At 42.1% G+C, this 141,889-nt stretch overlaps 11 protein-coding genes and 1 long non-coding RNA gene across 17 annotated transcripts; 7 read left to right on the top strand and 5 right to left on the bottom strand.

Annotated features, from left to right (window-relative positions):
- Positions 1-348: 348 nt before the first annotated feature.
- LOC142947929 (uncharacterized) lies at positions 349-2,363 on the bottom strand. The gene has a single exon (XM_076089801.1). The coding sequence runs from the start codon at positions 2,353-2,355 to the stop codon at positions 349-351; it is 2,007 nt and encodes a 668-aa protein (XP_075945916.1). The 5' UTR covers positions 2,356-2,363.
- A 6,247-nt stretch (positions 2,364-8,610) lies between these two features.
- Positions 8,611-24,004, top strand: LOC142947818 (ceramide kinase-like). 2 transcript variants are annotated; one of them, XM_076089671.1, is made up of 14 exons: positions 8,611-8,949; positions 11,575-11,613; positions 12,629-12,769; positions 13,240-13,362; positions 13,454-13,579; positions 13,775-13,841; positions 14,067-14,212; positions 14,792-14,866; positions 16,058-16,210; positions 16,892-16,997; positions 17,615-17,694; positions 18,409-18,614; positions 18,855-19,069; positions 19,180-24,004. In XM_076089671.1, the coding sequence occupies exons 1-14, from the start codon at positions 8,814-8,816 to the stop codon at positions 19,265-19,267; spliced, it is 1,701 nt and encodes a 566-aa protein (XP_075945786.1). In that variant the 5' UTR covers positions 8,611-8,813; the 3' UTR covers positions 19,268-24,004. The 2 variants fall into 2 exon arrangements, with proteins under 2 accessions (XP_075945786.1, XP_075945787.1); XM_076089672.1 differs by lacking the exon at positions 11,575-11,613.
- Positions 24,005-29,952: 5,948 nt separating this feature from the next.
- Positions 29,953-38,990, top strand: cdhr5b (cadherin-related family member 5b). Its single transcript, XM_076088725.1, has 15 exons — positions 29,953-30,037; positions 31,191-31,366; positions 31,477-31,533; positions 32,302-32,391; positions 32,827-32,913; positions 33,136-33,237; positions 33,658-33,831; positions 34,608-34,698; positions 34,800-34,897; positions 35,038-35,241; positions 35,778-35,888; positions 35,967-36,033; positions 36,592-36,792; positions 37,422-37,591; positions 38,451-38,990. Exons 1-15 carry the CDS (start codon positions 29,953-29,955, stop codon positions 38,988-38,990), a joined length of 2,253 nt encoding a protein of 750 aa, XP_075944840.1.
- A 2,526-nt stretch (positions 38,991-41,516) lies between these two features.
- On the bottom strand, positions 41,517-55,143 carry LOC142947816 (GRAM domain-containing protein 4-like). The gene is made up of 19 exons (XM_076089669.1): positions 54,833-55,143; positions 52,908-53,151; positions 52,019-52,124; positions 50,423-50,543; positions 50,256-50,323; positions 49,627-49,759; positions 49,489-49,514; positions 49,210-49,301; positions 48,585-48,676; positions 47,997-48,045; positions 47,501-47,572; positions 47,363-47,406; positions 46,972-47,081; positions 46,607-46,761; positions 45,141-45,288; positions 44,665-44,758; positions 44,118-44,208; positions 43,773-43,841; positions 41,517-43,604 (listed from the first exon to the last, which is right to left on the bottom strand). The coding sequence occupies exons 2-19, from the start codon at positions 53,091-53,093 to the stop codon at positions 43,497-43,499; spliced, it is 1,764 nt and encodes a 587-aa protein (XP_075945784.1). The 5' UTR covers positions 53,094-53,151; positions 54,833-55,143; the 3' UTR covers positions 41,517-43,496.
- A 35-nt stretch (positions 55,144-55,178) lies between these two features.
- On the top strand, positions 55,179-58,316 carry LOC142947817 (cytosolic 5'-nucleotidase 1A). Its single transcript, XM_076089670.1, has 6 exons — positions 55,179-55,381; positions 56,369-56,476; positions 56,699-56,834; positions 57,034-57,156; positions 57,557-57,681; positions 57,773-58,316. Exons 1-6 carry the CDS (start codon positions 55,346-55,348, stop codon positions 58,007-58,009), a joined length of 765 nt encoding a protein of 254 aa, XP_075945785.1. The 5' UTR covers positions 55,179-55,345; the 3' UTR covers positions 58,010-58,316.
- A 5,026-nt stretch (positions 58,317-63,342) lies between these two features.
- On the top strand, positions 63,343-74,163 carry LOC142947815 (D(4) dopamine receptor-like). Its single transcript, XM_076089668.1, has 4 exons — positions 63,343-63,648; positions 68,542-68,654; positions 70,900-71,489; positions 73,521-74,163. The coding sequence occupies exons 1-4, from the start codon at positions 63,343-63,345 to the stop codon at positions 73,736-73,738; spliced, it is 1,227 nt and encodes a 408-aa protein (XP_075945783.1). The 3' UTR covers positions 73,739-74,163.
- A 179-nt stretch (positions 74,164-74,342) lies between these two features.
- Positions 74,343-77,826, top strand: LOC142947814 (E3 ubiquitin-protein ligase TRIM21-like). The gene is made up of 2 exons (XM_076089667.1): positions 74,343-74,494; positions 75,523-77,826. Exon 2 carries the CDS (start codon positions 75,532-75,534, stop codon positions 77,170-77,172), a length of 1,641 nt encoding a protein of 546 aa, XP_075945782.1. The 5' UTR covers positions 74,343-74,494; positions 75,523-75,531; the 3' UTR covers positions 77,173-77,826.
- A 1,663-nt stretch (positions 77,827-79,489) lies between these two features.
- deaf1 (DEAF1 transcription factor) lies at positions 79,490-89,956 on the bottom strand. Of its 4 annotated transcripts, none has more exons than XM_076089662.1 (13): positions 89,559-89,956; positions 88,490-88,581; positions 87,464-87,590; positions 87,118-87,267; positions 86,795-86,934; positions 86,581-86,646; positions 86,201-86,245; positions 85,773-85,905; positions 85,227-85,376; positions 81,905-82,188; positions 81,384-81,482; positions 80,990-81,076; positions 79,490-80,460 (listed from the first exon to the last, which is right to left on the bottom strand). In XM_076089662.1, the coding sequence occupies exons 1-13, from the start codon at positions 89,731-89,733 to the stop codon at positions 80,365-80,367; spliced, it is 1,644 nt and encodes a 547-aa protein (XP_075945777.1). In that variant the 5' UTR covers positions 89,734-89,956; the 3' UTR covers positions 79,490-80,364. The 4 variants fall into 4 exon arrangements, with proteins under 4 accessions (XP_075945777.1, XP_075945779.1, XP_075945776.1 ...); XM_076089664.1 differs by having other exon boundaries at positions 85,782-85,905; positions 89,559-89,955; XM_076089661.1 differs by having other exon boundaries at positions 80,990-81,079; positions 89,559-89,954.
- Positions 89,957-90,656: 700 nt separating this feature from the next.
- On the bottom strand, positions 90,657-94,933 carry bet1l (Bet1 golgi vesicular membrane trafficking protein-like). The gene is made up of 4 exons (XM_076089666.1): positions 94,853-94,933; positions 92,790-92,875; positions 92,114-92,170; positions 90,657-91,842 (listed from the first exon to the last, which is right to left on the bottom strand). Exons 1-4 carry the CDS (start codon positions 94,869-94,871, stop codon positions 91,675-91,677), a joined length of 330 nt encoding a protein of 109 aa, XP_075945781.1. The 5' UTR covers positions 94,872-94,933; the 3' UTR covers positions 90,657-91,674.
- Positions 92,854-118,440, top strand: LOC142947809 (plasma membrane calcium-transporting ATPase 1-like). 2 transcript variants are annotated; one of them, XM_076089658.1, is made up of 21 exons: positions 92,854-92,870; positions 98,427-98,635; positions 104,330-104,527; positions 105,535-105,792; positions 106,159-106,284; positions 107,020-107,199; positions 107,666-107,686; positions 109,303-109,443; positions 109,752-109,966; positions 110,248-110,490; positions 111,586-111,827; positions 111,906-112,143; positions 112,457-112,636; positions 113,169-113,256; positions 114,121-114,227; positions 114,752-114,943; positions 115,635-115,848; positions 116,026-116,237; positions 116,335-116,442; positions 116,961-117,149; positions 118,072-118,440. In XM_076089658.1, exons 1-21 carry the CDS (start codon positions 92,854-92,856, stop codon positions 118,438-118,440), a joined length of 3,747 nt encoding a protein of 1,248 aa, XP_075945773.1. The 2 variants fall into 2 exon arrangements, with proteins under 2 accessions (XP_075945773.1, XP_075945774.1); XM_076089659.1 differs by lacking the exon at positions 107,666-107,686 and having other exon boundaries at positions 109,306-109,443.
- A 2,368-nt stretch (positions 118,441-120,808) lies between these two features.
- On the top strand, positions 120,809-128,359 carry gtse1 (G-2 and S-phase expressed 1). Its single transcript, XM_076089657.1, has 12 exons — positions 120,809-120,929; positions 121,142-121,213; positions 121,325-121,382; positions 121,954-122,737; positions 123,447-123,608; positions 123,832-123,967; positions 124,311-124,706; positions 125,215-125,266; positions 126,050-126,256; positions 126,350-126,572; positions 127,576-127,692; positions 127,819-128,359. Exons 2-12 carry the CDS (start codon positions 121,192-121,194, stop codon positions 127,906-127,908), a joined length of 2,247 nt encoding a protein of 748 aa, XP_075945772.1. The 5' UTR covers positions 120,809-120,929; positions 121,142-121,191; the 3' UTR covers positions 127,909-128,359.
- LOC142947808 (uncharacterized) lies at positions 125,290-128,340 on the bottom strand. The gene is made up of 2 exons (XR_012953429.1): positions 126,725-128,340; positions 125,290-126,543 (listed from the first exon to the last, which is right to left on the bottom strand). It is a non-coding gene; the product is annotated as an uncharacterized LOC142947808 (long non-coding RNA).
- Positions 128,360-141,889: the final 13,530 nt, after the last annotated feature.

Genomic DNA, 141,889 nt, shown 5'->3' with positions numbered 1-141,889 from the left:
AAAGCTGTGTTTGTGTTTCAGGTCTGCCACGCCCCTTTGTGATCGCTGAAGCACCCACACCTGAGAGTCCTCAGTTCATCAGTGGAGCTGAATATCAACCCCGAGATCCAGTGTTTTCCCTCTTTTGTTTTTTCTTGGCCTGTGGAGCTGTTGGTTCGCTGCTAGTGCCGAGAGCATTGGTACTGCCGTACCTGGGGCTTTGATTGTTCCTGACTATAGAACTATGTTGTCTCACTTTGGGGAAGCTGTCTAGGGGTTCACTGCCATTTATTTTGTAATTCCTGTTATCTCCTGTTTTTGTGGCTAGTTAGGGAGCTCAGTATTATTAATATAAAAAAAAATGTATCATTAAAAAGTGCCCTTGGCACCGAGGCTGTCGGCCAGAGAGCGGGTGCCCTTGGCACCGAGGCTGTCGGCCAGAGAGCGGGTGCCCTTGGCACCGAGGCTGTCGGCCAGAGAGCGGGTGCCCTTGGCACCGAGGCTGTCGGCCAGAGAGCGGGTGCCCTTGGCACCGAGGCTGCCGGCCAGAGAGCGGGTGTCCTTGGCACAGAGGCTGACGGCCAGAGAGCGGGTGTCCTTGGCACCGAGGCTGTCGGCCAGAGAGCGGGTGTCCTTGGCACCGAGGCTGTCGGCCAGAGAGCGGGTGTCCTTGGCACCGAGGCTGTCGGCCAGAGAGCGGGTGCCCTTGGCACCGAGGCTGCCGGCCAGAGAGCGGGTGTCCTTGGCAACGAGGCTGTCGAACAGAGAGCGGATGTCCTTGGCAACGAGGCTGTCGGCCAGAGAACGGGTGTCCTTGGCACCGAGGCTGCCGGCCAGAGAGCGGGTGTCCTTGGCACCGAGGCTGTCGGCCAGAAAGCGGGTGTCCTTGGCACCGAGGCTGTCGGCCAGAGAGCGGGTGTCCTTGGCACCGAGGCTGTCGGCCAGAGAGCGGGTGTCCTTGGCACCGAGGCTGTCGGCCAGAGAGCGGGTGTCCTTGCCACCGAGGCTGTCGGCCAGAGAGCGGGTGTCCTTGGCACAGAGGCTGTCGGCCAGAGAGCGGGTGTCCTTGGCACCGAGGCTGCCGGCCAGAGAGCGGGTGCGCTTGGGATGTTTGACCGATTTGGCAAAAGGTCTCCTCCCGATGCACCAAGAGGGGTTGCCCTTGGCACCGAGTCCGTCGGCCAGAGAGGGACCTTTATCACCATGTTTAACTTGTTTTCCGTCATGAGACAGGATGAGATAAAGATGTGCTGGATCAGGATTAAGTGTTACATCCACTGCAGAATGCTGGACCCTCTTCAGCTCGGCCTCAGTGAGCAGCTTCTTCATCTGTTTACTGAGCATCTCTTCCAGCTGATTCACAGCTCTCACCACAGTCCCCTCATATGAAGGTGGACTGACTCTGACTTCTGTCCAGTCTTTGGTGGGTGGAGCAGCGTTCAGGGTCCTGAAGCTCTGGAGGAGGTGGAGGTGGTCTTCAGAGCATGAGAGCTGCTCCACCTCAGTGCTTCTCTTCTTCAGCTCAGAGATTTCCTGTTCCAGCTCTTTGATGAAGCCTTCAGCCTGTTTCTCTGTCTTTCTCTGCTTCTCTTTGATCGTGTTGATGAGCTCGGCCTGGCTCCTCTCAACAGACTTCTTCAGAGCGGTGAAGACCTGAACACCATCTGCCATCTCTCTGTCTGCATCTTCCTTCCTGAGCACCTCTGAGTGTTTGATCTCCTGAATCTTCAGTCGTCTCTTCTGGATCATCTGCTGAATTTCAGCCTCAGTCTTCCCCAGCTCTGCCTTCTTTCCTTCATATTCTTCTTTCAAAGGAACAACATCATGTGTCTTGTGGTCTAAAACAGTGCAGATCATGCAGACACACATCTGGTCGGTCTTACAGAACAGCTCCAGAGGTTTATCGTGCTTCGTACACATCCTGCCTTCCAGGTTCTCCACAGGGTTGATCAGCTGATGTCTTTTCAGACCTGATCTTGTCAGATGAGGCTCCAGGTGAGTCTCACAGTAGGAGTCCAGACACACCAGGCAGGACTTCAGGGCCTTCAGTTTGGTTCCAGTGCAGACGTCACAGGGAACTTCTCCTGGTTTGGCAGCTTGTTGCTCTGAGCTGCTGCTGCTGGCTTTCTGTTGAGCTGACTGTCTGAACTGAGCAGCCACCTCAGAGATGAAAGTATTGACCTGCAGCTCAGGTCTTGTGTAGAAAAGCTTTTTACAGTTGGGACACTGAGACTGAACATGAATATCCCAGTGTTGAGTGATACAGGTTTTACAGAAGTTGTGTCCACATGGTATGGCGACTGGATCAGTGAACACATCCAGACAGATGGAGCACAGAAACTGATCTTCAGTCAGCAGACAGCTGGCAGCAGACATATCTACACTCTGAGGACAACAAGGAAGAGAAAAGAAAGAGCACTCAGAGGATGAAAACACGGACAACTCCCAACCCCGCTTTATGGTCTATTTGACTCTAAATGGACCATAATTTACTAAATGAACTAGAGATTGAGACCATAAACTCATGTTTTCAATGTTTACTGAGGTAATAAATCAAGAGAGAAGTAGTCATTTTCTCATAGACTTCTATACAATCAGACTTCTTTTTACAACTGGGGGAGTCGCCCCCTGCTGGTCAGTAGAGAGAATGAAAGTTTTGAGACACTTTGAGACAAGCCGATAATTAACTGATAAGATTAGTGTCCATTATCCATCATTCAATTTCATCTGCAGCATTTGAACAGAACAGCTGGTTCCCAAGTTCAACTACCAGGAGAGTTCTGCCTAATTTATACTTATGTGGAAAAGCAGAAAAGCAACCGCTTCATGCTTACTTTCCTCCCAGTAATTATGACTCTACTCAACAAGAACACGGATTTTTGTTTTTTTAGTTCACAGAAAGATGGCATTGTTGTATTTTTTGTTGTATGTGTCATGTCTGTATGGCTTTTACGGTTCTCACCTGTTTTATAACGGCTATGTATTTCTATATATTTTCTTTCTCAAGGCATGTGCATTATTTGACACAAGTCTTTAGTCTGCCACTGTAGTGTTTTGTCTTGTCCTTATTTGGGGAATATTTCTTTTAACTGTTTAACTGATAGCATTGATCGATCAAAATTCATATTATTGTAAAAGGATTAATGATGAAATTCTTTAAAGGCTAGTTCTTAAGTTATTAAAGCCGACATGTGCCCAGACGCTAATGCGTCCTGGTGTTGCACCCTGTCCTCGTGACACAGTTCTGACTTTGTTGTTCTGTCAATATGACAAGAATAAACTATAAAAATGTAAAGAAACACTTCATCCTTCAGTTTAGCACAAACATTCAACACCAACACATAAAGGAACACTTCATCCTTCAGTTTATCACAAACATTCATCATCAACACATAAAGAAACACTTCATCCTTCAGTTTATCACAAACATTCAACATCAACACATAAAGGAACACTTCATCCTTCAGTTTATCACAAACATTCATCATCAACACATAAAGGAACACTTCATCCTTCAGTTTATCACAAACATTCAACATCAACACATAAAGGAACACTTCATCCTTCAGTTTATCACAAACATTCATCATCAACACATAAAGGAACACTTCATCCTTCAGTTTATCACAAACATTCATCATCAACACATAAAGGAACACTTCATCCTTCAGTTCATCACAAACATTCAACATCAACACATAAAGGAACACTTCATCCTTCAGTTTATCACAAACATTCATCATCAACACATAAAGGAACACTTCATCCTTCAGTTTATCACAAACATTCAACATCAACACATAAAGGAAACACTTCATCCTTCAGTTTATCACAAACATTCAACATCAACACATAAAGGAACACTTCATCCTTCAGTTTATCACAAACATTCAACATCAACACATAAAGGAAACACTTCATCCTTCAGTTTATCACAAACATTCATCATCGACACATAAATAAACACTTCATTCATCATCAACACATAAAGAAACACTTCATCCTTCAGTTCATCACAAACATTCATCATCAACACATAAAGGAACACTTCATCCTTCAGTTTAGCACAAACATTCAACACCAACACATAAAGGAACACTTCATCCTTCAGTTTATCACAAACATTCAACATCAACACATAAAGGAACACTTCATCCTTCAGTTTATCACAAACATTCAACATCAACACATAAAGGAACACTTCATCCTTCAGTTTATCACAAACATTCATCATCAACACATAAAGAAACACTTCATCCTTCAGTTTATCACAAACATTCAACATCAACACATAAAGGAACACTTCATCCTTCAGTTTATCACAAACATTCATCATCAACACATAAAGGAACACTTCATCCTTCAGTTTATCACAAACATTCATCATCAACACATAAAGGAACACTTCATCCTTCAGTTTATCACAAACATTCAACATCAACACATAAAGGAACACTTCATCCTTCAGTTTATCACAAACATTCAACATCAACACATAAAGAAACACTTCATCCTTCAGTTCATCACAAACATTCAACATCAACACATCTGGAGATACGTGGTTTTACCTGGACAGGAAAGCGAAGGATTAGAATCTGCAAAAGATACTCGGGTAAAGTAAGTATCTTAACTACAGTACTTGAGTAAGTGTACTGACATTACACCACTTACCTATAACCTGTAACACCGTACCTATACCTGTATTTTTACAGTATGATATTAGTACTTTTACTTTGTAAAGGATCTGAATACTTCCTCCACTTCTGGAATGTGAGCAGGTCTTAGACCTCTGGACGGCCTCTTTGAGCCCTTAAGTGATTTATGAATTACTCTCAGAACAAAAACTAGCAGCTTTTTTTGTGTGAATACGACCCCTTTACACCATGAATGACCTTTTACCTTCCGTCTGACCTGTTCATGCTGCGGGGAGTTTACTTTACTGGGTCAGTCGCTGCTGTGCTGGGACAGCTGCTCTGCCACCTCGCCAATCGTTCATTTAAGATGACATCACCTGCGTGGATGCAGCTGGAGAGGCTGTCGTCGTGCATCACGAAGAGGGCAGAGCAGAGGGCTCATCATCTGTTTTCTATATATAACCCTGACCTACACCCTCCTCCTCCTCCTCCTGCTCCTCCTCCTCCTCCTCCTCGCCACCAAGCCGCCTCGCTCCCTCGCCGCGTCCTGAGCGTCCGAGGCAGCGGCATCCATCACGGGCCAGAGAGGAGCCTCCTGTCGGATTCATCCATCTCTGCCCTCCACCTCTCGGGGGAGGAGAGGACGACTGCTGGCTGTGTGAACCTGAAACAAGAGAGGTCACGGGGTCAAGCTTCAAAATAAAAGTCTTTAACGCATCGAAAAGTCAGTGACGAACTTTGTGTTCCTGTCGCAGTGCTGATTTTATTTTGTCTGTTTTCATTTATTTATCACATAAAAAGTCTGGAAACTCACGGCACAAAGCAGAAAACTGTTTTTCTTTCTCAGGTAAGGTTTTGAATGCAGGACTTTTATTTGTAGAGGAGTATTTTCACTGTGTAGTATTGATACTTTTACTTCATTCCACCACCAGTCATCAAATACCCCGCCACAATAAAACAATCATCACTCAACTTCTGGTTCAAATCCGCCTCAACTCTTCTCCACGGACCGTCACGTGTTCTTCATCAGCTTCTGGGTCCATCAGACATCCAACAGTTTCATCAGGACACCTGTTCTTTTTGAATTTAGAGCTCTCTTCACAACTCACTTAGTCTACTGAACAACAAAAAAGTAAAACCCTCCTGGAAAATACATGTTTCTCTAAAGCCTCTGAACTTTGTTTATAGCTATGTGAATATATACTCTTGCTTTTGTAACATAATTGTCCTTAAATCTTTATTTAAATTATTTGTGTGTGTTATACTAGTTACATACTGTATGTTCTATATGTGCTGCTTATGTTTACCTGAATTCTTCAAGTCAAAAGAAATAAAAAAATGAATCCAGACAACAACATTGAAGACATATAATTATATTTCTACCAATGCAGAGACAAAGTCTGCTGAGAGTCTGAGGTTAAATGAATCTCATCCAGAGTAATTCTAGTATTAATAATCTGCTGCCGACGCCAAAATAATCAACAGGTTAAGGAAAAAATATCAAGCTGACTTTGTGCTGCCTTCTGGACTTCAAAGTACACTGGTTCAAATCCCCAAAACATGCATTAAATGTAACACGAGGCGGACTTTGTGACCACGAAGGGGTTTTGAACAGGTGTGCAGGTGAATCAGGAATTTAAAACCAATATGATTTTATTGAGTTGGAGAGTTCATGTTTAGCTGAAGGTTAAACCAGTTTGAGTTGAATTTAACGTCAGTTTGAAATCTTATTGGTTCAAAATGAACTCTTTGTATCAAAGAAAAATCACTCAAATCTGTAACAGAGAACAGCTTTTATTAGAGAAACTACAGACATACACACACACACACACACACACAGAGCGGTGAGTGCAGCAGCAGCGCCGCCTGCTGTCTCTGAATAACATCACATCCTGGAAAACCTGGAACTGGTTTTATCCAATCATGGAAACATCCTGGAAAATGTTTCTTTTTTTAAAATAACCTGAAATGTCTTTGAAAACATCGAGTTTGTCTCGTGTGGAAAGTACGTCTGAGACGTTTCCAGTAATCATCACAAAAATGTCACATCAATGATTTTGTTCTCATCAGTGGAAAGAAAATGTGTGAGATTTAATTATTAATGAACACCTTTAAAACCGACAAACGTTGATCAAGATATTAAATATTAAAGTTCTTGTTGCTCCTCAAGTGGCCGATAAAAAACTATTTTTCTGTGTATGCTTTTATTTTGCAGGTATCTATTTTCTATGTTTTGATTATCAGCTTTACATTTACTATTTATCTAAGAAATAAACCTCTCACATGGTTTCATTTAAATTAAACGTTGAGGCCTAAAACTGTAAAACTATACTATATTTCACACACAAAAAGAAAAGGTTATAAAGGTTTAAAACAAATGAATGTGTCTATCGGAACTTAGTTTCTTCTTCTTTGCTCTCCCATTATTGATCTCACGACCCCTCTGATTTATCCGGTGTCCCTTTGGAGGGGCCCGACCCCTAGGTTGTGAACCACTGGATCAAACTGTATACAAAGCAGTTAAAACTGGCGCCACCTCGAGCAGCTACAACAGGAAAAAAATGAACAATCTTATAATGAAATATATAATGATATATCAACCAGTTTCTGCACATTCAGAGTACTTTTACTGTTGATTCTTTACGTATACTTTTACTGCGGTATGGAGCTTGAATGCAGGACTTGTGGAGTATTTTCAGATTGTTGAACAGCTGCTGCATTCCACACTTTAACCTCCTGACAGAAAATACAAAGTAAAAGAAGTCCAGAAAGGGTGAAGACAGATGGAAGATCCTGAACAGGGGACCAAACCATTACTTATACAACTGTTACACTATTATATTAGTATTATTACTCATGCGTTCATATAAAAACTGGATTTCACTGTTGTAGTTGCTTTAAGTGGAGCTCATTTTGAACTACTTCTTAAAAACTATTTCCTAATATTTATTTATAGGACCTCTGTTGTTCCTCTCCCAGGATCAGTGAGACGACGTGATGACGTACTGACAACAGACGCCACCGATTTCTGATGCTTTCAAGTGCTTTATGAAATGTTGGAATTATGAATCTATTTTACGTAAACACAAATAACCAATCAGTGAGAAGAGGAGCGCTTGCACGTTGCTTTGTTTGATACAACTTCTATAAAGTTGTGTACGTTTTATAAGAAAGTATAGGGTCCATAATGACACGCAAACATTGGATTTCAAACACTCTTTTAATCTGAACTCTGTCTATAAATGTAGATTGATCATCTTTCTTTCAATTCCCATAAAACAAAGATGTGGTTAAAGCACACATTCAATTATAATGTATTAAAATCAAACCACTTTTTGAATAAAACTAATTTATTTTCAATATTATCCAAAAAAAGAGTCATGTTTAACACTTGTTTGAGGTTTTACAGGGTTTTCCACTTGAGATAGTTATGCAAATAGGAAATAGTCAAATAAATATTAAATTAAATATAAAATTGATTATTAAATATTATATATGTAGAGCTCATGAAGTATATATCTGTCAGGTAAGAATTTAGGTACAATATAAAGACGTTACATCTTATGAAAAATCGATTTCAAATCAGTATAGCCACCAAAAAACATCCAAATATAGATTTAATATTTCATCTAAGTTGAGTATCTATTTTTCTGTTAATAACGTTATTTATGTCACACATAAAGGATGGAACAACAAAATAGGTGCATTACGAAATAGAAAATGTCGTAATGTAAATTACACTTACATTATACTTGTTTAAAGTACTGTTTTCTGTTTGTTTGTGCACTATATTTTATATTTTATTGTACATTTTAATATGTTTCTATGTTTTGCACTGTGTTGATTGTTTAATGTGATGCACCATCCACCATGTCAAAATTCATTGTATGTGCAACATACTTTGACAAATAAATGGTTTTGATTCTGATTCTGGAAAATAGAGTTGTCTGGCAGCACATGAACGCACCAGCATGCTCCTCCTACTTCCGGTAAAGAAACCGCTATCTGTCAGAGAAAAACATCCCACAGCTGAATTCCGCTACTTTGTATCGCCGCTGTTTGATTGTTATTTTTCGGGTTATTTTTTAGGCCTCTCCGGACACACAGAGAGAGAGACATGCCCGGACAGAGGTAACCGTCCCCGGGCTGCTGCTGCACCCTCAGCCGGCTGAAGGACAGGAGCAGGACGGACACACGCAGATGGAGAGGCCGAGCAGGCTGCTGCTGCTGTCCGAGCTCCGCGTCAGAAACGCGGCGTGCGAAGTGAGCCTGAGCCGGTCCCTGCTCACCTGGAAGAGACGGACCTCCAGCCCGGTGTACCACCCGTTCAGACCCAGTAAGACCCGGATAATGTGTGTCTGTTTATATCCATGTGTCTGTCTGTGTGTGTGTGTGTGTGTGTGCGTGTGTGCGTGTGTGCGTGCGTGCGTGCGTGCGTGTGTGTGTGTGTGTGTGTGTGTGTGTGTGTGTGTGTGTGTGTGTGTGTGTGTGTGTGTCGGCCTCCTGTGTGATAAACAAAGCACATTTAGCACAAACAAAGGACTCTGTGTTTGGACCTCAGAGACCAACACACACACACACACACACACACACACACACACACACGTGGATGTACTGAACACTCCATGATGAAGTCCGGACTGTAACAATAAGTGAGACGTGATATATCCGGGTTACATAACGGACACACACACTATGTGGAGGTCACAGTGAGGAACAATACACACCAGACCTCAGCTTATTAAATTATTTAAAAATATCTATATTTTAAGGACTGATTGGCTTGAGGAACGCAGACGGAGAGACCGTTGGTTTATGTTGTTCTAGTTGTGAATTCAGAGACTTTGACAGCGTTGGAAAGCAAAAGTGACATAAAATACCTAATTTCACCAAAGCTTCACAATGAGTACTTTATTGATATCTTAATCTTTGCGGCGAGTCGACGAGAGAAATATCCGTATGTCTGTTTTCAGGAGATTCAACCAAAGGAGGTTTCTGTGCTGTAGGTTCGCTGCTGAATACTGCGTTAGCCTGAGGATCCAAAACCTGCGAGATTTGTGTTTTCCAAGTGTGTTTAGGTTCACGGTGTGTTTAGGTTCACGGTGTGTTTAGGTTCACGGTGTGTTTAGGTTCACGGTGGCGTTTCAAGTGCTGGATAAACTAGCAGTAATCTCCAGGCCATGGTCAAGCCCTACACCCCGGCCCGACCACTTCGCTCTGCTACCTCGGGGCGACTGGTTGCCCCGTCGCTCAGAGGTCCCTGCGGCCGATCGACCCGGTCGCGGCTGTTTTCTGTCCTGGCCCCACAGTGGTGGAATGAACTCCCCACTGACGTCAGGACGGCAGAGTCGCTGCCCATCTTTCGGCGCAGGCTGAAAACTCACCTCTTCAAGAAGGCCTACCCTTCCGCTTAGCACTTACCTAGCATCTACTGTATTCATACTAGCTTATTGCACTTATTGTTTTTATATTAGCTTGTGGCACTTATTGCATTCCTTTGTTTCTGCACTGTACGTTGGCTCTGGTTTATGCTCTTAGATGCTTGTTTGAGGTAGGGACATGCACTTATTACTTCTGGTGACTAGTTGTTCTCTCGAAAACCGATGTTGAATACACTTATTGTAAGTCGCTTTGGATAAAAGCGTCTGCTAAATGACTGTAATGTAATGTAATGTAATGTAATCTGTCGAGCGCGTGAGAAAAGAAGTGCTGTGAAGGTATTATGAAAGATATCGAGGAATCTGATTTAGACTCACTTCTATTGTCAATGGAACGCAGTTCAGCAGTGAAGGTTCAGCGTAATGTACAGAATATAAAGTATTATATAGAATATATACTAAACAGTCAGTATGAATATATATATATATATATATATATATATATATATATATATATATATATATATATATATATATATAAGTATGAGGAGTAGAACATGTGCAGCAGTTACAGTAGTCAGTGCAGGTATTAGTATAAAGTAAATATAAATACATAGTGCAGGAAATGCTGATAGTAAGACATCGTAAACAGAATAAACAGCTGGAGCTTTGATAGGAATACTGTGGATATGCTTTTTGTTTTTTACTGAAAAGCATCTTGGGAGTTGTAGTTTACTTCTCTGATGTAGTTTTTATGCCCACAGGCTTGTAGCCTTTGACAAAAAAACAACCAAAGAGTGAACTGTTGTGTGACACAGGTGTGTGTGTCAGAGCTGCTTTCTCTCTCCTCTCAGTCAGTCTCAGGTGATACACGTCCAGCTGTTTCTTCCGTTGTCATGATGACCACAGAAAACACACGCTGGGTGTGTGAACCTGAGACACACTGTGTGTGTGTGTGTTTAGTGTTTCAGGTGAAACTTTAATGTCTGACCTGCTTTCTGCCTGATGCTGTACTCATTACATTTTCAGAAGCACTGATCAGATTGTTTTCAGTCCCCGACACAGACACCCGGGCATCGGGTATCTGTGTATTGATATCGTGATATGAGACTACTGTAGATATCAACTTAGATTTTGGATATTTTATTATGACGTAAGGGTTTTTCCTGGTTTTAAAGGCTTCAATAGTGATGTCATTTTCTGAACTGTCTCCAGGCTGTCTTAGCTGGACCTTTATTTGCCTTTTACCCACTCACTCATTATGTCCACATCACTGAGGATTATTATTTTGTAAATGTCTTTGTGTGAATATTTAATGATAGCACCAATGGTCAACTCTACATGTTTTTATCTAACACACATTCAAAGTTTCATTACTCCTCAATAACAGCTTTTAATGTTTGGTATAGCCGTAGAAATAGAAAAACTAACTTACTTTACTCATAAAGTCAACTATATTTGATCATTCTTTTGACAGTCGTTGTTAGTTCTGGGACTCCACAGCGTGGCGGTCCCCCACTGTTGAGGGTCTCCTGGAGAACCCTCTCCTTGGAGTGTTTGGTAACCGTGTGGTTCTCCTGCAGGGTTTTGTGTTCCTTCGTTCCCTCGTCGACCAGGCTCAGGTAGGAGATGTTGCTCCCTCAATGCAGTGGGCCGCCTCCAGGTTGAGTGTAGATTGTGGTGCTGCTGTGTTTTTACTTGTTTCTGTGTTTGATGGTTGATCTATTGATGCAGTTATGTTCCAAAGTGCTGAACACCGATTAACAAAAATGACATATATGTTTACTGACATTGTCTCAAATGTTCTCCCATGATCCCACGCTGCTTCACGACGTCACCAAACCTTTTAATTATTGATTTGATTCCGTCGTCTCTGTGGAAAAGACGATTTTAGCTCTGAAAGTTGATCCGTCACAGTTTCCTCTCAGCTTCTCAGGTCAACATTGTGTAACGTGTGACTTTGTGGTCGTTTAGTAACACGTAGATCTGAAAGGCTGACAAGGATGTTAGATTTCTGTATATTAGGTTATTATTTTATATTACATGATGTTAATTTGTGTTAAATATATAAACATTTGTGAGAATTTAAAGCCTGTTAACATTAAAATGTCTATTTTTGAGTAAAGGACGTTCTTTAGCAAATGTTAAATTAATTTAACATCAAAATACCATTTCAGTGTTTTATAAAAGACACAAAACCAAGCAAGGTCAGTGTGAAATGTGAATGAATACAATACAATGAAAGCTTAGTGACCTAATGAAAACAGTGTTGGTTATTAAGAGTGTGTAGTCACACAGGTCATATCGTTGGACTGGATTAATATCTATGTGCTTTATTAGAAATGTCAGTGTGATTCCAGTGAGGTTTCCTTACTGTAAGTTCTGCTTTCACTTCAGTTCCCCGTGAGGCCCAATATTATATTTCAGACATTCAAAACCTAAAACAGCTCTGACTCGATCCACTCTGATCGTGGGTTGTTCTCATCCGGTTCTAGTTCAGGTTTCAATTCATTTCTTTAAATATAACATGAAACTTGAAGCTCGTGGTGCATTTATGTTCTGCAGAGAGGCTCTGAAATATCTGCTGTGTGAGAGGAGGCTGCTGAATGCTAACGAGCTGTGTGTGTGCGCGTGCAGGTGTGTCTCATAGCGTGTTGGTGTCAGAGATCATCTCTGTCAGAGAGGAAGAGGAGGAGAACAGTAGCGGAGGAAGAGACGATGGCAGCTGGAAAAAGATCAAAGAGAGAGAAGGAAAGGACTGCAGGCAGGCCTTCACAGGTAAATGCACCTGGAAACACAGTAACTAAACATCTGGAAACAAACATCAAAACACGCATAACACATCTGAAAACACAGTAACAACACATCTGGAAACACTCCATTAGATACACCTGGAAACATTCATGAAGAAACATCTGTAAACACATTAAACACACCTGGAAACACACTGACACAACATCTGGAAACACACTGACACAACATCTGGAAACATACCTTTACATGCGTCCGGAAACATACACGAAAATAAACTTGGAAACATATTTAAAACATCTGGAAACACCCCTGTACATGAACCTGGAAACATACATGGAAACACCTGAAAACACTTCATGAAGCACATCTGTAAATAAAAGTAACGCACCCGGAAAATACCTGAAAACATAACTGGCAACACACCTGTGTGAATCCATCTGGATAAACACCTGTTTGATTACAATGACCAGTTGTGTGTGTCTGTTGTGTGTCAGTGTTGTACGTGGAGAGGAGTCAGCAGCACCGCTGGCGGTGTGCTGAGGTCACCTTCACCTGTCCAGAGGGGGCGCTGTGTCAACACTGGGTCAGCAGCATCAGAGAGCAGCTCGCCGCCATCGGTACGACGTCGCACCGACATACGCTCACCGACACACATGTGATGGTTGCCAGAAACACCAGTGACATCATCTTTGTTGTTGTTGTCGACAGCCAGTAGACCCAAACAACTGCTGGTCTACATCAACCCGTACAGCGGGAAGCGGCAGGGAAAACACATCTACGAGCAGAAGGTCGCCCCTCTGTTCGCCCAGGCAGGCGTCTCCACGCACGTCATCGGTGCGTCACGTATGACTCACTTCCTGTTTTTGGGCTTCCCGTGTCAGGGATTATGCATCTAACTGTGTGTGTGTGTGTGTGTGTGTGTGTGTGTGTGTGTGTGTGTGTGTGTGTGTGTGTGTGTGTGTGTGTGTGTGTGTGTGTGTGTGTGTGTGTGTGTGTGTGTGTGTGTGTGTGTGTGTGTGTGTGTGTTAGTGACGGAGCATGCCAATTATGCAAGGGACCACCTGAGGACGGAGGCGGAGCTGAAGAAGTTTGACGGGTGAGAGTTTAGTTCAACAGATGATTTATTACATCACAGAGACCAAAATACATACAAGGCAGCTAATGACCCGCCAAAATAAAAGCACCACAGAGAACACATCTGTCAGGCTGTTGTTTTCTGTGTTACAGCAGCCTCTTTACACTTTGTAAGGACAGTAAACATACTGATTATGAAATAAAAAGCCTTCGTACTCTACAACCTCTCACTGTGACCCCGGCTCAGGGTGGTGTGTGTCGGGGGGGACGGCATGTTCAGTGAGATCATCCACGGGCTGATCTGGAGGACGCAGATAGACGGCGGCGTCGATCCAAACTGTCCGGATGAAGCTCTGCTCCCCGGCTCGCTTCGCATCGGAATCATTCCTGCAGGTCAGAAACACTTCAATACTGCTTCTATTTATTTATTTATTTATTTTTTGGTTGATTTTAAAATGCCATCAAAGCTGAAGAGGTCCTTGAGGAGGCTCATTGGGTCCTTGAGGAGGCTCGATGGGCCCTTGAGGAGGCCGGAGGGATCCTTTAGTGAATTTAGCATCCGTCATGTTGCTCTGGTTAGCTGCAGTTTAAACTTCCAGGCATATTTTCTATGCATTTAAATTGTTCTTTTAATACATGGTATCATTTATTTAGCACAGACTCACAGCCAATCAGAGAGCAGGAGTCTCTGTTACCGGGGTGTAAACGCAGGTAGTGACTGTGTCCTCGTTTTCCGGTTTGTTTGTGTCCTTTTGTGTTTTCTGTTGTTCAGGTGCTCTATAAATACACACACAGTCATCGGGGAGACATTCATTGTCTCTGCAGCAGAAGCAGCTCACCTGGTTAATTACTTTCTGCTGATGCTCGCTGCGCCAGTGAAACGTGCAATTTCAAAAAACTTTGCATGCAAACAGGCAGCAACGATCATTCACCTCACTGGATCATTACACACTCTGTTTGTTTGGGTTTCAGGTTCAACAGACTGCATCTGCTTCGCCACTGTGGGCGCAAACGACCCCGTCACCTCGGCCCTGCACATCATTGTGGGTCAGTTTCATGGGGTCACGACACGTCAACATGAATCATTTCAGTTTGTTTACCGTGTTACACACCGGACGAAAGGAAAGGCAAAGGACAAAGAAGGTCTTCCTCCAGTAAAAAATGACATGTCGCCGTCATAACGGATAATTAATCAGCAAAATAAAGACACTTTTTGGTCAATGACTTGCCAACATGGCACATTTAAATGTTATATATCTACATGTTTCTCACAAAAACTTCCCCATTTTACAACGGTTTCACCTCGTATGCAAAACTCAAATTTAGAGCTGCAATGATTAGTCGATCAACAGAAAATGAAGTAGTTTGATGATGCAGTTAATAGTTTAAGTAACATTAGCTGGTTTCATGTGGCCGAATGTTAGAAGGTGCTGCTTTTCCTGGTCTTGCATAAATAGTGAACTGAATTGACCGTCAATCGGACAAAACAACACATCTGACGACTTCACCTTGGACTTTGAGAGTCTGGGATGGAGATCTTTTACTGTTTCTGATTTATAGACCAACTAATGAATCAAATAACTGAGAACATTGAAGATTGATCTATAATGAAAATAATTGTTAGTTGTAGCCCTTCTCAAATTTGCAAGAGAGAGAGAGATTTTTTGTCGTAATGCCTTTTCCTATTATCTCAGATTATATTGTGTGTTTCACAAATGTTGCCACGTTTTTTTAATCCATATCCAGTTCATCCTCCATCATAGTCGCTCCAAATGTAATGAAAATCCAGTGACGTACATTACTTTGCTTTCTGTGGTCTCGTGCTGCCATCTAGTGTTCTTTCAAGTCAACTTTATTGTCAATTCTGCCATGTTGTACAGGACATAATGCCGCTTCTCTCTGACCACGGTGGTGATATATATTTTATACAAAGAACTTTTCAAAACAAAGTTACAAAGTGGTTTACATGGTAGAACCAGAAATATAACATTTAGAACTGCAATGAGGCAAATAGATCGGTTGGGACAAATTTAACTCCTAGAGAAATAAAATAACCAACAATGGTTTAAGATAAAAACAATACATAATAATAATCATAAGATTTGAAATAAAACAGTGTGCTAGACTTAATAAATAGCTTTTACAAAAAAATACATTTTGAAGTGTGTCTTTAAAAGTCTAGTTTTTTTTGAATGACTCCACATCAGTGTGTTGATTCCTGTGTGTTCATGTGCTCAGGAGACTCTCAGCCGATGGACGTGTGCTCCGTCCACCACAACAACACCTTCCTGCGATACTCCGTCTCTCTGCTGGGTTACGGATTCTACGGCGACGTGCTGACCGACAGTGAGAGGAAGAGATGGATGGGACCGGCCAGATACGACCTCTCGGGTACAACAAGTGTTGAGAAGTTCTCCGGGGCAGTCTGTCATTGTAGAGAAACCCAACAAGCTGCTGCTGTTTATTAGCGAACGAAGCTTCCTGTAAACTAAACGGAGGGAAAACAACAACTCAACAACACATTTCTTAGTCACCAAACAGAAGGAAGTCATAGATAAAACTACAGCTACAAACAGAAGCTCTGAGGCAGATGGAACCGAAAAGACCTGGAAATCCGTCCAGGCTCTTGAGACGAGTTTGCTTGTTTCAGATCAGTTCTTGTATCAGTAAGGGTAGAGGGTTGGTTTCTGAATGAGTGAAGGGAGGCACAGGATAAGGAAAAAAAGGAATGAATAAATAAATATCATAAAACCCTGCGATGAACTGGCGACCTGTCCAGGGTGAACCCTGCCTTCGCCCAATGTCAGCTGGGATCGGCTCCAGCGCCCCGCGACCCTGAACAGGATAAGCGGTTTGGATAATGAATGAAAACTGAAACTATGAAACTACATTTATCAATGTAACAAATATGACTATGAAGTTGCGCATGCTTCCTATAATAATGATAGTCTAACAAACACCTGATACTTAAAGTTACTACAAGGAACTTTTATTTTGTGTTGATTGTGGCGACCCCTGTGGACAAAAGTGGTACTGCTTCCCTGTAATCCCTTGATGACGCTATGACTGCAGGTGTGAAGATGTTCCTGACTCATCACTACTATGAAGGAACGGTGTCCTACCTGCCGGCCAGAGGCATCATGGGAACGCCGCGGGACGCCGCCAAGTGTCGATCCGGGTGAGAAAGACTTTATGTAATGTACATTTATATAATGTACAAAAATGTACTCCCACTCAGATTCAAAAGTGTGTTTATTTAAGTTGGCTAACGATTCAGGTTAGTACAAAACTGTAATAATAATGTTAATAATCATCCTATCTGTCAAATTCTTTCAAAGCCTCAACTTTTTTTATTTTGCGTTTTGTGTCATTTTTGGGAAATGACTTGCACTCAAAATACAAACTTAATGAGTCTGTAACCATAACTATATCTATGTAATATCTATGGTGTGTATTATTACATATACATATGTGTAAACTATTTCATGCCATTAGCTCAACTTGTAACACATACAGAACCTCTTTGGTTCAAGTGTTCGGTTTTGGTAACCTAACAGTTTAATTTAGCAACCATCACTATTTGGTTCATGTCAGGTAAGTTTAATTGCCAAAACAGTTCAAGTTAGCTAACGATCCTGTACAGTGTCTTCAACGGTTTGGTTCAAGTTAGCTAACAGCTAAGCAGTTAAATCAGAATTTAGCTGACAAGTTTAGTAGCTAAAACTGCTGTTTTCTGGTAATGTTATTTGATTGTTGTTTCATATAAATAACATCGTTGTGTCTGTACATTTCCAGCTGTGTGGTTTGTCAGCACAACGGGCAGCTACTTTCAGAGAAAGCTGAGCGGTACGAGGTGGATGAGGCATCGGACAGCGGTGAGTCCAACGAATCCTCATTCAGAGCTTCTAAAGCACAGCTGGAAAGAAAATTAGTAAACTGTCTTTGGATTAAGATATCCTGTCAGACCAATGGATTTTTACTCAAAAAGGCAGACTTCAGTCAGAATCGGTCACACAGACTGGAATCGGGGGCAAACAGCAGGCCTGGCTTCATTATCCTGTTGTGTCTTAGAATATATTTATACCGTATTATGAAATAAAAGTGGTCCATGAATGAAGCCCTGGGGGACACCACAGGATAGTCCTCAGACTCAAATTTACCTCACTGTCTATCCAGTTAGTAGTTATTCTGGAGCTGTCAATCACATCCCATGATCTTCATCAGCAGACCAGTTGAGCATCTCATCCATGTTGGCTTAATAATTGCAACTGACAGAACAATCTCACCACAAGGTCCATTTAGTAGCTCTTCTGGAGGTTTCGATCACATTACCAAGGTCAAGAATTTTGAATCTCAACTTTTTAAAGCTACTCAGTATATTGCGTGATTGTATTCAGATGGACTCTTTTTTTCCTAACCATACAAGTATCTGATTGGCCTTGTAGATATTTTAGATGCTAATTAACGTATTAATTGTTCAACCACAGTGTTTGAATGTCAACGTTTTCCACAGTAAAAGCCAAAGTAAAAATGTAGACGTTGGCAGCAGCAAGAAAAGTCAAATCTGTCTTTTGCTGGATTGGTTATAGAAAGTGACAGCGAGTGGAGGACAATCAGAGGGAAGTTCCTGGCCATAAACGCTGCCAGTATGAGCTGTGCTTGTCCTCGTAGCCCCAAAGGCCTCTCCCCCGCCGCTCACCTGGCCGACGGCACCACCGACCTCATCCTGGTCCGAAAATGTTCCCGCTTCGACTTCCTCAGACACCTCCTACGGCACACCAGCAAGGACGACCAGGTAATAGATCAGCATTCTGGTTTTATTGTCTCTCCACATAATCACAACAAAGAGACTGAATCCCAAGATACCAAACACCTGTTACAGTTACTAAAGGTGCTCCTTAGTATCAGGATTTTGCATCATCTGATTGGCTGTTCTGATCGGCCGTTGGTGGAAACCACCGATTGAAGTGTTTAGAACCAATATCGGCCGATCGCCCTCCAGATCTCCCTCACTGTCTCGTTCTGTCTCGACCAGTTTGACCTGAACTTTGTTGAGGTTCACCGGGTGCGGCGTTTCCGCTTCACGCCGCGTCACTGCCAGAGCGACTCAGATCTGGATCTGCGGGAGAGCGGCAAACACCAAATCTTCAGCCAGATCTGCCGAGACCACCCGGCCTGCAGCTGTGCCCCCGTCTACAGCAGCTGGAACTGCGATGGCGAGATCCTGACCCACACGGCCATCGACGTCAGGTACCACGAACCTCTGGGAGTCTCCTACCTAACTATTATCATATTTTTCAACCCAAGTTGAATGTCTTTTTAAAAACCATCTCCATTTGTTGTTGTTGTTTTTTCCCCAGAGTGCACTGCCAGTTGATCAACCTGTTCGCACGAGGGATCGAAGAACCGACGGTGTTTGAGGATCTTGCCAACCCCTGTGCAATATAGGGCCACACCCCCATTATTCCCTGTCAGACACTGGATTCGTCTCTCTGTTTTCGGCCTCGACCTACGTCACTGTTGCTGCCGCCATCATGTGACACTCACCACGTCTTTCAACAGGAGGCTCGACAGGATTTACCGAGTTGTGCTGTTACTCAAAGATAAGCAGTAGGGAAGGAGACTAGGGAAGCAGTAGGGAGGGAAGTCTTTACTTTCTGGGTCTGACACTCCAACATTTCCCCACAGACAGGAAGTGAGATGCAGTTTCCTTAGAACGTCTTGCAACAGCTTTAAATGCATTCTCCAGAATCTAGCAGCTGTTCTTAAGAAATAATCGGGTAAATTATTGACTTGGAGAGTAAAGCTTAACACTCAGATTGTGTTCTAGGTCAAATCGTTGGTGTTGACGGGTGTCTGGCACCTGATTTATTTGTCCTGAAACTGAGCCCTTGAGGTTACAAATTCCTGTAACAGTAACACAATGTAAACAAACAACATGGATTTGTTTTTGCGTTGCCCAGAACATTGACCTGTGTGTCACTGCCTATAGAGTCCGCTGAAGTACTCAAATCTGGTTTTAATCTCAAGTCCGGTGTGTTTTTCTGTTGACTCGGACTTGTTTTGGGTCAAATAGATGTTTTGACTTTGACTCATCTCGTCTCTCGGGCTCGTCTCTGTCTTTTGGCTGTTTTTGCTTGAACTTGTCTTGACTCGAGCTTTAGTCGGCCTTCTTGGTATTTTGAAGTGGACTTGTCTGGATTTTTTGACTTGGAGCTGCCTTGACTCGTACTTGTCTGTCTTGTGGCTGTTTTGACTGACTTGTCATGGGTGATTTGACTCTGCTTCGTCTCGGTGTCGGCCACCACCTGTTACAGACTCAACCGAGTCCAGATGTTTGTTTAGCAGACTGGAGTCAGCTGTTACGGGTCTTGACTCGGACTCAACCCTGTTTGGACTCAGCTTGGACTTGATCAGAAAACTGCTGAATAATGGTTAATATTGCCTTTTGTATTTGTGATTTTATTCTGTTGAAGTACTCAACTCCTGTCTTGGTCTAGAGACGTTTTATTCTTATACCTTCTGACTCGTCATGGTCTCGCCGATCGTTTAATTTCTGCCTTTTTTGACTCTGACTCGTCTTGATCCTAACCACCAGACATTCTCACCTGTTAATGCCATCTTGATATGAGCTCGACCCCTATTTGGACTTGAAATTGCTCGAACTTCGAGTTGCTCGAACTTCACTCAAATAGTCTGTAAACTAATTTCTAGATTGACTTTTATTTGCTACGTTTGTTATTGTATTTGTCCACGTTCTTCATTAGTGCTGTGGTGCTTCAATCAGGCGTTGAGTCTGGTCTCAAGACGTTTTTTTCTATTAACCTTACTCTGTCGTTTAGATGATTTCACTCTGATTTTTCTGAGTTTCATATTTATTTAGCTTATAAAAATATTGAAAATTGTTACAGAAATTTTAGCTTCTTTGCACTTTTAAATCATTTGGAACGATCATGGATTTTGAATTATCTGTTACATGTTTTAAGGATGCCAGACACCTGCCAGTCATTCCTCGGGTCATGTAGTCATTAGGGGTCAGGGGCTTCATGGAAAATACAAAGTGAATCCCCTGCACATGGTCAGTACTTATAATGCTGACAGGACATTTATTTTCCAGCAGCTATGTTCTTCAGCTGTGTGAAGATTTCTTTTACTTCTCGATTAGATTTTCCATAGAAAAACCTGAGCTCAATCATACCTATGACATTTCTATTTTTGATGATTTTAATTCCCAGCTATTCAGAAGTGTGTCGGTCAAGCTGGTCGTGGCTGAGTAAACGGAACAGCGCATGCGTGAATGTTTTTAATCTTCCATTTCTGCTCAATATGCAAATGAACTGCTCTAACGCCAATGTGTCACTCAAACTGTGCAGATATTCTGTCTTCAAAATCAGCTGAAGTTGTAGCTGTAACTTCAACATGCTCCCGGTGTGCAATTATGTTTTAAAGATGTTTATCAGCTTTATTTTGTTTTGTAAAACCTCAAGTCAATAATCTGAACCTTCCTCAAATCAAACATGAGTCACATGCAACAAAAGACCAAGAGAATACTAAAACACCCCAAAAAAACACAGAAATGTCTCAACAACTATTGGATCGAGTGCCAGGCTGGGTGGTTCAGACATCCATGCTCTTTTCGAGAGAGATCCTTTTACAGCTTGTAAACAATGATGACGTACGTTTGACGATGGAAGTACTGCAGAGTGCCAAGTGTCAAGCTATGCAAGGACATTAACCACCAAAGATGGTGAATGCAACCAAAACAAATCTGTGTGCTATCAGTGAGTGAGTAGAATACTTTAGCAAGTGGCCCAATATTTAGTGGCCAGATATAAACGTGTAGCGTAACAGCAGCGAGACATTATGAGCTACAAGTCACTAGATGCTTCTAATCAAGTTACGTACAGAATCTCAAACACCACGACAGAGACTCAGAGGTTTGACTTCATTCAGGTTTTAAACGGTCCAGTTGTAGCCAACACGGTTAATCGCTTGCCGCCGTAGACTGTGCCGATGTTTCGGTTAAACCAGTGACCGTGTTAACTGGTGACTCTCAGCTGAATGTGCGTTTAGACAGCTCAGGCCAAACACCACCTCTGTAGCGAACATGCGTACTCTAGCATTAGTGATGGCTAACATCTTTGGGGGCTCAACATGTTTTTGTCCTAATACTTAACATCAAACAATCAAATCTGAATTGGTCACAACCATTAGAATATTATTTCACACAAAACAAAATGTTGAATTGTATTGTGTTACTGGAAGGTTCGCATTATTGACGTGAAGTTTTGTGAATTGTTGTTTAGTTGACGGAAGCTGCGCTGTAGAGTCCAGTGTTGATGGTCAACAATCTGCTCAAGAGGATGAACCCTTTCCTCTTCCACCTCCCTCGGGGCAAATTGGCCATTTTTAGCTTCACTAGAAGCTGCAAATCATCAAGATATTCTTTGCAAATGTATTACAAATAATATGAGGTTTTCTTTTTCCAAACCACTTAAAGAGCTCCATTTGACCGGACAGGAAGTCGGGTACCAGCACTGGACTGTCGGACTGTAGATGCTGTTTCTTTGTGTTTTTGTTTGTTTGTTGACGAGTAATCCTGTTTCCTCTCCGCTGACGTCGAGCTGGACTCGAACTGACGGAGGAGGGAACCAGTAGCAGCTCACGGTGCTCATGAACACCAGCAGGCCAAATACCGGCCGGGGTTCAATGATGTAGCTGTGTCTGTCTGTGACAGTTGTAGCTCAGCCTAGAGGACCTCACCAATCAAAAGAGAATTGGAACCCTACGTACATGCATTCATTTTAAAGGATGTGACGGATTCAAACTGTCTCATGTGGATTAATCTCTTAGTGCTGTATCGATACAATCAGAGCCTTAATATTTGCTGTAAAACCTCCAAACAACAACAAACCAAATGTGTTAATCGTGTGCACACAAAGGTCGACTGGTGATGGACGACTGAGGTGGTCTTTTAGTTAGGAGAGGATAAGACTTATTTATTTACATTTAGCAATCTAATTATGAATTAAATGTCTTTGTGCCTCAGTATATAGATTTAGTGCCCGGTGAAACCATAAAGTCTCATTCATTTGCATGTTTTTTTGTGATAATAGTTGGTGCTGGAGAGGTAAATACCTGAGTGAACCTGCTAACCCTAGTCGGCTATAATCTCGTATTATCTAGCTAAGTTGCTAAGACTTAGCTGGCTTGCTACTAGCTAATGTCGCGTTCACAATTCGTACACCAAAAAGGCCCAGTCACACAAAAATAAGTGCAATGAAGAAATTCTCATGTACTTAATGCGCATCTTGATGAAAAAATGGCTTTAAAAGCTTGGTGACGTAGTGACTACACTGTAAAAAAAAGTAAGTTTTTATGTGACCGGGTCTTATTTACCAACAGCCAAGTGGGAAATTACAACATGACACTATAATATCTCCCACTTGGTGAAAATAACTTCTAGTTTCCAAAAACATGCGGTTTTCTTGCTTCCATTCTGCAGACGTAGTTTCTACTAGTTAGCCGTTGGTTAGCTAGCTATGCTAACCGGAGAGTAACGCACAGTTAATTGACAATGCTGCATGACGTACAGCTAACATGACTTTACCGCTCTCTATTCCGGTCAACACTGTCGAGGTGGTTTGAATGTCTTCTTACAAATTAAATTCACTCTCCCGTTAATCCACTGATTGTTAAGAAATTAACATATTTTGTCATTCAATTTTGCAGTTATATGAATGCTGGGACCTTAAAGCAGTGCAGAGTAAAATATGTAATTACCTCGATAATAACAAGTAGAGTTAAAGATGTAACCAGATCCTCTCTGGGGTTGTATCAGGTATTTTACTAACAGCATGTAGAACGTGTAGAATGAAGGATTAGCTTTGCAAATAATGAATCTTTTTAGTAAATTAGTTTAATCTATAAAATCTGAAAAGAATTTCAAATGTCCATCTTAAGTTTCCAAAGTGTTTTTTAAAACTCCTGGAATGACGTTTTCTTCAGTGAAGCTTCTCCCATTTTAAACCTCTAACTAACAGGGAATGTTTTGAACGCTATAGTTTAATCAGATGCTGAACACTCGTTTGATTTAATGTGTCTGTCGACCTCGAGCTGTAACTGATCTTTTCCTTCTGCTGTAGCTGTTTCTATTATCAGGAATAAAAAAAAAAACATTCAACACTTTCTTGTACGAAATTTATGATTTTATTGTTTACATCTGACCGCTGAAGGAGTTATTATCCTGGTGTAAGCCTGTGGGGAGATCATGCATGTTGGTGTGTGTGTGTGCGTCTGTTCGTCCACAGCTATAATGTTTCATAGCTACTACTGGACCCATCAGGCTGATGTTTCCTGTGCTCATTGATGCTCAAGGACTCTCCTTGTTGCAGGGATTCACACGGTTTGAACTGAAGATTGAGAGGAGCTGTTTCAAGTTAAGTCCTCGGCTCTTCTGCCAACAGCACATGGTCCTTCACTCGCTGCAAATAGATCTGGCCGTAAGAAAAAGAGTTGGCGACACATTACAGGGCACACTGCATTTATTTGTTCACAGCATTGTGCCGTAAATGGAGCCTCCATTTTCTCTGGAAATTGTAAAAGCGAGTCTTACAGAGAACCAATCTAAACACTGATGGTGTTGTTATTCTAAAGCCATTACATTGTGCATTCAACATGTACTTCATGATTATAAGTCGTCCATTGCCACTTTAAGGAAAAGCACAAAAGTCTGTAAAATCAGCAAAATGTACTTTAAGTATTAAGAGTAAAAGTACAGTTACTGAAAATTGGCCCTCTGACTCATATGTGACGTTATTAAATAGTGTCAGTCACCTCTGAACTGTGAGCAGAGCAAACAGAAGCATAAATCAGAGCGATAAAAAGATCAGAAACGTGTGTTCGTGGATCAATACTCTGCAGTGATGTGAGAATGATTGCATGTGAACAAACAGCAGGCGGCTCTCACAGGTGATTAGAGCTCATTAAGGAAGTCGGATCCAATAATCTCATTAAGATTTCAGGAAGCAAAAAAAACTGGAAAATCTGGTTCCCGACTAAATGTGTTGACACGGTAAATAATCAGACCAATAAAGTCGGAGGGAAGTCCGTCAGGGGGGTCGATACCCGAGGGGGTACAAAAGGAGGCAGCTCGGACCCCAACACCCAGTCTGCAGGTCTGATCCGGTTCGGTCTCTGAGAAGGATCTGTCCAGGTGAGTCTCCTCGTACATCCACTGGAGACATTGTAGTCGCTGAGATGAGCTCGTTCTGTTTATCATTAATATCTCTGCTTGTTCCTTTAACTTGCAGTTAGTCGTGTTTGTAAGTTTGTACATATTTTTTTTAACTTTCAGGTTAAAAATCAAATTTTGAGATCCAACTCTGATGTTGCTGAGAAAAGAAGGATACTTGTAATTACGATAACTCTGATGTGACCTGAACGCGGCACAAGTGCATTGCTTGTGGCAGCTCCATGGACACTGACTGATCAGAAGTTAAATGTTTATTTATAAAGCTCGGATCACAAACTATGTCAGGGTCAGATGTGTTTTTAATGTAAAAGAATGTAATAAAATTACAGACCTGAAGCTTTCACAAGAGAATTTACAGGCACTATTTCTTGTACCTACGAGCTCACACCACTAACATTGCAGGTAAAAAACTTTATTTTCAAGCACATCTTATAAAATAATTGAATATTCCAAAGGTGCAGGGATTTTTAACTGGTGTTGGGGATCAGGTCTGGCTCACGGGTGTTGGACTGGGTTGAGGTCAGAGCTCTGTGCAGAAAAGAGACGAACACAAAAGATGATAAACAAACTGTTTTCTATTTTATGCTGCAGCCTTAAGATTTTCAGAACAAAAGGATGCATCCGTCTGTTCGGAGGTTTTGAAATATAAATCTTATTTGTCTCTGCAGGAAATCATCAACCTCATCTTCTTCTTCGTCCTAATGATGCCATCCATGAGTGTGACTCAGCTGTTCCTGCTGTTGGCCCTCCTCCACCTCAGCACATCACTTCCTGTCAGGTACCATCACCTGTACTTCTCTCAGACGCTGCTTAAAAACATCTGCCAAAGAAATCCCTCCCTGCTTCCTCTAAATATAATACCGCACTCCGCTTCCACATGATCATGAGAGATTTGTATGAAACAATAGCAGCTGGATAACAAAATACACAACAATTGTATCATGTTTAGTTCAGTTTTCCTCTTTCTTCATTTCAGAAAAATCATTTTTCAAATCATCTTCAGGAGGAAAAAAAGGGTTTTGTATTTTCTGATATTGTTCTTTGTATTTGTTTTAAAAATGCATGTTGTGACTTCCTGTCATGTGACCTCAGGGATGAAGAAGAGGTGGAGAGTTTCCTGACTGAGATCAGACACCTGAACGCACCGTGGTCTCTGTCGAGGATGAACTCTGCAGACGCTCTGCTCGAGGCCAGACTCAGGTGAGTTTACACTAATCAAAGAAAAAAAACCTACAGTTTTTAGTGAAGAAAATGAATATGTGGGATTGTTATGTTGGGATGTTTTCAGAGAAAAATCTGTAAAGTAAAAACGCCCGTACACTACCTGCTCAACAGCAAACAGCAGTCAGACACAGTTAGAGATTGGTGGTGAACATAGTGGAGCATTCAGCAGCTCAAGATATTTCCCTCAGGAGGTGGTGGAGACCAAAACCAGAGCTAACAGAGAGATAATACTGGACTTACATTCATCAGGTGAGAGAAACACAAAGACTCTTAATGAATGACCATGTTTATCTGTAACTGATTGATGTGTAAATACCGTTTTGAAGCCTCGAGTTTGGCATCTTGGCCGTTGCCATCTTGTTTCTTTTGGAGGCATTTTCTTTTTTTTTTTTTACCATTTTGCACGAGAAGTTTAAGCCCTTCAGCACTGGCTTCACTCTTCAGATCTGCAGGGTTTCCCTTGGTTCACAGTTTGTTTCTGCTGCCCCCAAGTGACCATAAAATCTGTGACAGCAGCTTGGACTTTATTCAAATTTATGGGAAAACTAAAACATATTTCTCTACTGTGTTTCAGTGTTTCATTGTATTCTGAATCATGTTTATGCAGCTTTTAATTTTAACCTCTACGATGTAGTGTTGAGTACATGGTTAGTGCAAGTCTATAGATAATGTATATTGTCTTGTATTGATAAAAAAAAAAAAGAACATAAACAAAACATAAAAGCGTGAAGTCAAATCCAGGAAGACGATACGATTATTGATGTGATTGTGTTTCAGGCAGCTGCTGTCTGCAGGTCTGGACCGTCGGAGGCAGCTGGGAGACATCGAGTTCTCCAACAGATACGCAGAGTTCCTGCGATCTAAAGCCAAACACAGCTCCATCTGCGCCTTCCTGCGCCGCATGCAGGGCGTCAGGAAGAGGTGTGACACTTCAGACACATTAGAACAGCAGTCTGCCACTGAGCTGCTCTGCTTTAATTGATGTTTAGCGATTGGAAAACAGCAAAGTAGAAATAACTGAAAACAACCAGTGAATGAAAATAGCATCCGTGTTAAACAGAGAAATTGGGCCTCATGAAACGACTGGACAGGATGAAATGAATAGTAAATGCTTTTTAAGGAGATTACCAGCCCTGCCTTTAAACCGTCACTGTGTTTCTGTCCACAGCGGGGTGGGAGGAGACACGGAGAAGGTGACCCTGCTGCTGAAACAGTACATGTGTCCGTCCGTCTACAACAACTGGCCGACCGACCTGTAGAAGAGGATGTTAGAAGGACCAACATGGTACTGATGTTCTGAATAATGCTCTTTGTATGCAGCTGTAATCATATTTAATATGGAAACACAGATATCTTTGTTATTAAAATACATTTTATGAAGTACTTTGGTGTGTTTGGTTACTGTAATACTCTGTATTAGTGAGGACTGTTACATTAATAGGTATTGATGTCAGTTAAAGAAGCTAACAATTCTGATATTTAAAATTAAACTAAGAACAAAGTTTACTAAAATGCTAAAAAATTCCCCCAAAACGTGGTTCAGCTCAGCTGAGGTGAAGAACTTAGTTTAGCAATAAAAGCAAGAAAGCGCCGAAAAAAGTGAACCCGAGATAATAAATGTTGACGTACAAGAAGTGTGTGTGACTTAAAACACCAGATCAGTGTGGAGCGATGAGGAGACCGTCACCTTCCTCACATTAATACATCAAACAAACACAAATGTTGTTACCGCCCATCAAGGCTTTGACTGGCTCTCTTTTATTATATTATCTCGCTGCGCGCTCTTCTACTGCAGTGGTGTATGAGCAGCTGTGCTCCGGTGGTTTGATCCCCGGCTCCTCCAGTCCGCATGTCAAAGTCCAAAGGTCTGTGTGAACTGGTGAATGTTGACATGTAGTGCTCAGTGCTTTGAGGACTAGAAAGGCACAATATAATCTGGCTGGAGAATTAGCACCACCTACATCTTATCTCGATAAACCCACTCCTAATATTTGCAGTAGTTGATGGAAATAAGCATAAGTTTGCCGTGTCTTTTGCTGATGTTCTGTACATTTGGTTGCCTGGCTGTTGACTCATTTACACCTGACATGCCGTCTTCTTCTGGGTAGTCCTCTTGATGAGGAAAAGCGCATGTTATAACTGAATGTTATAACTGAATGTGGTTGACCACATCTGGACATGGTCAGGCTTTCATTGTGATCCGATTTTTAAAAAATCCACTCAGCAAGTTTTATCTGACTCTGCCTTTTCCCTCCAACTTAAGCAAATCCAAATTAGTATTTTAATATCAAAATGCAGGAAGAATTGAATACCAGGTGTGAACGCAAAGGCTCGTTGATCCCTACACCTCGTGTATCCATACATAGATCGCATACGAACAACTATTTGTGCAATCTGTTGTAACTTGAGCTTCTCTGTGCTTTGTTGACATGGAGGTCGGCCATGCGTGCCTTTTTAGTGCAAGTTAGTAAGAATCATAAAGTCTAATCTAATAAAAATATTGGAAAGTTGAATCTTACTGACGCTAAATTGAAGCTTTACAGTGTTTTCATCACTACCACATTGCATTGTGGGATATTAACGCGGCGGTAGTGTCCAGTGTTTCCATCCTCTAGTATTTCACAGGAAATAGTATGCGGTTCACGTACTGTTGGTTTCGGTCTACTGAAATACATCACATACTGTTTTAATGTACTAAGAAGCATGTTAGGGTGGAATAATTATTAGTTGTTTATTCATGGCGTGCACACATGTCTGCCACAAAAGTTTTGTTTATAATCGTCCCATAAATTATAAAAACGTCAAGCCTTTTGTTATATGATGCAAATATTTTATTTAATATTGGTTTATAAATTGAATTGCAGCACAACTTGACAACTGAGGTCCAGACTACAACACTTGTGAATATGAAAATCCTAAAACTGTAGAAATGTACTTACCTTGGAACCATTTTCATCAACGGATAAAGTTATAATTCATAATTATTAGAACCTTTGAATCAATAAAGGAGGAAAAGAATCTTGTAAAAATAACTACCGTATGTGATAAATCTAGGTTGAGTTCATTGAAGCTATTTTGAACCACTTAACAATAATTAAAAGACTTTTTCTTTTTTATATTAAAGTAGTACTAGTAGTACTAGTATAGTAAGAGTAGTACTAGATTCGTGAGAGTAGTACTAGTAGCCTATAGTAAGAGTAGTACTAGTTTGGATATCTTTGTGTTGACGTGTAAAAGAGAATAGAAATCTAAACCTCCACATTAAATATACACGTCTGTGGTTTCTTTCCTGTATTCATGCGTTTGTTCCGTCTTTGTTGTCAACCATAAATGGAGACTTGAACTCTGGATGACGGGACACTGGAGAAGAGGATCATATCACATGCTGATATGAAGAAATGAGTTGATAAAAAAACTTAATGAAAGACTTCATGAATTCTTTCAACTTCTGTATACGTCTAAACATGTAACCAGGATGAGCCTCAAGTCAAACCAAACAAATAAAAGACAATTTGTCACTTTATGACTTCCCAGCACAAACAGACGTGTGCTATGCTTTTATGACGGGGAAAAGTCCACCGAAGCCATAAAGCTGAGAAAGATAAGTCGAGAGCAGAGACGGAGACGGATCAGTTCAGACAAGCTGGACGGAGACATGGACGGGATTCATCCACACTTCACCGTGAGGACGTCCGTCTGCTTTCTGCTTCTGATTCTGCTTCGAACGTCCGCTGCCGCCAGTGAGTACTGAAATCTGCTGGTCCACCTCAGGCTGGTTGTTGTCTGGTGGTGTCGCCTCACAGAGAGTGATAACAGTGTGCTAACATGTTACCTGTGGTACAGACAGATGAGTTATAACCACTCGCAATGTGAGAATTTACATAAATAATATACAAGTGGAATAAAAACCAGAGGGAGCTCAGGCGACTGAAACAGGAAGAAGTGTGACATTGAAACAGCTCAGTGGAGGCCAGAGAGGTGAAGGGTGGAGACGTTTACATTAAGTGCTGACGTTCAATTTAGGGATGCAAACTATGATTATTTATCAATTGATCTATGGTTGATTTGGGGCTTTTATTAACCAGCAGCTGGCCATTTAGGGTCCAGTGTAAAGGATTCAACGTCTATGAGGTTGCAGTTCGCAACCAACTGAAACTTCTTGAACTTCAGGGGCCGACGCAAAAATGTCAAAACGCGAACGGCTCTATGTCGGGCCAGTGTTTGGTTCGTCTGTTCTTGGCTGCTGTAGAAACATGGCGGCCGGCTCCGTGAAGAGGACACAACCTCCTTGTGCAGATATTAACAGCTCCTTCTGAGAGACAGAAACACAGCTATTCTTATTTTCAGCTGGTTAAACACTGTACCTGTAAATCACATTCATATAAAAAAAAGAAAATGTTTAGTTTAAAAAGTTAAAAAAATAGGAAGATGGTTTTTTTTGTCTCCCATCTAGAGTTGCAGTTATCTCTAAATTGTTTCCGGATCGACCTGTTTAATAAAAGAATTGCATCTTCACTGATCAAATATGCTCCGATCTGGCGGTGCAGGCAAAAAGCTGTCGGGGTGGACAACAACCTAAGCTACCAAATGCATGACAAGAATGATTCCATAAACTTCAGAGTGCTTCAGAATGTTACTTACTTGTGATGTAATCTAATATGCTGTCACCAGATTCTACTAAGCTTGTCGAGCTAATACTACGTTTGAACCTTCACATCTTTATTAAGTATTTTTGAGAATATTTCCGTGCATGCCGGGTCTGAACCTCTAAGTACTTCAAAGTTTTTCATAATTTTGAGCGATCACTCCGATGCTTTGTGCTGGACACACACAGATGAAACTGTACTGGACTTTTCATTCTCTAATTCATCTCTTCTTCTTCTTTCCCAACAGTCTGTTCTGCAGCTTCACAGGTGACTATTACAGAAAACAACACGGTGGGTGCCCTCGTGCTGACGATCAACGTCAAACCCGGGGTGACCCTCCAGTTAAAACCTCCTGCAAACCCCAACAACCCGTTCCGCTTGGATGGAAACAACCTGGTAGCTGCGATGGTGTTGGACTATGAGGTATGTAGGTCGTGACTTATGGTGTCAAACGGATCAAACCCCCTTATCTCAGTTTAGATACTCGTCTGTCAAAATACCTGTTGAGCATAAAAGTTTGGTTTTGTTTGCAGACTGGAAGAACTCGTGTAGTCGATATCATCTGCAGTGAAACGGCCACCGGCGGCACGGTAACTCTTTCTTCATACACTAAACATGTTAAACTGTTTAGACATCGTCCTGTCGGGACTTTTCACTTTGTGTTGTAATCAAACTGTTAAAATGAGCAAATTATTTTTGATGAGGTTCCTGAGGAGATTCTTTAGGTTCTTGGGGTGGTTGTGAAGGTTCTTGAAGAGGTGGTGCATGTGCTTGAAGAGAGGTATCGAGGAGGTTCTCCAGGTGCTTGAAGATGTTCTCTATGGGCTTGAGGAGGTATTACAGGTTCCTGATAATGAGGTACAGGTGCTTGAGGAGGTTCTCAGGGGGCTTGAGGAGGTTGTAGAGGTTCCTCAAAGAGGTTCTACAGATCCTTGAGGAGACTGTACATGTTCTTAAAACAATATCCAGGAGCTTGAGGAGGTTCTCCAGCAGTTTGAGATGCATAAGGAGCCTGTACGATTCTGAAATAAAATATAGAGGTGCTTGAGAAGGTTCTCCAGGGGGTTGAGGGGGTTGTAAAGGTTCTTTAAAAAAAACTATACAGATGTTCGAGGAGGTTCTCTGGGTGTCTGAGGAGGTTATCCAAGTTTTTGAAAAGGTTCTACTGATGCTTAAGGAGTCTGTACAGGTTAGACAGATGGATGTCAGAATTCTGTGTCTTTGATTTATTTCATATTCTTAATGTACAGTTACATATTATTTACAAGTTCTTTGCAATGAAAGTTGTATCAAACAAGGATATAAAATCAATAGCAAAACAAGTAGTTTGAACCAGGCTTGTGTCTCTTTGTTTCCAGTTAACTCTCCCCATTGTTGTAGTTTTGGAAAATGTGAATGATAACCATCCGGTCTTTGACCAGAACCCGTACCACGTCAATGTCAATGAGGTAAGAGTCTGATGAATACCTTCAGATACACACAAATTATTGTTCAGCATTTCAGTTGTTTGTTTGTTGCCTTACAGACCTGACCAATGACAAAATGTTGTTTTAATGAATTTATTTTCATCCCGTGTTAACATCCAAGTTACTCTGGATTACAGTACACTAGATGGCCAGAACTATGTGGACACACATTTCATGGTTTGGTTACAATGAAAGAAACATAATCCTATTTTAGGCTCTAGTGTGCAGATCAACACCCATGATTGGAATATCATGTTCAACAGATACTTTTGGTATGAATAGGAACTTTATAGGTTTATATGGGTCTATTGATGCGAGTGTCAAAGAGTGTTTTTCCAGAAAAAAAAGCAGTGCTGCTGATGTGTAAAAACTGTGATTCAGGTTCATATTTAATCACTCTGACGTTTTTTGTCCCAGATGTCTCCTTTAGGCACAAGTGTAGGCCGCTTCGAAGCCACGGACTTAGATGTTCAAACGATCTCCTACACGCTGACGTCTGAATTTGTAAGATCTCCTGCTTGTTTTTCTTTTATCTCTCAGTAGGTCCAACATTTAGATAAATCTTCTTGTTGTTTGTCTTCCCCGGAGTCTGATGAGATATTTGCTTAATCTTTTAATACATGCCCAGGAAATATTTAGCTTAGCACAAAGACTGGACGTAGGATGAAACTGCTAGCTAAAGGGTCGGATCTAAAGACATCTCATTGTCCCGTTGGATTTCTGCAGAACGGCTTCACGCTGATGTCGTCTACCAACCCGGATCTCCTCGTTGCGATGCGTCTCGACTACGAGAAGGTCCAAAATGTCCAACTGATATTAACCGCTCAGGTGAGTACTGCTCACTGCTGCTTCCAAACTCTAATTTCCCTTTGTCAGATTCAATGAAATCAAATATTTCTTTCAGTGTCTGGAGGTCAGACATGCTCTCTTACGCGTTTGAGACATCATGTGAATTCTAAAATGATTTTGTTTGTTGTTGACTAAAGCTAACACAAGTCAAAAGGACTCAAATTTGACTGACGCTAATATATATTGTTGTCCAGAGACTTAAATTAAAATCAGGAGCCAAAATAATAAGTGTGTTAATTTGCAGGTTCTGTAAAATGTTTGGATTTTACAGGATGCTGAGTCCCTGAACAGCTGAACCTTGTGAGACAAGTTTCAGTCCAGTTTCTCAGTGATCTGCCGACTGTCGTACTGTAGCTACGTTGTAGTAAAATAATCAGATTGTCTCTCTTCTTTTAAAAGGACACGCCGTTGGCCGGTGTTTCATTCACTGCCACCACCACCATCCTGGTCACCATCTTGGACGGTGACAACAGGCCGCCATGGTTCCAGCCGTGCAGCAAACACGAGGTTGGGGGGGCTGTGATCTGCCAGAGCAACGGCTACACCGGCAGGGTCGTCTTAAACGAACAAGAGGTGCGACACTTTATCTGGAAACTTTATTAGTGTTTTATCCGTGAGCAGCCAATCAGCGAGCTCCCTCACTGAAGTTTAACTTGATGCCATGAATCGTTCAAAAAGGGATATCGGTGCACACTTTCAGATACTACAAGAAAGTAGAAACGTTTTTGTTTTGTTTTTAATATAAAAGCAAAATGTGACAGAGTGTAACGGGAAAACAGACTCTGCATGAAGAACATGATGATTCCACTGAAGAGATGAAAACATCAGGTCTGTGTGGAGCGATGAAGAGACTGTAGCATTCCTCAAATGTATACATAAAGCCGACATAAATGCCATATTTACAATGTGTTTTCTTCATCAACGGCACCCGACTAGAAAATTAGAGCCACCAGCTGTTTATCTCCACGAACCAACTCCTAATAATCGCACAACGGTAGTGGCTGGAAACGGACATTAATTCAGATTATTTTTAATGATTTTCGCTACATTTGGACGGTTGAGCGTATGAAAAGAGACAGAAGTAGTTGTGCGAAGAATGGAAAAAGAGAGCTCGACAGGGAAGTTCAAACCCCTACTTTCACACCTCCACACACCTCACCTTGTCCAAAAAAACTCTTCTGCGTTCCGAAAGGTTTCAATCTGACATGCCCTTAGTTTGAAGCAGACTGAGGCCTCAATGCAGCCTCTAATGTCTGTCTGTGTTCACGCCAAACGACGACTTCCATCGCCGACTTAGGCACATGATGATGATGATGCTGATGATGATCAGGGTGTTTTGTCCTCTGCAGACCGGAGTGTTACCTCTGGAACCAGGACCGCTGTACGCCATCGACGGAGATTCAGGGATAAACGAGGAAGTGATGTACTCGTTCTTGGCCGGTAAGCAACAGTGGTTTGTTCCTCAGTCTGACGTCAACATCCACTGATATAAGTTGTTGATGATCGGCAGGTAGAAGCAGCTCAGTCTATCTTTGTTTTAGGAGATGGAGGCGGTCTGTTTCAGATCAACCCCAACACGGGGAACATCACCATGTTGAAGCCGGCCGATGTGTTGGAGCCGATCAGTCTGACAGTTCTGGTAAAGAGAAAACTTGTTTTTATCCAATGATGGCATCTTTGTGTCTCCTTTGTTTTAACTGTCTGATCTGTGTTGATGTTGCGTAGTGCTGCAACTGAGTGATCAGAAATGGTTACAGTCCTTCTGTTTGTCTCTCCCAGGCTGCTCAGAAGACAAACAGTTTTCAGTTTGCCACCACCACCGTCACGGTCAACGTTCAGGTGAAGAGTCTCCACCGTCCACAGTTTCAGAGGCCTCAGTACGACGGCGTCATCACCGGAGTGGGCATCATGGCGATGGACCTGAAGGCCAAGGATGAGCCGCTGCGGATCCTCGCCACGGACGATGACTACGCGGCCACTGGGGTAAAAACACTGATTCCAGACTCTAGTGGATCAAAGTGCGTCTTCTCTCCACCCTCCGGTTTTTACCTACATTTTCAGTGGAGTGGAAATGTTGAAGATTTACTTCTGACATTCAGTTTTTATAAAAGTTAAATTCTAGTTTCTAGTTTTTGTTCTTTTGTCTGTCATCTTTTTATCAGTAATAAAAACATTTTACTCAACAAGTTAATATCTGAGATCGTCAAGAAATTGTCCAGAAACACAAACCTTTGATCGGAGAGACTGTTTCTTTTTTTAAACTGTATTTAGAGGTTAAACTGGAAGGTAGTGCACCTGAATACTTTGCATTAACAGTTCAACATGTTTGGTAAACCCTCTTAACTTCAGCTAACTCTGCTGGCTGAAGCAGCTTTGTTGTGAACTAAAAGCGATGGTCTACTGTTTAACTGAACATTCATCGTACTCTTATTGAGTGTTTGATGGCCGAGGAAGTCTTTCTCGGGAGTTGTCTGTCTACTTGATGTGTTGCACTAACCTTTTCACTTCTGTTAAAACAGGGTATAAATCCCCACATCACCTACTTCGTCGATGGGCACAGTGATGTCTCCATCGTTGGCGGCTATTTGTTCATGACAACGGATCTCCCAGAGCAAACATTATCTCTACAAGTGAGTTAACAACTTCTACTAAAACTTAAAGTCACTGAATGATGATTGTAATTTTCCACTTAAACTTCGTTCTTCCAGTTGGTGGCATCGGACACGGCTAACGGAGAATTAGCTTCAGCTAAGCTGTTTTTGGAGGTGACTTCAGGTAGGAAGAAACCCCTCACAGACGGCTCTATTACAGACAACTAAACCGCTCTGGCTCTGCTTCATCAACGCAGCGTTATCCTCCAATGTAACGCAGGACGATCAAATACATGCAAACATGAGGGTCAGAATGAAGAGCTTGTAGGTGTACATTTTGTCCCTGGGTCAACCCGTTCGGTCTGTCTCATTTATTGCGTGCGAAGCAGAGGCTGATATTTCCATTTCAACTGCTTTCGGTTCTTTTTGTTATTGTGCCATGTCTCCTCTGTGGCACAGTCCTGTGGTTGGTCTGCTCTCATGTCACCAAAAACTGCAACAGAGTTCACTTGGATGTGGTCAAAGACCTCTTCATGCAGTCTTAGCTAGCTGGAGCACATGTCTGCACCGTTGGGGTCCAGTGATTGTTCGTAGCAATCAGTTTATTAGAAAAAATCTTCTGGCAGTCAGCTTTGTGCAAATAGCTCAAGTGTAAAATTCCGGTCTGAAGAACCATTAAAGTTGGGAGAGAACAGGAGCACGAGGTGAAACCACAACGCTTCAAAGTGTGTTCTCCTCATAGGTCTAACCACCACCAGTTTGCCTCTGAGCACCACAGACAGTATGGCCACGACGTCAATAGGGGAAACCTCCACCGACAGCAAAACCACAGAAGAAGTGTCCACCTCCAACCCCACTGCATCCACCTCCATCAGCCTCTCAACTACCGTCGCTGGCACGACCAGTGAAGGCAGCAATTCCACTATTAATCCCAGTGTGACCAGTGAAGGAAGCGCCTCCACAGCCAGCACAGCTCACCCTCACACAGGTGGTCACACTTTTCTCTCAACACCCTCCGCCATATTGAATGTCTTCCTGTTATGCTGAGATGAGAGCGATCCTCACGCGGTCTTTTAAGTTCCTGTAATAGTAGAGTTCACAATGTGATCAAGAGCAAAGACAAAGTGTCTTGTTGTTGACATGAAAAGCAACCAACCACAGTGACAGCAGTCAAGATTTGCACCGACCTTCCTGTAGTCATCCTCCAGCTCAATGCTAAACCAGCTCGACAAAAAAACAAAAACCCGAAACATAAAAAATGTCAGATTTTAGTGTGTCATACAAAAGTCATAAATAATGTCATAGTATAGTATGCCTTAAAGAATTTTAAAAAAGTATAGTATGCAATTTGATAAAAAAAAGTGCCAAAAAACATCATTGTATATTTTGCCATAAAAAATGTTAAAGCATAAAACGCAAGTGTTAGTGGTGAAGGAGGGAAAGTTGTTGCCAGCTGGAGTTCAAAAGGTCTGATGTCATACACTAACCCAGTCCAGACTCGGTCCAGATTTACCGCCACTCTGGTTCCAGATCTAGCTGGGTTTCTGTATTTAGTTGCTTTTGTTCCCGCAGTGATCGTACCGTCCGGTGGTTACGGGCCGGTGGACATGGCAGCGCTCGGTGCGACCCTGGGGGTCCTGCTGCTCGTCTGTCTGGTGGTGATCGTGGTGCTCGCACTTCGCATCCGGAGGGGGGACGCAGACTGGAGGAAGATCTTTGAAGCCAGCGTGTTCCAAAGCTCTGTAAGTTCAAACTGGTTGTGAAAATGCTCGGAGTGAATGAAGGGGCGAGTACAGGGACTCAACTCTGTCCCTGATTTAGGATTATTGTGCAGAACACTTTGTATAAGAGACCAACTTAATCTCATTTTAACACATCTATTTTACAGGAATCTGAGACAGATATCACTTCAACTAATGGTCAGATTTAAATGAAACTTGTTAACACCTCCCCTTTCTTCTAGGTCCATCTTTATTGTTCTAAAGATGGACCAGATTTGGAAGATTTGCGCTCCAGAATTCCAAATGTCTTTCAAAATTCAAGTCATAATCTCTGGAAAGAATTTGGTTCAATAACATTTTGAAAGTCTCCGACGTAGAGTCCTACTGAGCTCGCTCTATGGGCCTAAAAACAGCGGAAGGAACCCTGCAGAGCCTTTTTCGGCATTTGTGCGAGCAACTTTCATAGGGGAGTTGTTCTTGAATGCTGCATCCTGTTCTCCTCAATACATCCATGAGAACCTTCTTTAAAGGCCTCCAAACCTGGAGGGACTAAGGCCCAATCCCAACCTCCACACTCACAGACTTTGATGCTGCAGCAAAGCCTTGTCCCATTCGTATTTACACCATTTTAAGCCTTCACAGTCTCTCACACTCGACCGTTTAACGGGTGACGTCAGTAAGTCCCTGAGGGTTCAGGGTTTGAGGTTTTACGGGGACATTGGGCCTGAATGTAAAACTCGTGGGAAAAACATTCAATGGAAGCCAGGCCCAATAGTTTACCATAGTGTGGTATGTAATAAACACTGCAGCTTCTCGTGGTCACCAACAGGACTTTGAACTATTAATCTTGATTTTAAGAGAATGTGTTTTCCTTCCACAGCTGGGTCAGGGCGGTCAGAAGGGGGCCATCCAGTACACCAATGAGGCCTTCCAAAACGACAAAGATGGAGACAGCACTGGCTCCGGTGGCTCAGCGGCGGGAAGCGTGAGGGCCGGTGGAGGGGCGGGCGACCTTCCGCTCATCGCCAAGTCTTCGGTGCCGCTGCGCGCCCTCCCGCGCGACGACGTCAGCCAGGCGGGCTCGGACAGCGCCGACAACGAGGAGAAGGAGGTTAGACCCATCCTGACCAAGGAGAGACGCGTGGACGACGGATACAAGGCGGTCTGGTTCAAAGTGGACATCGACCCCAACGCCAAGGAGGAGGTGGTCATCATCCCGGACAGCAGAGAGGACAACAGCGAGGAGGAAGACGAGGAGCCGTCGTCCAGTGGCAGAGAGGACGACGAAGACCACGGCCCGCGGGTAAAAACCCAGAGGGTCGGCTTTAACGACGCGGATCTGGACAGTGGACTCGGGGTGAAGATGGAGGATCGGGAAGACGACTCGGAGGGTGACGAAGAGTTGACCGTTAGTCTGTGAAAAGGCGCCAAAAGGGAAAGACGAGTAGGTAGCGCGAAACCGCCCGTAATAGAAGTCTAATGATTTATCAGCAGTCTTGTAATAATCTGCCTCATCAATTAATGACAGAGGACCAGTAACACAGAACCAGCACTGAACGCACCTTATGGAAAACCATTAAAAATATTATATAATTCATAATTAAGTCTCGCCCTGTGTGTGTGAAGCTTTTAAATAAATTGAACCTTTTACGGCATTTTATTGTTTAAGTAAATACTTCCAAGTGTCATAATTAATGTAGAGTAACCTGAATAAAGATATTATGTTCATGTTTTAAATGAGTTTCAGGCTAATAGTGTTCTATAGACCCCCTAGTGGTCCTTGCTAGTAGTGCAGTTATAGTGAAGATTGTTTTATGAACTTTTTAAAAGATATTGATTTATATTCACTAAAATGAAATATGTATTTTAAACTTACTAACTTGTGTGTTAAGGCGTTACAGCACATTCTTAATCCTTTATTTTCAAAGAATGAAAGAGTTTAGTCTTTTATCTTCTCCTTTTATATATTTGGCAGAGAAGTTCCCAGATTTACTGGTACTTTGAGTTGATGATTCACTGGTTACGATGGTCGTTCAGCACTGACGGATGAATACAATCATGTCGTTTGAGTCTAGAAAATGCACGGAGAGAAACAGCCGGAGATAAAAACACGCACACCTGCTGTTAGTCTGGTGATAATAAAACCCTCCCTGCTGATACCGAAGGCTGTAAAACATCATGACAGAAGCAAACTCTGAACTTACATCAAATAACACGGAGCAGGAAACAGAAACGTTTGTCAGCAGATGAACTGATGGAATGGAAATAAAATGTGTCTGTTGATCGTTTGGCTCAAACCGTTAATAAACTCTTATTCATTATAAAGCTATTTATCAGTTTTTCAACTTGTTTTGTTTATAAGAGATTCCTGTCAATATTAATTAACTGATTATATTTAATATGTGGTTCATACGGTCTCCTTAATGATTAAAAAAAGAGATGCAAACTTTCCTTCTGAAACCAGAGGAAGAATTTAACCTGCAGATGATTCTCTACTGACACCAACAGGCTGAAGCGGGTACTGCACAGAAACAACAAGACTCAGTGTTTGACATTTGATTTTACTTCAATTTTAAAAAATCTACATCACTTTTTAACAACAGAAATCATTTCATTAAAAAAAAAAAAAAAACACCTATTTGTACAATGACACCATTTTATAAAACCATTAAATCCGAAAGACTCAACAGAAGACGTGAACATAAACGAGGTGGAAACTAAAACCTGAGAATCCACGAAACAAACTGAGGAAGATTAGGAATCAGGAAGCGCAGGACACACAAAGTCTAGATGAGGCAACGTGGCGTTAATAACTGGCATCAATACTGCAACAATAAAAAACAAAAACAGCTGAAACTTTTATTTTCATGAGAAACAAAATCAAAAACTACAAAAGACAAAATACTTGGCAACGAAAGAGCTTTGAGAGGCCCGATCACTGAAGTGAGAAAGATCTATCAAAACATGTGTTTGAATAAAAACATTGATATAATGTTATACTGACGCTTTCATTAAAATGTATGTTCAATGTGCAATTTAAAAAACAATTATTACCAGAAATATTACCTCATTTTAATCAAATTGGATCTATTTTGGACAAATTTTTTTTTTTGAGTGAATTTCCCGTGAAATAAAAGTAATAAATGCTGGTGCGACAGCCTTCAGACTGACAGTTAATAGTTAATACACAGTGACAGACTGGTGGCAACGAACAGGAACAGACACACTATTATAAAATGTAAGATGGCTGCTCTTTAGCTGGCTAGCAAACACTTCATCAGGACGCAAAAACAAAGAAAAAGTAGTTTACTTAATTAATGTAAAAACTAAGAACGCCCGTTAGGACGTCGTCTACTTATCTCGGTTCAAATTTTAAATTAAAAGCTTAAAAGCCAAGTAGCTCAACAATCATTCGTTTGTGAGAACAAATTAGTTTTGTAATTTATTCTGTAACACCTGCCGGCTCTGAACAAAGTAAAAAGAGAATCTGGACAGAAAAAACGTCACCGTTTTGTTTTAGCTTGTTTAGCTTTAGCCGATTAGCTACGGTTAGAAAAAAAAAAAAAAGAAGTTATACTTAAAGTGGCAATAGACAACTTTTCAACTTTCCCCCTCTCGCGTTTACAAGTGGTATTATTGATCGCTTTCCGTTTTACTCAAAGGCCACTTATTAGCTTTAGTTAATTGTATTTATTCAGACCATTGGGGGAAAAGAAAGAAAGAAATATATTATATTAGAATGACTTCCCAATGCGGCTGCATTTTGTTTTCCAAAGTTACGTCGGTTGTTCCACCGCCGTAGCCATTACATCGTGCAAACAACATTCAGGATATATTGATGAGTCAAAGAAAAAAAAAAACTTGTCTATTGACACTTTAAACAGGAGCTCAACATATTTAAAATATATATATATATATATATATATATATATATATATATATATATATATTTTAGCCTTTTGTTTAGCCTCTTAGTCGAGGCTGAAACTCCGTACCAACAAGAAAACACGTCGGCTAACGTTAAGATCAACAACAGTTAGTGAGTTTTAGGCTCGCTTTATCCGTTTGTTTGTTTACGCACGCATTATGTTTCGCTTACTTTAACATTGTGAGATAGGGCATTTGTGCTGCGTTCAAGTGGTATCAAAATTAATTTAAAAAAAATGTGTTCCCACGTTGGACAAATCTCGTGAACACCCTCTCAAGTCAGAACAATATCACAAAAACATATTGTTTACGCAATAATACGGTAGTTTACACTTAGCTTTAGCTTGTTAGCTTTCAGCTAAAACAAAAAAGAGCGACGCTGAAATAAATTTAGTGGTTTAGATTATTAGCGTTAGCTTTGAAGCTTTTAGGTGAGACACAAAAAGAAGCTACGTTGGTTAATTCTGTGGTTTACATTAAATGTTCTAGAACATTCATATAGAACACAAACCATCAAAAACATACCATAACTGACTGTAAGGCTTAGCTGCTAAGTACAATACAGAGTCGTACGATGAACTTTTTACAAATCCCTGAAGACACTAATGTAACTTAATGAGGTTTAAAAATGTTAATCTGCTAATACTGTGAAACAACAGATTAAATGTATTAAATCTAAAACACATTTTCTTTTTCTTCAGAAAAATCGGTGTAAAATATGTCAGTGTGACGCTGCCATAAGGAAAGTAAGTACGATGTTTCTATCATTATAAACTGAATATTTTGAACTATTTGTCAGACAAAAGAAAAATATATTGATGGCTTCTGGACAATTTCCCCAAATTTCAAATTTTTTAGACCAACTTATTTAATTAAAATGTAAATAATTGTAAGTTGCAGCCCCACTTTAAAGATCATATTTTTAGTTTTACCACTAGTTGACGCCAAAGTCTTTAAAATGAACAAGTGAGATCTATTATTGTTTGATACAAGTGGGTTTATCCGTTTTATGGCATTTCTGTCTCTTTATAACTTTCACTGATTCGAAGGTCTTCAAATGTCTTGTTTTGCCCGACGAACAGCCCAAAACAGAGATATTCAGTTTTCAACAAAGAACGATTCAAGTTTTTGATTGATAATTGACTTGAATGAGTAATCAATTATCAAAAATGCCAACACCTCACAGTCACCTCACATTGTGTAGTAAACTTTTTGGTGTAATATCTTAATGTACCTCCATGGAAGTAAACTGAAATTACACAACGGCCTCAACAAACCGCGGCGATGGAATTCAAATGCAGAAATGCTTCTTTCGGACTGATTTTCAACAATGTCGTAGCTCGTGTTTCACATTAAAAGCCTACCAAGTAAAGGAGGGATTGTGCCCTTGGAGGGCTTTTAATGTGAAGCATCTGTGCAGGAAGTTTAGAGCTGCACTGACTGCAGCTGAACACGGATAGAATTTAAAAAAGTAGAAGCAACTGGAAACAATTACTGATGTTAAACAGAGAAAGTGTTTGAGTGGTGAGCTGCTGTTGTACAGAAATGTTCTTTATAGTGAATTTATCCCGTGAGACCACGTAGCACAGCTAACCTCACCCTCAAAGCTTCGGTCTCTATTTGTTTATGCAGGCGATTATTTGAGAATTTACGGTAAATTAGCAGTCAGGATGGCCGTTCAGTTGTCTGTTCTGTGGGAGCTTTCTGTAACAGTTAAGGAACAGTGGTCAGTTTTGGTCGTATTGGTCGTAGGCTGATTCTGACATAGAATCAGAGATTTGTTGTAAATCGGCTGATGTAATATTAATCAATATTTAGTTTGATGACTGAAGGGGCGGCTCAAATCACACGAGAGCAGCTCAAACTAAAATCAGCAGCTGTTTGAAGACGTCAGCGATGAACACAGTGAAGTGTGTGTGTGTGTGTGTGTGTGTGTGTGTGTGTGTGTGTGTGTGTGTGTGTGTGTGAGAGAGACGGCAGCCATCTTGTGGAGGTGTTACTATGTCTCCGGGCCGGTGGCTGTCGTCATGTTAAGGATCTTGTTGTACTGAGTGAAGATGGCGTCGAAGGCCTCGTCTCTGTGGATCATCGCGCCGAACACCATGGGCTGCAGGAGACCAGAAGGTAAGTCAGTGTCATTTACTTCTACTTTACTGAACTTCTATGTTATCAATCAATCAGACTGTGTCTATAAAGCACGAGTCATACATCAAATGCAACTCCAAGTGCTGAACATAAAGAGTTGATTAATATAGACACGTGACTGGCCCGCTACCTTTTGTGTGGATGGCGTCGCGATGGAGATGCCCATCCCAGATCCAGGAAGCACCGACAAAACTTTGTACTGTGAGTGACAGAGAAGACAACACGGCGAAATAAACTTTACTGTCATACTGTACTTTACAGCATCAGTTCCTGTACTGAAACCACAACAAGACGGAAAACATGAAGCAAACTGGAATTGATGTAATGACGAATAAATGATTGATAACAGGAATATAGAGTATAAAGCAGCCATGTCTTCCTTATCAGACTGTGTAGCACACCGACAGTGATGATGACGAAGGTGATGATGACTGAAGTCCTGTTTCTGTGAGAGGTTCAGTGAGACTCTACGTACCTTCTGGATGTCGGTGATGTCGAGCAGCTTGATGACTTTGTTCCTCTTGGAGGATCCAGATCTGGAGCTGGAGCTCTCGAAACACAGATAGCTGAGGAGACGGAGGAGAAAACTCAGAGCTGCAGGATTTTACATTTTACGTCTAGTTGATGAATAATTAACTGAACTACTGTAAACGCGTTGGACGATAAAGTTTGTTTACTAAAACTAATACTTCTTCTTCTGCAGCCTCACAGAATGTAGATTTGATCTCCCTCTAGTCTCTGCACATTTATGAAGTAGAATCATAAAATCTCAGGATGAGCACACATTTTTTGCTCAAGTTGAATATTTTAAAGTCACACAGAGACGTCTGTGCCTCACTTCACGTCTAACCATGCCCTCTTACATCGCTCCATTGACTCATTTTAATTTAAAGAGTAACACCTGCTAACAGACATTTATTTAATTGTACATATGCTCAGATACCAGGCAGATCTTCAGGAAGAAAACAACCAAATTTGACAGAAAAGAATAAAACTGAGCCGACAGGACGTGAGGGCCTTACTTCTCGGTGACGTAGAGGTACCCGTTGCGGATGTAGTCCGTCGGCGTCTTCTTGTCTCTGTTGATGAGGCAGCAGCGCCAGCCGTTCTCACACACTGAGACAACAGAAACAGAAACAAGAATCAGACAACAGCTGACGCCACCTGCTGCAAGTAGCTTGTTCTGGAGATTTAGGGGTGGAAACATGGTGGTTATTTGACTCATTCCAGTGGTTTTATATATTTTTTAAGGGCCATAACTGAATAAACATTTCGTTATTTCCCATCAGAGTCAAATTCCAGACAATGTGAAGACTTCCTAAAAGCATTTGGACTCTTATTTTCGGAGATAAATCTCATAATTTAACATTTTGCTGAATGAACAATGCCTTGGGGGCCTAAATCCTCCCACGGTCCTGCAGAGAAATGTGTAAGAAATGAATAAAATAATCTTCCTCCAGTCTGAATTGTGAGCCGAGATGCGACGGTTCCTCCCCACCTGTCAGAGGGCGCTCGCTCTCCGGCAGACTGAAGACGTCGTGAAAAGCTCCTCTCTTGGTGCTGGAGTATCGTCCTCCGTCCTCGTCCCGGCTGACGCTCAGAGGAGCTGCGGCGCCGAGGGTTCCTCGGCCGGCCGTCACGGTCACCTGGACAGGTAGACAGGTAGACAGAGGGAGGAGGGGGGGGGGGGGTATACTGGATTAGAAAAGCAGCAGCAGGTACTGCGGTGGCATCCTCAGCAACACGGCCAGAGAGTGAAGCTGCAGTACAGTCAACAAGAACAACTCACCTGTCCAGGTGTGTTCACAGCTGTTTGACAGATTAGGTCTGAACTCTATGATCGCTTCTTTTTCACTTTGTCTGTGTTGTTGTTCTTAAAATGTGCCAAAAATCTTCTGATGACATATATATATACACACATATATATATAGTGATTCTTAGAGTCTTACCAGTAGTGGAACTAAAAATGAAGGTGGCGCGAGAGGAAAGAACCGACATAAACATTCATTCACAAAGTGGTGGTAAAACCGAACCCAAAACATACGTAAACACAAATAAAATGTTGATACAAACCTTAAAATTTGGGTAAAAACAGGAACACTTGGTAAGATTTAACCTGAGTTTGTGCTCAGGGTGGCGCTAGAGGAAAGTGGTCGTTAACATCTAAGTGGACAGAAATCCTGGAGACGTATCAACGTGTAAACCGCCGTTTCAAAGTTGGATCGTCTTTTTTTACAACAAACACTTTCCAGAAAAGCAGCAGTTTTACGACCTTCGCTCTCCTGATGTCAGCAGCTGTATCTGTTTGATCTAAAGGCTGCGTGACAACATCAATGTTTGTTGCACTTTTACGTGAAACCTGAAGCAGGAATCCACAAATTCAGAAAAGATCCAACTTGAAAATTGAGCTGAAGACAACAAAGATTTTGACTCAACCCAGTTCAGGTAAAAACATTAAATTTGGATACAAACCTGAAGCGTAAAAGCCTGAATATTCAAGTTGGATCTGATCCGAAGTCCGTCCTGCAGGAGGCGCTACAGGAAAGGTGGTTACAATCTAAAGGGTTCATCCTCTGGAGAGCGGGAGTGAGACATTCACTGACACACCGACTAGTAGGTTTTGATATATCTCACTCCAGAACAAATCAGACCATCACTGTGACTACTAACAACAACAGCTGATTGTATTGATTCTACATCTCTAATAAACAATACTGACCTCTGCGACTACGCGACTACACACACACACACACACACACACACACACACACACACACACACACTGGTCCTACCTGTTCATACTCAGACAGCTGAGAGAGAAAAACAACAACAGAGAAGTGAAACCACCACAGACCAGATCCCCCACTGGGACCAGTAAGAACCGGTCACCAGTTTGCACCAGGTGTCACCAGACCAGCGCTTCGGGTCTGTGAGCCGGACACTTGTCAGAGAGTTGGGACTGACCCGTCTGCTCAGCGTGGTGCCGCCGCACTCCTTCAGCTGCAGGTCGGTGGGTAAGTTGGTCCAGATGATGTACGGCGTGTCGAAGCGCTGCCTCAGCTTGGGACAACTCTTAAAGATGAAGTCGATGATGAAGAACTTTATACCTGCGTACACACCTGAGGAGGAGGAGGACACCCATCAGAGACACTCTGCAGGACTGAATCACACACACTTACTCTAATATTCACTTCCTGGATCTTTGTCTTGTTCTCCGTGTACAGAAACTAAACAGATATTTGTTGTGAAGAGGACTTTCTACAACCTCAGAGCATGAAAGAGCATTCAGCCGTCTAGAGGAGTCCTCTCAGACAGGTGTTGTGTCGTACCTATGAAGAATCCCAGCAGTTTGAACGGCAGCAGGCAGGACGAGATGAAGGCCACCCACAGACCAACGTACAGCTTCTGAGTCAACTCTGGCTGAACCCACATGAACAGACTGCGCGCGCACACACACACACACACACACACACACACACACACACACACACACACACACACACACACACACACACACACACACACACACACACACACACACACACACACACACACACACACACACACACACACACACACACACACACACACACACACACACACACACACACACACACACACACACACACACACACACACACACACACACACATTAAAGATCTGTGTAGGAACCACGAGTTCACTGTAACCTGAAACAAAGTGTGTGCAGAGTAAACTCACTTCTTTATTTTCTCCAGGATGTTTGCCATCTTCCCAAACAGATTCTGTGAGGACCAAACAAACAAACGCGTGTTGTGAAATCTGCCTGCAGGTGTCAGACGGTGACCGAGAGCCTCCGGCTGCTCCGTCACGTCTCACCTGAGCTTTCTGAGCGACGTCCAGAACCAGCTGGAACTTCTCCGACACCGTGAGGTCTTCTTTAGGAGGCTCCTGTGAAACGGAGCAGACATGTCAATCACCTGCACACTGATTTAGGGCGGGACAACCTAAGCAGAGTGATTGTAAACACCTGGCGGCTGTGTGGAACCTCTAACTTGCTAAATAACTAGTTACTAAATGTGCAAATTAAATGTAGTGGAGTAAAAAGTACAGTATAAAGTTACATGACAAAGAAATACTTAAGTACATTATCTACAAGTACCTACATGTATCCAAGAACAGTAACGTTTATGAACTCATCTCAAAAAGGCAAAATCTGGGATCCAAATGTTAATTAAATCAATCAAAACATCATTCCTTAATTTGACAGTGCATGTAATAACATCACATGTCCATCAGGTGGAGCTGTTCACTGCCAGATGAAACAAGAAAGATTTAAAACTAAATCAAAGAAGAGTAAAACAAGTTCTCTCACCACGGGCTCCGAGACTTCAGGTACGATGCTCCACTGGATCCTCCAGCCTCTGAGAGAAGTGCATCATGGGAACACACAGGTGAGATGTATGACATCATTTCACACTCACGACATATCCGTGTGTCTGGGATTTAAATTTAGAACTGCTCAGATTTACCAGGTGGTTTTAAAAGACAGCGAAGGTGTAAAAGGATTGAAACAAGAAACCGTTCTGTGGTGTCGTTTTTAAAATCAGTTTCCTTTCCCTGACTGAAGTATTTTAATCCATTTAACCTCTAAAGCTACTTAAGAGGAAAAGAAGGGGGGGGGGGGGGGGGGGCAGTTTATAGTTTAAAAGAAAGAACTTAACAAAAGTCCCCTTTAACAACCCAGAATCAAGGGCTGGCCTGTGGTGGTTTACACGTTTATTAGGAGGAGAGTGTGTGTGTGTGTGTGTGTGTGTGTGTGTGTGTGTGTGTGTGTGTGTGTGTTTGAGAGTGTGACGCACTGTTGCAGAGATTAAATTCTGTGCTGAACCTGGTTTACGGTTTCTGATTCTGGCCGTGTGATTGGCTGACAAAGGGAGGGGGGGGCGGGGCTTGCACGGACCTGGCGATGAGGCAATTCAAGGAGAGGCGGAGGATGGCGAGAAACAGGAACATGGGGACGGCCCAGCCGTGCCACGCCGCGTACATGTAGACCTGTTAACACACACACACAAGTGTATAGAAGTGAGGCAATGTGTCTTTATATAGATAATAAAAAACATGAATGGACACAAACAGATGAAGGTGAATTTATTTAATGTGACACGAATCAAGACAAAGACAAGTCTCTGTGAATGAAATGTTTGTTTATTTATAATATGTAAATATAATAAAGTACTTAGTAATACATAAAAGTAAAACATAGAACACAAAAATAAAAGTAAACAGCTAAAAAGGTGCTTTTCTCAAACTTAAATGTATCTAAATAATTCATGAAGCAGATCAATTATATGTAGGCATTTCTTAATAAATCAATAGATTTAAATTAAGAAAATATTTAGCAAATGAGTATATTGAAAATACATTTTCTGCTCCTTATTTTCATAAAACAAAATAACATTCTTTGTTTAATGAAGAAAACAATACTTCAGTTTCCTCATCAATCGTGTGTGTAGGTGTGTGTGTGCGTGTAGGTGTGTGTAGGTGTGTGTGTGTAGGCGTGTGTGTGTGTGTGTGTCTGGACTCACAATGAAGGCGATGGCCGACGTGTAGACGGAGTTCCAGCTGGATAAGGCAGTAAGGTTCCTCTTGAAATTGGTCACAGGTTTGAATCCTCGTTCTGGAAACACAACAACGGACCAACCGACCAATCACAGACTGAAAGCTCAGCTTTGTGTCTTCTGTATTGTTTTAAATAAACGGTTAAAAACATGAATCTAAAGTGCTTCTCTGAGCACAGGAGTATGTGCACACCCCCCTGTACTGAATGTGATGCCTTCAAGTACAATCGGAAAAGAAAAACTCACTGAGCCGTCTCATGTTTTCAGTCAACCTGTGGATCAGAATATATATTTTAGATTCCAGACAAATGCAGCTCTAACTCAACTGAAGAACACACAGTGAAGAACAGCTTCAGTCACTGCGTCGGTAAACATTTTCTTTACCTCTTGGCACTCAGCGGCTCGTCCGCCTCCACCGGCGGCTCCTCCGGCTGGAAGCGGAAGTCCTCGATATAAACGCCAAAGCGGTCGTAAAGCCCCTTCAGGAAGCTGTCGGACAACGTGTCCTTCTGTTTGTCTGAGGACGGAGAAGAAAAGAGGCCAATGGAGGTAACCGACCTGTTCGTTAGCATTTTATTAAAGTTTATACTCTGAGGTCTGGAACAGACTTAAAATGTCAGAGACATTTAGAAAAAAATATGGACAAATAAATCCCAAACTATGTTTTTACATATAACAGAATTACTAACTAATGCAGGAACAAAAGTATTGATAAATTCATCTGTTACTCAGTGGTGGAGGAAGTATTCAGATCCTTTATTTCAGTAAAAGTACTAAAACCACACCGTAAAAATACTACAAGTAAAGCTCCAGCATCCAACATGTTAATTAAGTAGGAGTATATAAGTGTGACTGTTCTACCATTATATATTCTATAATTAGATTATTATTACTCATGCATTCATGTAAAAACAGGATGTTACTGTATTATAAGAAGGAAGGAGATGATACTGGATCGTATTACATTGTGTAGGTGTCCCTAATAAAGTGGTTGGTAAGTGTAAGAACCTCACCTGTGCTGGTGACTGCAGGTGGAGGAGGGGGCGGGGCTTTAGGCGTCTGAGAAGGTGAGTCTTCAGGTCTGTGAAGTGACAGAAACGACCGCGTCAGCGAAGACACGAACCCTCAAGAACAAGCTGCTCTGACCGACGTCTCACACGACCTCATCTAATAAAGTCACCTGGGTTTGATGACGTCGCTGATCTTCTGCTCCAGCTCCATGCACCTGCTGCGCTCCCTCTCCAGCTCCTGCTTCAGAGACTCCACGTTGGACTCATCCTTAAGTTTCCGCAGCTCCTCCTCTGAAACAGAGGATGATGATGGAGACAAAGTGAGTACCTCTGACCTCTGACGTCACACCGTCACCGCCAGGTGAGAGGCGTTCAGGTGACATCTTCTGCGCTACATCTGGCTTCCTTCAGGGGGCTTTTCTTATCTGATTTTTTTATTTTTTATTATTTATCTGCAGGGAAATAGTGGTGCAGCAGTTGGAATGCAAAGGGGAGGGAATCACCAGAGACCCCCACGATACGATATTATAACAACATTTAAGGAACGATCTTACTGCGATTCTAAACATTTTGCAATATGCTGAGTATTGCGAAAACGTACATTGCCATGTATTGCAATTCATAACCTTTTTCTCATTTGCAAATTATGCAATTTGTCAACATCCGTTATATCTACAGCACAAGAAATAACTCGGCACCATCCAGTGGACTGGAAATGCAACTATTACCAAAAGGTTTAATTTGCTTTATTAACAGTTTGATAATAAAAGTTTGATACCTGGCGTCAAATATCGCGCAAATACTGCGATACTATGTTATACTATTTCTCCCGCACCTCTAACATACGTGGTGCAAATAAAACATAATACAAACAATAAAGATCATCAATAGAAAAGGTGCAAAAACCAAATGTACACAATACCAGGAATGTAAACAGTAAATGGTTCACAGTAAGGTGAACATATAAAACAAAAAATAACAGTTAACGGTGAAGAACAACTGTTTCAATATACAAACAGGTGAATATTATTGTAAGACAGACTTGGTGAACTTACCCTTTAATAGCTGCAGAGCTCATGAATGTAATGCAGCCTCCGCTACATCATGAGCTTCTCCCATAACTACTTAGTAAAGAACTTCCTGTTTCATAACGTTCAACAGTGACCAAGCTGAGCTGACGATACGTAAAGTTTGTTTAATTCCTGTGAATATTATTATTGTTTTTAACGAGGGAAAAACAACATCCTTATTCACTTCTTCTTCTTTGTGTGTGTGTGTGTGTGTGTGTGTGTGTGTGTGTGTGTGTGTGTGTGTGTGTGTGACGAGGTCAGCAGGGTTATTAATAGCTCTGTGTGTGTGTGTGTTACATAAAGCTGACGGACAGATATTGACGGATTACCCAGCATGCTGGTGTGCTGTGGGATGTTTGACAGATTCAAAAGGACACTTTTACTTCTTTTAGTCGGACAAAAGCCACTTACTAGCTCTAACCCGGCTGAAGCTATCAGGCTCCGGGTCCGATTGGTCGGACTGAATCTAAGTGGTTATTTTCAGAATAAAATCTCAGAGAAAACTGAACTTCAGACACGTGAAGATGAGAGGAAGATAAAGAATATGTTGTATTTCTCTGTAGGGTCCTTTCCATAATGCCGTCAGACACTTATAGTAACAATCAGTTTAGCGGCTGCCGTCTGCAGCGACCTCGTTCAATAATGGAACAAAAATAGATCGACACAAACGCAAGGTAAAACTGATTCCATACTCACGTAGGAAGTGTTTCTCTAACAAAGCGATTTCTAGGTGACCCTTGACCTCATTGAGATCCGTCCTCGAGTCGTCTTGGAGAGCTGCAGAAAATGTTCCTGGATCAGCCTGAGGAACGAACACACACACACAGAAATGAATATAAAATAACCAGACGACATAGAAGGTGATACAACAGTGAAATAAAATCAGTTAGAGATGTTTGTGGGGTCCCACAGGGATCAATGCTGGGTCCTCCTCTACTCACAAACCTTAACATAAGAAACTCTACGTCTGATAAGAATAATACTACTATATAGCATTACCTGTGGTCAGACCGCTGTGAAACACAATGATAAATGTTGAAAATACTGTTTGAATATTTTACATCTGGTATTTTCGTAACATAGGTTGTATGTACAATTTAAAAAGGTACTTTGCTTTGGTAATTACATGTTACGCTACTTTATACTTCTACTCCATTACATTATAGAGGTACATATTGCACATTTAGTTAGTAGTTAAAACGAGCTCCACTGGAGCAACTACAACAGTAACATATTAACAATCTAATAATGTCACATATAACAATACATCAGTCACAAGATCACATTTTACTGCAGATGAGAACTTTTACTTTGTAAACTTTGAGTACATGATGACACTTCTGTACTTTAACTTAAGGATTTTGAATGCAGGAGTTGTAACGCAGTGTTTTTGTAGCAGGTTGGTAAAAAACCTGCATCTTTATGGATTAAAATGATTGGAAGAGAGTGAGGAGAACTCAGCTAGCAGTGTTCCGGCTCGGTCCAACCAGAATTTATTACAGAATTTAGTTGCTTTCAAACATAAAGATCAGAAAAACATGTTTATTTTTTTAATCCTGGCTGATGTACTTTCTCAGGTGCGTACCTGAGCGTCACTCTGCTGCTCTCCCTCCACCTCTCTCAGCTCCTCCGAATCTCTGGAGACGAGTCGAGGTTTGATCACGAACTCCTCGGTGCATTCTGTGTCCGACGTATTGGGCGAATCGGCCAGATCCAGGAACTCGTCCCGCCTCTGGCCCCGGAACCGGATCTTGTCCAGATGCTTCCACATGGTGGGCGCCGTGGAGCCGGTCTCTACCTGAACATGACTGCCAGCGGCCCTGCAGAGACTAGAAGAAGGAGGAACACTGAGAAATGATCCACAAAACAGTTCATTACAACCTGATTTCAATAAACTGTGTTTCCACAGTGATCAAATTTAAAATAATTCTACTGTTCAGAATCAACAATAAAGCTGCCGTTCATTTACATCCCGTGAGATGATTCAACACATTAACCTACATCTCCACTGAACCTGAAACTACAGTTGGAAATGGAAAAAACTAAAACGTGTGCTTCTGATGAATCTTCAAACCGACCTGCAAGTGAACAGAAAGCTTTATTTACAAAGGGAGAGTAGACACTCAACGCGCCTGCCCTCTCCCATAAAGACTCATAAAGACAGCTGAAGCAGCCAGTCAGACACTGCACTACACCCCAGATAAGGTAAACATTTAACTAATAGATATCGCCATGAAACTTCCCCAGTTGATTATTTACATGAAGAAAATTATATTCTGTCTGAAATGTTGCGCTTGAATATGCAAATGAGGCTTTATCTAATTCTAACTTTTGGTGAATTAAGAAGAAATCTACAGACACAAATAGACAAAGTAGCAAAATAAACACCTAAATGTGTATTTTGGATGTTTTCTTTCCACTTGTCCGACACTTTTACATTTCAGTATAAATATGGATTAAACAAACAATATATTGTGGTAATTAGTAGCTTTAGAGGCGGGTTGTGTTACCTTCAGACAGAGCCAGGCTAGCTGTTTCCAGTCTTTATGCTAAGCTAACCAGCTGCTGGCTTTAGCTTGTGGAAGACTTTTTTTGTGTGTGTGTGTGTGTGTGTGTGTGTGTGTGTGTGTGTGTGTGTGTGTGTGTGTGTGTGTGTGTAATAACCTATATGCATGAGTCCCACACTGTCTGGACATGTAGGAATGTCTTTATAGTTTAATCACACACATCTGACTGTCTACAGACAACAGAGGACCGACCGGTCTGACTGCTTACAGAAGACTGACGGACACAACGACTCACTAACTGTTTGACTGTTTGCTTTTGTCACGACTGAGTATTTACTGACATAATTAGTGAGTGATGTTAAAGTCACTGACAGAGAGAAGAGGTATTTATTTCCTATACTTGTGTAAAAGTACTAATACCACACTGTAAAAATACTCCACTACAAGTGGATCAGCAAAATGTATGACAAGGGAAATAATTAATTGTGCAGCAAAACGTTCCCGGTCTGTGTTTTACTATTATATTATATTATATTATATATAATGTTTCTGAATTAATATTACTTCTGCATTAATGTATGGAGCACTTCAAACTTCATCACAAACATTCAACATCAACACATCTGGAGTTACCTGAACAGGAAAACTGTGATTTGTAAAGTAAATAAAAACTCAAGTAAAGTACCTTGAACGTGTATTTAAGTACAGTACTTGTACATGTAGTCTACTTAGTTTCATTCCACCACTGCTTACAGACTGAAGGACACACATTTACATCTAAGTGACTGCTTCATTGACTGGCTGATCTGAAAGTCTCCTTCCGCTTCTGTGCACCACCTGAACAGGTGTTAGCCAATCACCACCTGCTGCTTACCTGTCGACCTCGATGAGGCTCAACAGGAAGCCGAGCCGGTACCGCGTTGGACACCCTCAGAGTGAGAGACGTGAAGAGGGAACAAGGTGAGGAAGGAAGGAAAGAGGGAACAGATGAAGGTTTTCTCACCGTGAACCTGAAGCTGAGGCAAACTTTCCCTCCTTCTCTTCTTTGCAAACGGTCCAGACCCGGTTACAAAACCCGCTACAAACCGGGTCAAATCTGCTCCAAACCGGTCCTCTTCTAGACCCGCTCCAGACCACCTCCCTTCTCTCCCTCGAGCTACTCAGTCCAGCTGTGGAGGTTTTTAGGCGGTAGTTAAAAACCAAGTAAAAAAAGGCGAACCGTCCGTGTCTCTACATGTCCATAACAATCACTGTGCTGTGGGCGGGGTAGCCCGGAAGTGACGCCATCACGCTGTGCTCTTAAAGCGAACGTCCGAAGCGCAGTCAGGCGGAACCTTTAGAGGCGGAACCTTAAACGGGCACTTCTCTGTTTCTGGGGGGAACTTTTAACTAATTTAGTTTCACAGCCAGTTCAGTGGTAGTACTGTGTTGAGACATGTGAATAAACTGGTAGATTCAGCTGTCAAGACTGCATATAACTGCTTATAACCTGCGTTGTTTCAGCTAAGAGGCGGACATGCTCTCCACGATCCAGAACACCGACGTGAAGCAGGTAAGACTCACCTCAGGCGGGTTTTATTTTAAGGACTGTCTCTTCTGCAAAGACAGATCATGTAATCCAGATGTAATCCAGCTCTGGTAAATATTAGACATGCCACGCTGTATTCTGTGCCATTTCTCAGCGTTTATCACCAGATTGCATTTAAATAATCACGTATTTTATTGACAGCTTCCTCATTTTCTATAGAACATCACGGACATAAAGCTCATAAAGTAAATGAGCTTTATGTCCGCTGTCAAAATCCGAGAGCGCAAATGAGATCCACGCGCAAATCAAACAACACACACAATGGAGACTGGGCCCGCCCACTTACTGTCAACAAGAAAAACTACTCGCGAGCGCGCAGGTTAAAGTTTCGCGAGCGACTTTTGCTCACGCGAGAGGGAATTTCGCTCGCGGAGTGATGTAAAAGCGCTCGTCAAAGTAAAATACGCGCACGTGGTTCTCATTTGTGCTCTCGGATTTTGACAGTGATTTGCCTTCATAGGGACAAACCTATTTTAAAAGTAAATGAAAATGGATATATAGTGTGTGTTATGTATGCTGAATTGATGAACGGGAACTGGTAGTTTAAATACACTATAAGTCAATTTTAAACTATGATATACCTTCACCTGTTGCCGGCACAATGATAAAATGGCATGTTTTGTGATGGGGATTCAGATGCAGAATATGAGGCTAAAATTAGGAGTGTCTGCCAAGACTCAAGAGACTCTGGCTGCACAGAACAAGCACAACTATTCTTTCAGACAGTGAGACATTGTTCAATAGCGTTTTCTAAAATGTGCAGCATGCTTTGGTTAACATGATTATATGAGGTCAAAGGCCAGGTTTCACTTCAAATGATGTTATTTTTCTTCTTTCAGCAGTGTTTTAATGTTGGTCCTGTGATGAACCTCTGGTGATTTCATACACGTCCTGTGTGTGCTGAGTATTGTTTGTTGGATGAAGATGCAGGTTTTGTGTCTACCTCTACAGAAAGATGCTGATCGTGCAGTCGTTGTTGCGGTCACGACTCGTGCAGTGTTTGAATCTGGTGATGGTGATGGTGTGTACGGAATGGGCGTTGCTTTCCCGTTGCTGCAGGTCAGAATTAAACATGCATTTTAAAACGTTTTACTGCTGTTTTTGTGTGTAGAGATAAATTGTTATCCATCTTAGATTCCTGTATGTAAGAATAGTTTATTATTCATTCATATACCTTCTTCCTCTGTGCCATAGCCCTCCATATTTGTCCAAAAAGAACAATATAGAATAACACCAGATGGAAGCTCTAAAGGAACATTCTTGATTTGGTTAATAATTCAGGCGCTGCAGAGAGTGAACCAACGCCTGCTGGAGGAAAATCCTGCTGAGTCGCTGCTGTTTGATGTCGTCCTGATCACCACCGACAGCCAGCAACAGCAGCAGAGCTCCCGCATCATCAGCAGCACCAGACATCACGGTAATCTAACTTTAACCATCAGCTCCATCACCAGACATTACGGTAATCTAACTTTAACCATCAGCTCCATCACCAGACATTACGGTAATCTAATTTTTAACCCTCAATGACAGATTACAGTCAACAGCTGATCAGAGTTGAACTTTTTGTAGTCCTGTTGAAGACTTCCTGTCATGACGTCATCGTCGCTCTGTTGCAGGTCTTGAAATCGGCCGGTTCTGCTTTTCCAGTCAGGAGGATTTCATCGAGAGTTTACTGAAAAATAATGTGCAGCTCTTCCTGTCGACGGACAGAAACGAGGCGCTGCAGGCGTCACAGAAAGGTCGGGAGGTTTCTTCTTCTCTGGCATTAATCAGAGCTGATGTGTGATTGATATCCAGTTGTTTAGATATTTTAGTCTGGACCAAAGACATATTACAACATTATAAATATTCAAACTAAAGGAACACTTTATCCCCAAATAGACTATTTGTATACTCAGAACCTCCCTTTGTTGCCCCACAGTGGTCCTAATGCTCCACTATACTTATCAGGATGTATAAATATTGATCTTAAAAAACATTTATTAGCAACGTTGGTCGCTTTCAACTTGTATAGTTTCCTCCTTTAAGCTCAGTTTACCCAGAAATCAGTGTGTTTTGATAATGTTTGTTAATGTGTTGACCGGTGTCCAGGTACATGTGACGTTAGAAGGTGAACCATCCTCCTTGTCATTGGTCCAGGTGTTCTCTCGGCGGTGCTGGACCGGCAGGTAGCTCCGTCAGAGCAGCTCAGAGTGATGTTGTGCGGGGACGCCGTCGTCCGGCCCGACACTGGCCCGGTGCCGGCGAGCCAACAGGCCGCCCAGGTATACCCCCAGCGACACCCCGCTAATATGTCGTCTTTACAGTTTTAATTAAGATTTTTCCAAAGCGCAGTTCAACGTTCTTGCTCCGCAGAGTTTCTCGGCTCGGCTCGGCGAGATGCGGCGGAGGTTCAGCATGCTGGACAGCCCCCTCAGCATCGTCCTGGTGACGTCGAGCGGCGGCAGGGAGAGCTGCGGCGTCGCCCTGCGGACGCTGCGGTCCCGCGGCCTGAGCGTGGACGAGGCGTACTGTCTGGCAGGGGCCCCGCGGAGCCCCATCCTGTCCGTGCTGCGACCTCACTTCCTGCTCAGCGACGGCGTCATTGACTGATGACATCATGAGGGGGGAGTGCACTGTCACATGACCTCACAAGAGCTCCACTGTGTCTTTAAACCAAGTTGCCTAAACCGCAGAATAAATTTCAAGTCAACAAATGTTTTCAGCTCATTGAGCCTTAAAGAGCCAATCAGTGACAAATTATGTAAAGCTAAGCCCCGCCCACCACCAACATTCCAACCACAGGATTGGATGCTGTCACACAGCAGTAAACTAGTTCTATATCTTTTGATGACTAATGTGTGTTTTAATTTGAGCTCTCTTAATTGGATGATATAAATAAACCTGAATAAATCACAAACGTTTCACCCTGTAGTTAACTGTATTATCACTTTAAATCTGATCCTGTTATTGATGAGGAGAAATGTATACTACTAAATTGAACTCCTTGTGTTTGACCGTTGAATCTTAATGGTGGGACTCCTCCAGTTTCATTAACTACACGTATTTGAAAGCTTCTGTTGTAAATGTAGAAACGTTCTGCTACTTTGTCTGTTACTTTGCGTTTACTTGCAGCGGTATGTTGGATTACTGTCTGTATTTTGAGTTTCTTCACGTCCTCTGCTGCTCCGTCACTTAGTTTTAGACCAGCTCAGCTCAGGATGTTGATAAAACAGCTTCACCTGTTTCTAAAGCTCTGTATGCACATATAAAATATTTTAAAAATGGAAATACAGTTATGTTTTTGTAGCTGTGGTGTTTAAAAATGACCAGCAGATAGCAGCAGAGAACTTTAGTCAGTAAAGTGTTTAAGACACAAACAGGCAGATAATACAAAACAACTGGCTGTTAATTACATTATTGTTTTTTTAAGACGGTTCCAGGGTCCTTGGAGAGGCAGCATTGTTCCTTGACAAGTTTCTAGGTTTCCATAAAGAAATTACAGGAATCTTTGGGGAAGTTTCAGGTGTCATTGAAGTGGCTCCAGTGGTCCTTGATGGGTTTCGTCTGTAGTCCTGAATGCTACAAAGGCCCTTGAGACAGTTCCAGGTGTCCTAGAAGAGGCAGCAGGGGTCTTTGGGGTCCTTGAACATTTGGAGTTTTGTCGTCTGTCTTACAGGCTGTTGGACATCTGTCCATCCACAGTGACTGGAAGTACTGAGATGTCATTTACTTCCTGTGTTGTGCAGCTGATTTACCATTTTTGTCTTTCATTAAAGTCTGTACGTTTGGTTTTACTGAGATTTTAAATTGTGTCAGTTTTAATGTTTTGTTTTTTAATGGTATGGTGGTCCTTGAGCAGGTTCCTCTGAGGGTCCTTGAGGAGGCCTCGTGCTCCTTTAAAGGTTTATGAGGCCTTGGATGATATTCCAGATCATGTTATAGATCATAAATATAATCAGAACAACAGAGTGTATCCAGAGATTCCAGCAGGTTCATGTGATCAGTTTCAGTCATCGGAGGATGTAAATCAGACGGAGGCTGAGTCGATGTCATCGGGAGCCGCCGCCTCGTTTCTGCTGCCACAAATTAAAACATGTTCAGTGAAATGAAACGGCTTGGTGTGGTCGTCTGTTTCTGACAGTCTCATATGATCCGTAGCGGAAAACACTTTGTTTTCATTATCCTGAGTGAGGTTTCTGATGAATGCTGCCATCATCAGCTCCTGTTCAGCTCCACGTCCTGAACACAAACATATTTAATTCAAAACAATAGACCACCAGGAAGTTTTGTTTCTGCTGCTGAAACAAAACTTTTATGAACTAATTCAGTCTATAAATGAACTTGGATCCTATTCCTTCTCTTAAAGGAGAAAGATATAAAATAGACAAGACATCAGGATTAATTCATTGCTGGGTTTAACCTCTTTGTAGTATAAGTGGTTCCAATAGCTCCTAGTTATCTAACAAGGTTCTAGTGGTCCTTGAAAATCCTAGTGGTAACATGGTGGCACCCTCATTAGGTTTTAAGGGTCTTTCACGAGGTTTTTAGCAGTCCTAAAGGAGGTTGTATTGGTCTTTGACAAGGCTCCACTGGTCCTCCGAGTGATTTTGTGGGTTCTTGAGTAGGTCCCATGGTCTTCAAGGATGTTTTGTGACTCCGTAATGTTGTTCTAATGGTTCCTGAGATGGGTTCAGCGAACATTGAGGAACTCTTGCAGTCCTTGAGGTGGTTCCCAGTGCAGTGGTCCTTCAAAAGGGTTGAAGGGTTCCTGATTGTGTATCCTTGAGTAGGTCCTGGTTTTCCTTGAAAATGTTACAGTGGTCCTTGAAGAACCACCAGAACCTCCTCAAGAACCAGTGGAACCACCTTCAAGGCTCTTCAAGAAAAACCGCTCACTCAGAGAGCCTTGGATGTGTGGAGGATCCAGTGGTCCTTGACGGGGTTCTTTATACCAATGGTCGGGGAGGAAGCACCAGGACTTCGTCAGGGGATCCAATGGCCTTAGAGAAAAATTCAGGTTAATTTTAACCTGACGTGTTTTCAATACAAGTGGCTATTGTGGCTCTTCGGGTCGAGCTAACTTTGCACTCGTCACCTCCATTTTAGAGATTCAGAGAAACCTGGACTTGCAAAAAGCAAAGTATTTTACAAACTGGAGTTAAATATCACCAGCATCTGGTTCCTAGTTGTGTAATGTTTCTGAGGTTTGGATGACATCACTGCCGAGCTGATCCATCATCATAACAAGGCCTCACATTAAAAAAACACCTTCAGACCAGGGTCAGAGTCCAGGCCCTCAACAGTCCCCATGGAGGCTGTTCATGATTAGTTAAATTAAAAATTTTAAAGGTCAAAATAGAAAAATAAGGGTTCATATTGCTACAGCGGAGCAAACTGAAGAACTATGAAAGCGATTTGACCACCGATCGGTTTGTGTCGGTCTCAGCAGGGACCCTGATTCAGAGAACACCTGATAGAAAATCAATAACAACATCAGATCAACTCCTTCTCACAACCTCTGAAGTCACTCGCCGACAAAACAGAGCAAAAACAGGAAGTCCTGCTGTCGTTTCTTTTTAAATGTCAGGTTCTGGGAAGAAGAGTGTTACAAGAGCTAAAAGTCAACAGTGACGCTCAAGTTGCAGCTGTTTACGTTGCTGAAAAGAAAATATATTATGAGACTAAACGGCAATAAAGCTCCCTCCTCTTTTCTTTACTCTGCTCCTTCTGCTCTCAGCCACAGGCAGGAGGGTGAGGAAGAGGAGGAGGAGGAGGAGGAGGAGGATGTTTAAGCATCTGTTGGATCCTGAAGCAAACTGGAGGTCAGCGGCAGTATGTAAATGACTGAGCAACACTGAATTAAACTGTAATCACATTTAGTTGTTTGTGAACACAAAACTGACATTTACGACTGTTCCGTCACATTTTTTAATCATAATAAGAATACAAATCGAAAGCATATCAAAGTTAGTTTCCTTCAAATCACTGCTCTGATTTTAGAAAAACACTGAGGACGTTGCACCAAGACAGTGTCACCTGGAAACAATTGAGGTCATGTGACTGAAATGAGGAGGATGTGTCCAACAAATACAGGACTTACAACCAGCGATCTCTCAGCCAGGAGACCACTGTTCCCTGTATGAAACGAGACCACTGTGCAACCACGCTAGCCATGTTAACGCCAGAAACCACTGTGCAACCACCCTAGCCATGTATAAAAACCAGAAACCACTGTGCAACCACCCTAGCCATGCATCAATGCCAAAAACCACGGTGCAACTACCCTAGCCATCGTACTTAAATGATCGTATGTCCACAACATGAAAATGGTTTATAGTTTCACTCAGGTTGTATTCAGCCTCCATGATGTGAGTCTGATCTCTTGATTTAAAAAAAATCCAGATGTTGAGACTAAACGGTAGCAGAGGATTCCTGCAGTTTGCTCACTATGGGGGGGGGGGGGGGGGGGGGGTATTCCTCCTGTAAACCCAGCAGTTCCCTGCTCAGTTTAGTCCTTCACTCTGCACTGCAAATAATGTCAACCTGTTCAAACCTCCAAATCTCTCCAAGAGTATTGAAGGCTTTTATTTTGAAACTCTTTGATCCTAAAGAGGCTTTGGTTTAAACTTTATTTCACATCTAGTAATAAATGATGCACAAGGGGGCCTCTTTACCTGACTTCTGTGTCTTCTATCACATTGTTTAAATATTAAATATTAAAGGAGTTTACCTGAATTATCGGCATTATTTAAGCAGTTTTGAATTGGCAGAAGAATTTTTTTTTTAATAAACCAAGTAATATTAAAAACATACCTGAATTTTCATCTTAATGAAGATGGTTAATGGTTTATCTCCATGGTTTAAGGATGTTCAAAAGGCGTAAATAAAACAACTCTCTTACATGACCTACATTTTGAATAAAAGTGAATATTCAGGGTTTGCTTTCATGCTTTTGGTCCATTTTAAGGAGTAACTTACTTGTTAATTAAAGGCTCTGGAAATTAAGGGGTTTAGTTGTCGTGTTTTCCAAATGAATGAACAGATTATGAGCACACAAACCGCCAGACATGAAACTAAAGCACAGAGACAAATGTCTATTGTGAAGCACTCATGATCTGTGTATAATCATGTGTCATAATCCTAATCTACCAGGAATTAAACAAAATCCCATTAAATGTCTTTAATTACACCTCTAAAGTGAAATAATGCCGTTTAAAGGTTTATGTGTAGCCTATATATTGTATTTTATAATATTGTGTAATATATATATTCGCTTCTTGTTACTGCACCTCTCTGCCCTCTTTAATTAATTGACTGTTAAATGAAATTGTGGATATTTTTTGCAGCGGGCGCTCGTCACCTCACACACGCGCGCACCCACACACGGACAGAGAGACAGACTGACAGACAGTCAGATAGACAGACTGTGTCCTGCTGGAGCTCAAGGACTGAAGGACACCGTAAAGCGCAGCTGATAAGCGGCTTTAATCGGCTAATTTGGCCCCAGTGGCCTTTAGCAGGCTGCAGGTAAACACCCGCAGTCCGACACACTCACCGCGGTTTGACCGCAGAGACGCCTCGCTTGGTCGTCACTCTTCACCAGAGCAGAGACATGGACTTCCTCCTCCACTTTATCATGATTTGAGTATTTTTATTGCGCTTTTGATCAAATCTGTTTTGTCATCTTCAGACACAAAATGTTTTTTTTCAAGAGGACAAACAGAACTTGATGAGCACTTGTTTAACAATTATGAGTTAGCGGTGTAAATGAGTGTTTTTATTTTGTGGATAAAACCAAACTCAACCTGTTTCCATCCAGTTTTACGCGGAGTTTGTTTGCGTAAAGTGCGCACCGGAGCGCTCTGGAGCTCCATGTTAGAGTCTTGACTCTGTGACAACATGATGAGACCAAAGTGCGGGAACCGGAGTCCGGCCCGGCCTTCATGAGAGCTCGGTGGCCGCGCTGCTGTGGCTCGGACCGGGGACGGAGCGGAGGAGCCGCGGCGGAGATGGCGGCCAACCTGAGCGCGGCGGCGGCTCCAAAAGGTGCCGCGGGGGAACACAACGTGCCGGCTCTGTTGTTCGGCGTGCTGCTGATCGTGGTGATCATCTGCGGGAACCTGCTGGTGTGTCTGAGCGTGTTCACCGAGAAGGCGCTGAAGACCACCACCAACTACTTCATCGTCAGTCTCGCGGTGGCGGATCTGATGCTCGCGGTGCTCGTGCTGCCGCTCTTCGTCTACTCCGAGGTGAGATCAACCGCACCACGCTGTCTGTAGAAATATTAGCCTACACGTTAGTTTGAGTTCAGGGTACTTTGTTATACCCTAAACACCTTTAAATGACCCAAATAACCCTTACCCCTGAAATCACACCAAACACCTTCATTTAAATTAAGGTGACCAGCGTTCCCTTAATTTGTCCATTAATTTAGAAAAGCAATAACCTAACAGCAATAACCTAAACATCTTTATCTAAGGGGTGCTTGACATTGTTCCCAATTTACACATCAATGTGTAATATACGATCCATTAAATTTCACATTACCCCTTTAAAACGCCTTAATGATCAAATTATGTAAATTCTAAGGGGTGCATGACTTTCCCAGTAATTAACATTAATTAGCTGCTGCTGACAAAAAAACATTAGACATGTTTTCTCTGTTATCCGTGTGTCGTCTAGCTCAGTACAGTAAGGGGGTTTTAATGGTGTATCTGCATGGTATATCAAGTTTTTAAATGGTTAAAAATCTCTCAAAAGTAACTTAAAAGCCCGGAAGTCATCACAGAAACGGATATTTCAAGGTCTAAGTTAAAGGATGGCGGTCATGTGATTTGGTTAGGGGTTGGTAAGAAGTTCTACACCTTAAAATAATTTAAACCACGCAGGTAAACCAGTACATTTGGCTAATTGTTCATTTTAAGGCTATATGGTTGTTTTAAACCCCTTGATATATAAAAAACATTCATTTATCCATTAATCATCCCATTAAAGTACATCAATAAGTTACTGTAGGCCTATTGGTAATTTAATGGGATTTTAAGGTAAACATTTTTTAATAAGAATTCCTTTTTTTAGATGGTCACAACAGGTACATTTTCATCTTGTGACCTTATGACCAGATCTTTACTGAGGAATTCTTTTTAACAGCAAGCCGATATTAAAAACATAAAAACAACTATGAAAACCCAACGGAAGACATTAATAAAAGTGATGAGAAAAGCAATAAGAACCGGGATAAGAGGAAGTGATGGGCTGAGTTTGAACAAAGAGAAAGTTTATTGTTTCTTAGAATTAAGAGTTTTAATTTCACATGGGATCAATATGAACCTGAATCTAAAAGAGAGGACGGTCTGCATTAGTCATAAAAGTGTGATTAAACATTGAGAAACAAGTAAACAAATAGAAATATAGGTACAATAAATAACATTGTGATGACTTGAGGAAAAGTAGCAATACCACAGCGTACAAATACTCTCGTACGAGTAAAAGTCATGGAGTCACAATTGTACTCAAGTAAAATAATCAAAATACACATAAGTACCAAAAGTACTCATTATTTGAGAATAATCTACATTATGTTACTGTGTTATAATTTTGTTATGCTTCAATGTGTTCATCGCTTTAATGTTGCAATAATGTTGCAATTTGTTAAAATAATTGTTTGTATTTTATTAGAATTGTGAAGGTGTCACATCCGATAACAGGAACACAATTAATCAGTGACATCTGTGAGGTTTATGATGAAAGTGATAACGACGATGAGCTCTTTGTGAGCCTCATAACTAATAAATAAAATGATTTATCTCACTTTTACAGCCTCTGAAGTACAATTTAGAGATACTTGTAGATGATTTTTGCTATTTTTTACTTCTACTTCTATTAATACGAAATATAAATCAACTAATAAATTGTGAATTATTATTATAGATTGAACTAGCTGCATATAAAATACTCACCCTGTCAGCGTTTATTCGCAATAATGACCCACTTGCTGTAACATTTACATATATTTTTCTGAAATGAGCAATTTGGCATAATGAGTACTTTTACTTTTGGTACTTTAAGTAGTTTTTGATGCTAATATTGTTGTACTTGTACTACATTCAGTACGGAGTTCTGAGCATATCTTTTGCCTCCACACGGCTCTCAACATGGCGACAGCTAACGGTGCTAACAGCGCTGACAGAGCTAACAGCGCTGTCAGAGCTAACAGTGTCTACTTGAGGGGGAACCGGTGGGCGGGCGCTTCGCTCCCACCATGACGCCGTTTGTCGGCAAAGACGTTATCAGCTGTTACCACCGTATGAGCGCAGTGCAGAGCGGCGGCCGTGAGCTAACCAGTCATGCACGCTCACATGCACTAAAAGCAGGACCCGGTTATGTCAACAAAGGAAAGAGAAGCTCCGATAACAACACACTCAGAGGGAGAAAGATATTGATTCTCTGCTCAGGTAGACGTTACTCCGTTATATCTTTACATAGACGATAGTTGTTTGCTGCTATATTAAAGGTGAAGCATGTCGGAGTTAGCGGCCTCTAGCGGTGAGGTTGCAGATTGCAACCGACTGAAACTTGTGCCATGCGTTTAGAAGGACTACGGTTTAAAAAAAAAAGAAAGGTGAATGGCCTCAGGTAGAGCCGTCAGTGTCTGGTTTGTCCATTCTGGGCCACCATAGTATCATCCGAGGAGAGGACCCGCTCCGTATATGTATATAAACGGCTCATTCTAAGCTAACAAAAACACAATTCTTATTTTTGGGTGATTATTATACATTTATGAAATGCTAATACGGGTCCTTTAATGATCTGAATATTGAATTCAGCGCATTTAATTACATTTTTTAATGCAGGAATTAGGAGTTTTCTCGTAACAAAGTATTTCTGGTATTACTCATTTTACTTTTGCAGAGGATCAGTTCAATGTTTTTTAAAGCCAAGAGCTCATATTATTTTACTGTACACAAATGTAACAGCTGCAACTATCAGATGAAACAATCTCAAATCAAGGTTTACTTACTTGTATCAGAGCTTTCGACCGCATCACATGTTCTTCAACAGCAAATTGAGTTTGCTCAGCTGTCAAAGAACTTTAAATTATTTTGATCTCTCTCTGCACCTCTTATCTACAGATTCTTGTCCATATTGGCTTCAACGTTTGAATATTTTAAATTGAAATAACTAAGCTGACGAAGCCATCTCAATTAAAGGGCCACTTACTGGCTTGTTCTGGAGACTCAATCACACAGTCAATAAAGCTCTTCAGCAGATGAAGTGGTTTTCTGAATGGTGGTGTAACCTCATTATAATCTGAGCACGACGCGTCCTCTATGCCGACCTAGAAGCCGGCCTTCACTGCCGGTGAAGATCATGTTTTACCTTCAAACGCTCAAAGACACGCGGACAAATGGACCTTGAGTGGAGGTTGTTTGTTTTTCATCTATTTCCATTAAGGTCGTCAAAAAATGATTCAGAACTTCAGTCGGCAGGAAAACTGTCACTACGAAGCTGAATACCTTCATCGCTTTAATTCATCATTAATTGTGTTTTAATGTTTTTTTAAGGGGGCAACTCATTAATTGTAACATATTTAGGTATTTTTAAGAGCTTAGTTTCCTTGTTGAGTTTTTAAAAGGAAAAATTGACCAAATGACACAAAAGCCATTCCTTAAAAATACCTTTAAAGACCTGAAGTGATGCTTTCATGTTTTTTTGTTTTTGAAAAGCCTTTTAACCATGCAGATAGCCCTCAGACCACCGTAATATATATATAGTGTTTTATTTTTATAATTGATGTATATGTGCAGTTATATATTTATTCACTTCTTTTTTAATTTGCATTATATAGTTAATTGCTTTTTTTCTTTGATATTTTCATAATTTTTTTATTTGTTTGTGCATTTTATTTGCATTTTTATTATTTAGTTATTTATGTATTTATTGTGATTATTCAACTACATATATTTTTTTTATTAATTATTTATTCGTATTTTCTTTTGAAAGTGTATAATTTATAATATAATATAATAATTAATAATTTATTCTGAGTTTTAAAATCAGTGAACTGTCGCTGAACTCCAGCTAACTCTTCGGTGAAGCTCCGCCCCTCTTGTGACATCACTGAGCGGACCCTGAATACCTCTGACTGCAGCAGAGTGACACGATCGTCTCATAATTGATATTATTTACTATTTGCTTTATCGTCATTAATTAATTAACCTTTAACTATTTTTCGCAGCGATCACAAGCTGACTGATGGAGGCAGGAAATCCACTTTTCATTAACGAGATCCACTTTGAATGAATGTAAACAGTGAAGACTTAATGAACACTTGTGCTATTACAGTCTTTGTGCATCAGAGAACAACAGACACACACTGTACATTCCTCCGGAGGTCAGCTCAGCTGTGGGGTCCGAGGTCAGCTAAAGGGGCCTCACAAATAACAATGACAGCGTGTCCGTGTTTGTTAGTTTCCCTTCATTCTTTTGTTTGTGTTTTAATCCATTCATCAGGTTGTTTCCTCCTCACAGTTTATCTTTTGTTTAGTTTGTAATTCAAACAGTTTTTGTTTTTATTGTCCGACAAACATTTGACCTCAAAAAGTAAAGTAATTCAATTTGATATATATTCTTGTCTTTGGGGTAAATTAAGTGATTTGTAAAGAGCATTTATGACTAATTCTAAAATAAATAATTTTTGAGTTTTTTAGAGGGTAATTCATATTTGTATTTATTTATGTTGTGTTCATATGCTCATTGAAGTATTTTATTCACATAATTTTAATTTGCATTAATGCATTTATTTGTTTTATATCATTCCGATTTTTAAAGGATTTACTTTTTAAATGGATTATTTTATTAGATTTATTTATGTTATTTATTTGTTAATTTGTACTTTTATTAAATTCGTAAGTATTTATTTATGTTTTAAATATTTGCACGTTTATAGATTATTTATTCACATTTTTGTCTATTAGTGTATAATTTATTTATTAATTTAATATATGTGTGCATTATTTTATTATTGTAGTATTTATTATGTGTTATCTATTTATTTTCCAGATTTTCAATGTGTTTGTTGTGTGCGTAGTTTGTATGTTAATGTTGCGTTCGAGTGAACGGACTGAGCGCGTTTCTTTCAGTTCCAGGGCGGCGTGTGGACCCTCAGCACCACCGTCTGTGACGGCCTGATGACCATGGACGTGATGCTGTGCACCGCCTCCATCTTCAACCTCTGCGCCATCAGCATCGACAGGTCAGTGCTCACCTGCACAGGTACACGCAACCATTCAGCCGGTCAGTCTGCGAAAACAGGATTTAAATGCTGATATCAGCAGTCGTCCGTCTGACGCTCGACCTGCTGCAAGTTTTTAGGTGGTTTGTACTCGTCAGCTCGTCAGTGGTGGGAGAAGTACTCTGATCTTTGTTACAGTAATACTACCACAGTGTAAAAATACTTTTACAATTAGAAGTCCTGCATTTAAAATCTGGAGAATTAAAATGTGTGTATAATATTTCAGAGGCAGAAAGAAGGACCGACATCCTGCCAGTATGAGTAAAAACAGATGCAGTCATCGTTGGGGTTTAAAGTCCATGAATTACTCCAGGAAACATAAAATATCTAAAAGATGTGAGTGAATGTTTCACCAGAGCTGTTTTACATCACGGTGAATTTTCCGAAGTGAAGATGCAAAATCTGCAGCTTTGCAGCTCAAACAAAAACCCTGCAGAAACATCAGAGGAGACTGAAGAATCAAAGTTCTGCCGTAAGTTCTCACCGGAGCTTTTAGTCGGCCTTCTGGTCCGGGTCGACCAGCCGATTACTCCTAAACCACAGACCTACGGGACACCACACTGGGAGTTTCAGCTCTCCATCAGAAAGGTCGTCGGGGTCAGACGGTTCACTCTCATGTGGAAATACGACGATGACATTTTATGTCTGTTTCCTGTAAAACCAAAAGAAGAAAAATCGGAGGCTGCGTTCACGGTGATGAACAGCCGGCTTCGCTCTGCGCTCGTTAGCTTGACGCAATGAGATTATCCGAACTGTCGGCCGATGTTGACGGATGAAAACATCGGAGCTGCTCCTCAAATCTGATGTCGCGACTCCAGATAAATACGATTAGGTCAGAGACTGATGGAGGCAGTGAAGCTAACGTGGACTGATGGTGATGATCCGAAGCTTTTTGTAGCCGCCGGCAGCAGTTAGAGGTTTAAGATTCAGAATGATTCAGCGGATCCTGAAGGTCTGCAGAGAGTCCACCGGGCCACGGGCTTCTGGTCCCTCTGCAGGTTGGATGGGTTTAACAGCAAACTGACTGATGACCTGCTGCCAATCAGGGACGGATTAGTACACAGGACCAGGGGCCTGAGCAAGAGGAGCCTCTGAATGAAGTGACTGTTATTAAGTTGTATCAGCCAGTCAGAAGTCTTCTGTCCATAAGTCCAATATAGATCCTGTTGAAGAGCAGCGCCACCTGCATACCTCAAGCTATCGTGCTGAAATTTCCTCAGGCAGATGAACCCCTTTACGTTTTAAAAGTGCAATATACAGGATTCAGAGCATTAATATAGCAGCACGTAGAGACATATTTAATGGAGTAATGTCGACCTGAGCAAAGAATGAAGTCACTCTATCTCTCTCTGTGTGTTGTTATCCGAGCTTCTCCTTTCTGTGCACCGGCTGCGCTGCTTTCAGTGCATGTTAGCTCTTCACTGCTTTCATACAACGGTTACAGCTGAAAAACGCCATTCCGACCGACTGCTTCGTGGTGGAGGCGTACAGCACCCACCCTCTGGTTTCCCCCGCCGATCAACACTGTGAGCTCAGCACTGCTGCCGAAGTTTGCACTGTTAACGCTGTTAGCACCGTTAGCACCGTTAGCTTCTAGCCGCCCGATCACCCTTTGCCGCGTTGAGAGCCGAGTGGAGGAAAGCAAAGCGCTGCCAATCTCATATAAAGCATGTTTAATGACCACCCATGAGTTTTCCTCAGAACAAACTGTACATATGTACTTCCCCCACTGGTAACTGGTGCTGGCTCTAAGGGCCTTTCCCATTTCCCAGTTTGTTTTCCTGGATTCCTTTCCTCGCCTCCTCTCCTTGTGTCTTAGTCTAACCCACTAGAGATGCGAGCAGAGGAGGCGAGGAAAAAAAGACACAAAAATACAACATCCCTGCAGTACTCGCTGTGTGTCACGCCTCTTTTATTCGGTGCAGAAAAGACTTCCGCAAAGGATGCACCGTTGTATTCTTGCTTATAGCTCCTCCAGAAATTGAAACGTCGTAAAAGAGCCTAAAGAATATCTAAATCATCAGGATGTTTTGTGTTGGTATTGTTGGTGGCTGTAATGAACCATGCAGCCAAAAAAATGCCATAAACACTAACCTGACAAACATTTTAAATGAATATCATAAAAACATTTTTTCCACAGTTAGTCCAGGCTGTCAGTTTGTTATTTCAGGTGCAGCCGATCGTAAACTCTCCCTTATTGTTGCAGGTTCATCGCCGTCTTAATCCCTCTCAACTACAACAGGAAGCACGTGGACCTGCGGCAGACGGTGCTGCTGTCGGCCACCTGGATCGTGGCCCTGGCGGTGGCCTCGCCCATCATGTTCGGCATCAACAACGTGCCGGGCCGCGACACCACCGAGTGTAAACTGGAGAACGACGACTACGTCCTGTACTCGTCCGTGTGCTCCTTCTTCATCCCGTGTCCCATCATGCTGCTGCTGTACTGCGGCATGTTTCGCGGCCTGCGGCGCTGGGAGGAGGCGCGGAAAGCCAAGCTGAAGAGCAGCATCCAGGCCTGCCGCAAGCTGCAGGAGGCCGCCGCCTCGCTGCCGCCGCTGGCCTCGCTGCCGCCACCGCTGCCGCCCATCATAGAGCGGGAAATGACGGATAATCTAGACGAGCCGACCGCCTTCCCGTCCCCGGACAAGCCCTTCCACTCGTCAGGGTACAGGGACGGCCTCGTGCCGACCGTCAGTTTTGCGGAGATCAAGTTCAACCCGGACCCTCGCCGGAGGAAGACGGCCAAGATCAACAACCGGGAGAGGAAGGCCATGAAGGTGCTTCCTGTCGTTGTGGGTGAGTTCACTTCCTGTTTAGCAATCGTATTACTGCTGAGTGAAGTCGATGCAGATGTGTCTTTAAACTTGCATTCTCTCTACTGACCATCAGGGGGCGACTCCTCTGGTTGTATAGAAGTCTATGAGAAAATTACTCTACTTCTCTCTTGATTTATTACCTCAGTAAACATTGTAAACATGAGTTTATGGTCTCAATCTCTAGTTTCAAGTCTTCTTCAATACAGCATGATGTTCATTTAGTACATTATGGTCCATTTAGAGTCTAATAGACCATAAAGCGGGGTATGCTTTAGGGCGGGGCTACTGTGATTGACAGGTCGCTGCTGCTACCTTAGACGTATTCGACGTCTCATTGTGTCACTCCTCCGCAGTCCTCATAGGTTGCAAAAAATCGCCAAACCAACGGGAGACGTCACAATGACTTCGTCCATTTCTTATATACAGTCTATGAATCCCACTGTATTTCTTGGCCGCCTCACCTCCACCTCTGATGTCGGGTCAGAGGCTGAGCGTACCTGAACGCCTCATCTCCATCTCAGATATCTGGTCAGAGGCTGAGCGTACCTGAACGCCTCATCTCCATCTCAGATATCTGGTCAGAGGCTGAGCGTACCTGAACGCCTCATCTCCACCTCTGATGTCGAGTCAGAGGCACTAACACATCAGTTAGAAAAGGTCGTCCTATTAATAGCGTTCAGTGTTGGTTCTAATACGTCGAAGTGCTTCCCTTTAGCACACTGCAGCTAATCCTGCAGCTCCCTAATCTGAAATCCAATTATTACGTAAAGCTTGGCCAGACACGATTTTCAGTGTGCAGGTAGTTCTCACGAATCTCTGCTTCGTTAGCTCATCTGACAGTTAAGTAATGCGACCTGAGAGGGACTTAACAATATGAATACGGTATCTCATTTGCAAATTGTCTGACCAATAAAATATTTAGCATGAATCAAACTGATCTGGTTTCTGAGTGAACAGAATCAGATTCAGTAATGCAGTTCTTTGGTGTTATGATCCTCTCAGGGATCTTCATTCAGGAAAAAAAGTCAATTTACAAGTAAACTTGTCTGTTGTTCTCTAATTTTGGTTGGTAGAGTGACAGGTAGAGAAATAGGGAGATTTGTAGGTAGGCAGGTAAATTGGTGCTGAGATAGCAAGTTGGTGGACCGGTTGGGAAGTTAGGCTGGCAGGTCAGTTAGAAGTTGAAGCTGTGCCTGATTAGCTAATCTGACAATTAGGTGGCATCCTGTTATTAGGTCTGAATGCAAGTTGGTAGATTGGTAGTTAGGTTAGATACATGATTATGCGACATTCTGGGCACAGACATGAAAAAGATCCAACCACCCCTCCTACACAGGAGCAAGACACATACATTTTATAGTTGTTTAGCCTCTTTCTGTGGTTCTTTTGTATCTCTTTGTAGTTGTTTTGTCTCACTCTGGCTGTTTTGTCGCTTTGTGGTTGTTGTGTGTGTATTCCTAGTTGTTTTAGTGTTTTTATAGATGTTTTGTGTCTCTTTGTAGTTGCTTTTAGTCTTTTTGTGGCTGTTTTGTATCTATTCCTAGTTGTTCAAGTATTGTGTAGTAGTTTTGATTCTCTTTGAGGTTGTTTTGTATCTATTCGTAGTTGTTTTGGTCTTTTCATAGTCGTGAGTGTCTATGCAGCTCTTTTTCATCTTTTTGTAGTTGTTTTATTTTTTTGTTGTCTTTTTGTAGTCATTTTATGAGTCTTTGTGGTTATTTTGAGTCTCTTCATGGTTTGTGCTCGGTAATCTCTTTGGGTGACATTATGTAGTTGAAGGCCAGGAGGGCTCGGTAATCCATCCAGGGTCAGATAGGAGGGTTAATAGATAAGTTAGTAGTTTGGTATGTAATTAAGTTGGTCAGCAGGTGAAAAGTGAAATTCTTGGTGTTTCTTTCTTACAAGACAAACTCTTCTTCTTCTTCTTCTTCTTCTTCTTCTTCCTCTTCGTCTTCTTCTTCTTCTTCTTCTTCTTCATCTTCTTCTTCTTCTTCTTCTCCTCCTCCTGCAGGTGCCTTCTTGTTCTGCTGGACTCCGTTCTTTGTCCTCCACACGATGCGAGCTCGCTGTCAGGACTGCCACGTCCCACCGGCCCTGATGAGCGTGGTGACGTGGCTCGGCTACGTCAACAGCGCTCTCAACCCCGTCATCTACACCGTCTTCAACACCGAGTTCAGGAAGTTCTTCAAAAACTTCCTGCACCGCTGCTGCTCCAAGAACGCCCACTGAGGACGTTGCTGCTGCTGCTTCATGGACGATTCTTCAGCCGCAAGAGACGCTACAGACTGTGGATTCAGTGTCTGTTATCCGTGTACGTTGCCATTTTTTCCATCCTCTGTGAGGTTTTAATTTTTTCTACATGTGACAACAGCAAAGTTTGTTTGAGCTCCGTGTTTCCTGTGAAGAAGCTGCAGTCTGAGGAACAAACTGTTTCAGAGGATCAGATCACGCAGCTGACAGGGACTGATTTTATATGTTGAAATTCATCTTTTCAGAATAAAAGTTTTCACACACAAAGAAAAAGCTGGTTGTTCTGTGAAGATCTGTGTGTTTGTGGTCGGAACAAGGAACAAAAAAACATGTTTTTTTAAAAGATCCGGTCAGTTTCAGAAACTTCAGATGTTTGGATCAGGAAGACACCTGCAGAGGGAGAAGAAGAAGAAGAGTTTGTCTGGACTCACCTTTATACTCCACTACATCTAAGAGGTAAGTATTGTATTTTTTACTACATTTGTCTGACTCCTTTAGTTTCTCTTCAGATGACAGTTTTTCATCGGAATACTTCGTCCACCCTCCCTCACTGAGAGGAGGAGCAACACTGAAAGAGGAACTTCAAAGTCACGTTTCCTGAAGTGAAAGTAAAGTTAGTCTGAGCGACAGCAGAGCTGCAGTCGAGACAAGTCTCTCTGTTTCTCTCTAAAGAAACATTCAACTGAATCCAGCAGCTTTTTCTCAACAACACAACAGAGTCTCTGACAAACTCTGGTGAGTAAACTGTTCTACAGACTAAATACACTCACTAAATATTTAGTCCAAGTTTAGTTCAAACCAGAATCTGACTGTTTTACATCTTGTTTTATCATATAGAGAATATTAAGACATAGAAATGTGTCATTTTAGATAAAACCATCAGAGGTAGAAACTAAACCACAGTGACTGAACTCTGGCCAGTTAAAGGTTAGACAGAATACAGTCACAGCTAGCATTAGCTTAAGCTAATTCACAGACCTGTTTCCTGTTTGAACTCAAAACCTCAGCTCTACTCAGACAGGAAGTTCAACTCAGAGCAAATGTTTAACTGAGCTCCATCGGAGGTCGTGAGAGTTGTAAAGATAAATAATATTATATATAACATCCTGCAGTCCGGAGCAGTTAGCTTCCATCTTTTATTCTGCACATTTAATGTGTCTGATTCTCTGCTCTCTCTATCATCATCATCATCCTCTCTCTTCCTCCTCTTTGTCCAAACTGACTCTTTGACTCTAAAGATCTTTGTACAGAGAAAATGATTTTTCTTTTGCTCTGCTCCCTCAGACGCTTCAATGAAACAAATAAATAAATCAAATACTGTCTCAATATATCACAGTAAATTGTAATAAATGTGTTATGTTCAATATTTTAAATGTTTTGTCTACTTTCAAAATAATTTCACCTTAATAACAGTATTAAACAGTAGGGTAGCAGTATTATTATCTTACTTAATATGTGATGTGACAATAATTAAGGGCTCACATTGTGTTTTTGGGGGTTTAAATTGAATTATATTGTGATTTTACTATTTAAATGATATTAACAAGAACCAGAGGGTTTAGGATATTATCCCTGCAATGCTTGAGACATCAGATGTATACCGCTGAACTGCATATCTGAGCTCTTCTTTACTGACAGCAAATATAATATAACAACATATTCAGGATGACTCGCCTTATATTCTACTAATCATGATTTGATTTGATTTAAAAATATATATAAATACATGTTATAATAGTTTTATTTTCCCCACTTGTCCTCAGAGTGTAGATATGTCTGCTGCCAGCTGTCTGCTGACTGACGATCAGTTTCTGTGCTCCATCTGTCTGGTTGTGTTCACTGATCCAGTCACCATACCATGTGGACACAACTTCTGTAAAACCTGCATCACTGAACACTGGAACGTTAATGTCCAGACTCAGTGTCCAAACTGTAAAGAGGTTTTTAACACCAGACCTGAGCTGCGGGTCAACACTTTCATCTCTGAGATGGCTGCTCAGTTCAGACAGTCGGCTCAACAGAAAGCCAGCAGCAGCAGCTCAGAGCAACAAGCTGCCAAACCAGGAGAAGTTCCCTGTGACGCCTGCACTGGAACCAAACTGAAGGCCCTGAAGTCCTGCCTGGTGTGTCTGGACTCCTACTGTGAGACTCACCTGGAGCCTCACCTGACAAGATCAGGTCTGAAAAGACATCAGCTGATCGACCCTGTGGAGAACCTGGAAGGCAGGATGTGTACGAAGCACGATAAACTGCTGGAGCTGTTCTGTACGACCGACCAGATGTGTGTCTGCATGCTCTGCACTTATTCAGACCACAAGAACCATGATGTTGTTCCTCTGAAAGAAGAATATGAAGGAAAGAAGGCCGAGCTGGGGAAGACTGAGACTGAAATTCAGCAGATGATCCAGAAGAGACGACTGAAGATTCAGGAGATCAAACACTCAGTGGAGCTCAGTGAGGAAGATGCAGACAGAGAGATAGCAGATGGTGTTCAGGTCTTCACCGCTCTGAAGGAGTCTGTTGAGAGAAGAATGAACGAGCTCATCGACACGATCAAAGAGAAGCAGAGAAAGACAGAGAAACAGGCTGAAGGCTTCATCAAAGAGCTGGAACAGGAAATCTCTGAGCTGAAGAAGAGAAGCACTGAGGTGGAGCAGCTCTCACGCTCTGAAGACCACCTCCACATCCTCCAGAGCTTCAGGACCCTGAACACTGCTCCACCCACCAAGGACTGGACAGGAGTCAGAGTCAGTCCACCTTCATATGAGGGGACTGTGGTGAGAGCTGTGAATCAGCTGGAGGAGACGCTCAGTAAACAGATGAAGGTGTTTGAGGTCGAGCTGAAGAGGGTCCAGCAGTCTGCAGTGGATTTGACACTTGATCCTGATACAGCAAATCCCTGGCTCATCCTGTCTGATGATGGAAAACAAGTTAAATGTGGTGATGTAGAGAATAATCTCCCAGACAATCCAGAGAGATTTGATTATTGTACTTGTGTCTTAACAAAGCAGAGTTTCTCTTCAGGAAGATTTTACTACGAGGTTCAGGTTAAAGGAAAGACTGAGTGGACTTTAGGAGTGGCCAGAGAGTTGATCAACAGGAAGGGATTCATCACACTGACTCCTCAGAAAGGTTACTGGATGATAGGATTGAGGAGCAACAATAACTACAAAGCTCTTGCTAGCCCTCCAGTCCTTCTCTCTCTGAAGTCTCAGCCTCAGAAGGTGGGGGTGTTTGTGGATTATGAGGAGGGTCTGGTCTCCTTCCATGACGTTGATGCTGCAGCTCTTATCTACTCCTTTACTGGCTGCTGCTTCACTGAGAAACTCTACCCATTCTTTAGTCCATGTTATAATCACCGTGGTAAAAACTCTGCTCCTCTGATCATCTCTCCTGTCAATCACACTGAGTAGAACAAACACTTGATCTTCTACAGAGAGACTCTTTCATTAAATGTAACAAATCTATATTATTGGTGATTTACGGTGTAAACATTATTGATTCTTCACATTCTGATCAATGGGTTTTTTCTATTTGTCTGTAAATGTTGTTCTACTCCAACACACAGACATTAAGCCACTGATTGATATGATCTAATGTAGTCTAATTCATTCTAATAACTGCATAACCTGCCTTCAACACTGTTGAATCATCAAAAACAATTTACTCAGGAATAAGAAGCATTTGAACATTCCTTAAATATCTGGGTGCCAAATTAACATGTTTTATTGTTTGATTATTGTAAATATAATAACTTATGAATACTGGCACAAATTATTGGATAAAGTCATGTACCACTTATTTTTTAGTTTAAAAAAAGGTGTTTAAGGGTTTTAGTTTTCATCATTTTCAAATTAAAAGAATAATCAAGAGATCTCTGTCTGGTATGTTTTCAGAGGTAAATAAAAGATGAATTATTTATTCATATTGGCTAAAAATGAATCAACAAAATCTGATCATGAAACATTCAGCTGCTGTGATCAAAGAAGAAAAGTTTTGTATTGTGTCATGTATTTCATAAAGTCCTCTGCTGATCCTCAACAGAATAAAAACTAATAAAGTTTTAACTGGATTTCTCTTTTTTATTTAGATTTAAACAAGTACTGTATTTAAGTACAATTTTGAGGTATTGTACTTGTGTATTTCCACTTCATGCAACTTTATACCTTTTACTTCACTACATCTCAGAGGTACATATTGTACTGTTTACTCCTGTACATTTTACTGTACTATAAGTACTTTTACTTCATGCACATTTAGCTGATACTTTTAGTTTAGTTAGGTTTTGAATGCAGAATTTCTACTTGTAGTTCAGTATTTTCACAGTGTGGTATTAGAACTTCTACTGAAGTAAAGGATGTGAATACTTCTTCCACCACTGGTATTTTGTTTGGTCTCTGAGCATCGAGCTATTTTCATCATAATTTAATTGAGACGACAATTTAGTACCGTATTGTTTCCTTGGAGACTTGGTTTGTAAAGGAAAACAAGCAAACAGGAACAACTCCGGATGTGAAGTGTTTTCTACGCTACACGCTCACCTGTTCAGGGACTAAATGTTCAGGTCGTCCCTCTGGTTGGTGCGTTTCACAGAGCGGAGACAAGAGACACTGTGGAAGGACTGCAGACCACGCCGATGCTGCAGATATGAAATGTACAATATCTTTGTGTGGACAGTTGATAGATGTTACAGGAAAGAATGAAGGCACACTAAATTGGAAATTCCAATCAGTTTTAAATTGATTGAAGTAGAATACAAGTATACAAATATTAATCAACAGGTATCCAAAAAACTAAAAGCCTCAAATATACACAAATATGGTAAACGGTAACCTTTGTTCATAAAATGAGTGTAAAAGGGAATACCTTTTGAATTATGTCAGAGCATTTGATTCATTGAACGTTGTCAGAATGTAATAAATGATTAACAAGCCGGCCTTCAAGTAAAAAGTACTAAAGTATAAGAATCAAAATGCAGTTTAATGCAGAACGGCTCATTTCAGAATAAAAAACATATAACACTGAGTTATAAATTGTGTCAACTAATAACGGGCATCTTACAGCAATCTATAATCAACATTTATTTGTTGATTATATTTTGTATTAATAATCTGAATCTGTAACATTCAGTAATATTAAGTAAATGCTGGTGAGTAAAAAAAGGACAATATGTCCCTTTGACATGTCGAGTATAATGAAGCATATAATGAAGAGAAGCATAATGAAGCATGAAATGGAAACACTCAAGTAAAGTACAAGTACCTCAAAATTATACTTAAAATGAGATCCTCAACGTGCTTCCAGTCAAAGAGTTGGGGGAAATCCACAGCTCTTATTATTACTTATTATTATGATGTTACTTTTACTATTACAAAGTTTATCAGAAAATGAGACTTCGGCAATCTGAGGAACAAAACGAGATTTTCATACTAAAAAAAGTATTTAAACTCAACCATAATGTCCACACTGCCTCAGATTTAGTCCTCCATCAGTGTCCACAAGGACTGTCTGTGTAAGACGTATGTAGAAATCTGTCCGTGAGCAGCAGCAGACACCTGAGCGCCGCTGGGACGGAGACGCAGAAGAATCAAATGTCATCCTGTCAGAGATATTAAAAACTAAACTCCGTCTTCTGCAGCTAAACTCAATATAAAAGCAGATAATACAGCAACAAATGTGAAACAGAAATCGTAATTGTAATGATAATAAATCAATGGAGAAGCTCTTAAAGATATTGTAGAAAACACTTTATTTATTAAATTAAATTCATTTATTTGTTCAAGTTCACCGGCGAGGAAACGTGTCATAATAAAAAAATAAAAATGACTTGATCAAAACTATATGGATAGCCACACTTTCCAGCCATATATAGATATTTATATCTATCTCTCTCTCTATATATATATATATATATATATATATATATATATATATAAGCTTTGATTTCTATCCTTAAGTTTGAATCACAAGTAAAAAACAGAAAAGCTACGGAGCTTCGAAATCCTAAGAGATGACCTTTTTTAAATCTTGAACACACAAAATAATATCAACAAAAAACTATTTCTTGGGTCTTCGGGGTTCTCGGTAGAAAACAAAAACTTTCAGTTAATAAAAAACTGTCTTTTAAGAGGAAGAACAAAGAAAACCTTTAAAATCTGACTCTTAATGATAGAAAATAATAAATACCATAACCAACAGACAGATAACTCATCTTTAAGTATTGTCCAATTTAATAGTATTTTTACTAGAATACTACTGAACTTTATCAACCAGGACAGGTTATTAATAAAATAATTAACTAATAAAATGTTGACAGATTAATTGATAATAAAAAAATTATATTTAGTTAAAGCCTGAAACCATCTCGTCTTGCTTCATGAAACAGCATACTGGTCGTGAAACTCATGATCCCACTTCTCTCCACAAACATTAATTTAAGTTTATACGATGAGGTCATCTCTCAGGAGTTCACAGACCGTCGTTTCCTGTCTGATCTGGAGGAAACCCTTCACAATAAAAGCTCCAGTGAGGAGATGTTAAGCCTTTAAAACAGACTCCGCTCCTCTTTGCACCATATAAGGACTTCCTGTCCGACGAAACAACCTTCATTTCACTTTGTCCATGTCCATGAGTGGCTCCTCCTCCTGGACAGACACGCCCCCTGATGATTGACAGCAGGTGTGCTGATGCTCCTTCCAGTCCTGCAGTGGGGAAAAAACACAAAAAAAACCCAAGCTGTGATTCTCTGCAGATTGTTTAAATTCATGTTTCTTTTTTACTATTGAGATGAAGCTATTTATACATTTTTGCATGTTTAACCTTTAAACCTACACATAAAAATCTGTGCTATTTTCTGAATCATCATATTTACCCTCATTTAATACTACAGTACTACTGCTTACGTAACACACACACACACACACACACACACACACACACACACACACACACACACACACACACACACACACACACACACGTACAAAACAAGACTATGTAAAGTCTCCAAACAGCTAACTGCTGCTAATAGCTAATAAATAGAGCTAATGTAATGTCTGCTTGTGTATCTTCTTCCATATGAGTTAATAAATCAACATCTGTCAGATTGTTTTAGAATCACACGTGTGTTTATTTCTGTATATTATATTATCCGCGTTAGACGTTTTGGTCGGGACATTCTTGAACATACAGTTAAATTAAAAGATGGTCGGTCCCTCCGGTGAGTCTTACCTTCCTCTGGCAGAAGGCGGAGCAGTAGTTGACCTTGTGACAGCCCGTACACTCGCTCATCGCCACCCGGCCGCAGTTCACACACATCTGCTGCAGGTGAACACATTAGGAAGACGTGAAGAAGACACAGGAGGTACGAACAGGTAACGAGCTGAGCTCAGTCCTCCATCATCTCACGAGCGACTCCTCTGGTTGTATAGAAGTCTATGAGAAAATGACTCTACTTCTCTCTTGATTTATTACCTCAGTAAACATTGTAAACATGAGTTTATGGTCTCAATCTCTAGTTTCAAATCTTCAATCAAGATTACAGTAGAGTTAGCTATTTGTAGGACGTCCGTGTGTAGGTGTGTGTGTGTGTGTGTGTGTGTGTGTGTGTGTGTGTGTGTCATACGTTGATGATGATCTCGGTGATGTCAGAGCTCCTCTTGGCCTCCGAGTCGTCCGGCTGCTGAAACGTGATCTGGTTCTGAAACGACTGAGTGAGACCACACTGAACACACACACACGCACACACACACACACACACACTGAGTCATCATCATTTATATTTATAATCATAATGCGTAAACATTTCCGGTTAATGCCACTGATCTAAAACTGAGGTCTTTATCATTTCCCAGTTTTTGTGACTCCTGGATTCCTTTCCTTGACTCCTCTCCTTACATCCTAGTCCCGTCCAGGGGAGACGCAAGCGGAGGAGGCGAGGAGGAGACGCGATGAGTTCTCATTTCAAAGAGACGTCAATATAATATGACGTGTGTCCATTGCTTTTTCATACAGCTTCATACTGTTAACTATGAAGCTGGATCGAGGAGACAAGGAGGCACAAAAGTGAGAAATGAGGAAGGCCCGATGTATGTGAGTGTGTGTGTGTGTGTGTGTGTGTGTGTGTGTGTGTGTGTGTGTCTTCACCTCCTTCCTGCCTCCCTGACTTTTGACCCCGGCAGTGTTTTTGGCCTGTTCGATGAGAGCCTTCAGCTGCTGGACGTTGCTCATCAGCGTGTTGGCCATGTCCTCCAGGTCCAGCCAGGTGTTCCTCTGCGCCTCGCAGACCGCCGGCCCCGCCCCCCCGACAGGCTCCACCTCCAGCCCGCTCACCAGCGCGGCCGACGGAGACGCCGCCGCCGACACCGTCACCGCCATCTTGGCCTGAACCGGCTGAGGGGTCACAGCCAGCGCCGGCAACGCCGTCAGCACTGAGAGAGAAGAAGAAGAAGAAGAGAGGGATGAAGGACACTAGAACACTGTAATAACACTAATTATGATTATCATAATACATTTTGATTGTATTGTCAGAGGTTTTCTTCACTACAACACTTTATTGGCTCACATCAAGGAACTACAAGTGACATGTTCTATGTAGTGTTGTCTGACCAATAGTCCAAAAACCTAAAAATATTTAATTTAAAGCAAAAAGAAAAAATATTCCTCACATGCGAGAACATGATACCAGATAAGAGTTGGAGTTTGTGATCGATAAATAATAAGAAATATGAATCTATTTAGAGAGTAATAAAACATGTCCCTCCCTGTGCACTATTTAGCTTCTGTTCTGATTCAGTATTTGAAATAAAAGATTTAGATTTACGTTCCTACCCTCACCTATGGTCACGAACTCTGGGTCGTGACCGAAAGGACAAGGTCGCGGCTACAAGCGGCCGAAATGAGCTTCCTCCGTAGGGTGGCCGGGCTCAGCCTCAGAGATAGGGTAAGGAGCTCGGTCATCAGGAGGGAGCTTGGAGTCGAGCCGCTACTCCTTCGCGTGGAAAGGAGTCAGCCGAGGTGGTTCAGCATCTAATTAGGATGCCTCCTGGACGCCTCCCACTGGAGGTTTTCCAGGCACGTCCAACTGGGAGGAGACCCCGGGGAAGACCCAGAACACGCTGGAGGGATTACATCTCCCAGCTGGAGAATGAGCTGGAACATGTTGCCGGGGAGAGGGAAGTCTGGGTCAGCCTGCTTAGCCTGCTGCCACCGCGACCCGACCCCGGATAAGCGGAGGATGGATTTAGATTTAGTGAATTTGTAAATTTACAGGTAAATTGTGCTCCTCTCTGCTAACTTATCACCACGGCGCTGTGATGCACAGGTGTACTTCAGGACCCCATAACATCACCGTTAGATACGATAAAAACTTTATGGATTGAAATTCAGTTGTTGTAGAATAGGGGCAGAAATATATACATATATATATACACACATACATATACATATATATATACATATATATATATATACATATATATATATACATATATATATATATATATATATATATACATATATATATATACATATACATATATACATATATACATATATATATATATATATATATACATATACATATATACATATATATATATATGTATATATATATATATATATATACATATATACATATATATATATATATATATATACATATACATATATACATATATATATATATGTATATATATATATATATATATATATATACATATATATATATATATGTATATATATATATATATATATATATATATACATATATATATATATATATATATATATATATATATATATATATATATATATATATATATATATATACATATATACATATATACATATATACATATATATATATATATATATATCAGACAGACTCATCAGTCGATCATCAATCAACGATTTATGAGGCCGCTATCGAGGAAACTGAACATGATTTAAGTGTTAATAACAATCATATTATTTACTTTCATATACTACATTATTAGTTCCACTTCTGAAACCAAACAAACATTTTGTTGTGAAGAGTTTTTAAGAGAGAACACATTTTGAACCAGAACTAACAGTTTCCACTGTGGTTGTAAAGTACATAAAAGTACATAATAAAACATGTATATATAAAGTTTTACTTTGTTATCTTTCCCTTTCCCTTCATATCGAGACCTCACGTCGTATTCTTTAGACAATATGCAGTTATCTGTCTCCTGGATGTTAATGCTGATTATTTATTAACCGACCAAACTACTGTTTGCTGGTTTTAATTCTTTGTATTGTGATTTAGCTGCTTTACGGACCTCTACTGACAATAAATAAAGAAGGAACAGAACAAACTGCTCCATCGTTTGTTTGTCTTGAAATTTGTTTTTTTACAATCAGTTTTAGACCGTCGTGTGGTTTTATGAATTGATGCACATCTCCACACACACACACACACACACACACACACACACACACACACACACACACACACACACACACACACACACACACACACACACACACGTCATTAACCTCGGGGTGAAGGACAGAGAGGCAGTACTGACAGCTGGATCACTGCTGTGTGTCTGTGTTGCCCAGCAGTCAGATAACAACATCAGGAGCCTTCCAGCCAATCAGAACAGACCCAGTGATGGTTTAAAAAGGTCCAATCAGATCAGTTTCCAACATTTTTAAATAACAGATGCTTATATATTTATAGCAGCTTGAGTTCTGCATGAAATATCACCAGTTTGCGTGTTTTGTCAGCTGATAATATCATGAATAATAGAAATGGTCCGGAGTGAGGGGGAGATCTCTGATTGGTGGATCAGTCCCACGAGCCGACCTCTCCTGAGAGCTCATTACAGAAGCACGACAGCCAATCAGAGAGCAGCCGCCGTGCTTCCCCGACACCTGATAGGATGATGGATAGGCTGCGGGTCAGCGGCGATGCAGGGGATTGTGGGACAGATGATTAAGGAGGAGGACGAATTAAACATCCTGGACGACCCCCTTGTTTTTTTACATGCAGCAGATGTTGAGGTTTTTCAAAGGATGAGTGAATACGAGGAACCTGCTGGTGGTCAAACACAGCAGGATTCATCTCAAAGTCGAGGAAGGATCCTTAAAGTTTCAAGAATGCTACGTCATCGAATCCCGCCCGAGGCCTGTCACAATGTCGAGGATGCTTAAAAATATACCAAGGATTGAGTCTTTCAACGTATAATAAAAGTATTATTATTATTTCCTTCAGAGGACTTCAAGGATGTGTGTGTGTATCCTGCACACTCCCAAAACACCCACAATCCTTTGCACAATGATGCATTTCCTGTTCCTCGATTTGAAAACAAGATAAACACTAAACTAAAGAAGAGCATGACGGCTGCTCATGACATTTTTTTTTCAAGATGTTTTGTCTTAATTATGAGATTTTTTGTCCCTGAGACACACAAACACATCGATGACGTCATGGACCGGGTACCTGCTGTGCTGGAGAACACCTCGCTCTGCGCCGAGCCCTCTGAGATGATGGCGGCGGCAGCGGCCGCGGCGGCGGTTGCGTCCCCTGTAGGCGAGCGCTCAAATGTCAAAGTGCCCGAGGTGGTGAACTGTCCTGACGGGGACACCGTGACTGTTGGTGGAGGACAGACGTGTTAAGACATGTTTGGACAAGCAGAAAACTTCTGAAGACAATGTTTAAATGTTCACACCACAGGTCAACTTTCACTGAATGTTCACGTCCTATTCAAAGGACCACCAACCAGTCAGTGTGTCAATATCTCATTCATTTAAATAACTCAGAGGTGCTTTAACAGGATGATGAGATGAGAATTTTAGCGTCGTTTCGCTTTATCTAATAATGGATATATTCCTCCTTAACTCTCAGACTTTTTATTGTGACTGTGAGCCCATGAATCTATGAAATAATCTGATTTAACGGACATAAACCTGCTGATCCTGAACCAGAAACTATCTTTTCCCTTCTTCTGCTGTGAGGCTCCACCAATCACAGTCGGGCTGAGGTCACCTGACGTACACGTGGTCCCCGGCGTCAGCGTAATGTTTTTGGTGGCGGGGAGCTCCTTCTTTGGAGAGGTGACCAGAGGCTCGTTGTCCTTCTTCCGTCTCTTGTACGGGACGAAGAGGCGGACTGGACCGGTCTGATGGAGATATGAGAAGATGCTTTAAATGAGATGAAATAATTAGTTTATGTTCTTCTTCCAATACTTCTCCTCATTAAATAAAAGAAGCCAAATTTGTCAAATGTTAAATGTCAGCTAAACTAAAAACTCTGTCCAAAACTGGTGAAATTATCATTTTAATCAGGAATTATCAGATCAAAGAACATGAAAAACAATACTTTTTAGTCTATAAAACATCAGAAAACAGTTTAAATAAATCCCAGGAAGATAAAACAAAGGTCACAGCTACAGAACAGAACTAAATTAAATTTACCATACTGATGTTTTCTGCTTCCAGAGTCTCTCCATCCTTTGGACACTGAAGAGAAAGAAGCAGACAAACACAAACTGAATCATCCTGCTGTCTGACTGAACTGATCCGGTTCATTCTTTTCTTTATGATTAACCATTAAATGCAATCGTTCCTTCAATTAATCCTTTCATTTATATATATATATATAATATATATATATATATATATATATATTATATATATATACTGTATATATGGCTTTCATAGAGTGCACTGTCATAATATTAAATTAGTGGATCATAATTACATGACAATTACTTGAGTAAATGCACATAGTGACATCCCGCCCCTGTCAGGACCAGGACCAGGACCAGGACCAGGACCAGGATCTGCTAACTCACCCCTGTCAGGTCATCACAGCAGGCTGCACAGGTGCAGGAAGCAGCGTGGGGGTTCAGGATACGCTCCTACACACACACATAAAAAAATACTTCAGCTTTGTGTTCACAATCAGCTGCTCTGCGTGCAAATAGTACAAATCGCTTTGTGTAGCGTCATATAGTAGCATGTACTCCTGCAGTACAGTGTAGTACTACAGATAGTATACAGTAGTACCTGTATGAGGCAGAGCAGAGGCCTGCCAGCGTATCTGATGCTCCTCTTCCAGTCTTTGCTGCTCGCTCTTCCCGCCAGACCCTCAAACTCGGTGGGGGTGAACCACTGCTGGTTGTGTCTGATGCAGCGACCTTTGCCCCCTGAACACAGATACACCAGCGTCAGAGTGGGTCACGACTCAGGAGACAGTACCACAGAGTAGAACAGTGTGACAAAGATACATCTGGTTCTTTGATTAAAAACAAAAAAGTCAGAAATGAGACAAAGGTACATGAACTATAATAAGAATAAAATAAGAATTCATCAAGCCTGCTGTTGATCACCTGATCCCAGCCGGGTCTTGTAGAGGACTCCGCTGGTGTTCCTGCAGCGCACCGGCAGCTCGCTGTTGTAGACCGAGGGGTCCCAGTTGTACTTGGAGCAGGAGTCCTTGTCCTGGGGCGGAGTCAGCGGGGTGGGTGGAGTCTGTGGGCCTGAGGGACACACACACACGGATCAGTCTGAGAGAGTGGTGGACCTCACTGCCACTCAAGTTCAGGTCTTTTTTCGGAGACAGCGGGAGCTTTAGTTAGTACTGCAACACACACACACACACACACACACACACACACATTCTCTCACACACACACACACACACACACACACACACACGCACACGCACACACGTACCTGATGTCATTGATGCTGCAGACTTGAGGCCAGTAGCCTCCACGATGCTGCCGTCAGTGTGAACCACGATCAAGGTGGCCTTCTGGGTGCTGAGACCATCACCCAGCTGGAGGGTTGCCCTCCCACTCTGTGACAAACACACACACACACACACACGGTATATACACTTAGATAAAAGAAGGTAATGAGGAGAAGCACAGAAAAGTACAATGATTGAGGTTCTAGTGGGCCTTTAGGAGCTTTTTAAGGTGTCCTTTAAACTTAATTTTATTTTTTATTAAAACTTTATTACAATTGTCATATACGTACAATTACATACATGAATGTTAACCTCTGCATTTAACCCGTCCTAAACATTTAGGAGTGATGGGCTGCTGCAACTTTGGCTCTAGTGTCTCGCTCAAAGGCACTTCGACACGCGGACAGTAGGAGCCGGGGATCGAACCGGCAACCTTGTGGTTAAAGAACGAGCCCCTCTAGCTCTAAAGTGACCACTCCTGTAAACCAGCTGTCTAATTATGCAGAGAAATGATTAATAATTTAGGTACTTAGTCCTGATATAACATACTGTAACTACACTTAATGGATCTGAGCTTTTGATCCACAGTGAACTGGGGACCTATTCAGAAACTTTGTTATTTGAAACACATTTGTTTCACCAGCAGATGGCAGTGTGCACTCTTTAAATAAAGCCTCCAGCAATGTGTTTACTCAAATGTACTTTTTGTTTTGTACTGTAATTACTATTTCCATCTTTATGACACTTCTATTCAACAACATTTCAGATGGAAATATTGTACTTTTTACATTTATTTGTCACTAATAGTTACTTTTTTACATATAAAAACATATGAGATGCTTATAAATGACACAGTCTTACATTACTAATCTACCCAGAAGTAAAAGTATTTAAAGATGCTGTTAAAAAACAGAAAAGTACATTTTGAAGCTGATCTGAAAGCGCAGCCTGTATAAGAGTGACACTGAGCATGTGCAGTAGTAGTAGTAGTAGTAGTGTTGATGTACCAGCACGTGTTCAGGGAGACTTCCTGACGTGGCCACCGTCGTGGTGAAGACGTTGTCCTCTCCAGCATGAACGTCCGTCACAGCCGTCACCTCTGATCAACGACAAGAATAAAATATGTCATTTAAAACATACATCTCCAGATCAGTACTTCTTCTGTAGTATAGCTACTACAGCACTCCTGTAATATGTTAGGATACAAGTATAATATCACAGGTAGACTTCAGTGAGATACACAGGCAATAATGGAAAGGATAAATATCACCAAAATCACAGGAACTATTCTACATTTGCCATTATGGGTGCGTTTTAGGTGGACTTTCAGCTGCATTCTCAATATTTCAGACATCAACCTAAAGTAGAATTTAAAAATAAATTCAGAAATGTATGAATGTTGCATTGTCATCATTATTTGGCAATCACTGAGGGAGCCTTGACAAACTATCTACCCTCACAAACTGACGTTACAATCTCAAAAGTGTGTGTGTGTGTGTGTGTGTGTGTGTGTGTGTGTGTGTGTGTGTGTGTGTGTTCTCGTTTAAATAATTTCTTAAAACACATTATTACAGACTGGCTTTTATGTGATGTCGTCGCTTTTCTGTTTTATTTTTCTTTGTTGATTTTACTAAATTATTTTACTAAATAAATATATATATATTTAAAAAAAAATATATATATATATATATATATATATTTTTTTTTTTTTAATTATTATTTATTTCTTTGTTGATTTGACTAAATTATTTTACTAAATATAAATATATATTATTTATTTATTTGCTGATTTTACTAAATTTTTTTACTAAATATAAATATATATATATATATTTTTTTTTATTAGTTTATTTTTATCGTAGAAACTGTCTCACTGATCTTGCTGTTGTTATTGTCTTGTTGTTGCTTTGTCTGTCAAAGCATTTTGTAAACTCTGTTTTTAAAGGTACTGTACAAATAAAGTTATTATTATTATTATTATTATAAACACGAAGTGCCGCTGTCAACACTGCCATTATTATTATCACACTGTGCGTTTCAGCGCCACCCATGCTCAGCTCAGGCCTACTAGCTTGCCTGCATAAGCCGCCTCGGCCTCGTCTGAGTTCGGCATGGACTCGGCTTCCATGTCGAGGTTTCCCGGGTCCGCCATCACGGCCATCGTGGTGACTTCGGCCTCCGATTCGGTATCCGAGCCCACTTCCGGTTCATCCAGCACGAGCGCCTTCGTGGCCGAGTCCGCTTCGTCCATTTCCCTAACCGCCGATACGACAAGAGCCGAATATGACCGAGCAACAACCCGAGAGGGCCAAGCGCGTGGGTCCCGAGCGCAGCCGAGTCCGGTACGAACTCGAAACGAATCCGCAAAAACGCTTGTAATCCGTTCACCGAATCGGCGAAATCGACGGAACACGTCCAAAAGCTGTTCCGGAGAGACGGCAGGAGGACGGCCGCTCGGCTGTTCGTTTTCTCATGAAGTCTCAGGAAAGAGATGCACCGGAGAATACCGAAAGAACACGAGTGGATCCGAAGCGACACACAGCGGCCAATTCACACACATGCAGAGAATAACGTGAAATATATTGGAATAAGAGAATATAATTATAAAGACAATTATAGTTAATATATTTTTTAAATATTATTTATTTAAGAAACGAGTTGGAGCTTTGCAATCAAGGCGGTGGTGGAGGAAGTATTTAGATCCTTTTCTTAAGTAAAAGCACTTATACCACACTGTAAAATATTCAGTTTCAAGTAGAAGTACAAGTAGTTGAGTAGAAGTACAAAGTATGATTAAAAGGTGATACTCAAATAAAGTACAAGTACCACAAATGTGTACTTGAGTAAATGTACTTTCCACCATTAAACCAAGATGAAATGTTATTTCTAGGCCGTAACTACCACTGAGAACACAGTATTTTCTATATTTTCACTGGCATTTTGGGATTAATTAGATATGGTATATGATTAAAAGGGTCATTACATTACTTTTACTCATTTATTCTACTTTTAGGCCGGGGTTAAAATACTGCATTTCCCCGTCAGAACTTTATTCCTGATTTGACGCAATAGTCAGACCTCCATGTTGGGAAGTAATATTTACACAAATATATCTTTAATTTAATCTATTGCATCTGCTATGAATTCAAGGATCATCTTCAGAAAGAGTCGTGATTCTGATAGTAAAAATATGCACCTTTTTATTGATGACTGTCACACATGTTAGTTTACATTATACCCAGAACCTAAATAACTCCCCAACAAATTCTACAATTAAAGCCATTTAATGTCATGTGTATTAATAACGATTTTCAATGTCGGCTGTTAGCAGTTTAGACATCTGGAATGTAAACACATAGAGAAAGTAAATTATTTTTAACCCTCTTATATGATAATATATGTATTTATAATATAATATATAGATAACAGAACAGGTACCACCATTTCATATTAATTACTAGAAGGAAACAGGCCGTTACCGCAAACACACACTGAACTTAAACTGCTGAAAACTTTCATTTTTAGAGTTTTCTTAAACATATAATATAATCAAAACACAGACATGTAAAATAACAGTTGATTGACAGTCCTTCGACGCATCGGCTGCACTGGAGACCGGCCAATAGCAGACGGCGACGTCACTTCCTGCTCTAAGCTGCTGCGTCTCAATTCCACACGACATACAATTATATCGTTATATACGTTTATTTTGCTGTTTGAATACAAATCATCTTTTCCGTTTTGTACTGAAAGGAAGTTATAAAATACGCTCCCCCAAAAGCACAATGTTTTTCAAGAGATTTTATACTTTTACAGCCGTGAGTCGTTCCTTAATTTCCATTGTGCATTTTTAGTCTGTTATATTGTTATGTTATATAATTTCGTCACTTTTGCAGTGTAACTAGCTTCCACTTAAAAAGTGCTTTAAATGATTGTGTAGTCTGGAACTGAGACACAGCCACTCAGCTGTTGTTGGTTCTTCTTCCACCCGTGATGCGTTCAGGCTCCACCTTCTCCTTGCCCGTATAAGCACATCCTGGCTGCGGCAGACGGGAACTAAAGTGGTGCAGGTATGTTTTTTTGTGTGTTTTAATAGACTCCAGCATCTTTGGTATGACAACGCTCAGCATTGTCGTCGTCGTCCCCCCGACACCCCCTGCTCCTGGCTGATTGTTTTTTATTCCCCCCTCTGTCAGCGTTGGATCCTGGAGACCATGTAGTAGAGCAGGAAGAAGACTACGACGAGGCCCACGGAGACGTAGCAGAGGATGCGGCGGTTGTCTCTGCCAGATCGCACCATGGTGGAGAAACGCTTCACGCTGCCGCTCAGCAGGCCCGTCACGCTCAGGAAGTTAGAGTCCTGAAGAGAGAAGGAGAAGAGGAAGTAAAGATTGTGAAGGGTCTTTAATAAACCTTAACTGTACAGAGAAGTTGGCCAATATCTGAGACAACCTGTTTGTATTATTATTGACCCCGGCAACATCTCCCATGAGCCTTTGTCAGAAGCATGGGATAAGTTGTGAAAAGTAGAAGAAGCCAATCAGAAACCCGGCTATGCCCAGGGACTTGGCATGTAAATTCTTGTAATATTATACAAGTAATATTTCTAAAAATTATTGGTCAGTACTCACCATGCCGTCCAGATACTCGTTCTGATCGTCAGCCTCTCTGTCGATGTCGTACGCTAGCTGTGAGATTCAGAGACAAGACAGATTATCCGGTTAAAAAACAAACAACGCAGGATTCTTAAACTTCTTAAACTTGTTTTTCTTGTGTCGTCCTGATCGCGTGTGAATGCACAGACTGTATAAAAGACGTCATCGTGACGTCACCCGTTGGTTTGTGGACTGACGTTTTGAAGCCTCGAGTTCGGCGATTTCACCGTCGCCATCTTGGATTACGGTCGTTGCCATGTTGTTGTTTTTTTGCAATCAATGAACAGAAGTGACCATATCTGGACTGAGGAGGAGTGATGAAGAGATGTCGTATACGTCTCTGGTACACGACGTCTCTGGTAGAGACCTGTCAATCACTGTGTAGCCCCGCCCTAAAGCATACCCTGCTTTATGGTCTATTTGACTCTAATTGGACCATAATTTACTAAATGAACATCACGCTGTATTGAAGAATACTTTAAACTAGCGATTGAGACCATAAACTCATGTTTACTGAGGTAATAAATCAAGAGAGAAGTAGAGTCATTTTCTCATAGACTTCTATACAACCACAGGAGTCACTCCCTGATGGACACTAGAGAGGAATGGTGAAACCGGTAGACGAAGAGAGTAATTATTGGCTGTGACTCACCGATTTCAGTCTGGAGACTTTGGTCGCCAGGTTCTCGGCCAGGCGTTTGTTTTCAGTGTCCAGCATGTCGTCCACAGAGTCGTGACCTGGAAACGCACAAACACATTGGATTAGAAATGTAACAGTGTTTTTTGGAGACATAGGGTTCCGTTACATTCATAATATTAATTTAGAGCCCCACCTGTAACTCTTCATGGGGCTTTTTACACTTTGAGTTGAGTTCTTAGAAAGAACAATGTAATCTGGTACTTATTTTAGGTAAAACTGCGTAATTAAATTACAATTAATGGTACTATAAATGGGAAGAGACCCCGGGGAAGACCCAGAACACGCTGGAGGGATTACATCTCCCAGCTGGCCTGGGAACGCCTCGGGATCCCCCAGAATGAGCTGGAACATGTTGCCGGTGAGAGGGAAGTCTGGGTCAGCCTGCTTGGCCTGTTGCCACCGCGACCCGACCCCAGATAAGCGGAGGAAAATGGATGGATGGATGGATGGTACTATAAAGTGCTGTTGGTAAATGTAGAATGTGTGTTCCTGTGTGATAAATTACAGGTACGCATACAGTAAAAAAAAATGAGAACAATGTTTTTAGCAAACATATGAATATACAATTGGGTTCAAACGGATCTTTCTCACTTTTTCTAATCAATACGACAGGTTTTTCTTTTCTTTTTTAAAATCATCTGCTAATGAACTGCTAATAAACTCTACATAAACTGCTCTATCAATTCCAGCTTATGTCTTGATTAATCAAATAAGTAAGTATTTACTATCTGTTTAAGAATGTTAAGTCTCTATTTAACCAAATCATACATCCATTGATGTATTAAAAATGGCGGCCTTTTGGTTTCATGACGTTTCGCTCTTGTGGGCGGGCCTTTCGGGCCAATCGACAGGGTTTCCCGTTCTAGGCAGCAGGGATTTGACGTACTTTACATTTTGAAATGATTAGCCCCAATTTAATCTACGTCACCTGATTATCTAGCTATGTGCAAGTAAAAAGGTCGGTAGAAACTTGACATCGCAGAAATGTATGTTGAACTATATATATATATATGAATTAGATTAGTATTAAGGGAAATAGTCAACAATTAGCCCGCTAATTCAACAGTGCCACGTGAAGTCAGTGACCTCGGTTTTTAGCCGTGAGCTAACATTAATGTAGCTAACGTTAGCCAACATTAATCTAGCTAACCATTTATTGACTGTTGGCGCTTTAAGAAGCTACGTTTTATGGACACTGTGTTGAGTGAATTTCGACAAGTACTAAACTTTTAGAGAGACTACGTTTCTCCTAAACTCAAAAGTTATTGGTAGCAGCAGTCCAGGTAAGGCTAATGAACGTTAGCTAGCTAAAGTCAGTAACGTTAAAGTCAACGTCAGAACATAAAGTTAACGTTTAAAACGCAGCAGTTACTGTTATTAAACGGTCCGTTCGTCGAGTAATTGAGGAATAAATTACTTTATAATAATGATTAATAATTCCTAGTTAAGTAATCTACAATTAAATAATGATGATTTACCACCCCCCCTCTCCCCCCCCCGAATTGACGTAACGTTACTCTAAGCAAGTGGCAGATTCCCAACGTGCAGCACTTCGTACTGACAAGTTTCTTACTGCTGACTATTTTGTCATACAAGTTTACTAATGGCACTATTCACTGGCAGCTGACGTTACCAGATTAAACTAATGTAAATTAATTAGCTGCTGTGTCGAAGTCTGGTCCTCCTCCAAATACTTTCCCTCCCGTTAAAACCGTGTACACCATGTTTACTCATACAGAAAGCAAGCCAACTGTGTCGGTCAGTGACAAACATACACGATAATTCACTTCTTTGGATGAGGATATATGTTCAGCTAAATTAGTTAGCCTGTTAGCGTAGCTCCAGTTCAGCTCTTAAGTGAAGTAACTAACATATCTATTTAAACCCTATTACACACACAGCTGGATCTGATCCGTCATCAACACGACTGTGACAGGAGCTCCTGTACTACTGCTGAAGACTGTCAAACGGCTGAATATTTAAAAAGTGAGTATACGTGTCAAAATAAATAATACCTCTATTCCAGTCCGCCATGATGATGAGTGACGTCACGATCAGCTGTGTACACGTTTGATAGGACCCCCCCCAAGCCAACCGGCTCTCCTCACTTCTTCTTTAGTGTTATCATAGAGGTGCATTATCGCCACCTACTGGACTGGAGTGTGGAGCTGTGGATTTGCAGAGAAATAAGCAAAACAACAACAAATAAACAGTAAATTCTCACTATTATTGCTGTTAAGCTGTTAAGTAATTAACTAGAAGAGTGCTTGATATATTTCCTAGCAGATTCCCCAAAGTAGTATCATCTTTTCCATCAATTAGTCCTAATACTAACTCCCTTCTTTCTTTGTCATACCTGTTGCATTATCTATTAGCACATGTCTCCGGTTTATGGCAGTGTGTGCATAGTGCAGTAGAGTGCTAGCCTATTCTATGGAGTGTCGAGTTTTTTCGTGTGTGTCCTATCCTCAGAAGGGTAATGACCATCTCTTCCCTTGAGCTCCGGCTCCATATTCCACCATCGTCTTCATGTTTTTAAATACTGTAAAGAGTTCTTCCTGTGTCACTTCAGTCCAAGTATTCTTGCCTAGGTTTTGCACTTACAGACTCCTTTATGATAGTTTTAACCTGTGTTAGTGGTACTTAACAGTACTTCTATGTCTGTCATTTTAATGATTGTTTAGCCAATATGTGTACCACAGCATTTCCTTTCCACACCTGCATGAGCAGGAACCCAAAGGAAAGAGATATCCAATCATCTATAATGTAGTTTGAGTAGCACCTGCATGACAACTTTCCAGACAGAAGTTATTAAGACTCCATTTCTTAATCCAAACAAACATGGTAGCTTCTTTGCTTTCTTACATATTTCCCTGCTTGATTTGTATAACCCAAGAAGCAAAATAAACACATTATTGTGCATGATATAAAATATTATAGAATAATGTAGGCCTGACTAATGATAAGATGTTGTATATTTGGTGCATGACATATCAATTTAGCAAAAAGGTTGGTATTTGTTTTGTTGAAAAAAAAGAAAAGGTCTTGGTTTTGCCACTCAGTTGTGGAAACAGTATAATGCGGTACATAGAAGTTTTCCTCTAACAGTGAAACGCAGGAGATGGGAGAGTTTTAGGCCCTACACGTATACAGATATTTTTTAAACAAATATTTTCCTCTCCATTTAAAACAATATCTGTGTACATGTGGACAGGGCCTTAAGGTGGTCAGTGTGTTGACTACGTGTGACCATATAGCATCACACACACACACACACACTGTACAGACTGGTAAACTGACTTAATCACCTTCAGATCTGACTTGTAACATGCTGTTAAGTGTGTACTATAGTATCAAAGGTCATACTAGCTCAGTGTTAAAATACTATCATGCAACTATGAAACAGTGATATCACCCTGTGTGTGTGTTCAGTTAATCCGCCTGTGTCTCTATGTGCTGTAATCCACCTGTGTGTGTGTGTGTGTGTGTGTGTGTGTGTGTGCCACCTGACGTCAACCGGCATCAGTGCTGCTCAGATGGTGGGGGGAAGGGAAGTGTGCATGAGTTTTGTTTCCAGGTGGTTGTACACTCTTACCCCTCTGCCCTCTTCTCTCAAGTTCCTTTAGATAATGGTGTTTTCCTTTCAGCAGGTGGAGCTCAAGCAGCAGCAGGTTTAGTAGAGTGTGTGTGTAGACCTGGGCTTTGTGACTGTGTAGACCTGGTGTGCGTAGACCCGGTCTGTGACTCTGTGTAGACCCGGTCTGTGACTCTGTGTAGACCCGGTCTGTGACTCTGTAGACCTGGTCTGTGACTCTGTGTAGACCTGGTCTGTGACTCTGTGTAGACCTGTTGTGTTCTGCTCAGCAGGAGGAGCTGCAGCAGCAGCAGTAGCAGTCCTTCTGGCGCTCACTGAACTCACAGATTGTCTAATTAGATTAAGCGAGGCTTTCCTCAGATAATCATTTAGCCAGCTCCCGTTTCTTCCTCCGATGGAGCGCTGCTTGTGGCTGCGAGCTTTCTGAAGGTCAAACTGAAATTTCGGAGGAAAACAGGCTGGTTTTTGGGAGTAAATTTTGGGTCTCGGGAGCAGGTCTGAGGAGGCTGTGGCTGGGTTATGGGCTGTTTCTGGAGCTGTGAGTGTGACGCTGCTCAGAGTAATCGGACTGCCATTAATACCTGCTGCTGCTAACAGGAGGCGATGGGGGAAGTTTCTGTAAGTAAAGCCTTTCTTCTCCTCAGTGAAGTGACAACAATGTTTTATCAGAGGTGCTCTGAGTGTTGTTTGTGTCAAAAAGAGTGTGTTTTCTTAGTGGAGAGAGCTGGCTGCTTAGTCTTTAGTTTGTGTAGTATCACGTACTGCTCTGATGACTAGTAAAAAATGTCCTTTTGCAGCATCTCTAATGTGAAGATTTACAGTGTGATTTCCTGTTGTAGACTGACTCTCTTAGTGTTTTTTGTACTGTTGGTTGGAGCCACTAATGAGGCTGTAGTTATATACAAGTGAGCAGCAAATCTCTATCCACCAATGTGTCCAGAGATGACTTCAGTTCACCTCCCAGTAGACCTTTTTCTTTCTCCCCTTCAGCCTCAAACAGGCTGCTCCTCTCCTGCTCAGATTAAGCCTCGGATGACTGATTGACACAGATTACAGTTGAAGGCACAGAGGTCACAACCTGTGTGAGGAACACGTAGAAAGGCTGTCAGTTCACACACCAGCAGGCACAGATATTATATATATTTGTTGTCTTTAAGTTTGTTATTGCCTTGATCGCTCTTGATTTACTGCTGCCCTTGAGCAAGGTACTGTGCTAGGAAGGGTCCGATATGATTATGAAACAGATATTTACTCGACACATTCTCTCTGTCATTCCCAGCGTTTAAGGAAGAAATCCAAGTTTTTCACTTCAGTTTAACAAAAGCTCATTAAGCCAAATTAATCGTGGATTTTTAAAGAATTTAAAAACATTGCTAAACATTCTGGGTTTTGTTGTGCAACTCAATTGTTTAATGACTATAAAATAACCTTGTAACCTTGTCGACTTCCAGCTAGAGTCCAAGTTCCCCCCAAAAATGATGTGATTGTTATTAGTTCAGATTTTAATGATTTAACTCAGTAAAATCTTTCTATATGATGATCTACATGCTTTCTCAAAATCTCCACCATCCCAGGGATATACAATTATATAAATCTTAAAGTTGGATTGACTGTTTTATTATGTAATTTTATTATGTCCAAGGACATTTGTGATATTGGGCTATACAAATAAAAAATGTAAACAAATTGAATTGAATTAAATCCCTCTTACTTTATTGACATCATATTTCTTGCCAGAGAAAGTCTCTATTTGTGTCTAAATCTAATCTAAATATGTTGAGTCATAAGAAATATCAGAATCAGTCTTTTCACAACCCTCATGTGTAGTTTGTATATAATTATAAACCTCACTTTCCCTGAAACAATCTCAACAGAGAGCTGTTGTATGACGTGATGTTTCTTATCTCCCTACAGTCACAGAGTCCCTGTAAGGCCACATCTGCACCTGACCACTGAGTCTGTGTTTTTTGGGAGGCCTCCGTCGAGTCCCAGAGGAAAGGAGACATGGCCAACAACTCTTTTCGTGGGTCCAAACATGGCCGAAGCAGCGGCGAGGCCAACCACGAGGTGGAGTTCGGCTGCTCGTTGAAGGAGCTGTGCTCCCTCATGGACCTGAGAGGAGAAGAAGCACTGAACAAGGTCAAGAATAGTTACGGAGATGTGAACGGACTGTGTGCCAGACTGAGGACATCACCTGTCCAAGGTAATTATAATATAAAGCTAAACTTACGTTTAACCACAGGCAACGTGACGCTCTGCTCTAAATACGGTTTGATTTTCTTCTGTCTGAGCCACTTTGGTATTTAATGATGATGACTCACAGACCCCCCCGGCGTGGACACTATATAACCAACAGAGGACATTTTAGGTTTAGTCTATTGTGTGATGGTCAAAGTCAACTGTGTCCTTCAGCCTCTGTTGATCCTGTTCAGCTTCAGGGACAATATGAGACAAACACAACATGCTCCAGTCTGTGAATACTGCGTTTAAATGAATTCACATGGAGGATTCACAGCAGAGAGGACAACATCATTCATCTAGTGGTTTCTGAGGCGGCTTGGGTGATGTGAAGTGGTCAGAAGTTTGACTTTAAAGATGTTAATAGAAGGAAAGTCTACAGTGAACCCAGATTACACTTTTGCGGACGCTGTACGGAAATCCCAGAGTGTGTCTTTAACTATACAAATATATTGAATAAATATTAATATATTAGATATTACAGGGTAAATGGCTTATGGTGATCATGGGTACAGTAATCAACAGCTTATAAGGATCAAAAACCTGAATCATTCCTCTACAAATACTGTTAAAGTTCTCATAGTAATCCAGTAGTCAGCTTACAGTGTTCATTTTGGGCCTTTTCAGACATGTCATGTGGAAAATGATTTGAAATCTTCTGTAATTCATTACTACATTACTCCCATTCCCAAAATATGTTCTCTTCAAAGCTTATGCAAAGAAGCTTCTTCAGTATTACTGCAACTTTTAGTTTACTCTTGTTAGAAGTCACCACAATGGCAGCGGAGTGACGGATGTTGTTCATCTGTTCTCAGCATCAAAGTGACAATTTCCACCAAGATACCAAAAAACTTGCTTTGTACGGCCTCATTTGAATGTAGCCTCCACCTCCTCTGTGATGTCTGCAGAGTTCGGGACACCAAAATGTCCCACAGATGCACGCTGCTCATGCTAGTTGTGCGTAGCGCTGACACGATCATGACATTTTAGTTGAGGATTAATTGTCATACAAATAGTTAAATTGTCTCTTTCTGTCAATTTATGCCGCATAGAGTTGCTGTTGTGTTTTGACTTTACAACTGAAGCTAAATACTTCTATCGAAACAATACGACCGCTCACAAAATGGTGTCAATTCATCTATAATAATAAGCTTAAATTAAATAAAGGGACAAAATAAAACCTAAACTGTACTACTGCTTCGATCACGCATCCACCATCACACTCTGTTTGTCTCTCTCTCTCTTTTTCGATCTCTCTCTCTGCTCTGTGTCCCCCCCCCCCCCCCCTCACACACACACACACACACACACACTCACACACACTCTCACTATCTGGCTACTCCTGAAAGGACCCACACTTCTCCACCATCTTTCCATCCAAACATTTTCTTTTGAATTTGAAAAGATGGAAGCAACAACTCCCACCTTTCTCACACTGAAACCTTCAGCTATTTGCTGCCAAATTTCTAACATTGACTTTAAATCCCGTTTGATTGTTGAGCAGTCTGCTCAGATAATTGAGATAAGGTCATTTTGTAATAATTGCTACAGGCCTAGTAAATCCATAATAAACGGAGTGTGTCGCTGTCATTTGCAGACCAGCATGATATGAAAATATGTCCCGTTTAAGATCTATCTACGATCATTGTCTACTCGGACATAATACTATACAGACATAATACTGTACAGATATAATACTGTACAGATATAATACTGTACAGACATAATACTGTACAGATATAATACTGTACAGACATAATACTATACAGACATAATACTGTACAGATATAATACTGTACAGACATAATACTGTACAGATATAATACTGTACAGACATAATACTATACAGACATAATACTGTACAGATATAATACTGTACAGACATAATACTGTACAGATATAATACTGTACAGACATAATACTGTACAGATATAATACTGTACAGACATAATACTGTACAGATATAATACTGTACAGACATAATACTGTACAGATATAATACTGTACAGACATAATACTATACAGACATAATACTGTACAGATATAATACTGTACAGACATAATACTGTACAGATATAATACTGTACAGACATAATACTATACAGACATAATACTGTACAGATATAATACTGTACAGACATAATACTGTACAGATATAATACTGTACAGACAATACTGTACAGATATAATACTGTACAGACATAATACTATACAGACATAATACTGTACAGATATAATACTGTACAGATATAATACTGTACAGACATAATACTATACAGACATAATACTGTACAGATATAATACTGTACAGACATAATACTGTACAGATATAATACTGTACAGACATAATACTGTACAGACATAATACTATACAGACATAATACTGTACAGATATAATACTGTACAGACATAATACTGTACAGACATAATACTGTACAGATATAATACTGTACAGATATAATACTGTACAGATATGATACTGTACAGACATGATACTGTACAGATATAATACTGTACAGATATGATACTGTACAGACATAATACTGTACAGATATAATACTGTACAGACATAATACTGTACAGATATAATACTGTACAGACATAATACTATACAGACATAATACTGTACAGATATAATACTGTACAGACATAATACTGTACAGATATAATACTGTACAGACATAATACTATACAGACATAATACTGTACAGATATAATACTGTACAGACATAATACTGTACAGATATAATACTGTACAGACAATACTGTACAGATATAATACTGTACAGACATAATACTATACAGACATAATACTGTACAGATATAATACTGTACAGATATAATACTGTACAGACATAATACTGTACAGATATAATACTGTACAGATATAATACTATACAGACATAATACTGTACAGATATAATACTGTACAGACATAATACTGTACAGACATAATACTGTACAGACATAATACTGTACAGATATAATACTGTACAGACATAATACTGTACAGATATAATACTGTACAGACATAATACTGTACAGACATAATACTGTACAGATATAATACTGTACAGATATAATACTGTACAGATATGATACTGTACAGACATGATACTGTACAGATATAATACTGTACAGATATGATACTGTACAGACATAATACTGTACAGATATAATACTGTACAGACATAATACTGTACAGATATAATACTGTACAGACATAATACTGTACAGATATAATACTGTACAGACATAATACTATATAGATATAATACTGTACAGACATAATACTGTACAGACATAATACTATATAGATATAATACTGTACAGACATAATACTGTACAGACATAATACTGTACAGACATAATACTGTACAGACATAATACTATATAGACATAATACTGTACAGACATAATACTGTACAGACATAATACTATATAGATATAATACTGTACAGACATAATACTGTACAGACATAATACTATATAGATATAATACTGTACAGACATAATACTGTACAGACATAATACTATATAGATATAATACTGTACAGACATAATACTGTACAGACATAATACTGTACAGACATAATACTATATAGACATAATACTGTACAGACATAATACTATACAGATATAATACTGTACAGACATACTACTGTACAGATATAATACTAAGGTGATGTAGTCCGTGATGCTCGTTGTGTCTGGTCAGCCTGTGAAGCTTTTTCTTCATGATGTGACCTCTGCTGAATCCTGGAGGGTTTGGAGCTGGTGGATCGGTGGTTGGTGTGTGTTTCTCATGCATCAGATGACCAGAGGAGTTTGTTTACGCTTTAACTTCATATACTATACTGAGACTTCATAGCCTGACTACGGCTGCAGGCTCAGATGGCACACTGAGCACATAATAGTCCACCTGCAGAGACATAATCCAGTCAAAATGATCCAACCGATGTTGTGTTGGCTCTGGACGATCGTCCCATGCCTCGACTCATAACTGAACTACAGACGGTGGACTCCGTGTGTCGCAATGTGTCACACGCTGACCTGCAGACAGTGGACTGTTGGAACGGTGTGTCTCATAAGTCTGCCCCTTGACATTTTCCTCTTCATCATTAATTCATTTCGTCTGTCCGTCTTGCATACGTTCAGTAAACACATTCAGTATTTTCGGCCCCCGCTGACGGAGAGTAAAATGTCAGAAGCAGCTTGAAATCAGTGGAAAATCCATCACACTGTTTACTTCTCTGTGTGGCAGATCAATTAACTGAGAGTGTAATCACACTCACCTGAAAACAGAGGGTTTACTCAGTTTCATTTTCATAGAACATGAAGAGAAGGTGGTGGGTTAAAAACCTGCTCAGGATGACTGAGTGTGTCCAGAGGGACGTGAGCATGACTCAACATGTCCTCCTGGTCCTCAGAGGAAACCCGTCTGCTCTCTGCTCAACACACCACAGTATCGAGAGACACAAACAAGTTCAAATGATTGGAATTAACACTAAATTTGTTAAAATCCTAAACTTTCACACAGTAGTAGGCCTACATCAAAGTGTGAACATGGCAAACACGTTGTTTCCATCATCTACTGTCTTTTGCAATGCGTGACAGCAGCATAAAGTGTGTATGTTGGGGGGGGGGGGGGGGTAGTGTACAGTTACAAAATGGATTTAAATCAAATCCTTAGCATTTCATTGGACCGCTAAAAGGGGGGCGGGCTTAGAGTTTAGTGCGATATGGAGCTACAGAGCAGTGTTGGTAACACCTCCCTCCGCTGTTGTTGGATTAGTAGGACGAGAGAGAGATGAAAGGGAAACTAGCTCGTCATATAAAACACGTTAGGATCATAGTTAGCTAACAGAGCAATATGTAGAGACAGGAAGAGATGTGTGTTTGGGTAAAAAAATCTTTAGCATTTCTAGAACAATGTGTCTGATTTTGCCCATTGTCAACAGGCTCTGTGTCACATGCAGATGAACGGCGTCGAACACGCATCTCTTCCTGTCTCTCCATATTGCTCTGTTGGCTTACTACAATTCACAAATGAGGTTTTATAGCACAGGGGTGGCTAGCTAGTCGCCAAGTTAACAAGTTTTAACAAGCCAAGTTTTCAACGCCTTTGAGTGCAGGATGAGTCACCAAACATTTAAAATTGTTTTACAAAAGAGAAAGACCAGAGATTCTATTGAGACTGTGATGTAAAAGTACTCTGACACTGATTTGACATATATATTTGTTATTTATCAAGAGATAAATGAACAGCTAACAAAGGGACACGGACAAACTCATATTTTTATTTCACTGGGAATTTAAAAGTCATTACATTTGTACACAGTATGATACTGTGTATGAAAACACAAGAGTGTATCTAAGAGACGAAACAGATCAGAACACATTAATGACTGTGTGATGTCACATTCTGGTTATATAATATTATATTAATTAATAGTGCTCACAGTAATTGTCCACAACATCACAGGGCTTAATTTTGTCCTCGTTGTTGTTGTTAAGATAAGGTTTCTTTAAATCTAGTAAAGAAACTAAATACTATATTAATCTCCCAGGAGGAAGCATTGAATATATACTCGGTTTAATGGTGTAAACCAGGATCAGAGGCACGTCTCTGACGGTGTCTTTGTGTCTCCTGTTGCAGGTTTAGATGGAAACTCTGAGGATATCGACAGGAGAAAACAGGAGTTTGGACCGAACGTCATCACTCCGAAAAAACCCAAAACCTTTTTGCAGTTAGTGTGGGAAGCCCTGCAGGACATCACGCTCATCATCCTGGAGATGGCAGCCATCATTTCACTCGTCCTGTCTTTCTACAGCCCGCCCAATGTTGACAGAAGTAGTGAGTTCATATATATATGTATATTTTAAACCTTTACATCTTCATATGTGTTATTATGTAACTGTGTGTAGGCATAATACAGAAAGGCATACACACACATCCAATCCAAAAAGGCCAGTAGCTAGCCAGTCTGACCCCAGAAGTAGAGTCTCTTTGCAGCCACGACGGGGAGTTCCTCGGCTGGAGTTTTCTCAAGAGAGCTCGTAGACGGGAGGCTTTTATTTCTGCGGGCGTAGTTTGCTCGCCAGCCGGCCAGTCGCGCTCACACACCGGCTACAGAGCAGCAGGCAGTGGAGAGTGAAGAGCAGTCGGTATACTTCTGGAGAAAATATGTCCCTTTTTAACATTAGTGTGAAACAGACTAAAACTAACACTCTCTTGTATTAGTAGGGATAGCATTCCACTGTTTGGTTTTATATTTAGAGACTCCCCTCGTTGATGTCTTGTTTCAGCATGAGCTATTAGAATAAATACCATGCAGTATCTTATGAGGTAAACAAACATTGGTCTGAAACAAAAGAACATTTCAAAACTCAATAAGTTGTATTTTTTGACAATATTGCATTAGTGGCACGAGTTGCGAGGAGGGGGCGACTCCTCTGGTTGTATAGAAGTCTATGAGAAAATGACTCTACTTCTCTCTTGATTTATTACCTCAGTAAACATTGTAAACATGAGTTTATGGTCTCAATCTCTAGTTTCAAGTCTTCTTCAATACAGCATGATGTTCATTTAGTACATTATGGTCCATTTAGAGTCAAACAGACCATAAAGCAGGGGATGCTTTAGGGCGGGGCTACACGTGATTGACAGGTCGCTACCAGAGTTGTCCGTGTTTTCGTCTGAGAACTTTAACCCTTTCACGGCGTGTTTTTTGTTCAAGCCAACATGGTGTCGGCCAAATGTCGAACTCTAGTCTTCACGATGACTTCTTCCATTTCTTATATTCACTCTATGGTAAAGAAGCATGTTGACACACGTTTATAAAACTGAAACTCTCTGTTCAGACTGCGGCAAATCAGCCGGCAGAGTGGAGGACGATGGTGAGTCGGAGGCCGGATGGATCGAAGGTGCTGCCATCCTGCTGTCGGTGGTCTGCGTGGTCCTGGTGACGGCCTTCAACGACTGGAGCAAAGAGAAGCAGTTCCGCGGCCTCCAGAGCCGCATCGAGCAGGAGCAGAAGTTCACCGTCGTCCGAGGGGGTCAGATGATCCAGATCAAAGTGTCCGAGCTCGTGGTCGGAGACGTTGCACAGGTCACATATGGTGAGACAACAAAAAGCAGTCACTTGTCAGTAGTAGTCTTTTGTTCAACTATAAACATTTTGAAGACAAATGTGTTTAGATTAAGGTGTCAAAAGAAGTATTGTTTAGGTATTAGAGCTGAAGTTCTGGTCCCAGAGTGGTGCAATAAAGTCCAGATCTTATCCATCTTCTAGTGCCTGAAAACAGACCTGTTTGCACCGTAGCCCTCCAATCAAATAGAAAAACTGAGCAGCAATGATTGTGGATTATCCACAGAGCCCACTGTGTCCAGAACACTGCAGTGGAATTTTGTTAGTTGTCTCATGGTGACAGAATAATCATGTCAGGTAGTCAATGCAACACAACCCTAACATCCCCGTCTTCCAGGTGACCTCCTCCCTGCCGACGGAGTCCTCATTCAAAGCAACGATCTGAAGATCGATGAGAGCCCGATGACCGGAGAGTCGGATCACGTCAAGAAGAGTGTCGACAAAGACATCGTGTTGCTGTCAGGTGCTTTGCTCTCCTCTCTCTCTTCACATGGAATTACAGCGGGAAAATAAGACCATGACCCAAAGAAATGTAACCAACAGAATAATATTACAATATAGACAAACTTAGAATGTGAGCATGTATGGAAAAGATGGATCCAGGATGTGGAGCAGCTTCCAGGTGTCGCCAAACAGATAGAGCCTGAGCAGCACTACTTTCTCTCCATCATGTGACCTACTAAGAGGACAGAGGGGAGGATAGAGATCCAGAGAGGCTTGATTGAAGTATACAGTTTAAGGAGATCAGACAATTAGGAACGGTGCATGCCCAACTTCTCTTTGTGAGTCATCAGAAGGACCTTAAAGTCTTCTCCACCATGAAACCATGAAAGAGAACATGCTACACAAACAGACAAGGACGAGTCCCCACAATAACAGTAGAGTTATGATTCAACCCTTCAGCTTCAGATCCTATATTAAGTCTACAGTAAAATACACTGTGTATCTGACATCTGTCCGTTCTGTTCTCCTACAGACTGTCTGTCTGAGTGAACAACATTACTGTTCACTGTGAAAAAGATTTTAAAAGTTCTGCATCACAATGTCTCACCTCTCATGAGCCCCACACTTTGAGAACTAGTGCAGTAGGTTAAAGTTCTCTCTCTCTGTCTCTGCGTCTCTGCCTATTGTCTGTCTCTTTGTCTCTCTCTGTCTGTCTGTCTGTCTGTCTGTCTGTGTCTCTCTCTTTCTCTCTCAGGTACCCATGTGATGGAGGGCTCTGGTAAGATGTTGGTCACCGCCGTAGGTGAGAACTCTCAGTCTGGAATCATCTTCAAGCTGCTTAACGCCGGCGAGGAAGTTGAGAGTGATGCTGAGGAGAAGGCGAAGAAAGCCAAGAAAAAGGAGCAGAAAAAGCAAGAGAAGAAGGACAAGAAGGGTAAGTTCAGAAGATAAAGGGGTTTATTTATTAATGTTTTTGTTGTTCTGTTAGCTGAAAGTTAAACACACCGTCCAAAACAACAAAAAGTGGCCAATAGACATGTTTTCCCCGAAAATATGATGTAGTTTGCTGCAGCAGAATGGGAGATTATCTCATGGAGCTAACATTAGCAGAGAACGTTAGCACATCATTGAGTTGCGTTGACACACTGCTGAAGATATACAGTGAGTAAAGACCGACCCGGTTTAACAGGAACAATGTTGTTTCTTTCAGGATCAGTGTGTACGATTTCATTCTCCAACCCTTAATAGATCTTTTTCATCTCAGTGTGGTACCAAAGTATCAATATTCGGGGTAAAAGTTATCATGTTATAGTATATTTGTTTATTTTGCACTTTTAATGTTTTGTTCCACATGTTTGTCTAACTGATGGCTGTTGCATGTTTTTCTTTAACATGTAAAGAAGATGACAAAGCAAAGAAAGGTAAGCAGCACATCACTGCTTCAGCACTTAGTTCCTGTTTATGACTGAGTGGATGTGGACGTTGTACTGAGGCTGGTTGGTTTAGCTGTACTGGTCACTGAGGACTCTTGTTCCTGGTTTCTTCGTGGTGGTTCTGAGCTGCACAACAAGAGATGGTAACACCTATTCATGTTCAACATCATCTAACATGTTGGCCGAATGTGCAGCATATGTTGCTGTGGAGCCGTGTAGAAGCCAACAGCCTGTCATTGGTCAGATAGTGTTCCTGATGTGTGTAGTAGAGACGTTTCTCTCACCAATTATGGTCGTTTGTTGTTACTTAGTTAATGGATTTTTTTCAGGAAGCAGCACTAAATTTCGTGTGATCATTTTTCAAGTGAGAAGTTAACCGCTTTCATGTCGTTTTATCAAAAAGAATGCCTTCGTGAACCCTTTCTGTGTACACAGTCCATCTGAGCTCGTGGTGTCAACAAGAACTCCGTAGTTGAAATATATCCAATCAGGACTGAGCCTCAAATAGCTTAACTGGCTCATAAACCTAATGATGGATATACACAGACTCACTCACACCCATCACACATGTGCTACTATCCCAAATTCAGTTAAAGGAGTTAAAAGGTTGTTTTACATGTACTGTGTACAGTGTTTCCTCAACACTTCTGTTCATGTTGAGTTCATTTTGAGTCTTTGCTGTTGCTGTCTCGTGTCTTTTGCGAGCTGAGCACCGTGTGAATCAATGAATAGACACAGTCCATGTGGGTTATGAGTGGTGGTTTTTGACGGGAGGTGGTCAAAGGTCCTGCAGGAGATCAGGGGTCTGAGGTGGATCTCAGGTTCTGACGTCAGTCAGACTCTCGGTTCCCCCTGTTCACGTTCCCTTCCTGTTCCCCGTGGCCCCACATGGTGCAGCGTATGTCCTGTGGTCGGTGCAGCAGCAGCAGGTGCTCCTGACTGTTGATGGTGATTAGGACCAAGCAGATTATCAGCCTTAAACTCGGCAGCTGCTTTCTTCTCCTGCCTCCCTCTCCACTAATAACCTCATTACTGAGCTGGGATCAGCATGGTCACACACACACACACACACACACACACACACACACCTGCATATGGTTGGTTAGTTAGTTGATTAGTTTCTTGGTAAGTTAGTTAGGAGGTCTGCTTTGGCTCATATATGAAGGTAACCAACACAGCACAATAAACCCAGACTCTCCACCTTCCTGTTGACACACATCATAGCCCCACCAGCCACCCATCGTACTGATTTGTCCCGATGACAACATTTCGTTGACATGTCTGTCCATGTGTAGTGGACAGTGTGACCCACAGACTGACATCATCATCATCATCCTCAGGTCCTGCTGGGTGATTGTGTTCTGCTGGCTGCTGTAGTTGCTGATAAACGTTTCATATAAATGATCTCCAGTGGCTCAAATGGAATAATCTCTTCCCTTCCCCGGCAAGCTTTTAATCTTGAAACATCTGGAGTTTAGATTTCATAGACAGCAGCGACTGAAAAAGTAGAAGTAATTGTTTCAACCATTTATTTCTAAAGACATCTTCCTCTAATGACCCTTGGCTTGACTTGAATTATTATCGTTTTCTGTGTCCTTCTGCAGGAGAAAAAAAGGACGGAGCCACCGAGGTGCAGCCGCTCAATGAGGACGGAGAACCAGAGAAGAAGAAGAACCCACCAAAGAAGGAGAAGTCGGTCCTCCAGGGGAAGCTGACCAAAATGGCTGTGCAGATCGGCAAAGCAGGTACAGATAGAGAAGCGGAACAGGTGTTCATAATAAAAACTAGTGTATTAAAATATACAATTAGACTGCTTTTTGTCAGAGAATACAACTTTGCAACAATTATACTCTCTTGAGACATTGGTATTGTAACAGTGTATCTCTGATACTAAGTCTTCATGGAGGGTTTGTGACGTCATTTGCTTTAACACATAAAGCCGACACATTGTTAGCTTTACTGTCGTCTAATACACATCTCGACTGTCAAAAAACGACAACATCCTTTTCTAAACTTACCACGTCTCTGTCTGTCTCTCTGTCTGCGTCTTCAGGTCTGTTCATGTCATCTCTGACCGTCCTCATCCTCATCCTTTTCTTCGTGATCGATACCTTCTGGGTCCAGGGGATCCCCTGGTCCGAGGAGTGTGTGCCCGTCTATTTGCAGTTCTTGGTCAAGTTCTTCATCATCGGCGTGACGGTGCTGGTGGTGGCCGTGCCTGAAGGTCTCCCTCTGGCCGTCACCATCTCCCTGGCCTATTCAGTCAAGGTGTGTTTGTATTACAGCCCGTCACTCTGAACATATAGAGTCTGTATACAGCATTCAAGCCTGAACACGGACCTTCAGTCAGATTATGTTCCTTTTATATGTGATTCTGTAAAAACATTAGGTTAATGTAATCAAAACTGGCCTAGAGAAGTACGATCGGGCCCATCTGACCCCCTCCAGACAACCCTGGATCAAACACTGTTCAGTCTGTAAATGTTTTGTTTTGTAAATTCAGGGTAAAGCTCTCGGACTCGGGTAACGCTGCTTTCCTCTTTTGTCAGAAAATGATGAAGGACAACAACCTGGTCCGCCACCTGGACGCCTGCGAGACAATGGGCAACGCCACGGCCATCTGCTCCGATAAGACGGGCACGCTCACCATGAACCGCATGACGGTGGTGCAGGCCCACATCGCGGGATGCTTCTACAAGAAGCTGCCGGACCCGGGCAAGATCTCTGCCGCGGCCATGGACCTGCTCATCCAAGGCATCGGGGTCAACTGCGCCTACACCACCAAGATTATGGTGAGCTCTAAAAATAGCCGTCCACTCAGGAGGCTCTGTGAGTTAAGCATTTGGCTGGTTTGGAGAGCAGCTCAGGACTCATCTGATCACTGCACAGATCAGAGTACGTACATACATGATACCAACAGGTTGAGCGTGACAGACTCTCCTTTCCGTCACGCTACTGCTGAGAATGTCACGAGCAATTATTTGCATTTTTTAAATTAGTCTGACCATTATCTTTTGGATAAATGTATTTATTAACTGAAGGTTTGTGACCCCCTGACCCTTAAGGAGCAGCCTACTAAATCTGAGGGGTCATTAGATGATTAGCAAAATAGACAATTTAAAAAACTCAGTTCTCAAATCTTTTCTTTCCTCTTGTTTGACCTCCTCGGGACTCTTCTCAAATAACACAATGTGAGAAAATAGCATCCATCTTTGGTTTATTGTCTTACTATAAAGGGTCACTCGCTGAGACAGCAGTGTTCATTTTGACAAGAATTATCAATTCAGTCTTAGTTTAAAGTCACATTTGAATGGTTCTTGTTTTGTTTTAGTCAGTTTTAGTGTTGAGTCTAATTTAACCAATGAGAAGTAAGCATAGCTTAAACTGTTATGCTATTGGTTTAGTCCTCTAGGCTGAGACTGTGTTACTGTCTTATCATACTTCTTTCATGTGATTATCGGTTATCACACACTGAAAATGTTTAGGCTGTTATCTGACAAAAAAATGTGTTCGAGGACCGTTGCAGCTTCTGGCTGTGATAAATGCTGTAATTGTTTAAAGAAAACATGCTTTTCAAACCCACTGTTTTTGCGGTTCAGAGGGTTAATGATTGTCAAACTAGCTGGAGATTAGTTACCTGTCAGGTGACTAATGGATTAGTTGACGGACTTCAAAATAATCTGGAACCATAAAGAACCTCAAAGCAATCAACAAATATATTCTACATTTCACGCATAAAGGACCGAAGTGTGCTTGACTTCAAACAAGCAGGCAGAAAACTCACAGTGACGGTGTATTGTAGCAGTTAGTGGTCTGTTGTGAAGTCTGTTGAAGACGCACCGTCTTCTCCTGTTATTTAACATCCTCTCTGCTGCTGCTCCCTGCAGCCTCCAGAGAAGGAGGGCGGGCTGCCTCGCCAGGTGGGAAACAAGACTGAATGTGCCTTACTGGGATTATCCCTCAACTTTCACCGAGACTACCAGACCATCCGCAACGAATTCCCAGAAGAGAAACTGTTCAAGGTCTACACCTTCAACTCTACGAGGAAGTCCATGAGCACCGTGCTGAAGAACCACGATGGCAGCTACCGAATGTTCAGCAAGGGCGCCTCTGAGATCCTGCTCAGGAAGTAGGTTTCACCGCTCCTCCTCACACAGCTCTGTCCTCAGTTAGATGACGATCACGTGACTCTCCCCTGTGGTTCCAGGTGCTGTAAAGTACTGTCGGCCGCTGGTCACGCCAAAGCCTTCAAGCAGCGGGACCGAGAGGAGATGATGAGGAAGGTGATTGAGCCGATGGCGTCGGAGGGCCTTCGGACCATCTGCCTCGCCTACAGAGACTTCCCCACCGCTGACGGAGAGCCGGACTGGGAAGACGAGGCCCACATACTCAGCGGCCTCACCTGCATCGCCATTGTTGGCATCGAGGACCCCGTGCGACCTGAGGTACGTCAGCAGACACGCGTGTAAAAACACATACAGTGCGAGTCACTACTCACACCTCAAGAGGAGCTCCCTAAAACACTACATTCCATTCTTATGTTGAGACTCTTTGTGGGATCTAAAAGTACTTCATGAGGCTTTTACACTAGAAGAAGCTTGACCTGTAGTTTATTTAAGTGTCTCAGAGTGAAGAAAACAGTCTGACTACCTTCTCCAGAGGTGTCTGCCAACAGATCCCCCTAAATCCTACACACTGGACCCCTAAAAGAACCAATTTTGACAACAAATTACTATTTTGTTCTTCTGTTCTCGTCAGGTACCAGACGCCATCAAGAAGTGCCAGCGGGCCGGGATCACCGTCCGCATGGTGACTGGAGACAACATCGATACTGCCCGAGCCATCGCCACCAAATGTGGCATCCTGCAACCTGGAGAGGACTTCATTTGTATGGAAGGCAAAGAGTTCAACCATCGGATCCGCGACGAGTTTGGAGAGGTCAGACAAACATGGTTCAACATTAATGTTGTTTTATTCATAAGCAGTTATCAAATACACATCGTCTAACGCGACACAACTTAACTCAAGTTTCCAGGATAATTGAAATGGTCGCTTGCGTTTCAGCTCATAAACTTGGTCTTTTTACCCGCCACCATTTTCTCCCAAGTGCCCAAACAAAAAACAGCTGTGTCTGTTTTAAACAATCTTATGTTAATGTAGCACTGTAGACCCCCTGGCATTTCTTCTAGCTCCGCCCTCAGGGCATCAAAAATAGTTACATCACCAGGATGTAGATCAGAGAGTGATTCAGTCAGTCAGTCATTTGAATAGTTTCAGGTGAAAAGGTGTTTGACTTTTGTCTTTTTCTTTTTTCTTGCCATGGAAAGTTTCTTCTCAGCCTCTTTGAATCTCTGATGACTCCTTGTATGATCAACCACCAACTAGCACAAGCTGCAGTTTTGTCTGCTAATCTGATTTAATGTTAATGCAACTAACACGTCATATTCATGTCATCTCCTTCTCTCTTCAGATTCAGCAGGAGCTCATTGATAAGATTTGGCCAAAGCTGAGAGTCCTCGCCAGATCATCTCCAACGGACAAACACACTCTGGTCAAAGGTTAGACACACTTCAACCAAGTCAGGAGGGCAAAGCAGACAGACGGACAGACGGGGTTAGACATTTAACATTCAGGGTCCTCAGTGTTTGATATTCAAGGTCTAAAAATGTCTAGAATTGTTTGAGGGGAGGCATTTAATCTGGGTTTGGGTCTGAAAGGTCTGTAAAGAGAGGCACCTGTCTGCCTCTTGCCTCCACGCTGGCTTGAGAAAGTTCATTCCCTGGTATTTGTGTAGCAAAGTGTAAACATGAGGGCGGGTCGGACTGGGTCTGCTGAGGTGTGTTGGCGTGCGGTTGCCCGGCCCTCTTGCAGCATGGTGGGGGCTCCGCTGTGGGCGTTTTTTGGGGGGCGGGACTGCTTAGACCTCCCTCCAAACACAACAACCGGTCTGGCCTCGCACCTAATATTTCAATGTGATCATAACTATTATGATGGTTATTTCTATTGCTTATATTCTTCTTCTTTTTCTTATTATATGACCATTATATGATAACATGTCAATATATTGTTATTATTAATATTAATAATATTAGGATATTGAAGCATATATTTATTTACTGCAACAATTCGACTACATCTTTAGTTTTCCCGCCACAATGTATTTCTTTGTCACATTGCTTCACCAAAAAACACTCAAATGTAAACATGAGACAGTCACCGAAGTGCTTTACTTGGATAATGAAATGTGTATAAATTCAGAGGCAACCCTGATATATAAATACAACAAAGACTCAAAAACATGTTTACGTTATGACTCATCTTCGACTTCATTGGTTCATCAGTGTGTCTCATCTGTCTGCCTGTCTGTCTGTCTCATCTGTCTGTCTGTCTCATCTGTCTGTCTGCCTGTCTGTCTGTCTCAGGGATCATCGACAGCACTGCGCTGGAGAAGAGACAGGTCGTCGCGGTAACCGGAGACGGAACAAACGACGGCCCCGCCCTCAAGAAAGCCGACGTCGGCTTTGCCATGGTAACGATTGTTTCTGATGTCATTAAACACTAACATGATTTATAAAACCATAGATATAGTAATAAATGATTAATGTCATGTGTTGTGGCCACGCCCCCTCAGACCATTAGGATGCCCTGTGTTGTGGCCACGCCCCCTCAGACTATTAGAATGCCTTGTGTAGTGGCCACGCCCCCTCGGACTGTTAGGACTTCCTCTGTAGTGACCACGCCCCCTCGGACCGTTAGGACTTCCTCTGTAGTGACCAAGTATCATGTCCTGATCCAAAGCAGCCAAGGGGGTTAAAGGACAAACAGTTGATTATTTTATCTATTCAGATTTTATGATCGAGTGCTTATTGGTTTTTTCTTTGTATGAGGAGCATCTAGATGATCACATCGTATCCTTCAGTCATCAGTACACTTCACATGTAAAACTCAGAAGAGTCCAGAACCCCATGAGGACCGGCCACGGTCTGAACCTAGACTCACAGTTAGTGTTAGTGTCAGCTTTACTTAAGCTAACCTACACGCTGTGTTCTGCAGGGTATTGCAGGGACGGATGTGGCGAAGGAGGCGTCGGACATCATCCTGACGGATGACAACTTCAGCAGCATCGTGAAGGCGGTGATGTGGGGCCGGAACGTCTACGACAGCATCTCCAAGTTCCTGCAGTTCCAGCTCACCGTCAATGTGGTCGCCGTCATCGTGGCCTTCACCGGAGCCTGCATCACCCAGGTCAGAGCCTGCACCTACGTCAGGGGTGTAGCAACATAATGAAATGACAATATAGGCAATCCATATGACACAGTTGGTACATATAAATGGCCATGCCCATTTAAGTCATCAGAAGGATCGGGGGCCAAAGCATTGAAGCTAAAACTGGTGTAATATGGTCAAATGTTGTAGTTCTGGTTAAGGTACTTGCTGCAGCTTTCTGAAACATTTGAAGACTTTTATGACTAGAACGTGAGCCTGACAACAAAACATGACAATAATCCAGTCTGGAAGATAAAAAGGTCTGAAGATTGGATCTCTGCCTCAGCCATCACACGCACACACGCAACAATGGTGGCTGAGCTACCACGTAACAACAATACTGGCCTATCTGGTGCAATTTGGTGGTTCAGTGTCTTCAAAGACCGTCAGATTTATGTAAATCAGGGACAAGAAACCAGGAATTGACCTTGAGCTACACCAGACGTATACGTTAAACATGAAACGGTCTTTTACATTAGAAATCTCTTTTTCAACGTGACATATAACATATAAAACATGTCATACAGCATCTAAAAGTACTTTGTAGTCTAAAGTTCTCTGAAGTAATGTATATATATCAAATCCAGTGTTTTAAATTGATGTGAACAAGTTGTAAAAACTGCGTGTAGATGGCGTTGACACTGATGGTATGTCTGTGTCGTGTTTCCAGGACTCTCCTCTCAAAGCGGTGCAGATGTTGTGGGTGAACCTCATCATGGACACCTTCGCTTCACTGGCTCTCGCCACCGAGCCGCCGACCGAGGCGCTGCTGCTCCGGAGCCCGTACGGCCGCCAAAAGCCGCTCATTTCCCGCACAATGATGAAGAACATCCTGGGACACGCCGTCTACCAGCTGACCATAATCTTCTCCCTGCTCTTCATTGGTCAGTGAATGCACCACAGCTCCATGGTCTGAAACAGACTAAAACGTATCATTATTCTAAGATAGATAAGATAAGATCTACTTCATTGCCCCGCAGGGAAATTTATGTGTCAATAAAAAGACTTTTGAGGTACAACATGGACAGATTCAGTAGTCTGTGACCCTCCCTTTTTCACAGGTGAGAAGATATTCGACGTCGACTGTGGCAGGAACGCCCCGCTCCACTCTCCGCCCTCTGAGCACTACACCATCGTGTTCAACACCTTCGTCCTGATGCAGATCTTTAACGAGCTCAATGCCCGCAAAATTCACGGCGAGAGGAACGTGTTTGAGGGCGTACAGAAGAACCCCATCTTCTGCACCATCATCGTGGGAACCTTCCTCATACAGGTAACCGCTGAAGGCCGAGGCTCATCGTCAACACCCGGTCAGGTCCTCCAGTGAGAGGGTTCCCTGTATGATGGTGTCTCTCTCTCTCCTCCTGTAGATCATCATCGTGCAGCTTGGTGGTAAACCGTTCAGCTGTGTGAGGCTGAACTTCGAGCAGTGGCTGTGGTGCATCTGTATGGGTTTTGGCAGCCTCCTGTGGGGACAGGTGAGACACTTTGTCTGCCATTATTTTGATAGTAGACGGGTACTGATGGGAGATAAGGGATGATGTGCAACAAAGGTTTCCAGCTGGACTTGAGCTGGGAACGTTGTGAGTACATGGTCAGCATCTTAATAACACACCTTATATAACACATTTGCTACCAGGCAGGAAGAAATACATGATTCAGTTTAAATGCTGAATAATGATTATAACTTTACAGGCTATTTGTGCAGCAATGGCTTTGAACTTCATCCTTCATCACTTCCTGCCATGCCCTCAACAACAGGGCACTGGTTTTGAACTAAAGATAATGTCAGTGAAACTCTTACTCTTACTAACTTCTTACTAAATTATGCTCAAATGATGACCTGGTCCTCTGCAGCTGATTGTCGTCATTAGTCAAATAGAAACTCTTGAACCTTCAGGTGGTAAGATGTTCAGGTCTCAGAGGTATTGAGGAACAGGAAGTGGTGCCGTTGTGTCTGACTGGGGTGTAACGTTTGTGTCGGTCCCCCTCTCAGCTGGTGTCCAGTGTGCCCACCCGCTGGCTGACGTTCCTGAAGACGGCGGGTCACGGCCGGCAGCAGGAGGAGATCCCCCAGGAGGAGCTGGAGGAGATGAAGGACGTGAACGAGATCGACCACGCTGAGATGGAGCTGAAGAAGAGCCAGGTGCTCTGGTGCCGCAGCCTCAACCGCATCTCCACGCAGGTATGGATTCAACATTATGAAGGAGACTCCATCTGCAGCAGCGTGGGCCTCCTAAAGCTTTCCACATATACCTCAGTTTCACATAAATCAGTTCAAATGTTTGAGTCCAAACAAAAGAGAACAGGAAGTTAAAAATAAGTAATCCACTGGATTAACTACCGTAGCTAATGGCAGAGGGATCTACTAAAAACCAAACAGCTGCCTGTCCGCCTGCACATCTGTGAGGCAGAGGATTAGTTCATTTTATAATCTTCTGTGGAAATTCAAGGGAGCTAACTCCGGTTATCCAGGAGACGAACGTCAGTGATTTCACTTTGATGGTTGAATTAGAACCAGAGTTCACAGATCAACAAGCCTGCAGAGGACCGACCGCTGCTCACTGAAGACATGTTCACAGTATCGCTTTTCTGGCCTGGACTGTAATTCTGCATAGAAGAAGTGAATAACTCGATATGAGATCATGAATTGTCATACTGAGACCAAACTAATGTTTTGTTACTAAAACACTGTTTCAGTCTGTACAGTGATCCATTAAGCCTGCAGGTCTCTAAAACGTTATTTAACCTGGTAATCAAAACAAATAAATCAACAAATAGTGATGAACCAGCATATTTGAAGCCTTTAGTGTCGCGCATATTGTTATTAGACTGTTTTCCCCCAGTGTGTCTCCGGCCTGCGGCGATGCACAAAGACAATATGAAACAGGCAATAAAAGTTGGTTTTGAGAAAGTGTGCGTCACTGAAACCAGGAGAGGATCATGAGCATGCGGCTGTAAATGATTGTTTGCTGCATCAAAATGCGAGGTTAGCTTCGGACAGACGCACCCAGGAACTCACACACGTGACGGATCTCATGATCCTCATGTCGGAGATAAAAACACGGGAATTTTTCCTTTATCGTTTGTTTTCCTTCCTCCTTCAGATCCGAGTGGTGAACGCCTTCAGAGACAGCGTGTCTCCCTATGAAGGTCTGGAGACGCCCGAGTCCCGCAGCTCCATCCACAGCTTCATGAGTCACCCCGAGTTCCGCATCGAGGACTCGGTGGCTCAGATCCCGCTGATCGACGAGGCCGAGTGCGAGGACGACGCTCCCACCAAGCGGAACTTCACCATCCTCCTCCCGCCACCGAGCGGGCTCACCGCACTTCCGCCCGTCCCGTCCTCGCTCAATCAGAACAACAACAACGCCACGAGCCACATCGTCCCGCTGCCCGGCCTGATCCCGTCGCACTCAGCGGGGCTGCCGCCTTGTCCGGGGAGCCCCCTGCACAGCCTGGAGACCTCGCTCTGAAGCCCCAGACCACTTCATGTTACCCACGGTCTGTTGGTACCGTGTTCGTTACGGCGAGAGTTCTGGTTCTTCTTTAAAAATACATTTTAAAAACAGACTCGTCTGATTGGTTCTCGTCCGGAGTTCGTTCACCTGCTGGTTTTAGAATCCAGGAAGCAGGAATGTGTCCAGGTGTGTTTGTTGGTTTGTGTGCCGAGGTTCACACAGACTGACGTTTCCTTCTGTGTTTAATAGCCATGAACTCTACAGTTGTTGTTTAGGAGAAGAGTGTTTATGAGGTGATCGATCAATAATTCTGATCTGTAAATATCCATGTTGGTGTTCAGACGTAGCCGGAGCTCATTTTATTCTGACGAGTTTAGTTTAGTGTCTTAACTTTCAGGATCTGTGAATGAAATGTTTAAAGTCCTTCAGCTTTAATAAGGGGGGGGGGGGTGGGCTGTGTTTGTAGACAGAAGAGTTTAAGTAAATGTCTAACATTCGATTATATTCTAAAGTTTTTGTAAAAAAAAAAAGAGAATTTAGGTTGTTGTCATTTCAAAATATGTAAAACCAAAAAGTTATTAAAAGTTAAAAACAACTTCCAGAGCAGGACGTTTGTGACGGAGCTTCACACCAGACAGAAGAAGAAGAAACTCATCGTCTCTGGTGCTTCACATCAACCTGCTGAAGCTCCGCCTCCTGTGATGCTTTTATGACATCATAAATCCTTCCTTTTCAGGCTCCACCTTATCCGTGACATCATCATACCTGTCCTACAGGAAGCCTGAAGTCATTCTTTATCGAACATCCTAAAAACATGTTAGACCGACAGAGACTCACATGGTTCACATTTAAACGTCCAACTAAGACGTTACAATCATTTATCTGTAATAATCTGAGCGCTAACATTAAGAAATACATGAATTAATAAAGTAAACCGGGTCATAACTATTATGTTAATGGTTCAGTATTATTCTTTAGGCTTTACTAAACAGGATCTGTAATACAAACAAATCCATGAAATATGAACCTAATTAAATAAAAGGATGAACGTCCTTAATTTAACACAAAAGAGTTTTTAAACATATTTTCCAGGTCGTAATTTAATGAGAAATAGTTATAATATTATGAAAATAAAGTTAAAAACGACATTAAAAGTTGTTTTACCGTGAGAGTAAAGACGAGAAGTTTCACTGTTTTCTTTGAATACATTTGTTTTATTTATAATTTTAATATTGTGATAACCTGTGGAGGTTTTTTATATTTTGGGAAATTAAGATGAAATTCTTTTTTATAATTTTACAAGAAAAAAACTCAAAATATTATAAGTGTGATACAAAAGAGATTATAAAGAGTTTAAATATTGTGTGTAATTAAGTAACATTAGAATTCCCAAAGAAAAATAGTTATTAAACATGTTATGAGAGAAATAATTTTACAAGAAAAGAAATCGGGATAAAGTGGCAACGTTTAAAGGAAAAGGTCTAATTTTACAATTAAAAAGCTGTTTCAGTTCAGAACATATTCAATCATTTCTAAATTATCCAAAAGTAGGTGTTTTTTTTTTGTACAACTACCACTTGGAGAGGTTTTAACCATTCATCCATTGTTTATTTAGTAGTGGAAGAAGTATATTGATCTTTAACTTGAGAAAAAGTAGCAATAGTACATCTATAGTAGGCCTACACAGTGTAATGCGGTGGAAGATGGTGTGATTTGATTGAAGAGCTTCTGAATGAGTTTCTGTGTAACTGATACTAAATGTCCTCGTTTTCTAGTCTACATTCTAACCAGTTTTATTTTATTTTATTAAAAGAACAAAAACAACAGTACAGCGAGCACAGGAAAACTCATGACGACACATTTAAAAAAAATGTAACAAATGTGTACACTTAAGAATAAACACGTACATTAATTTAGAACTATGAAAAATATCTAAATAAATATATTAAAAAGGTATGTGATAAACATTGCATCTTTTGTCCTGTCTTTTTTCAGTCTGTCTTAATGAATATATTTGATTCTATTCTTTATCAGAAAAAAAATGTATCCAAACTTTACTAACTAAATGCGTTTTTAAATAAACTTTGTATGGCTCAATTTGCTGTAAAGGATTGATATTTTAATGTTTTTACTACTTAATTCTTTCTAGTTTCTGTACTATGTGTCCCTTGTTAATGTGAATAACATTTCATTGTATAAACGTATAAATTATATTTAAAAGCATCAAAAACAAGGAACCTATAAAATATTTAATATTATATTGCTTTGGGGGTAAAAAAACAAACGTAAATATATTTGTTAACACTACAAACTACAATCCCCACAATTCTGCTCATTGCTTTCGTCACACACCCTTCCGACCAATGGCTGAGTGGGCCTGCGTCACGTGACCAGCAGCGCAGCAGATTTGAATCGTTCGTGAGGTTAATGTGTGTTTTCTTCGTGTCACCGTTTGAATGCGAAGCAGAAAAGAAGATTTGTGAGTTTTTCAGAGGAACTTGAAGGTTTGTAGTTTCTTTACTTTAATTAAACTGTGAGTTTCATGTTTAAATGTAGTCCGTTTAAAGCTAACAGTTGACCTTTGGTTTAGCTAAAGCGTGCTAACGTTAAAGCCGTGCTAACTGTAACGCTAGCACGACTGAAGCTCGTGTTTTAAGTGCAGTCTTAAGAGTCTTAGTGTTAAATATTGTCATTATAGTGTAAGGTTCCGCTGCAGGTCTGATCCGGATCCATCTGTTCCCCCACGGAGAAGAACCAAACAGCGGGATGGACTGTGGAGCTAACAGCGGTAACGTTTACATCAAGTTAACCAGTGTTGGCAACTAATCCAGAGTCAGCGTTAACCACGGTGTGCACGGTGTTCGTGTTTTAAATGAGCCGTGTTTGTGTCTCTGATCAGATCTGTTCTTTCTCACTGATGAGAAGTTCGACTTCGATGTTTCTCTGTCACCTGCCAGGTAGGTGGATGCATTATAATATAGCATAATAATAACATTACCTAACTTTAAAAATGCTTAAAAGCATTGAAACTGTAAGTTAAGTAAAAGTATGTGAGTATTATCAGCCATGTGCACTTAAAGTGTGAACAAGAAACTTATTCAGTGCAGAAACATGTCCCCTGTGACTGATATAATATTATATATATTTATATATATATATATATATATATATATATATTTGTAGTTGGTGGAGATGATGCTCATTTAATGTGTTCAATACAAAATGAAACTAATGGATTAATCTCTTTTTTGATTGCTCGTTTGATAAAGAGACACTTTCACAACGTTTGTTTTGTCTAAACAACCGACACAAATAAATAACAATTATGAAAATAATTTTAAGTTTTCACATTTGAGGATCATGAAATGTTTTTGCATCTAACCTGAATGATTATTGAAATATAGTTGGCATAATTTCATTTCAGCTGCACTTGTGTATATTGTTAAGCTCAGTTTTGGAGCTGCATGTCTGGTTCCAGCTCTCTGTTTTGCGTTCCTCTCAGCTGTGGTGTGTCTCTCTGCTCTGAAGCTCCAAAGGTGATGAAGATGAGGTATTCTTGGGTCCCGTCAGCCACAAGGAGAGGTGCGTCTCCGTTAACGTGGCGTCTCTCGGCGGCGGTGCAGGAGGAGGAGGAGGAGGAGGAGGAGGAGGAGGAGGAGGCGTGCGGGCGAGCTGGAGTCCACTGAGCGGGGATCAGCTGGAGGCTGTGTTTCAGGAAGCCCACAGACTAGCCGACCAGCTGCAGTGCTCTGAACTGAGCAGCCAGCCACGCGGCGAGGATGCCGAGACCGCCGACACTACTGCCGACAAGGACGAGTTCGTCCAGGACGCCGTGGCCAAACTGGGCGTGCTCCATCAGACCGCCAGCGCACTCAGCCCCATCAAACGGCAGACCTTCTGTGTGCAGGACAGTCCCATGAAGCAGCTGCCGCCTGCTGTCCAGCACCGCCTGCTGAGAGGAAGCAGCTCCACTACATCCACCCGCCCGGCCTCTACATCTACATCTACATCCACCCGCCCGGCCTCTACATCTACATCCACCCGCCCGACCTCTACATCTACATCCACCCGCCCGGCCTCTACATCTACATCCACCCGCCCTGCCACTACAGCCTCATCCACCCGCCCCGCTGCCGGACGGAGCACCTCCAGTCCCGTGGCCGGGGTCAAGCCTCTGCCCAGGACGGGGCTGCGAGGGAAAGCCGCCCTCGGCGTGGCCGTGGTGCTGCCGAGCAGACCGGCTGCCACAACAATGTCCTGTTCTGCCGGCAAGAGCAGAGTGGAGAAACCCAGAATGCAACCACCGAGCAAAGTAGGAGAGACGTTTCTGTGTTTTTACTCTTTTGATTCGCAGGTGAAACCGTCGGTTTGGAACAGCAGATGTCTTGTTACACCTTCTCCACTGCAGGAACTCAACAACCTGTCGCGTACAGAACCATTTGAGTCATTGGTTCTTCTTGTGTTTCCACTGTGGCTTAAAAATCTGCTAGAGAACAGATGTGATGATGTAGTGTTTGCTTTTTATTGCCCCGCTAAATCCATTTTTACCTGAACGTTACTGGGAAATGCTAAACATGCATTTAGTTGCCCAAATCTATTTCCAAAAACTCTCAAAGGAGGAAACAAAAGCAAACCAAAGACAATGGCCACATATCACGGGTCGGGTTGTTCCTGCAGTGAATAGGCGTAATTATTATTCTGTCTGTTTTCAATAGTGTTATCTAAAAGCAATAGTTAGAAACTTAAGTGAATGGTCACTTGTGGACAGATGGATAGCGCCCTCTGCCTGGGTAACAAACCCCCCCCGAACAGAACCTCTTAAAGCTAATGAACACATTTGATGTAGTTTGTTTAATCTGTAACAAAAGCAAAGAGAGAAAGAAACTCAATGTATCTGTCTAACAGGGGATTATGTGCTATTTCTTGGCTGCGAGGAGTCTTCAAGCAACCGGTAGAGAATCCATAAGTCTTTCTGCTGATCACCTGTCTGCTCTTTTATTTCATTTTTTTACGTGTTTCAGCCTTTGGGAAGTTGGAGGCGGAGTCCGTCCTGTCGCCTCTCCAGCAGAGCGGAGTCGTCTGAGGATCTGCTCTCTGATTCGGTGAGTGTGGCGTCTGACATCAGCGACTCCTCCCTCAACTCCAGCCTTCAGGGAAAGCGCACGCTGGCTCCGCCCACCAAGGTAGCACACCTGTTCAAAACCGACTCTGTACAAACTTCACCATTAAAGCTGATTCTGGTGCAACAGCTCCACCTGTTGGGCAGAGTCAGTCACTGCAGCCGAACGCATTAAATTTAATTGACGATATTGAATGTGTATATCAGTGTTTCCCACAGTCAGTATTGATGCTATCTATTCTAAACATCCTGTATAAAACAATGTACATAATATTTTTCTCTGTCAGCGTGCTCTGGGGAACATGTCAGGTGTGAAAGCTCCGCCCCCTCAGAAGAGGAGGGTGACAGAGAGGAAGAACACGTCGTCATCCTCATCCTCAGTGTCCAGCTTCAACTCCAGCCTCTCTCTTTCCCCAGCTAAAGGTACGCTAACTGCTAACAAATGTTAATAGTCAACATCCCGTGTGCGGGCCTTCCAAAACGGAGTAGGCTGTAACAGTAACCACATTAGCAGCTATCAAGTAACTATCCTGTATGCTGTGAACAAAACTACAACATATAAGGTGATCTGCTGACCACAGTAAAACATGTACCCGTCCTGTACCGACAAATCTAAAGACAAAATGCACAATATGCTCCGTTAAATATCTCTAAATCACATCCAGACCTGACTTGACCAAAACCACAGCACCGAGACCCTTTAAAGGAAGCGGTCTGGATCCGGTCACAAACTAATTCTGGAGCGGTTGGACTGTCGTCTCCTCAGGTAAACTGAACTCATCTCTGAGCCGGAGTCAGAGCAGCTCCACTGGCCCCGCCCCCAGCATCAGCAGACCGGCCAATCAAAGCAGGCCGCGACGCTCCACCGTCTACGCCGCCGCAGAGCCGGCGTCCTCCACCGCTGGCTGCCGCTCGCTGTCCACACAGGCCAGGAAGCTGTCTGAGGTGGAGCGTGTCGAAGCCACCCGGTCCACGCCGCTTAAGAGAGCTGAGGCCACGCCCCTCCAGGTGACGCCCGCCAAGAGGGTTTTGGAGAGGTCCGCCTCCATCCCCACGGCCGCCTCGGCCCGGCTGCAGAGCGGATTGAAGACCAAATCCAAACCAGAGGCGCTGGTCGCACCGACACCCGGCGGAATAGTCAGAGGAGTCCGCCAAGGAGACGGTAAGAGACGTCCGTTTGAGCGGTTTGACTTTATTTAGAAATATGTTATTCTGTCAGTGTTCAGACTTTATTTAAACCAATAAAAAAAACAGAAGATCAGACCAAACTGCAGACACAAAAATATGAATTCTGCTTCTGAAATCAGCACAAAGAAACTCAACTCTGGTGGATATTATTGTCCAAGTTATTAGTGTCTTTGCAATATTTCAATTAATTTAGCTAATTGCTAAACATAGAGTGAGTGTTGATGCTGACACGTTTTGAAGCAGATATATATCTCTCTCTCTCTCTCTCTATATGTGTGTATATATATATATATATATATATATATATATATATATATATATATATATATATATATATATATACACACACACACACACACACACACACACACACACCTACCTACCTACCTCCATCTGGTTCTGTGGTGAAATGAGGACACCTGTCTGTCTCTCACTCTCTGTCCGTCTGTCTCTCTCTCACTCTGTCCGTCTTTGTGTTTCAGCTCCAGACGCCTCAAAGCCAAAGAGGTTGACGTCCGTGAGCGGCGTGGACAGGTAGATGACATCACACAGACGAGTTACATTTACATCAGATTTACTGATGATGATAAATTTTATTCGTCAGGGTAAAAAATCTCAATATTTACTTATTGAATGAGACACAAACAGAGCAGAACAGATATCCATATGTGGCAATCTTTTTATTTACAGAGCTCTGTTTATGGTATTCAAATACACTTTACGTAAGTTAAAATGATCGTAGTATGCAAGAAGCAGTCTAACCTCATGAACAGGAGGCTTTTATCCAGTTGGAAAATAAAATGAGGCTCCACATGCTCTATATATCGAGCTATTTACATTTTACAACTTCTTCTTAAAACCTCTCAGCAGGCGGCAATTCTGTCGAAGATTCACAGAATTGTTGTCACGTGACTGTTGGTCTCAGATGAATCGATCACGGCTTCATAGCTCCACTGAAGAGCTCAGAATTTAATGTTTATTACAGAATCTGGTTACTTCAAACGGTTTATTTGGGGCGAGAGTTTTTGATGAAATATTACAATTTTAAGGTTCGTTTTTGTTGCTTTTTCTGACTGAAGCGTTCGTCACACATGATGTGTTCACTGACCATCGGAAAGATGAAAATCTGATATTTTTTACAGCTTCTGGATGTGATAAACGGTGTAGTTTTGGCGATTATTTAAAGAAAAGATGCTTTTCAATCCCGCCGGCGGGTTTCAGTGATTTCAGTTAGAAGTTTGGTTCGTTTGGGTTAAATTCTACCTGCCTTCCTGACTGATCAGTGATGTCATCAACTGGCGCCTTCCTCTCCTGCAGTCTTCCTCAGAAGCCGTCTGCTGGTCCTCAGACGCCCTCTGCTGGCAGCTGCACGTCGCTGCAGGCTAAGACGAGGCGTCCCTCCGCCCTCCCCACCCCCCTCAGGCGCAGGATGTCCTCCATCCCTGTCGCGACGCCAACCAGAGCACCGTCCACCTTTGACTTTCGCCCCGCCCCCGCCTCGGCCAGGAGAGAGAGAAGCTGCAGGTGAGATGCTTTAAACCACTGTCGAGCAGACGGAAAGCAAGTCTGAGATCACCATGAGTCGTTCATCGCCGTGTTGGTGTTGTTTCTGTGTAGCCCCGCCCCTGCAGACGCACATGAAGCGGAGCCTGTTGGTGCCCTCGAGGTCCAGCCCTTCTGTCTGGAGGAGGAGGAGCTGCCTGCTGCCCCGCCCACCTGCCCTTCACAGCCTGACCAATCAGAGAGCGCAGATCCTGGAGCTCCGAGTCAGGGCGAATCAAAGCCCATCAAGCACCTGATCGAACTGCAAACTACAGAGGAGAAAAGCAAGACACAGGAGGTCAGAGGTCACACACACACACACACAGTCTACCCAGGTCTATTTACAGCCTCGATTTTTTTTTTTTTTATTGAATGGATTCATTTCAAATCATACAAAAACTGTTTCTCAATTTAATTTACAAAAGATGAATAAAGCATGAGTTGACGTACAGAGTTTTTGGTTTCGTTGGAGCATCTGAAGAACCTTCAGTTTGTGGAAGAATCTCCAACAAACGAGTTCGTCGTGTCGTCGCAGGTTTCTGTCTCATTGCAGTTCGCAGTTTCATCCGAGGTTCTTGTTCCCGCCAGAGTTTCAGCGGCTAAACTCGTGTTTGTCTGTTCTGGAGTTTCAGTGCTTTTGTAGCTTCTGCCCGAATGTCTAGTTTGGAATATAGTTTCACTCCTGTTTCTGTTCACACTTTAGCATACTAGTGTTGTTCTACAGTTAAACGATCACGATGAAGCGTAGTGAAGCCAGAATAGTACCGTATTTTCCGCACTACAAGGCGCACTTAAAAGCCTTTAATTTTCTCAAAAAACGACAGTGCGCCTTGTAATCCAGAGCGCCTTATATATGGATCAATTGGTTAATTGGTTGATCCATACTGGTTGTACACGGCGCTCTGTCAAAATGTTTCAGTACGACTGGTAAACTACAAAGCCGCACCGCGGTAAACACCGGTACTGTGCTTACTCCTAGTCCAACACCACTTGTGTGTATAAAGACCCCAAAATGGCACCTTTCAAGAGACACGCTTACGACGCTATTCTATTCTATGCGCCTTATAATCCGGTGCGCCCTATATATAAAAACAGTTCTAAAATAGGCCATTCATTGAAGGTGCGCCTTATAATCCGGTGCGCTTTATAGTGCGGAAAATACGGTACCTAATCACAGCTTGTGCGTGACGTGGTTGCTGGTCACGCCCCTCTGACTCGTTCTAACTCGGCACGTTGTGACCGGAGGTCATCAGACGGTCACCAATGGTTCACTGATAACAGACTCTCTGCTCTCTCTTCAGGTTCTCCTGTTGGATCTTCCAGCGCCGACTCTGCACATTCAAGAGAAACTGCTCATCGACTTGACCAACACCCCCGACCTGATCCGGACCAGCGCCAAGACCTGCACCTCCACTCAGGTAACAGCTGACACCTCAGTTTACGTCTTAATATCCACAAACACAGTTCAGTGTGTGGTTTCTATAACGACCTGTATCAAACAGAATCCCTCATCTGTAAATAGAACCTGTTTTTATTTCCTTCAGCAGCTGATCGACTTGAGCTCTCCGCTCATCAAGTGGAGTCCAGAAGAGAAGAGGGAGAACAACGCTCCGCTCATCAACCTGTCCTTCTGATCCACGTTCCTCCTGGAGACCTGGATCTTCCCATCCACGTTCCTCCTGAAGACCTGGACCTTCCGATCCACGTTCCTCCTGAAGACCTGGATCTTCCCATCCACGTTCCTCCTGGAGACCTGGACCTTCCCATCCACGTTCCTCCTGGAGACCTGGACCTTCCCATCCACGTTCCTCCTGGAGACCTGGACCTTCCGATCCACGTTCCTCCTGGAGACCTGGATCTTCTGCTCTCTGCAGTGAACTGTACTCAGCAGGTTTCTGTCTTCAGAAACTCTTAATAATCATAACCCAGTTAAGTTAACGACTCGGTGAAGTCTTCACTGAAGTATTTTGTTTTAAAGATGAAAACATTCAAAGGTTGCTGAAGGTTTTCTGCATCTGATTGTACTTTTTATTCGTCTCCAGCTTGCTGCTCTTATTGATGTCTGAATAAATGTTGTTAATGTGACGACTGTGCATCATTCATTCATTTATCATCATAAATGAAAATATATAAATTAAACTGAATACAAGGTGAATGGTGAGTGTGCAGACATTTCTATTGGCTGTCTGTTCAACGTTAACGTGGAGACTCTGAGCACTTTGTTGTTTAAGATAATATAAAATACAACTTTATTAATACCGAAGATTAATAAAGTGCCAGTTTGATCTAAGATTACAACAGAAGAGTAATAGAAAAGCAACAGAGTAAAAATCTAAATGTATATAAACAATAGAGGGATTAATATTACATGTATAAAACCAGTAAACTGACATCATTTTAGCATTAAGATCCTATCTGCTGTTTAAACTGTGACCTGTGTTCTCTGCGTGAACGTTCACCTGATTTCATGCTCCTCATGTAAGCTTGTGTTGCATTAGGCGCTCCCTGTGGACAGACGTGGTAGTGTTTCTGAACACCAGACTCTCTTTAGAAAACCTCATTTTACTGCAGCAGGGTCTGACAGTCTGACCCTCTCAGTCCTGGTTCTGGTTCTCCCGTTTTCTCCCTTCCCTACAGCGGGTCCAGCAATACGTCCTGGGTCTCCAGCAGCGTGGTGTCGGTGCCGGCTCCCCGACGACGTCCGACTGCAGGTCCAAGGCTGCTGGGGGATCTGGGTCTGTCCACGGTGGACCGGTCTCTGCTGGAGGATCTGGGTCTGTCCACGGTGGACCGGTCTCTGCTGGAGGATCTGGGTCTGTCCACGGTGGACCGGTCTCTGCTGGAGTCTGAGCTGAAGTGGTTTCTGGTGAACCTGCATGGTTTCATCTGATTTCACCGGAATCTGACCCGATGACAAGTATTTATAATAACTATATAGAAATAACCAATCTCCTCTTTGATGGTCTTGTTTACTGATGTCGGTCATAAAGAAACATTGATATTAAATTGAGTTTCTTAACCAGTTAAAAGTTCCTCACAGTAACTTTATTACTGATGTGACTCCTCACACTCATTAGAGCGACAAAATCTAATTTTTAAAACATGATTGACGACCGAACCGCGCCTGAAGACTTTGAGGAAATCTGTGTCCTTATTTCTCAAAGTGTCACAATTCTAAAGAACAGGTTACTTTTTTCGTCCGTCTGTTAAATATAAAAATAGCCAGATTAAACATTTACACACTGTTATCTTTGGTATGAAGAGACATTGATGAGACATTTGCTTAGACATATTTTTATTAAATGTGGAATGGCTTAATGGAACATTTCAGAGTGTAATCCGTCCATTCAGAGTACAGAGGCTGCTATAAAGGCCAATAACTGATATTCATTTGTGCTAATGAGTCATTACATTTGACAACATCAGAGATTACTACAAACATATTTCATGCTTTAAAGACGACACGCTTTCTGGCTTTTCAAAATAAGGCAAAGGGAACCAATAAGCGATCATCAGTTAGACCTCGATCAACAGAAGGCCATAAGGACGGATGGCCTTTTTGACGATCTCTCGCGTTTTTCTTTCGTCCTCGATGCGAACCAGCCAGTACTCTGCTCGTCCTTTGCATATCTCCCTGTACTCGGGGTTGATACGATTCTGCATGATCACTTTGTATTCGTGTCCTTTGCAGCAGAATTCTGTGGCGTAGCCCTTCGCGATTTCGATGTCTGGAGTAGAATAAATCCCCGGGCCATACACTTTGCCATCGCCTGGCTGTTAAACACAAGAAGGGTAGGCATTAGAATGTATTACCTTCAAACTAACTAATCCGTATCACCTCACACACTGAAGTTTAACCTTTCTCACTAATGTATACTGTGATTCTAACACACACTTTGTGGAGTTCATTTTATACACATTGTGATTTCTTCGTCTGCTCCAACTTCAGCAAATAGCTTACATGTCATAATCTTTGTACGTATACATACGTGCATGTATACATGCACGTTTACGTGCATGCCTGTATATATACACATGTATACACATGTATACATACATACGTGCATGCATACAGATCTGAGTTCAGCAACAGATCTTACTCTCACTCCATATACTCTGTATATTTCTTCACATGTTTCATAATAATGAATTCATAAAAACCTTGTAGTTTTCTTCGGTGATGGCTTTCACATATTTCTCTTGTGTCCCGTGGTAGGACACAGGCCACTCCCCTGGCACCGACTCTGTCTTACGGTTCACGTTTCCCAGCCAGGTGTTGTCCTCGTACTTATCCAGGACCTGAGACAAAACATTCCTTAACATTGACACGCCTAACAGTGATGTCACAGTGTACTGGAGTACACGCTGCAGCGAGGTCAGAAGTTAAACCAATGGAAGTCCACGAAGGGACTGATTAAAGGAGAACTCCACCTAATTTACACATCCTAATCTATTTACTATTTAATGGCATCGCCACTAGATGGCGCCACATCATACACGCTGGACCTTTAAGGGAAGCTTCTATCAATAAGAAAACAAATAGCAAACAGTGATTTAGTTTAGTAACCATAGAATGATTCAATTAATTACCCTTTTCAAACAAACACTTTATCATTATGCATTTTTTTTTTAATGTATCATCAGATCTGAAGCCAGAAGTCAGACGTTTGATTCTGTCTTGTGGAATGTAGCCGGTTGATGCTGTTAAAAAAAATAACATAAAAGCATATTCACCTTGAGGGCAAAACGCTGCCAACCACACGGGCGTTTGTACTCCTCCCCACCTCGTTTATATGTCTTGGTGTCTTTCAAATTGGAGAAATCATAGTCGAATCTCGGGTCCAAGTGTTCCTTGGACCAGACTGAGTACCGACCCTCTGGCGTCCTGTAAAAGTTGGAGAGGAGGAAGAGATGCGATTTCAAAGCTCATCTCGTCTTTAAATGAAGAAATGTTCAGAATACCAACTCAACAGGGGCAACGTGGTGAACTTCTCAGCACCAGTTTAGGAGGAAAAACAATTATAAGACTCTATAACTGGACCGGTGATGCTTGATGCTGATGATGTTTTCACACGGACGCGATGCTCCTTCCAGAACAAAATGAAAAATGTATGAGGAAAATAAAACATCAAACCTAAACAATAGAGTCCAGATTTAATTCTGCCAAATGTAGATGACTTGAAGTTCTATGTTTTACAGAAGATTTAAGGGTATTGAGATTAAATTAAACCAGTTGCTTACATCATTTATGAGTCCATCAGACCTTTCTCCTTTCACTGGACCTCATTCAATATGTTGGCATCATAACGTTCACTAATGATCAGTTTTGCAGGTAATTGGCCATAAATCAAAGTATTAACAACTTTGTCCTGCAGGCGGCGCTGGAGTCAGTGGGCTTCTTTATCAGGGCACCATGAAGAGATGGACCCAATATTACGCCAACCCATCTTGGATTATTTTCGCTAAAAGGAGAGCGGTGATGTTATATTTAGTTTTTGCACACCTACATTATTGTTGTTGCAATAAAGAAAGCAGGCAGGTTCCATCAGACGCTGCAGGTGTTACAGTACTTAGGTTTTTATAAGTATTCACTATGTTTTTGTCTACTTTTAGAAGATTTTCTTGCTACAAACCAAATTACAGCCATAAAAAAGGAGATTTCTATTTTTTTAAACTAGAATATCACCCGGATGAGAGAGCAGACCTCCAACAGGGGCAATGGTGCATTCACGTGCTCATCGGCTGATCCCATTTCTCCAGTTGGTGAGCCTTTTTTCATGTGCTCATGAGCTTTAAGTCATAGTGTGGGAACAACATGGTTGTTTCAGAGTTGTTGTTCCAACTTGAAGGGGCTTTTACGAGAATTTCCCCCGTCGGTAACTCCCTTTTCCGATTATTCCGATTAGACAATTTTTTCTTTTTTCAAAACATGAATGTGTCCATTATTTTAATAGTTCAGTATTGTATGTAAGATAACAGTATCTTTATGCATAGCAGTGGCACTAATAGGCCATCACTCGTTTTCGTTTCCACATTTATGTTTAAAATAAAAACATCAATTTGAATAGCTTGTAGCATTGATTGTCATGCAATTAACAGACAATGTTGATATTGGCATTGGTATCAGCTGACACGGTGTGTTTATAAAAGGCAGTGGCACGGCCTCCCTACTCACTGTACCTGCACATGTTTAAAATAACAACATGAATATATGAACCTGTGTATTATTTGAATAGCTTAGTATTGAATGCACAATAAAGAGGTATGTTTATACACGGTACTAGGCCCAGTTTAATATAAAACACAATTTTATACAATATATATAGTCGGGGGTCCCTGCTCATCTCTCTATCAGTTTGGGGGTCCTTGGCCTGAAAAACGTTGAAGACCCCTCTCCTAAAACATGATTTGTGTTTCAGATCAAATATTTAACGGGTTTCTCTCTGGACCAATCCACACCCTTCCATCAAGTTTCATGAAAATCGGGCCAGATTTAAAAAAAATCACAATACTTTAATTAAACAAACAGAGTAGTTAATAATATTGTATTTGGTGGAGGTAGACCTAATAATAATACAGATGGTGATAATAAAAATAATACAATATAATAATTTGATTGGTGGAGAAAAGCCTAATGATGACAATAATAATAATAATAATAATAATAATACAACTAGAAAGGAGCTATAATAATGATAATAATAAATGACATTTTGCCATAATTACCAGGGTGCTGTACCACAGAAGGTCAAATGAGTCAGGTCCGTGATGGACAGCTGCTGCAGCGCTGGTCCCAAAGAGACGGCGGCTGAAGAGGACCTAACATCGACTTCTTGACTTTGAACAAAAGCTAGTCCGTCGCTGGAGAGCACCCTCATAGCTTCAAGCACAACTTCTGTATCGATCATCTTGACGCTGTCGTTGTAACAGTGGCGGCTTCTTGGCTTCTTTCTTCCGACAGATTGAAGGCGCAAACGGGCTCACATTTATAGTGCCTCGGCTTTAGATCCTCCCTTCTGTCAGAGTGAAAGTGAAAGCAGGAGCGCAGTTACGTTAACTGTGATTCTGCTTTCACTTATAGCTGCTGCAGCCCCTTGCAGATCCATTATGACTCATCATTATTTCCTCCCAGTGAATGTCTGTGAGAGATACTTCTTGTCAGCTCAAGAAATGCAAACACAGGTTCTTGGCAAGTTTCCATTACATGCAAACAATAAATCTCATTTCCTTCTGGTGGTATCACGCCATGCAGAAAGGATGGTTGTATTTGTCCAGGCTTTGAGATATCCGTCTCAAAGTAGTGAGACAAGTGCTCACCTCAGTGGAGACATCCACAGCGTCAGACAGAACTCACAAGTCCAACTGACATGAGCATCATCAGACCGTGACGAGTGGCTTCAAAATAAAAAGGGGTTCAAGCTAAACCGGGCGGAGGGGTCTCCTTATCTGCAGCCTACATGTGAGCAACGTGTTGCATTTGCAACACAGGCCAAAGTTGTTGTTGTTGTTGTGGTTGTTGCAGATAGGGTGTCCGATGTTTGCATGAATAAACATAACACATAACTCAATGACTGATCTAAATAGGGGAAATAGTAAAGACGCGTGGAAACGGGCTAGATATACACTACTCTTGTGTTTACGTGTTAAAACGTGGTTTGGAGACCTCATCGGGGATTCCTCCGGGTGAAAGATCAGGTTGTGTGACCAGACGGCAACCTCCGGTTCTGTAGAGTGAAGCCGATGCTGAAGAGTCTTAAACCTGCATTCTCTCTAATGGCCATCAGGGGGCGACTCCTCTGGTCGTATAGAAGGGCTCACTGTGATTGACAGGTTACCATAGACTGTATATAAGAAGTGGATGTAGTCATCATGACGGCGCCCATTGGTCTGTGAACTGCCGTCTTGAAGCCTTAAATTCCGCGTTTTGGTCGTCGCCATCTTGGCTTTTTGCAACCAATATAATATAACTTACATTAACCGGAAGTTACCTTTTTTAGAATGCGGAGCAGTGACGTAGAGACGGCGTATACGTCTCTGGTAGCAGCAGCGACCTGTCAATCACCGTGTAGCCCCGCCCTAAAGCATCCCCTGCTTTATGGTCTGTTTGACTCTAAATGGACCATAATGTACTAAATGAACATCATGCTGTATTGAAGAAGACTTAAACTAAAGAGACTTAAGTGAACTATCAGTTTAAGTCAAAAAGCAGAAAGGAATTATAATGTTAGTTGACGTTTAAAGGCCCAGTGTGTGAGATTTAGTAGCATCTAGTGTTTTCCACATTGCAACCAACTAAACACTCAATACTGCTGTAGAAACACGGCGGTGCAAGATGGCGGACTCCGTGAATGACGGCCCCCGACTTCTTTCCAATCAGACTTCTTTTTGCAACCAGAGGAGTCGCCCCCTGCTGGTCAGTAGTGAGAATGCAAGTTTTAAGACACTTCCGAATCGGCTTCACTGGTGAGAACCGGATGTTGCCGCCTGGTCACTACCGGAACCTTAAACCAATGGGTGACGTCACAACAGTCTACGTCCACTCCCTATATACAGTCTATGGTTTACACCCAGTGCTCCAGCAGCCCGCTGCAACTCCCAAGTCTCGTCTAAAGTAGCTTGAGTAGGTAATAGAGCAAGGGACTTTATAAGGAAGCTATTCTATTTCCTATTATATTCTATTCTATTCGGAGACGTGTTCTTTTGTGAATACTCATTGTTCAGAAGGTCTATATGGTGGTAACCAATGAGTAAACTGGACTTCCACAGGTTTCTGTCTTCAGAAACTCTTAATAATCATAACCCAGTTAAGTTAACGACTCTTAAGTCTTCTCTGAAGTATTTTGTTTTAAAGATGAAAATATTCAAAGTTCTCCCGTTGCCTCCCTTCCCTCCAGCGGGTCCAGCAATACGTTCTGGGTCTCCAGCAGCGTGGTGTCGGTGTTGGCTCCCAGAGAGGAGAAGCTCTGCTCCTGGAGGAGGAGGAGGAGGAGGAGGAGGAGGAGGAGACGCTGCTGTTGCTGCCAGGAGCTGAGCTCTCCTCCTCCCTCCGGAGCTCCGACTGCAGGTCCAAGGCTGCAGGTGAAGCCGGATCTGGGTCTGTCCACGGTGGACCGGTCTCTGCTGGAGGATCTGGGTCTGTCCACGGTGGACCGGTCTCTGCTGGAGGATCTGGGTCTGTCCACGGTGGACCGGTCTCTGCTGGAGGGTCTGGGTCTGTCCACGGTGGACCGGTCTCTGCTGGAGGGTCTGGGTCTGTCCACGGTGGACCGGTCTCTGCTGGAGGATCTGGGTCTGTCCACGGTGGACTGGTCTCTGCTGGTGTCTGAGCTGAAGTGGTTTCTTGTGAATCTGCATGGTTTCATCTGATTTCAACGGAATCTGACCCGATGACAAGTATTTATAATAACTATATAGAAATAACCAATCTCCTCTTTGATGGTCTTGTTTACTTATGTCGGTCATAAAGAAACATTGATATTAAATTGAGTTTCTTAACCAGTTAAAAGTTCCTCACAGTAACTTTATTGCTGATGTGACTCCTCACACTCATTAGAGCGACAAAATCTAATTTTTAAAACATGATTGACGACCGAACCGCGCCTGAAGACTTTGAGGAAATCTGTGTCCTTATTTCTCAAAGTGTCACAATCCTAAAGAACAGGTTACTTTTTTCATCCGTCTGTTAAATATAAAAATAGCCAGATTAAACATTTACACACTTATCTTTGGTATGAAGAGACATTGATGAGACATTTGCTTAGACATATTTTTATTAAATGTGGAATGGCTTAATGGAACATTTCAGAGTGTAATCCGTCCATTCAGAGTACAGAAGCTGCTATAAAGGCCAATAACTGATATTCATTTGTGCTAATGAGTCGTCATTACATTTGACAACATCAGAGATTACTACAAACATATTTCATGCTTTAAAGACGACACGCTTTCTGGCTTTTCAAAATACTAAAAAGTACTCGTTCCAGTGTCATCATCTCTCTCGGGAAAGTTGATTATCGGCCCCTTTAATTCTATAAGTTTTGGCGTCCTGTAAAAGTTGGAGAGGAAGAAGTGATGCGATTTCAAAGATCACGTCGTCATGTCGTCCTGCACAGCTGAGAGATAAACGCTGCATTCTGTTGTGAAGCTTTCAGTTTGAGATTATAGGATCAAAAGCAAATGTGGAGTGCACTTAAAGATCTTTAAATTAAGAAATGTTCAGAATACAAACAGGGGCAACGTGGTGAACTTTTCAGCAGCAGTTTAGGAGGAAAAACAATTATAAGACTATAACTGGACTGATGATGCTTAGAACACGTTCACCTTCTTTGTTATGTCATCTTTAATATGACGGCCGGATCTTAGGAAGAAAATAATCAGAGATATTGTGAATAAAATCGAAATATAATATATATATATATATATATATATAAATATTTTCAGAAAAGGTTGCAGTATTGTCACACCCAAGCGATGCTCCTTCCATAACAAAATGAAAAATGTATGAGGAAAATAAAACATCAAACATAAACAATAGAGTCCAGATTAAAATGTGCCAAATGTAGATGACTTGAAGTTCTGTTTTACAAAAGATTTAAGGGTATTGAGATTAAGTTAAACCAGTAGCTCTACATCATTTATGAGTCCATCAGACTTTTATTTTAGATACATTCCTTTATTTAAGACGCTGTGTTGCGCTACTTTGTCAATAAAGTCAAAAATATATATTTACGGCATCACTGTTTGTGAATCAAACCAATTTACATTAAATGTGCATATATGCATCAAGAGACGGCACGGGTGTGCCTGTCTGACAATGGACTCCCATTTTCAAGTGGAACCTGCCTTCAGCAAACGATACGTGCCGTTGGAAAAGGAGTGGCATACCACTTTAGGGATAGGTACCTATTGCTGAACAACAGCATACCACTTTAGGGATAGGTACCTATTGCTGAACAACAGCATACCACTTTAGGGATAGGTACCTACTGCTGAACAACAGCAGCATACCACTCTAGGGATAGGTACCTACTGCTGAACAAAAGCATACCACTTTAGGGATAGGTACCTATTGCTGAACAACAGCATACCACTTTAGGGATAGGTACCTATTGCTGAACAAAAGCATACCACTTTAGGGATAGGTACCTACTGCTGAACAAAAGCATACCACTTTAGGGATAGGTACCTACTGCTGAACAAAAGCATACCACTTTAGGGATAGGTACCTACTGCTGAACAAAAGCATAACACTTTAGGGATAGGTACATACCGCAGAACAACAGCAGCATACCATCGGCCACTTTTTGATCTCGGCGCTACTGGTAAATGGCCAGAAACCAAAGTATTAACAACTTTGTCCTGAAGCAAAAGTCACTAAAGTCAGTGGACTTCTTTATCAGGGCACCATAATAAGATGGACTCAATATTATGGCAACCCATCTTGTCACTTTGGATTATTTTGCTAAAAGGAGAGCAGTTATGTTATATTTAGTTTCTACATTATTGTTGTTGCAATAAAGAGAATGATGAGTTGCATCACTTTCCCCAAAACAGGCAGGTTCCATCAGACACTGCAGGTGTTAAAGTATTTACCCACTGTGTTATCTTTGGTATGAAGAGACATTGATAAGACATTTGCTTAGAAATATTTTTATTAAATGTGGAATGGCTTAATGGAACATTTCAGAGTGTAATCCATCCATTCAGAGTACAGAAGCTGCTATAAAGGCCAATAACTGATATTCATTTGTGCTAATGAGTCATTACATTTGACAACATCAGAGATTACTACAAACATATTTCATGCTTTAAAGACGACACGCTTTCTGGCTTTTCAAAATAAGGCAAAGGAAACAAATAAGCGATCATCAGTTAGACCTGGATCAACAGAACGCCATAAGGACGGATGGCCTTTTTGACGATCTTTCGCGTTTTTCTTTCGTCCTCGATGCGAACCAGCCAGTACTCTGCTCGTCCTTTGCATATCTCCCTGTACTTGGGGTTGATACGATTCTGCATGATCACTTTGTATTCGTGTCCTTTGCAGGAGAATTCTGTGGCGTAGCCCTTCGCGATTTCGATGTCTGGAGTAGAATAAATCCCCGGGCCATACACTTTGCCATCGCCTGGCTGTTAAACACAAGAAGGGTAGGCATTAGAATTTATTACCTTCAAACTAATCCGTATCACCTCACACACTGAAGTTTTACCTTTCTCACTGTAACAAAGTCCCTGCTACCCGGTGGGTCTGATGAGCACAAGGATGCCAGCACACGGTTCAATGGCGGTTTCAAATGTTCTTTATTGGCATTTACTCGGACTAGCTTGGCCGTGTGCTCTCCTGCCTTGCCTCCGCGCACACGCCGCGGGAGGATTGCAGTCCTCTCCCGTCCTGTCCGTCCCTCTCGCCTCCGTCGCTACTGTTGATTAAATACAGCTGTAGGTGAGACAATCAGGATCAGTTTCAGCTGTGCCTAATTAAGTCTCTTCCCGGCACCGTTCCCTGAACCACTCCCACACTCCGTCCCCTCCACAGCTGAGCCACCCACGCCCGCCACCACATACCCCCACCGCCCAACTTAGGCCGGGGAGCCATCCGGCCTGACCTACTCCCCCCCCCCCCCCCCCCCCCCCCCATGAGAGCGGGAGAGGAAGTCGGCCACGGTCATCTGCGCCCCCGGCCTATGGACCACTTTGAAATTAAATGGCTGTAAGGCCAGATACCACCGAGTGATCCGGGCGTTGGTATCTTTCATGCGGTGGAGCCATTGCAGCGGGGCGTGGTCCGACCAGAGGGTGAATGAGCGCCCCAGGAGGTAATAGCGCAGGGAGTCGACCGCCCACCGGATGGCCAGGCACTCCTTCTCCACCGTACTGTACCTGGCCTCCCTCTCGGAAAGCTTTCGGCTGATATACAGCACGGGGCGGTCAACCCCCCGTACCTGCTGGGACAAAACGGCCCCCAGCCCTCTGTTCGACGCGTCAGTCTGCAGAGTAAAAGGAAGAGAGAAGTTAGGAGTATGAAGGAGCGGTTCCCCACAGAGAGCCTGTTTCACCCTCTCAAACGCCAACCGGCACTGCTCCGACCACTGGACCGGATCTGAGGCACCTTTCCGGGTCAGGTCGGTCAAGGGGCTGGTCAGCTCTGCAAAGTCCGGGATGAACCGCCTGTAATACACCGCCAGCCCCAAAAAACCCCTCACCTCTTTTTTGGTCTTGGGCCGCGGGCAGGCTGCGATAGCAGCAGTTTTGTCCACCTGAGGGCGCACCTGTCCGCCGCCCAAGTGGTACCCCAAATACCGTACCTCCCTCCGTCCAACTGCACACTTCCCTGGGTTGGCGGTGAGCCCCGCCTGCCTCAGGGACTCCAGCACCGCGGCCACCCGCTGCACATGCTCCGCCCAGGTGGTGCTGTGGATGATCACATCATCCAAATAGGCGGCCGCATATGCAGCGTGTGGACGCAGCACCCGGTCCATGAGGCGTTGGAACGTGGCTGGGGCCCCGAACAGCCCAAAGGGAAGTGTGGTAAATTGGTACAAACCAAACGGAGTGGAGAAGGCCGATTTTTCCTTGGACTCTGGCGACAGAGGAATCTGCCAGTAGCCCTTGGTCAAATCCAGTGTCGTAAAGAAACGTGCAGTGCCCAGTCGGTCCAGGAGGTCGTCGACCCGGGGCATTGGGTACGCATCGAATCGTGACACATCGTTCACCCTGCGATAGTCCACACAGAACCGTATAGACCCGTCCTTCTTGACTACAAGAACAATGGGGCTACACCAGGCACTGTTGGACTCTTCTATTACCCCCATCTCCAGCATAGCCGCCAATTCCTTCTGAACCACTTTTCTTTTGTGTTCAGGTAACCTGTAGGGTCGTAACCTCACCGTCACGCCCGGGGGAGTCTCAATTTGGTGCTCTATGAGGTTTGTGCGTCCTGGCCGGAGGGAGAACACGTCAGCAAACTGCTTTTGCAACTGGGCAATGTCGGTTCTCTGGGTGTCGGAGAGATGGGCTTCACAAAGGAGCGAGGTGGGATTAGTGGATTTTGACACCTCCGGCCCCAGCTCCTCTCTCTCGGATACCGCGGACACCAGAGAAACAGACTCCGCCTCTCTCCATGCTTTCAGGAGGTTGAGGTGATAGATCTGTGTAGCCCCACCCCTGTCAGAACGCACAACCTCATAGTCGACATCCCCCACTCGCCGTGTGACCACAAAGGGCCCTTGCCACTTGGCGAGGAGTTTAGAGCTGGAAGACGGAAGCAATACAAGTACCTTTTCTCCCGGCGTGAATTGTCTCAGCCTGGCCCCTCTGTTGTACAGCCGTTGTTGACGTTCCTGGGCCTGGAGCAAATTCTCACGTGACATCCGACCCAGTGTGTGGAGTTTTGCTCGCAGGTCCAGGACGTATTGAATCTCATTATTCCCGGTGCTCGGACCTTCCGCCCAGTTTTCTTTAATCAGGTCGAGCACCCCCCGTGGTGTCCTGCCAAACAGTAATTCGAAGGGAGAAAATCCCGTGGAGGCCTGGGGAACCTCCCGCACTGCAAACAACAGAGGATCAAGCCATTTATCCCAATTGCGTACATCTTCGTTAATAAATTTACGGATCATGGATTTTAAAGTTTTATTCAGACGCTCCACCAGACCGTCGGTCTGGGGATGGTAAACACTGGTCCGAATAGATTTAATGCCCAGTAAACGGTAAAGTTCTCTCAGTGTGCGTGACATAAACGAGGTGCCCTGGTCAGTCAGAATCTCTTTCGGGATTCCGACTCGGGAGATGACCTGAAACAGTGCCTGCGCGACACTCTTTGCAGAAATGTTGCGCAATGGCACTGCCTCGGGATATCGTGTTGCGTAATCCACTAGGACTAACACAAAGCGATATCCACGTGCACTCCGGTGAAATGGCCCGATGAGGTCCATGCCGATTCGCTCGAATGGGACCTCCATTAATGGCAGAGGACGTAAAGGCGCCCTCGGAATGGCCGGCTGATTTACCAATTGACACTCCGGGCAGGATGCACACCATCGGCGCACATCCCCCCCGGATACCTGGCCAATAAAATCGGGTCATTATCCGGTCCAGTGTTTTTTCATATCCCATGTGGCCAGCCATCGGGTTATAGTGAGCCGCCTGGAAAATACTTCCCCGACGGCTTTTCGGCACCAGCAACTGGGTGTTTTCCTGACCTGACTGAGTGTCACGACTCACTCTATACAACCTGTCCCTAATCAATGAAAAGTGCGGGTATGACTGTGCTGCGTCAGGGCGCACCAGCTGACCATCAATGCGTATCACTTGGTCAAAGGCTGAGCGTAGAGTATCATCCCGAGACTGCTCAAGTGGAAAATCTTCCATGGAGTGTATTTCGGGACCCGGTGGAGTCTCCACGGGAGGCTCCGCCGGTTCCCCCTCCCCGTCTGCAGCGTCGGACAACCTCGCGTCACCGCTGAGCACAGCACACATACCGCATGACCCTGTCTGTCGTGAACGCACCCCCGCACCCAGCCCCATTAATTTATTAAACCCTGGCCAATCTGTTCCCAAGATTAGGGGGTGCGTAAGGCGGGAGCTAACCGCAACCTGTAGACTATGTTTTTTTCCCAT

Source organism: Anarhichas minor, unplaced genomic scaffold, assembly GCF_050575085.1.
Source record: "Anarhichas minor isolate MPS153535 unplaced genomic scaffold, ASM5057508v1 ptg000011l, whole genome shotgun sequence".
Taxonomy (NCBI): Eukaryota; Metazoa; Chordata; class Actinopteri; order Perciformes; family Anarhichadidae; genus Anarhichas; species Anarhichas minor.
The sequence above is the reverse complement of the archived record's forward strand: the minus strand, read 5'-3'. Positions and strand labels throughout refer to the sequence as shown.

Excerpts from the sequence above, each read along its gene's own strand:
- LOC142947929 (XM_076089801.1), bottom strand. The coding sequence starts at position 2,355 with ATGTCTGCTGCCAGCTGTCTGCTGACTGAAGATCAGTTTCTGTGCTCC.
- LOC142947818 (XM_076089671.1), top strand. The coding sequence starts at position 8,814 with ATGGAGAGGCCGAGCAGGCTGCTGCTGCTGTCCGAGCTCCGCGTCAGA. Across the intron at positions 14,213-14,791 it reads CATCGGAATCATTCCTGCAG|GTTCAACAGACTGCATCTGC; the intron begins GTCAGAAACACT and ends TTTGGGTTTCAG. Across the intron at positions 19,070-19,179 it reads CACACGGCCATCGACGTCAG|AGTGCACTGCCAGTTGATCA; the intron begins GTACCACGAACC and ends TTTTTTCCCCAG.
- cdhr5b (XM_076088725.1), top strand. The coding sequence starts at position 29,953 with ATGGACGGGATTCATCCACACTTCACCGTGAGGACGTCCGTCTGCTTT. Across the intron at positions 35,889-35,966 it reads AGCAAACATTATCTCTACAA|TTGGTGGCATCGGACACGGC; the intron begins GTGAGTTAACAA and ends TCGTTCTTCCAG. Across the intron at positions 37,592-38,450 it reads CCAGCGTGTTCCAAAGCTCT|CTGGGTCAGGGCGGTCAGAA; the intron begins GTAAGTTCAAAC and ends TTCCTTCCACAG.
- LOC142947816 (XM_076089669.1), bottom strand. The coding sequence starts at position 53,093 with ATGTGGAAGCATCTGGACAAGATCCGGTTCCGGGGCCAGAGGCGGGAC. Across the intron at positions 48,677-49,209 it reads CGTCGGCCATCGCCTTCATT|GTCTACATGTACGCGGCGTG; the intron begins GTGAGTCCAGAC and ends GTGTGTTAACAG. Across the intron at positions 44,209-44,664 it reads TACCTCTACGTCACCGAGAA|CTATCTGTGTTTCGAGAGCT; the intron begins GTAAGGCCCTCA and ends CCGTCTCCTCAG.
- LOC142947817 (XM_076089670.1), top strand. The coding sequence starts at position 55,346 with ATGCTCTCCACGATCCAGAACACCGACGTGAAGCAG. Across the intron at positions 55,382-56,368 it reads AGAACACCGACGTGAAGCAG|AAAGATGCTGATCGTGCAGT; the intron begins GTAAGACTCACC and ends CTACCTCTACAG. Across the intron at positions 57,157-57,556 it reads GCTGCAGGCGTCACAGAAAG|GTGTTCTCTCGGCGGTGCTG; the intron begins GTCGGGAGGTTT and ends TCATTGGTCCAG.
- LOC142947815 (XM_076089668.1), top strand. The coding sequence starts at position 63,343 with ATGAGAGCTCGGTGGCCGCGCTGCTGTGGCTCGGACCGGGGACGGAGC. Across the intron at positions 63,649-68,541 it reads CGCTCTTCGTCTACTCCGAG|TTCCAGGGCGGCGTGTGGAC; the intron begins GTGAGATCAACC and ends CGTTTCTTTCAG. Across the intron at positions 71,490-73,520 it reads GGTGCTTCCTGTCGTTGTGG|GTGCCTTCTTGTTCTGCTGG; the intron begins GTGAGTTCACTT and ends CTCCTCCTGCAG.
- LOC142947814 (XM_076089667.1), top strand. The coding sequence starts at position 75,532 with ATGTCTGCTGCCAGCTGTCTGCTGACTGACGATCAGTTTCTGTGCTCC.
- deaf1 (XM_076089661.1), bottom strand. The coding sequence starts at position 89,733 with ATGGACGAAGCGGACTCGGCCACGAAGGCGCTCGTGCTGGATGAACCG. Across the intron at positions 87,591-88,489 it reads GTCTCCCTGAACACGTGCTG|AGTGGGAGGGCAACCCTCCA; the intron begins GTACATCAACAC and ends TGTTTGTCACAG. Across the intron at positions 82,189-85,226 it reads GGTGTTCTCCAGCACAGCAG|TGCTGACGGCGTTGCCGGCG; the intron begins GTACCCGGTCCA and ends CTTCTCTCTCAG.
- LOC142947809 (XM_076089658.1), top strand. Across the intron at positions 107,200-107,665 it reads AGAGAAGAAGGACAAGAAGG|AAGATGACAAAGCAAAGAAA; the intron begins GTAAGTTCAGAA and ends TAACATGTAAAG. Across the intron at positions 110,491-111,585 it reads CCTACACCACCAAGATTATG|CCTCCAGAGAAGGAGGGCGG; the intron begins GTGAGCTCTAAA and ends TGCTCCCTGCAG.
- bet1l (XM_076089666.1), bottom strand. Across the intron at positions 92,171-92,789 it reads AAGTCTCCAGACTGAAATCG|CTAGCGTACGACATCGACAG; the intron begins GTGAGTCACAGC and ends TGAATCTCACAG. Across the intron at positions 91,843-92,113 it reads ACGAGTATCTGGACGGCATG|GACTCTAACTTCCTGAGCGT; the intron begins GTGAGTACTGAC and ends TTCTCTCTTCAG.
- gtse1 (XM_076089657.1), top strand. The coding sequence starts at position 121,192 with ATGGACTGTGGAGCTAACAGCG. Across the intron at positions 122,738-123,446 it reads GAATGCAACCACCGAGCAAA|CCTTTGGGAAGTTGGAGGCG; the intron begins GTAGGAGAGACG and ends TACGTGTTTCAG. Across the intron at positions 124,707-125,214 it reads AGGAGTCCGCCAAGGAGACG|CTCCAGACGCCTCAAAGCCA; the intron begins GTAAGAGACGTC and ends TTTGTGTTTCAG.